Genomic DNA, 144,179 nt, shown 5'->3' with positions numbered 1-144,179 from the left:
GTATGTATATATGAACTTATATGTATATGTGTATATATACATGCACACATGTATATGCATATGTGTATATGTATGTATACACATATATGCGATTTGTGCAATTGTAGAGGCATCAAAGGACTGATTCATAAGGCATTATGAGAAAATCAGATATTGATTTGATATTATTTTATTCCATTCTGTAATTGATTCGATCCTGTAACTGCCTGAGCCATGGTTTTTCTTTTTGTCTCTGAATTAAGTTCAGAAGTTCATCTTTCCCTCTCTGTTATGTTTAAAAGTTAAATTTCTCTATAAGTCACTTTAATTGAAAGAAAACTGTTATCTCTGTACCACTAGCTGCCCTTGCACAATTGGAAGAAATTGGTTGTCCTTGAGGGATGCAGGTGGATGCCAGGGAGTCTGGTCTGTTATCTCTACAATGCAGGCTATCCTTCAAAAAAGTCTGATCTGTTGCCACTGTGACACTAACTAGCCATGCAGGTGAACACCGCCAATGAGCTTTCCATAACAACAAAATGGAAGGAGGGGTTGTTGCTAGCCTCACATTCCAGACTTCCATTCAATCATATTGTTTTCCCTCATCTATGCTAATTTAGACCTTGTAACCAATTATGTTGTTTTTCATCTGTGATGCTTCCTGTTCTTTGTTCTCTCATATTTACCAAAACTATGTGAAGTAAGCCCTACCATATGGTCTTTGAACTGACTGGGGAGCCAAAAGAACAATTTTATTGGTAATTGCTAACCTTACCAATAAATCGAATGTGCTCAGAACTTTGTGCCTCAGTTTACCTTAATTTCAACCATAATTAAAAGGAGGGGAAGATACCCAAGGGATATAAAAAAATCTCAGATCTTATTGGCTCAAAACAAAATGTTACCAAAAGAACATTGGCAACTATAAACCTATATACCAACTAGCCCATCTACATGAAATTGAACGCATCCTCAATAAGAATATTAGGAGAGGACCCTGAAAGAAATTTGGCCTGTTCATCCAAACAGGGAAGACCAAATTGATGAATAATTATTGCTCATATTTCAAAGTATAATTGAATGAACACCTTGGAGAGCTTGTCCAACGATCTACCTATCTGGCACTGCCAATACAGATGAACAATGAACTAGACCCCGAATTAAAAAGGAGAAGGAGAGTGGGTTGGTTTGCTTTCATGAAACTGCAAAGCACTTTATTAATCCCAAGCTTCCTATAATAGTAAAGGCCTATATTTTCTTTTTAAAATTTTTTTTTGGGGGGGTTACATTTTAAGTTCCAAACTGTCTCACTCCTTCCCTCCCCACCCCACATAACAGAAAGCCACCATTTCATATAGATTTATAAATATTTGTAAAACTATGACATGCCTACTTCTATTTATCAATTCTTTATCTGGAGGTGGGTAACATATTCCTTCATAGGTCCTTTGTAATTCATTTGAGTATTTATAGTACTCAGAATAGCTTAGTCATTCACAGTTATTCTTCAAGCAATCTTGCTGTTACTGTATACAACATTCTCTTGGTTCTGCTCATTTTACACTTCATTATTTCATGCAAGTCTTTCCATGATTTTTTGTCTAAAATCAATCAGCTCATAATTTCTTACAGCACAGTTTTATCCCATCACAATCACATACTACAACTTATTTAGCCATTCCCCAAATGATAGGCATCCCTTCAATTTCCAGGTCTATGCCACCACAAAGAGAGTGGCTATAAATATTTTAGAGCACATGGATTCTTTCCCTTTTTCCCTGATCATGTTGAGAAACATACCTAACAGTGGTATTGCTGGGTCGAAGTGTATACACAGTTTTATAACTTTTTAGGCATAACTCCAGATTGCTCCCCAAAATTATTGTATCAATTCACAGTGTCATCAACAGTGAATTAGTATCCTAGTTTTTCTACATCCCCTCCAACATCTGTCAATTTCCCTTTATCATTTTAGCCAATCTAATAGGTGTACAATGATATCTCAAAATTCTTTAAATTTGCATTTCTCTAATCAATAATTATTTAGAGCATTTTAAAAAAATAAACATTTTTATTTATGGTTTTAAGTTCCAAATTTTATCCCTCCTTCTATCCCTCCCTAGGGCAGTAAGCAATCAGATATAGGTTATACATCTGCAATTATGTAAAATATTACCATATTAGTAATTTTGTACATGAAAACTTGAATAAAAGAAAAAATGAAAGAAAGCAAAAAATAGCATGCTTCAGTCTGTGTTCAATCAATATCAGTTCTTTCTTTGGAGGCAGATAGTATGTTCCATCATTAGTCCTTTGGGATTGTCTTAGATCGTTGTATTGCTGAGAATAATTGTCATTCACAGTTCTCCATCAAACAATAGTGCTGTCTCTGTGCACAAAGTTCTCTTGGTTCTGCTCACTTCACTATATGTCAGTTCATATAAGTCTTTCCAGGCCTTTCTGAAATCATTCTGCTTATCATTTCTTATAGCACAATAATATTCCATCACCATCATATACCACAGCTTGTTTAGCCATTCTCCAAGTGATGGGCATTTTATATTGCTCTCTACATCTTCTAAATTCTTAAATTCTTCCTCTGTCCATAAATCTGACAGATAAAGTATTCCATGCTCTCTTAATTTGCTTATGGTATCACCTTTTATGTATAAATCATATGCTCATTTTGACCTTATTTTAGTATATGGTGTGAGATGTTGGTCTATACCTAGTTTCTGCCATACTGTTTTCTAGTTTTCCCAGCAGTTTTTGTCAAATAATGTACCTCTCCTCTTTCTAAACTATGCTGCCCCTATCCTGTCATCCTTCTCATCCCTCTCCTTCTGGAAGCTTGACTCTGCCCCTCGGACTCTGGGCTCAGATATGTGAGCTTTTCCTAATGAAAACCAAGCCTCTACATCACTCCCCCACCATCTCTAACCCAGCTTTCTGGTTCCTCTTTGTGTTGCTGACTCCCCAGTACTTAGTGCAGAACCTGGCGCTCAATAAATTATAAGCACCCACTAAATTATCATTCATTCACTCATTCATTCTGTGTTAGAATTTGTTACAGGGAAGGAGAAAAAAAAAAAGCCAAACATGACCTGATACCTCCTAGATTTGGGAAGAGCAGATTTCAAAAGATTTAGAGAAAGGGTAGATAGGATCCCATGGACTAAAATTCAATCAGTCATGTCTGGCCAGGAGAAAAAGCAAGTTCTTAAGAACAAAATTCTGAAGACACAAAGAGAAACTATTCTGTTACAGGTTCCCATGTACATGCAAAAGGAACCAATCAAAAAAAAAAAAAAGGAACCAACCAATGAATTTAGATTTGTGAAAATTAGATGAGAATGAGGACAGGTAATAGAGGAAGAATTCAAAAGCATAGCAAGGCATATAAGAATTGTGTCAGCAGTGGATAAAGCACTGGCCCTGGATTTAGGAGGACCTGAGTTCAGGTTCAGCCTCAGACACTTGACCCTTACTAGCTGTGTGACCCTGGGCAAGTTACTTAACCCTCATTGCCCCCCAAAAAAAATTAAAGAGAAGAATTGTGTCAGGATTAACAAAGTTCAAGATGAGTTGAGGTTGGTGAGAGAAAGTAACCATTAGGGGAAAAAAAGCCTCTTAAAAAACTATATGGAGGGGCAGCTAGGTGGTGCAGTGGATAGAGCACTGGCCCTGGATTCAGGAGGACCTGAGTTTAAATCCAGCCTCAGACACTTGACACTTACTAGCTGTGTGACCCTAGGCAAGTCACTTAACCCCAACTGCCTCACATGAACACCAAAATATATATGGGAAGGGGAAAAGAGGAATATTCAAGAAGGGATATGACTGCTATTCAGTCATGTGATAACAGATGATGATAACAGGTGATGGAGAAAAGGCATAGTTGTTCAACTCTTAGTATATTTCTCTTTACCAAGAAGAATGGGAGTGTCTCTAGGATGGGAACAGCAAAATAAAATGACCAATAGTGAGTTAATATCAAGGTTAGGTGGGGTGATTGTGGGAGAAGAGCTAACTGGCATTGATGAATTCAAATCACTTAGCTGGCCCAGATAAACTATATCTTAGAGCCTAGAAACAGTTTATCCCTAGTCCATTACCAATGATCTTTGAATGCTCACAGAGAAAGGGAAGGGTACTACAGGATCAGAGAAGGGCAAATGTCCCATTTTTTTTTTAAAGAAGAGAATGAAATTTGCAAACTCTAGGCTAGTGAGTTTGATTCTGATTATTAGCAAGATTCTAGAATACATTAGTAAAGGGATGAGTAGAGCATACCTGCAGAAGGAAGTGGGGTCATCTGGATCCATCAAAAACAGAACATGCTAGACTGGTCTTATTTCCTTATTTAATAGAAATGATTTATAGGGCTACTGGACTAGTAGATCAAGAAAATGCCATAGATATGGTTTCCCTAGATTTTATCAAAGTATTTGACAATGTCTCTCACGCTGTTTTTTGTGGAAGAGGTGTGGGCTAGACAACAGTTTAATCAGGTAGATTCATAGAATCTCATAATTTTAGAACTAGAAGAGACCTCAATGGCCAACAGCCCCCTGCAGCATCCCCCAGCAAATGGTCACCTAGCCTTTTCTAGAAATCTCAAGGGAGGGTTGAATGACCAGACACGAGTCATCTTTAATGGCTCAGTGTCTGCTTGGGAGAAGGCTCCAGTGGGAGAGAGGAAGAAAAGAGAGAAGAGAATAAGCATTTATTCAGCACCTACTATGTGCTAGGAAATGGGCTAAGTATTTACAAATATTATCTCATCTGATCCTCACAGCAACCCAGCAAAGTAAGTGTTATTACTATGCTCATTTTACAATGGAAGAAACTGAGGAAGAGATTAAATTACTTGCCCAGGGCACACAGCCAGTAAATGTCTGAGGCCGGATTTGAATTAAGGCATTTCTGACTCCAGAGGCATAGGTACTTGGCTTAATATTTTAGGCAGCTGTAGGACTACACTCAGGAAGAACTGAATTCAGATATAGCTTACTAGTTCTGTGACCCTTGGGAAGTCACTTAACCTCTTTCTGCCTCAGTTTCCTCATCTGTAAAATAGGGATAATATTAGCATTTACTTTCTAGAATTGTAAGGATGAAATGTGATCATATTTGTTAAGTGCTTTGCAAACCTTAAATTTTCTTCTTCTCCTTCTCCTCCTCCTCCTCCCTTTCCTCCTCCTGCTCCTTCTCTTTTTTCTTCTCCTTCTCCTCCTCCTTCTTCTCCTTCTCCTCCTTCTTCTCTTCTTTTCCTCCTCTTTCTTCTCCTTCTCCTCCTCCTCCTTTCCTCCTTCTCCTTCTCCTCCTCCTCCTCCTTTCCTCCTTCTCCTCCTTCCTCTTCTCCTTCTCCTCTTTCTTCTCCTTCTCCTTCTTCTCCTTCTCCTTTTTCTTCTCTTCCTCCTCCTCCTTTTTCTCCTTCTCCTTCTCTTTTTCTCCTCCTTCTCTTTCTTCCCCTCCTCCTCCTTCTTCTCCTCCTCCTTTTCCTTTTTCTTCTCCTCCTTCTTCATTATTATTACCACCTATTATTATTAGGTCCTATTTTCTCAGATGTATAGAATGTATTCCCTTCTCTCTTCTGCCTCTTAGAATCCCTAGTTTTCTCCACAACTCAGCTCTAGCCCTATTTAAATGCTAGTTATAATTTTTTTAATCAATCACTTGGATAAAGCCATTGGCAAATGATAAAGTTGACGTTCAGCAAAGGCTGAATAAGCATGGGTCAAAGGTGACACAGAGAAGATTCTTGTTCAGTTATAGGTTGGACTAGATAGCCACAGAAGTCAGGTTTCTAATTGTGAGATTCTGTGACTGTGATTTTCCAGATTTAGGGAACAGCCTCTATTTTTTCTTCCCCACCACAGGAGTGGTTGTAAGGCAGTTACACTGCCCCAGTGTTTAAAGCAAGTCTCATTCAGTATCAGAGTCCTCCCTACTGTGAATCAACATTTTTACATATGACTTAAACCCAAACGTGCCTCTGATCACAGTTGCCAGATGCTCATTTCAAGACCAATTGAAGCTGAAAATAACAATGCTGGAACCAAGTTCATAATGAGTAGATGAAAAAAAAAGTCATTAGACTATGTTTCACTTTGTAATTTTTCAAAATGATTTTGGTGCATGTGAAGGAATCCAGCACTGTTTCTGTTGGCTTCTCTACATAGGACTATGGAAGAGCAATTGCTTTTTTATGTGGCACATATAATTTCCATTCTTCCATAATAGTCTGATGCTTGGAGCAATTCCTTGGCCTGCTAATAGAAAAAAAAATAGTTCTTCTCTTAAAGATAGAGGGATCATTCTTAGTGATCTGGATAAAAACCAAGTGAATTTTCCTTGGTAACATTACCACTTGATAATGACTAAATAATTACAGATTGATCAGAGAGTAATAATAATAATAATAAAACAGCAACTAGTTCTTCCCAATGCAGGTTTAAAATCCTTTGGGCATAACATTGGTATGCTGCTGCTGTTACTGATGATCATGGATTTTAGCCAAAAGCTATAACTGAAAGGATGCAGCCACACAAAAGACCTGGAAATAGAGTAATTTATCAACTATTGATATTATTCTTGGTATGAAAAGCTGAGGGATTATTTTTATAGGGACTTACTATATCCTTTATACATTGGCTAGTATATGAACCAGTTAAAATTTCTATTTTTATATCACTAACTTAAGGAAGGAGATACTTTACAAATGACTCCAAAGCAAGTTCACTTTAGGGAAGAGGAAAATCAATCAATATCTCTCTCTCTGTGTCTCTCTGTCTCTTTCTCTGTCTCTCTGTCTCTGTCTCTCTCTCTCTGTCTCTGTCTCCTCTGCCCCTTCCTCTCTCCTATGTTTCCCAATCCACTATTGACTATGTTATCAGAGACTAGATCAAATGCCTTCATCTCTTGGAATCAAATGCCTTAGAGACTAGATCAATAACAGACAATTCATTCAGAGGTCAAACACAGATAGATATAGAAATATCCAAGGGAGGAAGCTTCAAGGAGTTTGACCAGAGAATACCAATATTGATGTCAATTATAGACTCAAAAAAGGCATTCTAGTAGGCAGGACTTATGAATTTACCCATTAACTACATGACTTCCCTACACATGTGATTTCATGACATTGTATTCTAAATTTGAGCCCACTTTTCTCATAAACCTATGTGTATTTGTGGGAGAGTGTGCCCCAGACTATTGGAAGGATGTTTTATATCAGTTGTTCCTAGTATTATATACCTATTTCTTACGTTAGTAAATTTGTTGTTGTTCAGTCATTTCAGTCATGTGACTCTTCATGACTCCATTTGGGGTTTTCTTGACAAAGATACTAGAGCAGTTTATCATTTCCTTCTCCAGCTCATTTTGCAGATGAGGAACTGAGGCAAATAGGGTTACCCAATTCACAGAGCTACTAAGTGTCTGAGGCTGGATTTGAATTCATGAAGATGAGTCTTCCTGACTTCAGACCCAGCACTCTATCTACTATGCTACTTAGCTGCCCTATGTTAATAAATACCCTTTCTAAATTGAAATCTAGCTGAGATATAAATGGGAGGTGCACTGGTAGGGGCTCACAAACAACAGTTCTAGAAACCCATACCCTTAAGGTTATAGCTAGAACCCTGAGACTATATCAGCCCCTCTCTAGGGACACAACTCACAAATTTGAGTGGAACTTGGAGAAGTAGTTCTTGAAAGATTTCTACAATAGTCTTCATCCAATGTGACCTCAGGGTTCAGATTTGAACTCTTCAGTCTATATTATTGCTTGGTATAAATTAAGAATTTACACTTAGGGGGCAGCTAGGTGGTACAGTGGATAAAGCACCAGCCCTGTATTCAGGAGGACCTGAGTTCAAATCCAGCCTCAGACACTTGATACTTGCTAGCTGTGTGACCCTGGGCACATTTATACTTATCCAATTCAAAGGAAATTTTAATAACATTGGAGAATGATTCCACAAGACAAAGGAGCTGTTAACTGTTGTTATTGTTGTTGTTGTTGTTGTTATTTTGAAAGTAAGGCCTTGGAATAATTATTTATGGTGACATTGGCCCTTATTTCTCTCCTTACATTTGATACTTTAAAAACAAGAATTACTTTCTAGGCACTCAGATTGCCACTAAGCTGACTCATTCCCTTTTTCTGAATCCACAGAGCTTTCTGGGAATGCCTTTTTGGGATGTTCTTTTGTTTGTTCTTTTGTTCTTCTTGGCTCATATTCCTCCTCTGCAGTAACAAGAATACAATGTCAATTACAATGATTCCTCTAAGCTTAGAAATAGTCAACTTTGGGCTTTTATTGCCACTTGAATCCCTATTGTTTAAGCTTAGAAATAGTCAACTTTGGGCTTTTATTGCCACTTGAATCCCTATTGTTTAATCTTCTTTAAGAGAATATTTTGTTCCTTCGGCAGAAACTTGATCCCACTTAATTACTGGGAATAAAACCAGAGGCAGACCTTGTCATAGGCCAGGATTGACTCTAGATAATAAACCAGTGGGGGTGAAGAGGGGGAAGGGACTGGCCAGGTGAGCCTGTTTTACTGTACATGCAATTGGGGCTTAATATCAATTTAAAAAAATAAGAACTTGACACTCTAACTAGCTTTTCTACATCTCTTCTTACTGAGCTGTAAGGCCAAAGTTGAGCTGGTTGCTCCAGTGGTGAGCTGGTCAGACAAGTTGGAGAAAAATGCTGCTGGAAGCTGCATGGGCCCTATCCAACTCTGGGAGGCTTCACATTCCCACTAGACTGATGTAAGCCTATTATTGAACACATAGGTATAGAGTGAAATGGAACCTCAGAGTTGTAAGGGACTGCAAAGACCATTTAACAGAACTGGAACAAAACTTCCAGTGGGAAGAAGCCCACTTCTTGTTTGTCCTTCATTCTCAAAGAAGACCATGAAATTGGGGTGATGTTATGACTTTCAGTGAATTGGATTTAATAGAGGGAGGGCTATGGAAGGTCACCAACCTCATTCCCTCCTCCAGAGCCCATCTGGGTCCAGTGGCAATATATACATCAGGATCACTGGACATGGTCCTAGATGTTTAGGGCAATTGGAGTTAAGTGACTTGCCCAGAGTCACACAGATAATAAGTGTCTGAGGTGAGATTTGAACTCAGGTCCTCCTGACTCCAGGACCAGCACTCTAACCACTGTACCATCTAGCTGCCCAAAGGAGTTAGCTACTTTTTTTTTTTGTGAGGCAATTGGGGTTAAGTGACTTGCCCAGGGTCACAGAGCTAGTAAGTGTCAAGTATCTGAAGCCAGATTTGAACTCAGGTACTCCTGATTGGTGCCATCTAACTGCCCCTGAGCCAGCTACTTCTTAAGGAAGTCCATGCTATTTTTAGACCACTCTAATCATTAAGATTTTCTTTACTTCAAGTTTTTTTGCATCACTTTAGAGCAGGGATTCTTCACCTAGGATCTGTGAACGTGTGTTTTTGCTTTTTGGGGTTTTTGTTTTGTTTTTGTTTTTGTTTTGCAGGGCAATGGGGGTTAAGTGACTTGCCCAGGGTCACACAGCTAGTAAGTATCAAGTGTCTGAGGCCAGATTTGAACTCAGGTCCTCCTGACTCCAGGGCCAGTGTTTTATCTACTGTGCCACCTAGCTGCCCCAAACATGTGTTTTTTAAATTAATATTTTGATGACTGTAGTTAAAGATAATTGGCTTTCTTTGTAATCATATTTTATTTTATGCATTTAAAAAACATTATTCTGAGAAGAGGTCCATGCTATTTGCTAATCTGCTACAGGGGTTCCCAGGACATACCTCAAAAGGTTAAGAGCTCCTTTTGTAGAGATTGTTGTTGCTGGTCCTTTATTCTCAAAAAGGACCATGACATCAGGGTGATGTCATGACTTGCAGTGAATTGAATTTTAAGTGATTAATTTTAAATTCACCAACCTTACTCTGTCCTCCAGAACCACCTGGATCCAGTCATCTCTGGACTCAGTAGTGGCCACAACAGCTATCATAGTGGAAAAAGTATATGATTTGGTCCTAGGTAATCCTCTGACAATACAATGTCCTCATGAAGTGGAGGCCCTCTTACTAGCCATAGAACACACCCACTTGGGCCGATGTTACTTGTCTTATGGAAACTATACTATCCCCAAGTGAGATTACAGATATTATCACAGCAGGAAATTCTTTGGTAACTTCAGGCTAGGCTACTACAGAATGGCCTCTCTAGGACTCAAATTGGAATTATAATGATGCACAATAATTCCAAGATTTAAAAGACGCTAGAGAAACACTTCTGAAGGGAAAGGAATCTTGCTCTAAAAAATCCCCAAACTGGCAGAACTTCTTAAAACTCACTCAAGAGCCTAATGAACGACCTAATAGGTTTTATGATAGACTTTGTGAAGCTGCTAGGCAATTCACCTGGCTGGACCCGTTAGATTCAAAAGGTTCCTGGGTTGTGCTTAACACATTCATTTACCAATCATTGCCAGAAATACACAAATATTTTCTGACACAATGTCCAGACTGGAAAAATATGACTATAGAAAGGCTTAAAGAAGTTGCCACCTATGTCTTTGAGGCAAATGATGAGAATAAGCCTAAACAGAGCATTCTGGCACCAGCAATTTCTGGTCAGGCATCTAAAGGCCAGCACAAAAGCCCTAAAGAAGCCTAAGCTTCTTGCTTTAAAAGAAAAGTCTGCAGAGGCCTTCCCTCTGTAGACAATGTCAAAGTGCGGGTTCATGAGGGACCACCCCTCTGGACAAAATTTCTCCTTTATCCCTTTTCTATATTGTTATTAACATAGTGTTTGTTAGCATAGGTTATTATATGCTGTTATTTTTTACTGTTTCATCAAGAAGACACTCCGTGCTCCTCAAAGAAACAAAGGCAGGGAATGTGGTAAAATAATGGAATTTGGCAGACTGATTGGGATGGGCCACACCTGTCCTGTCCTGAGTGACGTATGCTGCTGATGTCAGCAGGAGAAACCACTCTCTACAGGCAGTTTGAAGGACCTCCCCTTTTGGGGAGGGAGAGTAAATGCTTGCTGAGGGGAGCTCAGTCTTTTTCTGGTCACAGTCTCTTTTCCGGTTGGGTGAGCTGGCGGGTGCAGATGAGAGAAGGTTTTTTCCTGGCAGTTTCTCCTGTGGGCCCTGGCTGCATAGCTGTTTCCCATTGAAGCTATGGAACCCATGTGGTGAGTTAATAAACAAGCCCAGCTCTTTTTTTTTTTTGGGGGGGGGGTTTTAACTTAATTTATTTTTTGGACTGGATAAAGTGCCACAGGATTGTTGGAGCCTGGCCATCAAACTGAAGTTCCCTGACTTTCTGGCCTCTTTGTTCCTTCACGTTTCAGTGCTGCTGTTTGCTTCTTCAGCTTCTGTGCCTCCTGGAAAACTTTAATACAAAAAGCCTTCTTAGCCATCCACCGTCGGTGCTTGGCCCGGTAGTACAGAGGGGGAAATGTGTACTCGATACCCAGCTCTTTACACGTCTTCTCAAACACCTCAAAGTTGGTCTGCCAAAGCTTTTTGAGTACCTTCTTTCTCTGGTCAATGGTCATAAGGAGGAATCGCTTGTGAGCCTTGTCCTTGTGATGCTTCTGCATGTGTTCTTCATAGTTTCTGATCTTGACCGTCAATTGTATAACTCGAGCTTCTAAAGATGTGGTATCTTCTGGGTTTTCTGTGATCTTGTTTAGCAGCTGCTCAGTCTTTATCTTCATTTTCTCCTTCTGGTTGGCCATTTCCAGGGACAAGAGTCTTTTCACAACATCATCAACCCTGTCAATTCCTGGGACGTTCTGATAATCTTTCAGCAGCATGGAGGAGGGCAGGTCATCCATCTGGCTAGACTGAGTTGCTGCTTTCTGGTCTGCATAGGCTCGGGCTGCCTGCAGGAGGAGACCATTTCATGGGAGCGGCCATCTTGGCTCAGGCTCAGCCAATCGAGTCAAGCCCAGCTCTTTTGAATTAGCTGAGCTGGAAGCGAGTTTGGGGATTGTATAGGCTTTTTGTTACAGCTAGGGGGAATATCCATTTTTCTTTTTCTCTCTTCCCTTGTCTTTGACTTTATTAATTTCAACTTTGCTGTATATTTTATTCCCATTAATAAAACCTGATTCGTTTGTGGAAAAGAGGCTGTAAAGCTCCTTTCTTATTGGCCTGGAAGAAATATCTAAAAAGGCAGTTTGGAGGGGAGGGAGTTTGGGACCTAGAGGTCCCTCATTATTTTCTGAACCCCAATATTATGTCAAGCCACCCAATTAATTCTTTACATATTAAATTTGGCCCCCACAAGTGGTAAGATATACATCAGGATGACTGGAGATGAACCTTTTTTTTTTTTCTTAAGGCAATTGGGGTTAAGTGACATGCCCAGGATCACATAACTAGTAAGTATCTAAGGTGAAATTTGAACTCAGGTCCTCTCAACTTCAGGGCCAGTGCTTTATCTATTGTGCCACCCCCCCCATAGAGATACAACCCAATGAACAAGCAGTTTAAATAGACTTTTTTAGGACTTAAAAAAATCTAAATAAACCTCCCTCTGGAGATAGTCTTTTAAAATAGATGGAATTTACATGTACAGTATGAGGAATCCTTGTTCCCAGATACTCTTCCTGTCACCTCTCAGTGCCTTCAATATGATTATTAGGCAGTCATTACTTTGCATCTTTATTTTTAAGTCTTTAAAGAATTTGACAAGCATTTATTAAGTATCTAATGTATGTAGGGCCTTGTGCTAGGTTTGAAAACAACACAATGCTTGCCCTTAGGAAGTTTATAATCTAGCTTATTTGAGAAGTTCTAGAATCTTAAAATTTGTTTTCTATTTTCTTTTATTTGTTTCTGATATTAGACAAAGGGGGGATGATTGAGGGTTGCAATCTGTTGGAAAAGATGGGAAGGAATAGAATTAAGGCATATGTGGAGCAAATGGCCCTAATAAAGAGACTGGTTACCTCATAATCAGAAAGTGGAGGGAACGATGAGGATGAGATTGGAGATGAAGACAATAAGGAGTTCACAGTGAATGGTCTCAATTTTCTCATCGTGAGGGAGACTTGAGGAAATAGAGAAGATTTGAAATAGCTTTTGGAGAGGAACAAGAGAATGAATCCATTACAGAGGGAGAAAAAGATTGCTTTTCTGCAGGGAATGCTCAATTTAGGTTTGTTGTTATTTAGTCACTTCAGTCCTGTCCAACCCTTTGTGACCCCATTGGGGTTTTCTTGGCAAAGATACTAGAGTGGTCTGCCATTCCTTTCTCTAGCTCATTATACAGATGAGGAAACCAAGGCAAACAGGGGTAAGTGACTTGCAAAGGGTTACACAGATAGTATTTGAGGCCAAATTTGAACCCAGGAAGATGAATTTTCTTGACTCCAAGCCTGGCACTCTATCCACTGGGCCACCTAGCTCCCCCAGGTTGAGGATAGATAACATAAATTTGAATGAAATTAAATTAAATATTTTTTTTGCAGGGCAATGAGGGTTAAGTGACTTGCCCACAGCTAGTGTCAAGTGTCTGAGGCTGGATTTGAACTCAGGTCCTCCTAAATCTAGGGCCGGTGCTTTATCCACTGCACCACCTAGCTGCCCTCCCTTTTTAAAAATTAAATATATATATATTTTTTAGATAACATAAATTTGTACCATACTTAGGCAGAACAATTGTGTGAATTCCTCTAGTTCCTTTCAGTAGCTCTAGAGAAGGAACAAATGAGGTCAGTGGTGTAACATTAGGCAAAGGATAAATGCTGATAGAAATAGGATTCAAAAGGAGAGAACAATGTGAGGTTGAAATCCTTAACTATAGGGTCAGCACTGAGAAAAGTGAGTGAAATCAGAATTTAATGACCTGATAAAATGCAGAGGGAGCATGAAATTGAAAATTGCAATGAGTAAGACATGAAATGATAGGGGATTATGATCAGATAGAGGACTGAATGTTAGGGTTTTTGAGCAAGGAATGAATGTCTGTTTAAAAACCATTTTAAAATTTATTTATTCATTCATCCATGTGTTTATTTATTTGCTTGTTTATACATTCATTCATTCATTCATTCATTCATTCATCTGTTTGGTTATTTATTTATTTGTTTATTCAGTGCTTTATCTGTACAAGGGCAGCCGGGTGTCACAGTGGATAGAGAACTGGGCCTAGGATCAGAAAGACTCATCCTTCCTGAGTTCAAATCTGGCCTCAGAGGGGCAGCTAGGTGGCACAGTGGATAGAGCACTGACCCTGGAGTAAGGAGTACCTGAGTTCAAATCCGGGCTCAGACACTTGACACTTACTAGCTGTGTGACCCTGAGCAAGTCACTTAACCCCCATTGCCCCACAAAAAAACAAAAACAAAAACAAAAACAACAAATCTGGCCTCAGACACTTACTAGCTGTGTGATCCTAGGCAAGTCTTTATTTGCCTCAATTCCTCATCTGTAAAATGAGCTAGAGAAGGAAATGGCAAACCACTCCAGTGTCTTTGCCAAGAAAATCCCAAATGGCATCCCAAAGAGCAGGACATGACTGAAGAAAGACTGAACAACAAAAAGTACAAAGCCACCATGTTAAATGCTCAGGATACAAATAGAAAAAGCTTTCAGGGAGTTCCCATTCTAATAAGGGGAAGACACATATAAAAAGCCAGATGGAATGATCCCCTGGTTCTTAAGGAACAGCTGCAAAGCAGATGGGAATGCTTCTTCCTAAATGTCATTTCTACTAATAAAATCATCTCATTTTCTTGATGGTGAACCACTTGACAGTGTCAAGGCCTTTGGTAGAGAACATCCTCTTGGGTCTTCAGTAGGTATGGCTGATGAGGCAACAGAGGGTCCAGCAGTCCCCAGGCACAGTTGCCAGATTGCATCTCTACTGGTGTAGGTAACTTCTTAGGATGATAACTACTGGAGCTGGACTGGAAGCAGGACCAGTAGTGTGGGACATGCCACCATTCCCAGGCTCTTAGGTTTACATGGACATCAGTGATAGCTGGTCAGCAATTGGTGTTGGTTGGACATTGGTCACATAGAACCTGGAGTAAGGAAGACTTGAGTTCCAATCCAGCCTCAGATACTTACTAGCTGTGTGACTTTGGGTAAGTCACTTAACCTACTGTTTCCCTCAATTTCTTCAACTGCAAAATATGGATTTTAATAGAACTTAATCTCTCATGGTTGTTGTAAAGATCAAATGATAATATTTGTAAAGCATTTACCATAGTCCTTGGTATATAAAAGGTGCTATATAAATATTAGTTGCTGCTGCTGCTGCTACTATTACTCCTACTACTACTATTGGGGCAGGATAGAGATGAAGCAATGGAATGTGGGGATTTGGTCTAATTTACTCCTAGGTAGTAAAAAATTGTGTAATACAGGAATAGGGGTAGTAATAGGTGGTAGGGTTTTATAGTCATTAGAGTAATAATAGATGGCAGGGGCAGCTAGGTGGTGTAGTGGATAGAGCACCAGCCCTGGATTCAGGAACACCTGAGTTCAAATCCGGCCTCAGACACTTGACACTTACTAGCTGTGTGACCCTGGGCAGGTCACTTAACCCCAATTGCCTCACCAAAAAAAAAAAAAATAATAATAATAATAGATGACAGATGGATTGTGATGAACACAGTCTCCATGGGCTGATGTTGTGGACCAAAGGCCAGTCCATTGCTAGGCCTGTACTTGAAGCCTTTCTAATTTATTAGGCCCTGCCAGGCCTTGTGCTCCATTGGTATAGTCTTTAAGAGCAGGGATGATGATTCTAGGTCAAATAGACTCAATTCATACAGCTTTCCATTGGGTATGTATGACTTAGGCACTTCATACATTTAGCCACTGTGAATTTTTAATCCCACAGTTAGCTTCTATTTACCAATCTTACTTCTGGTCTACCTTATAATTATTATTTTGTTTTTTTGTTTGTTTGTTTGTTTGGTTTTGGTGAGGCAATTGGGGTTAAGTGACTTGCCTAGGATCACACAGCTAGTAAGTGTTAAGGGTCTGAGGCCGGATTTGAACTCAGGTCCTTCTGACTCCGGGGCTGGTGCTCTATCCACTGTGTCACCTAGCTGCCCCGTACCTTATAATTATAAAAGTAAACTAGTTGAAAAGATCCTAATGCAAGCATAAACTCAAATTCTGGAACCTCAGTTACATCTTGTTCAGGAGTACTCCTAGTTAGAGCAGCTAGGTGGCACAATGAATAGAGTGCTTGACCTGAAGTCCAGAAGGCTTATTTTCCTGAGTTCAAATCTGGCCTCAAGACACTTAAAGCTGTGTGACCCTGGACAAGTCATTTAACCCTGTTTGCCTCAGTTTCCTTATCTGTAACATAAGCTGGAGAAGGAAATGGCAAAGCACTCTAGTATCTCTGCTAAGAAAACCCCAAGTGGGGTCACAGAGTCAGATCCTACTAAAAACAACTGAACAAAAAAAATTCCTAGCTCACTGCCCCAAGAAATGACCCTTCTCTGTATTCTCAAAGTAATTGCATGTTTCTCTATTTATTTGTGAGTCCTCAAATGGGGATGGTTGGGTAGTAGTTACCTATGCCTATATGGGCATTTCATTCTAAAGATGACAATGGATTACATTTGAATAACATTATCTATGCCATTTCTTCCTTGATGATATAGATGATGAAGAGTGGACTGTGGGGAAAGAGATATAGGGAAATTTCAGGCAATTTTTAAATTCACAAATTTTTGTTTTAACAAAAGATATCAAATATATGTATATGGTATCATGTAATGCATGTATAACATATACACCTATGTATGCAAATACATGCACATATATATATATATATTTTTAAGCACCCTGTAGTTCAAATGTTTTAATTCCTTTCAGCTACCTCCCCTATCTTTCTACCAGTTGCTAAAAAGTGAAATACTTAACCGATTTGTCTTTGTGACATTGTCTGACCCCCAGTGAACAATGAAATGACCAGAAGATGGACTAGGCAAAGGGGGAAAAGTCAGAGGCCTAAATAATCTATCAGTTGTGTGATCAGCCCCATAACAATCAAAGGTGTGCCCTGGAATGATAAATAGAGAGCCTTTGGAAGCTATAGATTACCAGTCACCTTGATGTGACATTGATAACTCACCTGACTAAGCTTTTGGATCTGGGAATGGAGGGTGGGGGTTCTAGGACCTAAGAATACGGGAGCTCAATGTGGCTATAGTAGGTGAAAGGGGAAATTCCCTTTTGATAAATTCAAGAATAATGATAAGAAGAAGAATGAAGATTTTGCAAGACAGTCAAAACTGCAACATATCACACTGCAGATTGCAAACATTCATCACCTCACGAATATTTAGAAAGATACCATCAGGTGACCAGAATTATATGATAGACATCAACATCTTTCATAAACTGACAGACATCAGAACCCCGTACTACAATTATGGGCTCTAAAAGATCTTAAATAAATTGTACTTGAGCATTATTAGCAAGGCTGCTGGTAGCACAGTAGATAGAGTATGGGACCTGGAATCAGGAACATATTGTGTGTATGTATAGAGTAGGTATATATGTACATATATTTATATGTGTATATGTATGTGTGTCCCACATACACACACACATACATACACACATATACAGAGAGAAATGTTCAGTCATGTCTTACTCTTCATGACCCCATTTGGTGGTTTTGGGGGGTTTTGGGGCAAAAATACTACAGTGGGAGGGCAGTTAGGTGGTGCAGTGGATAAAGCACCGACCCTGGATTCGGGAGGACCTGAGTTCAAATCCGGCCTCAGACACTTGACACTTACTAGTTGTGTGACCCTGGGCAAGTCACTTAACCCTCACTGCCCTGCAAAAATAAAAAATAGATTAAAAAAAACTACAGTGGTTTGCCATTTGCTTCTCCAGTTCATTTTATAGATGAGGAAACTGAGGCTGAGAGAGGGTAAGTGACTTGCCCAGGACTACATAGCTGGGGTCTGAGGCCAGATTTTAACTTAGGTCATCCTGACTTCAGGCCTGGCACTGTATCTACTGTGCCACCTAACTGACCTGAGTTCAAATCTGGCCTCAGATATTTACTAACTTATATCAGGAGCCCTGGGTTCTAGCCCCTGCTCCAACATCACCTCTGGATCTTCCTTTTCTCCTCTATAAAATGAGAGAGTTGTACAAGATTACCAAGGTCTCTTCCAGCTCTGACTCTTCAGTCTTTGAAATTTGGACTCCATTTTACTTCACCTCAGCTCATCCTCAGGAAGAGGTCAGTCAGTCATCTACCGAGACTCTGGACAAGTTACTTCCTCGCTCTGGTTACTTCTTTGCAAAATGAAGGTGTTGGACCAAATGATTCCCAGAGTCCCTTCTAGAGCTAACTCTTTGAAAGTTTTGCTGATTTGAGGGAGGGAAGGAGATGGGTTCAAACCCCTTTCCCCAAAGCATCTATCTCTTTGCTGCCAAGGGTACCCCTCCACCACGACCAGCTCCCAGCAGTCAGGTTTGCTGGCTCTCAAATGTGAAGAAACTATTGACCTGAGCACCCAGTTTTGAAGAAAAATTAGTTGAAGTAGGAAGTTGCCAAATAGCCTGCTTCTTCTTCTCAGGGGTGTGACCTTCCCAGGAGTGACTTTCTCTCCCAACATGTCTACCCATAAGAGCTAATATGTATGTTGTCTCTGTCTTCCTGCCAACTGAGGGTGCCTTTCATATCACCTATCCCTAGCACCATATGTGCTGTTTGCCTTAGAAATAAGTCTGGAGGGGCAGCTAGTTGGTTCAGTGGATATAGCACCGGCCCTGGAGTCAGGAGTACCTGAGTTCAAATCCAGCCTCAGACACTTACCACTTACTAGCTGTGTGACCCTGGGCAAGTCACTTAACCCCAATTGCCTCACCAAAAAAAAAAGAAAAAAGTCTGGAGCCTCAGCTCAGAAGTACTCTAGCTCATCCCCAAATAATGACCATTGCTCTCTCAAAGTAGTAGCATGTTTCTCATTTTATTTTGGGGCCCTCAAATATTTCTGGGGTTGGTTGGGAAGTAGTTACCTATATCTGTGCAGGTATTACAATCTAAATATGACAATAAATTACTTTTGAATGAATTATTATCTATACTATTTCTTCCTTGATGCTATAGATAATGAAGAGTAGGCTGTAGGGAAAGGGATATAGGGAAGAATTTAGGCAATTTAAAACAAAAGATATCAATTAAATATATGTATGTATTTGTGTATGTGATATAGATGTAAATGATGCATATAATCTATACATATATATGTACATATATATGTACATATACACATTTTTTTTTTTGCGGGGTGAGACAATTGGGGTTAAGTGACTTGCCCAGGGTCACACAGCTAGTAAGTGTCAAGTGTCTGAGGTCGGATTTGCACTCAGGTCCTCCTGACTCCAGGGCCGGTGCTCTATCTACTGCATCACCTAGCTGCCCCTACATGTGTATCTTTTAAAAGAAAATGGCTAGAGGCAGCTAGGTGGCGCAGTGGATAAAGCACTGGCCCTGGAGTCAGGAGTACCTGAATTCAAATCCAGCCTCAGACACTTAACACTTACTAGCTGTGTGACCCTGGGCAAGTCACTTAACCCCAATTGCCTCACTAAAAAAAAAAAAAAAAAAAAAAAAGGCTTCTGGGGGCAGCTAGGTGGTGCAGTGGATAAAGCACTGGTCCTGGATTCAGGAAGACCTGAGTGCAAATTCGACCTCAGACACTTGACACTTACTAGCTGTGTGACCCTGGGCAAGTCACTTAACCCTCATTGCCCCACCAAAAAAAAAAAAAAAAAGAAAGAAAATGGCTTCAACTACTACCTCTAAGCAAATGACACTGAAAACTCAATCTCCAACCCTGACCTCTCTTATGAGCCCTAGACCGAAATTTCTGATTGTCTATTAGGCATCTCTTTAATGTCCCACTGGCATCATAAACTCAACATGTCTAAACTCAATTTCATCATTTCTTCTCTAAATTTACTTTTCCTTCCAGCATTACTATTTAAATCTGTAGTACCATCTAGCTACCCTATGTGATCCTAACCTTGGTGCTATGTTTGACTATTCCTTTAGCTTCCCCTCCCATATCTCAGCAGGTAACAAGTCTTGTGGATTTTGCCTTAGTAGAATTCATCCCCAACTCTTTATTCCCAATATTACCATCTTAGAACAAAGTTCTCCATTAGCATTAGGGGTTCTTAACCTGGGGTCTGTGGTTTTGTTTTAATATATGTACAAATATATGTATTTGTTTTAATGTCTTAATATAGTTTAATATTTTAATATATGTACATATAGTTATTTATATATATATATATGAAGCCAAATTGTCTATGGGGCAGAAATGAGAAAGTTGACCAGAGATCATATCACTCCTCTGCTCAGGAAAATCCAGTGGCTCCCTCTTCCTCTAAGATACAATGCAGAGGGGGGCAGCTAGATGGTGCAGTGGTTAAAGCACCGGCCCTGGATTCAGGAGTACCTGAGTTCAAATCCGGCCTCAGACACTTGATACTTACTAGCTGTGTGACCCTGGGCAAGTCACTTAACCCCCATTGCCTGCAAAAAAAAAAAAAAGATACAATGCAGACTTTTATTTGGCATTTAAAGACCTTCAGGATCTGACTCCCCTTCCAGGCTTATCACACATGACTTTCCTTCACACACTCTACATTGCAGCCAAACTGGCCTATTTGTCATTCCCTATGCATAACCTTCCATTGCACAGATTGTTCTCCATGCCTGGAATGCACAATCTTTTCACTTCTGCCTCATAAACTCCTTGGTTTCTTTCAAAACTCAGTTCAAGGAGCACCTCCTACATGAAGCCTGATTCTCTGACCTTCCACTTGCAAGTGTCCCCCCCCCCATACCCCTAGAAATTACTTTGCATATTTTTAAATTTAATTTTCTATGTTCCTTGAGGGCAGGTACAGATTCATATTTGTCTTTGTATCTCCTGCACCTACTCCGCATCTGCCATGCAGAAGGTGTTTAACAAATGCTTGCTGAATTGAGTTGACTCCTAAATCTCTAACCCTCTTCTCAACTGGCATTTGTGTTTGGATTTCACATTGTCACAGAATCATAAAGCGACTGAATCTAAAAATTGGCAGGGGCCGCAGAAGCTACCTGGTTCAATCCAAATGTAACTAAGGATTCTCTTTATAACACTACTACATGGTCATTCAACCAGTGTTGGAAGACTTCCAATGAATAAGGGACCCAATATCTCCTGAGATGGTCCATTCCCTTTTGGACAGCTCCACTTATTAGGAAGTCTTTCTTTCTGAAGCTTCTACATTTTGGTTTTCTGTGACCTCTCTCCTATGTGGTAGCCCCATAAATACTAAGGATCATAGGTGTAGATGGAGCTAAAAGGAACTTTGCCATCCAGTCCAAATGTCTCATTTCGAAGATGAAGAAACTGAGCCCTAAAGATCTTAAATGGTTTGTCTAAAGTCACCCAGGTAACACTAGCAAAGCCAGGATTCAAACTCAGGTTTTTAGACTCCAAATTCAGTATTTCTACTATACTGCACTGACCACAGAGTCATCTTATATATTCTCTTCTTCAGGCTAAATATCTCCAGGGAGCTTCTTTAATTGATGCTCATATGGCATAATTTCCATCTTTCTTGGATACACTCCAGACTGCATATCTACCTCTTTTTTTTTTTTTTTAGTGAGGCAATTGAGGTTAAGTGACTTGCCCAGGGTCACACAGCTAGTAAGTGTTAAGTGTCCGAGGCCGGATTTGAACTCAGGTACTCCTGACTCCAGGGCCGGTGCTCTATCCACTGCGCCACCTAGCCACCCCTACCTCTTTTTTTTAATTAATAAAGTATTTTATTTTTTTTCTCGTTACATGTAAAGATAGTTCTCAACTTTTGTTTAAACAAGCTTTCCAATTTTTCTCCCTCCCTCCCCTCCCTCTCCCCTCCCCTAGACAGCAGGTAATCTGATATGGGTTTTATATATATATATATACATACACATAATAACATTAAACATATTTCTGCATTAGTCATGTTATAAGAGAAAAATCAGAACAATGACAAAAAACCTCAAAATAGAAAAACATCAGCACCAAAAAACAAAAGAAATAGTATGGTTCATTCAGCATCTATACTCCACAGTTCTTTTTTTTCCCCCTGGATTTGGAGATCCTCTTCTATCATGAGTTCCCTGGAACTCTTCTGTACCATTGCATTGGTAAGAAGAATATAGTCCATCACAGTAGATCAACACTCAATGTTGATGATACTGTGTACAATGTTCTGGTTCTGCTCATCTCACTCATCATCAGCCCATGCAAGACCCTCCAGGTTTCTCTGAACTACTCCTGCTCATCATTTCTTACAGCACAATAGTATTCCATTGTGTTCATACACCACAACTTGTCCAGCCATTCCCCAATTGATGGGCATCCCCTCAACTTCCAATTCCTTCCATAAATATTTTTGTACATCTGGGTCCCTTTCCCCTTTCCATGATTTCTTTGGGAAAAAGACCCAAAAGTGGTATTGCTGGGTCAAAGGGTTGCATATCTACCTCTTAAAGTGGAAGGCCCAGAACTAAACACAAAACTCTAGATGTAGCCTGATTGGGGATGGGTACAGCAGAATTCTTGTCTCCTTTGTTCTTGACACTATACATCTTTCAATAGCTGAAGATAATTTGGGGGTGGGTTGTTTGTGTATTTTTTGGCTACCATATCACACTTTAAAAAAATTAACATTTTTATTTAAAGTTTTGAGTTCCAAATTCTATCCCTCTTTTTCTTCTCTCCCTTCCCCTCTCCCTGAGGCATCAAACAATCAGATATAGGTTATACATGTACAATTATGTAAGACATTTCTATATTTGTCATTTTGTAGAGGGATACTTGGATAAAAGAAAAAAAATTGAAAGAAAGTGAAAAACAGCATGCTTCAGTCTGTGTTCAATGAATATCAGTTTTTTGTCTGGAGACAGATAGTATGCTTCATCATTAGTTTTTTGGGATTATCTTGGATCATTGTATTGCTGAGAAGAGCTAAGTCATTCACAATTCTTCATAACAAATATTGCTTTTACCATATACAGCATTCTCCTGGTTCTGTTCACTTTACTATACATCAGTTCATATAAGTCTTTCCAAGCCTTTCTGAAATCATTCTGCTTGTCATTTCTTATAGCACAATAATATTCCATCACCATTATATACCACAGCTTGCTTAGCCATTCCCCCATTTTATTATTTTCCAGTTACATATAAGGATAGTTTTCAACATTTGTTTTCACAGGATTTTTAGTTCCACATTTTTTTCTCCCACCCTCCTTCCCTCCCTCCTCCCCAAGATGGAAAGCAGTCTGATGTAGGTTGTATATGTACAATCACATTAAACATATTTCTCCATTAGTCATCTTGTGAAAGAAGAAATCAGAGCACAAGGGAAAAACCTCAAAAAAGAAGGGGGAAAAACCCAGTCCCAAAGTAGAAAGAGTATGGTTCAATCTGCATTCATGATTCACAGTTCTTTTTTCTGGATGTTGAGAACATTTCCTATCATGAGTTCTTTGAAACTGTTTTGGATTGTTGCACTACTGAGAAGAGCCAAGTCCTTCACCATTGTTCATCACATAATGTTGCTGTTACTGGGTACAATGTTCTCCTGGTTCTGCTCCTCAGTCAGCATCAGTTCATGTAAGTCCTTCCAGATTTCTCTGAACTCCTCCCGCACATTGTTTCTTACAGCACAATAGTATTCCATTACAGTCATACACCACAACTTGCTTAGCCATTCCCCTATTGATGGGCATTCTCTCGATTTCCAATTCTTTGCTACCACAAAGAGAGCTGCTATAAATATTTTTGTACAAATAGGTCCTTTTCTCTTTTGGGGGGATATAAACATAGCAGTGGTATTGCTGGGTCAAAGGGTATGCACAGTTTTATAGCCCTTTGGGCATAGTTCCAAATTGCCCTCCAGAATGATTGTATTAGTTTACAACACCAACAGTGGATTAGTGTTCCAGTTTCCCATATCCCCTCCAACATCCAATATTTTCCTTTTTTTGTCATATTATCCACTTTGATAGGTATGAGGTTGTTTGAATTTGCATTTCTCTAATCAATAGTGATTTAGAGCATTTTTTCATATGACTATAGATAGCTTTGATTTCTTTGTCTGAAAACTGTTTTTATCTTTTGACCATTTCTTAACGGGGGAATGACTAGTCTTCTAACTTTGATTCAGTTCTCTACACATTTGAGAAATGAGGCCTTTCCCAGTTTTCTGCTTTCCTTATAATCTTGGTGATATCAGACTATTGACTCATATTGAGTGTGCAAGCCAATGAAAACTTCCAGAATCTGTTTTTATTAGAGACTGTTGTCTAGCCACAGCTTCCCCATCCTATACTTGTGAAGTTGAATTTTTTTAACACAAGTATAGAATTTTATATTTATCCCTATTATATTTCATTTTATTTGATTAAACCAATTTTTATGGTCTGGAAGTTTAGGGGGATTTTGAGCGTATCTTTTGCTCTGCTCTCCACCAGACTCAAGAGCGAGAGCCAGCCTCACCCCTTCTTCCTCCCACAAGCAAACATCACTTCCTGATGCCAAAGAAAAGCCACATGTCTTGCCCTCAGGCACCTTCTCCTTGGAGCTTTCCTACAGTAAGTCTTCAGCAGGTGGCGTCATCCCAATCATTACAGACCTTTATCAATTCATTGGTAAAAGTACTAAACAGCATAGGGCCAAGCATGCATCCCTGGAGTACTCCATTAAAGATCTCCTCCCAGGGTAGCTAGGTGGTGTAGTGGATAGAGCACTGGCCCTGGATTCAGAAGGATCTGAGTTCAAATCCAGCCTCAGACACTTGACACTTACTAACTGTGTGACCCTGGGCAAGTCACTTAAACCCCATTGCCCCGCAAAAAAACCAAAAACCAAAAACCAAAAAAACCCCTCCCAACTTGACATTGACCTTTTAATGATTACTTATTGGATCTAAGTGATTTAACAGGTTCAAATCTACCTGTAACCATACAATTATATGGTCCTTAGCTCTCAATGTTATCCATAGGGATAAATAAACCAAAAGTACAGCTTTCTGTTGATCTACCAGCCTAGCTGTTGTTCAGTTGTTTTCAGTCATATGCAACTCTTCATGATCCTGTTTGGGGTTTTCTTGGCAAAGATCCTAGAGTGGTTTACAATTTCCTTCTCCAGCTCATTTTATAAATGAAGAAACTGAGGCAAACAGGGATAAGTGACTTGCCCAGGGTCACACAGCTAGTAAAGTGTCTGAGGCCAGATTTGAACTCAGGAAGATGAGTGCTGGATACTGCAGCACCAAGCCTCCCACCAGTCTCGTAATCCTGGCAAGAAAAGAAAAGAAAATTCATTTGGCATTGGTCTGCTCTTGCTGAAGTCATGCTGGCTCTTTATGATGGGTTTCCTTTTCTACACATTCAATAACCGTCTCTCCATTAATGTGTTCTAAAATTTTGCCTTGAATCATGGTCAAGCTCACTAGCCTCTAGTTTGCAGACTCCATTCTCTTCCCTAATTTGAATGAATATCTGCTCTTCCTCATTGGGACAGCACATTTCCTGTTCTACAAAGTACTTAGATCACTGACAGTGATTCAGCAATTTCATCAGCCAACTTTCAGTAACCTCTAACACAGTTTCCTCGACCTGATGACTTGAACTTATCAAGAACAACCAAGTACTTTCTCACTAATTGAATTAGTACCCGATAATCTTTTATTGAGTGCCTACTATGTTCAATACACTGTGCTAGAAACAGGGAATACCTGACAAAAACAAAAACAGCCCATGCTCAAAGAACTTACCTTCCACTGGGGGAGAAGAGGGGATGATGTGGGTGGATAACACTTAGCATAGAGAACAAAACAGTCTCTACTTCTCTCTCTCTCTTCCTCTCTCTTCCTTCCTTCCTTCCTTCCTTCCTTCCTTCCTTCCTTCCTTCCTTCCTTCCTTCCTTCCTTCCTTCCTTCCTTCCTTCCTTCCTTCCTTCCTTCCTTCCTTCCTTCCTCCCTCCCTCCCTCCCTCCCTTCCTTCCTTCCTTCCTCCCTCTCTCCCTCCACCCTCCCCTTCCCATGCCTGGAATGATCTCCTTCCTCATCTCCACTTCCTGGATTTCCTGGTTTCCTTCAAGTTCCAGCTAAAATTCTACCTTCTGCCAGAAGTTTTCCCAATCTTCCTTCTTAAAGGTGCTAGACTTTGTTGATTGCTTCCTATTTACCCTGTATATAGCTGGTTTTGCACATATTTGCTTGCATATTGACCCCTCCATTATATTATAAACTCCTTAAGGGCAAGAGCTGCTTTTGGCTTTTCTTATAATCCCCAGTCCTTGGCATGGTGCCTGGCACATAGTAGGCACATAGTGATAATTATTGACCATCTGACTGACTACTTTCTTGGACTTCAACACCCTGCTAGCCATTTTTGCTCTGTCCTTTTGCATACAGAGGTAGTTCTTCTTTGCAGGGATAACTGAAGCAAGCTATGAATCAAGTAACTAAGACTTCTATCCCTCCAGTTATCATTTCCCCATCATTGAACCCATTCCCCCTTGAGCAGTGATTTTGTCCTTTCTTTGATCTGCCCCTTTTCTCCAGTCTAGTTTAAAAAATAACCACTTTTTATTTTCCTTAGTATTCCTTGCTAGCCTAAGGAATTCTAAGCTTTCTCTCTCTTCAAATTATTCTTATAGGACCAGGCTCTGCTTCTCTATTCATACTCCATGTCCTTCCTGTGTGCTTCCATCTTCTGTACACTTTTTTTTTTTTTTTTGGTGAGGCAATTGGGGTTAAGTGACTTGCCCAGGGTCACACAGCTAGTAAGTATCAAGTGTCTGAGGCCAGATTTGAACTGAGGTCCTTCTGAATCTAGGGTCAGTGCTCTTTCCACTGTGCCACCTAGCTGCCCCATACATGTCTTTTAAAGTTGGTCATGCTACAGCCAAAGCCATATTCTAGCCAAGAGTCCCATCTCACCAAATATCAGTTGTACCCATAAGGTCATATTTGCCTCCTTGACATCTCTAGTTCATCCTGCTTGTTCTCCACACTTAGTAATCTAACAACAATAAGAGCTAGCACTTATATAGCACTTTAAGGTTTATGAAGTACTTTATATATGTTATCACATCTATTCACAATAGCCCAGAGAAGTAAGTGCTATTATCATCCCATGAGGAAAGTGAGGCTGTGAGAGATTAAGTGACTTGATGTTGGTCACATATCTAGTAATTGTCTAAGGCTTGCTTCAAACTCAGATTTTCCCCAGACTCCAGGTCCAAACCTAGCATTTGTACAACCCGTGGGTTTTATTTTTGGATGAACTCTTATGAATTCTTGATTCTCTTTTCTGTATCTTCCTATTGTCCTTGCTATTCTCTCCCTTGGAATTTAAATTCTTTGAGGGAGGGACAATTCTGGCTTTTGTATAGCTTGGGCTACTCAACTCAGGTTGTCTCAGCTATCTCTGCAAAGAAGAACTACATTTGTACTCAAAAGGACAGGAAAAAATGGCTAGTAGGGAGTAGAAAGCCAAGATAAATAGTCAGTGAGTGGATAATAATTATTTTTTAAACACCTACTGTATACCATTCAATTTCAGTGCCTGATACAAAGTGGGTACTTTAAAAAATGCTTTTTGATTGATTATGTTATAACCTTGGAAAATTATTAATTCTTTTTTGGGGGGAGGAGAGGAAGGGCAATGGTCAAGTCAAGTGACTTGCCAGGATCACACAGCAATTAAGTATCTGAGATGGGATTTAAACTCAAGTCCTCTTGATTCCAGAGCTGGTGCTCTATCTACTACATCATCTAACTGCCCCAAAATTATCCATCCTAATCCAATTCACCAAACAATTTTAAAATGCCTAATATATGCTAGACACTGGGGATACAAAGACAAAAGAAAAATAGCATCTGCCTTCAGTAAACTTACATTCTATGGGGGAGGTTCACCATGTAAACAAAATATATGATCATCTGAGGAAGAGGGACAAAGACTAACAACTAAGGAGAAAGAAAGGTTTCCAATACATACGAGGTGGTCAAACCTTGAAGGAATCTAGGAATTCCAAGACATAGTTGTGAAGTACAGTCTACTGCCTGGGCACAGCCTTTGCAAGGCCATAGAGTATTTGAGTATGGGAAACAGCAAGTAGGGCAATTTGGTTGGAACATAGCACACGTGAAAAGGAATAATATGCAATGAGGCCGGAAAGGGAAGCCTTAAGCCAAATGGCAAAGGGCTTTAATTGACAAAGTTAAAGAGTTTGCATTTTACCTTAGAAGATATGATGAGCCATTAAAAAGTTTCTTGAGTAGGAAAGTGACATGGTGAGACTCAACATTGGAAAACTTCTTTTGTCAGCTGTGTAGAGGATGGATTAGGAAGGAGAGATTGGAAGCTGGGAGTCCACTTAGGAGGCTGTTAAAAGAGCTAATGGGAAAGGGGGCAGCTAGGTGGCACAGTGGATAAAGCACCGGCCTTTGATTCAGGAGGACAGGAGTTCAAATCCAGCCTAAGGCACTTTATACTTACTAGCTGTGTGACCTTGGGCAAGTCACTTAATCCTCATTGCCCTACCCTCCTCCCCAAAATAGTATTTTAAAAATATATATGTGGAAAAAGAGCTAATGAGAGCTGGAACTTGGGTGGTTAGTGACTGGAGAGAAAAGGAGATGGGAGAGATATTCTAAAACTAAAATTGGTAAAATTTGGCAGTTGATTAGATGCAGAGCATGTAATAAGGGAAAACAGAATTAAGACTGACTTATTTTAGTCATTTTTCAGTCCCGTCTGCCTCTTTGTGATCTTTTGGGGTTTTCTTGGCAAAAATACTGGAGTGGTTTGCCATTTCCTTCTCCAGCTAATTTTATAGATGAGGAAACTGAGGCAAGCAGGGTTAAGTGAGTTGCCCAGGGTCACTCAGTAAGTGTCTGAGGCCAAATTTGAATTCACAAAGATGAGACCTTCTGACTTCAGGTCTAGAATTCCTATCCACTGTGCCACCTAGCTGACTAGGAGTTAGCAAACTTAGAATAAAGGAAGTATGGTGGTATCCTTACCAGAAATAGGGAAGTCTGGAATAAGAGTGGGGTTGAGGTGAAGGGAGAATAAAATGAATTGCTTTTTCAACACATTGAGTTTGAAATGCTTATAGGACAAGGGGGCAGCTAGGTGGCACAGTGGAAAAGGCACTGGCCCTGGATTCAGGAGGACCTGAGTTCAAATCCGACCTTGACACTTACTAGCTGTGTGACCCTGGGCAAGTCATTTAACCCTCAATGCCCTGCCAAAAAAAAAAGAAAGAAATGCTTATAGGACATTCTGGTGGAAATGTCCAGCAAGTCATTGGTGACATAGGGTTCAAGCTCAGGAGAGAGAGTAGGAGTGACTAATTGTAGAATAAATATTTTCTCTCTGTCAGTCTTTTTGTGTCTCAGTTGTCATCTGTCTCTGGATCTGGGAGTCCTCTGCCTAGAGCTCCGCTCTCAATGTGTATGATGCTAAGATCCTGTAAACCCCAAGAGAGCTGCTGAGACCATCTAGAGAAAAAAGAAAAGGGCCCAGGACAGAATCTTGGGGATATACCTACAACTGGGGATGGAACATGAACTATGCTCTGAACAAAGAAACCCCAAAACAGCAACCAGGTGGGTGGGAAGAAAATCAGGAAGGACCAATGTCATGAAAACTGGGGTAGGAGTCAGAGTGAGAGAGTGTTCAGGGAGAATGTGAGGTCAACAGTGCTGACACTGCAGGGAGATCCAGAAGGATGAGCACTGAGAAATGCCTTGCTCAGGCTCTTCTTTAGTCTATGCCCCTCCCCTCCCACTCCTCAGATTTTTGTGCCTCCTCCAGGAAGCCTTCCCTAATTTCTCCCCTCTGCCCCCTCATCCTTTCATTCACATGGAACTAACTTATCAAACATTCTCTTGATTTGTAATTAGGTTGCACCACCTAGTTGCCCAGAGAGCTTCTTAATACCAATGAAATCTCAAGTCCAGTCCCTATGCCTTCAGTCACACTTAGTGAGAATTAATTGTAATCCATGCTTATCTGGTCATGCCCAGTTTATATAAAAGGGAGGCACCCCTAGGGGTCTTTGGAGCATACCCATACTGCCTAAGATGGAGGCCTCCTCCATGGGTGGAGCAGCCTCCTTTGATTGATCCTGGTCCCAGAATCTGGGTAAAAGAGAGGGAGCTGGGAAAAGAATGTCCTTTCCCACATACTGGTTCAGGTCATGGCACCCATGCTGTGAGTGAACTGTATCTTCACTCTCTGGACTTGATAGCTAAGGGTGGCCAAAAAGAATCCAGCAGAAAAAGATGGTGGAAAAGCGTGATTGATTGGCTCAGTCTTGATCATTTTAAAGATACTGGCAACCAATCAAAAGAAGCTAAGTACCCCCAGAGGGTATGTACAGGGAGGTCTCCACAGCAGGCAATCTGGATGCATCCCAAAGGCCCCCTTCAAGGGCATCTCCACGTTGCCAGAAGTGAGAATGCCAGGCAGCTAGGTGGCGCAGTGGATAAAGCACCAGCCCTGGATTCAGGAGGACCTGACTTCAAATTTGGCCTCAGACACTTGACACTTACTAGCTGTGTGACCTTGGGCAAGTCACTTAACCCTCATTGCCCCGCAAAAACAAACAAACACAAAAATAACCAAGAAGTGAGAATGCCCACACAAGCCTGGGTTACAAAACTAATGAATAAAAAAAGCATTAACTTAAAAAAAAAGGGGGGGGCAGCTAGGTGGCACAGTGGTTAGAGCACCAGCCCTGGAGTCAGGAGGACCTGAGTTCAAATCCAGCCTCAGACACTTAACACTTACTAGCTGTGTGACCCCAGGCAAGTCACCTAACCCCAACTGCCTCACTTAAAAAAAAAAAAAGCATTAACCAATGTTGTTTATGTCCTAAGTTCTACAATAAGTGCCAGGAATACATCTTTGAAAGAAATGGATGACTGCTTTTAAGATTCCCATCAGCTCTGGATCTGTGCTATAACTCCATAGACAAGAGAGCTTGTGCAGGCCCTTTTCTTGGTTCTGTTCTTTCTTCAGTGTCGGGGCAGCTAGGCGGCGAAGTGGATAGAGTACCAGCCCTGGAGTCAGGAGGACCCGAGTTCAAATGCAGCCTCAGACACTTAACACTTACTAGCTGTGTGACCCTGGGCAAGTCACTTAACCCCAATTGCCTCACCAAAAAACCAAAAAACAACAACAACAACAAAACCATATATGATTTCTTCAGTTTCTCTGAACCCATTGCTCTTTCCTTGGTTAACTTCTCAATTTTCATGCAGCCTTGCAAATAAAGAACCAGCCCACTCCTTTTTCTTCACTTTCTTTCCCAGCCTCCTTTGGTCTTATAGGAACTATTAAAAACCCTTTCCATATTTCCTGACATTCTAAAGCCAGATGCCTTCTTAAACTCCAGCTGAACCTCAGTGTTCATTCCAAGTTCTGAGGTTTGCAGCAATTGTGCTCTAGGGCAGAATTTTTTAGATAATGCCTTGCCTCTCAGGCCTATCCCAAATTGGAATTAACAAAAGATAAAAAGGAAAAAACACTTGCAAATCATAGAACTTATGAGCTGGAAAGAACTTTAGAGATCATTTTGTCTAAGCCCCTCATTTGACAACTGAGACCCAGGTCATGTATGATGGGTAAGGTTTCTAAGTGTGTATTCTCTCCATTTCTTGGGTGCTTTGGCAGGGACCAGAGGCTTACAAAGATGATGAATTTCCAGGGGATGACCTCCCATGGGCTGTGATAGCAAGCAGCCTGGAGGACCTGCACACAGCCCACCTTTGTCCTGTTTTCAAACCAGTTGCTACAAGCTACAAATTGCATGTTTTCTTTAGCATTTTTCCTGATACTGTGCCCATTTTAGGTCCAGGAAAAGTGTAACGTGAGAAACATGCTTCACAAGGCCACATTCATAGAGGGGATGGCTCAGGGCCCAAGGCAGAGGCCCAGATATTCAGAAGGGGAGTAAGATCATAAATTTAGAGCTGGAAAGGACCTCAAAGACCGTCTAGTCCAATGCTTGCATTTTACAAATGAGGAAACTGAGCCCCAGAGATGCAGTGACTTGCCTAAGGCTACACAGGAATAACAGGGAGAGCTGGGAACTGAACTAGGGGTCCTTGATTCTAAACCCACTGATCTTTCCCTGGTTAACTTCTGTTTTCTGTATCCTTGCAAATGCCAGTAAAATGAACCCGCCCACTCCTTGTTTCTTTGTTTCTTTCCTCAGCCTGCTTAGTGACCCTAGAGGAACTAACTACAAATCTAGTAAATGCATATTTATAATTTACTATAATGGATCCTAGGCCCTGGACAAAACTGTGAAGTAAAATTTGGTGTTCTCTCACTTCCTTCAATGTACCCTCTTTCACCCTCAAACTTCCATGTAGCCCTGAATCCTGCCCCCTCCACATACTCCAAGGTTCTCTTTTTTTTTGTTAACCTGGTTAACCCCTACTCCACCTGAAACTTTTACATTGTGCTTTCAAAGCTACAAAGAGTTTAACATAAATAAGAACCCTGCAAGGTATGTCCTATGTAAATCATCATCCCCACCTCACAAATAAGGAAACTGAGGCTCAGTGAGGTTGACTTGGCCTCTGTCACGTAGCTAGTGTCAGAGTAGAGTTTTGAACATATCTTCCTGATTACAGCACCAGACAAGCTACCTTTGCACATATCATTTAATGATAGCTGTTTGAAAATAATTTAGTTTTATTATTTTTTCAATTAACAAATATTTTCTCTCCCACCCAATCCCTGCCCCCAATTGAACATTTTTTTAAAGGAAAAAGAAAACCCTCATAAGAAATATGCACACTCAAACAAAACAAATCCCCACATTGGCCATGTCCAAAAATGTAAGTCTCATTTTGCATACTAAGTGTAATTGCCTCTTGGTTGGAATGCAGGCAGCAGCTTCATCTTTGGTCCTTTGGAATCCTGGGTTGTCATTACATTGATCAGAGTTCTAAAGTCTTTTAAAGTTGTTTTTCTTTATAATGTTGTTGTCCCCATACAAATTTCTTTTAGTTCTGCTCACTTCACTTTGAATCAGTTCACTGAGATCTTCCCGGTTTCCTTGGAAACACTATTTTGTCACAATATTTCATTACATTCATATAACAATTTATTTAGCCATTTCCCAAAATGTGTGCAGCTCTTTCTCCCTCTTAGTTTCTAATTATTATTTTTGCTACTACAAAAAAGAATAGCTCTACATTTTTATTGATATAGGTCCTTTCCCTTTTTCTTTGATTTCTTTGGAATATAATGCCTAGGGGGTGGTATTGATAGATTAGTTTTAGAGACTTTGGAGGCATAGTTTTGAATGGCTGAACCAATTCACACCTCCACCAACAATGTCACAATGTGCCTGTTTTCCTGTAGTCCCTCCAACAGTTGTAATTTTCTTTTGTTTTATTTGCCAATATGGTGGGAGCGAGATGGAACCTTAAGTTGCTTTACCGCATATTTCCCTAATTATTATAGGATAGCTATTGAAGAATACTTAATTCATTCTTAGTCAAATGCCAATGTTTTAGCTCTACTGAGTAATAGTAATTGCATTTTAACAGGTACTTTCTGTAAACAAGGCCTGAACTCAAAGGACTAATGGCACTATGATAGAACAACCTGGGGAAAAACTAGGGGAGGCAAAAGGGGAGGGAATGTTTCCTATTGAATCTCAAATCTAACAGGTCAGTGACTACGTGGATGGATAGCTAGGTACCCTGACATGATTGCTTTCTGAAGGCAGTGAATATGTACACAATTTAAAAAAAAAAAATCTCCATACCACGTCAAATTCTCAGCCTTTTCATACTATTCCCTGCCATAGTGATACTACAAAATGGGGCCCTGTTTTTAAAAAGGGATTTTAAAAAGATTTAACAGAACTTAGCAGGATTCTGTTAAATCCCACAACAGGTGGAATTTAAAATTTCTATTCAAGCACTGCCCCCCCTCATTTCTTTAAACCTTGTCCCAGTTTCTTTCCAGTTCTAGGCAATAATAATTAATATTACCCATAATAATACAACCTAGTGTTTCTATACTGCTTTGAGGTTTGCAAAATACCTTATAAATATCTCATTTTTATCCTCATAACCCTGGGAGCTAGGTGCTATTATTAACCCCATTTTACAGATGAGGAACTAGAGGCAGAGAGAAGTTCAAAGACTTGCTCGAGGTCTAAATCTGGATTTGAACCCAGGTCTCTATCCTTTGCACCACCTACCTGCCTCCAAGGTATCTCAGAGACCATGTTAGATTCTATAATTTCCCTAAATCCTTTATGGGGATAAAAAATAGGGCCTCTGTATCATTTAAGTCCACTTAAGACCCCTTTAATAAACTGGAACCTGCATAAATGAGTCATGCCATACCATGATCTTAAGGAAATTAAAGGTAAGATCAATCAAAGGGCAAATGGAAAGGCTCCAGTACCCTACATTGAATGGAAAATAGATTTTAACAAGCACTCAGTTTATATGTATCACCCATCATCGCAAAAACATTTGAGCATCACTGACACATGGTCCTGTTGTCTCCAAAAGTAGGAACGTGGGGTTTGGGGAAAGGTCTGATGATCAGGGTTTGTGCCACTGGCTCTCATCCACACCCCTTGACTCAGGGACATATGGCTTTAAGTGGGGTTGTCTCTCCCCACCAGAGGAAACATAATGGGAGATGTATATGGTAGAAGCTTCAGCCAGCTTGGATTATTGGATTACTGATCTAGAGTGGATGGGGACCATGTTCAATCTCTTTAAAAAAAAAAAAAGATGAAGAATCTGAGTCTCAGAGATGTTAAGTTCATTGCCTAAAGGTAACCCAGGTAGTAAGCAGAAAAGTTAAGATTTGAACCAAGTCCTCTCACTCCAGATTCAACACTCTCCAGTGCACCCTGCTGTTCACTCAATAGTCTTGGCAAAGGAATCCTGAACCCCAGTCCTACATTCCCTAACACATACACACACCCCTGTCTTTGGCATGCTTCCAACCCTGTCAAATGATGTCATGCAGACACAAGACCTGGGAAGAAAATGTCCTGTTTATGTCAGTTCTTTATTTCCACTGTATCTGTTAGCATTTGGTAAATGTGTAAGAATTATAAACTCTAACGATAAACCAGTGAGGAGGTTAAATCAACAAGAACTGGTCTTTCAGGGTTCCCTAAGGTCCTCGGTAGAACCGGTTCTATAAATGGCCAAGGAAAAGAGAAGTCAAACTGCTTGGGAGTTTAAAGAAAATGATAAATGTCTCTTTCCTGGAATCCAATGGAAGAGATGAGACAGGACCAGGATCTGGTGACGTTTGTGTTAAAGGAGTAAACCTGCCATGGGGTGAGTTTGGCATATTGGCAGAGGATACACATGGGGTCTAAATTGTACGTGTTGCTACCTTTTGTAGGTTTGGGCATTTTGGAGGGATTTGGGAAGAGGATAGAAAACAGATCCCTAGCTGACAGGGAAGGGAGAACCAGATCTATTAAAAGAAAAGTTTATACACAGACTGAAAACAAAACATGAAAACCTCAATTAAGGTTGATCAAATTTCATGAGCTGAGGATAATATATCTTTTAAAAAACCATCGCTGGATAGTTATTCTAAACTAGCAGAATGACCAATGTGGTTTCATGGAGACAGTGCTGGGTGAGGGTTATTGAGGTAGTGGGGACAACACTATTCAGTAGAAAGGCAGTGAGGTATATTGGATAGAGCCAGCCTTAGAGTCAGGATAACCTGGGTTCAAGTTCCACCTTTGATTCATACTCACTGTATGACCCTGGGCAAGTCACTGAACTTCTCAGCACCCTCGGTATTTATTTCTTTTTTTTTTATTTTTATTTTTTTTATTTTTTAGTGAGGCAATTGGGGTTAAGTGACTTGCCCAGGGTCACACAGCCAGTAAGTGTTAAGTGTCTGAGGCTAGATTTGAACTCAGGTACTCCTGACTCCAGGGCCAGTGCTCTATCCACTGCGCCACCTAGCTGCCCCGGTATTTATTTCTAAGACTCTAAATGAAAGAATATGTGCTAGGAGCAGCTAGGTGGCGCAGTAGATAGAGCACCGGCCCTGGATTCAAATCCGACCTCAGACACTTAACAATTACTAGCTGTGTGACCCTGGGCAAGTCACTTAACCCCAATTGCCTCACCAAAAAAAAAAAAAAAGAACATGTGCCAGTTTGTATTGGGAGAGGGACTGTCATCACTATAGCTTTAGAACTATAGAAATCAAGGCCCTGCCTCGAACATATGGTAGCTGCAAGACCGTGGGCAAGTTGCTTGACTTCTAATCTACATCAAGGAATTGCTGATATACACAATGGAAGATCTGTATGTTGGTCAAGTCACACATCTGAACCAAAAACAATAATAATAATCTTTGAAAAGTAAATAAGGGAAACTGAACACACAAAAAAGAGAGGGGAAGAATGAAAATACTCAGAATTGAGGGAATTTGGTCATTTCTTTCACTTCTGAAATCTGAGCAAAATATCAGAATTTGGACCCCTGTCTCACTCACTTGCTCATGTACAATCAGTTGCAAGCCTTGTGGTTCCCCCTTTCTCAACAGCTCTCACATATGGTCTTTTTTTTCCACTTACACGACAGCCGTACTAGCCTAAGCCCTAATTACTTCTCTTCTGAACTACTGCAATCATCTTCTAACCCCTCTCCAATCTTTCTTCCACGTAGCTGATAAAGTGACAGTGATTCCTGAAGCATGGGTCTGATCAAATTGCTATCCTGCTCAAAAAACCTCAATGGTTCTCTATTGACCTAAGGAAAAAACAAACTCTTGAACTTAGTATTTAAAAGCCCTTCAAAATTATTATCCCTCATGCACTCTCTGGTCTAGCCAAGTTAGGTCACACTTGTTCATTCACACAGGTTGTCTCCCATGCCTGGCACATTTTCCTTCCTCATCCTACCTCTCCTCAAGGGCCTTTCCTGATTCTCCCAGTCGATGGTTACCTTCCCTTTCAAACCACTGTGCACTTATTTTGTATAAACCTCTATATCTTACTTATCCGTGAACATGGGGAATTCCCATAGTAGAATATGAAGTCCTTAGAACCAGTTCACTTTTATATTTGCATTCTGAGACCTAGGTGTGGAGCAGACACATAACAGGCAGTTAATAAATCAATGATTTAAGCAATTCCCTAAGACTTAGCTACTAAGTCACAGATGTGTTGCTATCTCTTTTAGTGGGACATCCAAGGTAGTCAAATAGAGGCGTCCATGCTGGAGTTGACATAGCTCTCTCTACTGTGGCCAGTCCCAGGATAGCTAACCCACCTGTCCTGGGCCTTAGCTTATGCTATTCCCTAAATTCCTTAGCCCACTTACTTAATTGCTACCCATCCATTAATATAAAATCTAAATGCTAGGTCTTCCAGGTGGTAATGACCTTTCCCCACCTTGGATTCCAGAATCACAGAATGTTTATCAGTCATAGGGAGCATTAGTAGACCTCTAGTCCAAGCCCTAAACAAGAGGAATCCCTATTGTAACATACCAGGTGACCCTTTTACTTAAAGACTTTCAAGGAGGAGGAAGCCTCCCCTCTTGGAGACAGCAACCCATCAGCATGAATTGTTAAGAGGTCTCTCCTGACACCCTCGATTTACCTCTTTGCAATTTTAGCCCTGGCTCCTGGTTCTGCCCTCTGGAGACAAACAACACATCATAACCTTCAAATAACAGAAGACAGTTCTCCTGTGACCCCTGCATCTTGTTTTCCGCAGGATAAACAATCAGAGACGACAGAAACAAGGGCACCTTGGGTGCTTCTCCTTTGACTTTTTTGCAGCATCAGTGTCCAAAATGGCATACTCCAGCTAAGTTCCAGGGAGGATAGAACAAAGTGTGACCATCACTGCTCTCTTCTTTTGTCTCTTACTGCAGCCCAAGATTACATTAGGGTTTTGGCCACCCTACAACTGTTGAACTTCTAAAGCCTCAGATCTTTTTATAAAGTTGACTTTTATATGTAAGTGTAGGAATAAGGACTGAATCTTATTTCACTGCAAGAGAACACCCAGATGAGAAAACTACCAAAGTAGTTTGGCACCATCTCTGCAAATTAATTTTAGGAATTGCCTGGGGCAGAGCAGATAAGTGACTCACATGCCTTTCTTTGTTCAGAGGGGAACCTGAACCCCAGTCTTTCCGGTCTGCTTCAGGGCCTGCTCTCTACCTATCACATTAACTCACACCCAAAATAAGACTTCACATTTATCAATATTGCATTTAATTTTATTAGGTGCTCTAAACTATAAAGATCTTTTGGGATCCTAACTCTATGGTGGTTATCTCTTCTGGCTTGGTGTCATCTGTATTTTTGATTAGCATTCTAAGCTTTATCCAAATCATTGAAAAAAATGTCAAATCACCCACAGGACCAAGCAGAGATTTCCGGAGTATTCCACTGAATATCCCCAGCCATGTTGATATCAAACAATTGTTAAACACTCTTGATTTCACTGATCTGGATCTCACATGACACTTTTAAACTTGTATTTGCAGTCATGTATGTGTATTCCGTATCTCTGACTGGAAGATGCAGATCAGAAACTGTCCATAAAACTTGTTTCTAAGCCAGTGCTTAAAAACCTTTCTAAAAACAAAACAAAACCCCCAAAAACCTTTCTTTAGTTCAACTGAAAACATTTAAGAAAAACATTTCTCTAAAATCCTTTCCAAACTTTTCCCTCTAAAAATGTGGATAAAAGACCAAATACACAAAGAGCTAAGGACGATGGGAGAATGGACCAATGGCGGTAACCAAACTTAGAACAAAAACACAGGTACCCATGATCTAGTTAAAATCAGTCTTCCCCCTTAACCTAACTTGAAGTTATGACTCATTTGGGGACAGTACCTTCCTTGTCCATTTCCTGAAGGAATTAAAGCATTAATCACCAGGAAGAATTTCCTTTGGTTACACCTGGGAAAGGCTTTGAGTGGTGTGATTAAAGGAGGAATGGAATAATTAGCAAATTCTTTCAATTAAATGGAGTAGAATGTTAACCCCAAGCTGTATTTTGTCATAGGGTGAACTTTTCTTTTAAAATTACTATGTAACTTTTATCTTCTGTTATCAAAATGTCCAAAGTCATAAGGACTGGTCTGGACATTTCTTTCCAACTAGAACAATGGTTTAATTTACAATAGGTAAAAATGGTTTTAGCAGACTTGTGCCTAAAATGTAGAGCATGGGAGTTCATGGCAGCTCATTTTAAATTTTGAAACAAACTGTTTGGACAGATGTTAGCCAAGCTGGTCCTTGTACTCTTGAGTGCTGTTCGAATTGTAGGCTTATACTCAGCCAATTAACAACTCGTGCCAAAAGTGGGGTGGGGGTGATTATTAATTTTCTTTCATGGGAAATCCCATCAATGCTTAGGCTCTGAGGACATTTGCAAGAAGTTACTGTGTGAACGACTGTGTGAATGTTACTCCTCTCTCACACATCAAATAAAATCTCAATGATTTAAAGTCTCATCAGCCAAGGGTATGTTACAAAAACCAAACCACCAGAAGAGTATCTTTCTGAATCCAAGCCAAGTCTCTACATTTCCTTTATAGTCTTCATGCTAAAATGGAACCTAGAATGGAGGTAGGGAGATATTGCTTCACTTTCTTGTATCTCAGTGTCTCACACAGACAATATCAGAAGCTGTTGAACTAGAATCAGACTACTCGCTGAACTGTGGGCAGGTATTTCATGGGTTTGAATTCCATTCACTTATAAGTCTCCTACTTAATTTAAACCTTGATTCTATGGAAGTTGTCAGGTTATATGACTTGATAAAAAATGTTGGTTGCCCAATTATCACCCACCTCTCATGAAAAACAGCTGAACACTGCTGTGAAGATATTTTCATGATTGGACCAACCCTAGGGCCTTCTATGTGCAACTCTTTTAAAGATTGATTTTGATACATTTTGCTTCCCTCTCAGCCATTTTTTAGGCATGGAGGGATTGTAGTACTAGTCTGTTAGGCTAAATGTAACCTAAAGCCTACTCCATTGGAGAAGCTTCAATGACTGAGTGTAAGGCTAGGATGGCCTATTGAATATTGAGATATTTTTTTTGTTCAGTCTTGTAATGAACTTACCCAAGCTGGTCTCTAAGACCCTCAACTAGGAGGAAGGAGACCTTTCTATTTTACCCTGTTACTTATGGTAACTCCCTCCTGGCCTCATATGAAGGAATTGAGCAAGAGCCAAAAAGGTTCTAGAATGCAACTACATGGCAGAGTGGATGGAATGAATACTGGGTCTGAACTCAGGTAAAGCAGTTAAAATCTGGCCTCAGACACTTAGTAGTTGTGTGATCCTGGGCAAATCATTTAATCTGCCCCAGTTTTCTCATTTTAAAAAATGGGGATAAGAATCTCTTGCCTACGGCTATGAGGATTAAAGTAGATATTGTTAAGTGCAATGTTTGACATACTTAGTGAACACTTAATGTTTTTTTCTCCCTACTTAACCTGGGGTCCATGAATTTCAAAAACTATTTTTGATAATGGTGTTCCTTTGTAATCATACATTTTGTGTATTTAAAAAACTGTTCTGGGCAGCTTAGGTGGCCCAGTGGATAGAGCACTGGCCTTGGAGTCAGGAGTACATGAGTTCAAATAGGGCCTCAGACACTTACTAGCTGTGTGACCCTGGGCAAGTCACTTAACCCCAATTGCCTCACTAAAAAACAAACGAAAAAAACACTGTTCTGAGAAGGGATCTATAGGTCTTGCCAAGCAGGTTGCCAAAGGGGTCCATAATACCAAAAACAGATTTAAGAACTAAAGCTGGATGTTATCTATGGATCTTCCTAGGATCCTTGTATTCTCTCTCAGCTGTGAAATGTGGACAATACTAGCCTGTCAAAGATTATTATGGAAATTAAGATTTACAAAATATACAAGTTATTTAAAGTTCTTTACATATGAAGCTACTATAATAAGTGTAGGGTTGAAAGGGGCCTTTGAGGTTATCTAGTCTTTTACAGATGAAGCTGAACTTACCCAAGGAAACACAGGTACTAAATCCCAAATCACTGTATAACCTTTAAATTATAAGTGAAGGTTACAAGCACCAGATATTCTGGTGTGCACTTATTAAGAAACAACCAAACCGTGGCAGCTAGATGGTGCAGTGGATAGAGCACTGGCCCTGGAGTCAGGAGGACCTGAGTTCAAATCCGGCCTCAGACACTTAACACTTACTAGCTGTGTGACCCTGGGCAAGTCACCTAACCCCAACTGCCTCACCAAAAAAAACCAAACAAAAAACAAAACCCAACAACCAAACCTATAAAATCGACTCACTTATGAATTCTTTGCAGTCTAGTTTCTGACTTCACAAAAGTGTTCTCCAAGGTTACCACTGGTCTTCTGTTCTCCCAATTGTTCCTGTTTCCCTCCTCATGTGTGGAAGCATCCCAAGGCTCTGTCCTGAATTATTTTCTCTTACCAATTTCACCAACTCCCATGGAGTCTGTTAGCACCTCTAAGGCAGATGAATTTCATATCTATATATACAGCTGATTCCTCCTGAGTTCCCATACCTTAACAATTGCCCATCATACATTTCCTATAGGTATCTTTAAATGCAACATACTGAAAATCAAACTCATCTTCCCATCTCTTTCTAATTTCTGCATTTCTGTTGAACCACCACTTTTAGCCACCCACATTTAGAACTTTAATCAGTGGCTAAGTCTTATGAATTCTACCTTAAACATCCCTCCTATCCATCTCCTTACTTCACCTTAGGTTTGGTCCTTATCACCTCTTGCTAGGATTATTAAATAACCTAATTGGCCTCCAGTTTCACTAATCTATCCTCTCCAAACTGACATATTTCCAAAGGATAAGTTTGACCACATCACTTTTCTGCTAAACCTAAATCATGTCTGAGTCTATTCACCACGACCACTTGGAAGGACTGGAGTGAGCCTTGCCTGCGACTTACTGCATTGCCTTAGGGGGAAAAAAAAACCACACTTGGTCTATTCCTAGTCAGCAATGAGTGGTATTTGGATTAAGTGGCTTCTCAAGACCTTTCCAACTCTTTACTGGCCAGGGCTTATATCCCATTGTCAATCTTCAAGAATCCAATGACCTTAGGGATTTTAGTTATGTATAAAGATCACACAACATGAAGGTATAATTTAATGTTTAGGGAAACACATCACTCACTGGGAATTGTTAAGAAAAGTTATGTCGGGGCAGCTAGGTGACGCAGTGGATAGAGCCCCAGCCCTGGAGTCAGGAGGTACCTGAGTTCAAATCTGGCCTCAGACACTTAACACTTACTAGCTGTGTGACCCTGGGCAAGTCACTTAACCCCAATTGCCTCACTTTAAAAAAAAAGTTATGTCAAAGCTCATATATAAAACTTTTGCAATGAAAATTCTTCAGTCTCTGTTTAGAGACTTGACATGGCTATCTTTTTTAACCTAGTTCCCAATGAATGACTTTTGGTCTTTCAGGTCTGGTTATTTTCATTTCTAATCTCCAAAGCATCTTGATCTCAATGAAAGTCTGGCTATTTTTCAAAGACTAATCTAGACTTTTCTCAGTTAATTGGAAAAGAAAATGAACAGCAAAAATCAAAATTTTCACATGTACAAATTGTTTTTGCTTTCTTTAAAAGTATATAGGATTCAGGGACAGCTAGATGGTGCAGTGGTTAAAGCACCAGCCCTGGAGTCAGGAGGACCTGAGTTCAAATCCGACCTCAGACACTTGACACTTACTAGCTGTGTGACCCTGAGCAAGTCACTTAACCCCCATTGCCCAGCCAAAAAAAAAAAGTATATAGGATTCAGATAAATAGGGATTTAAATGCCCTATTTATGGCTTTCTCTTGAACTTTAAAATAAATTACCACCCCCCCCCACTTCAGCAATGAGGGTTAGGTTAAGTAACTTGCCCAGGGTCACTCAGCTAGTAAGTGTCAAGTATCAGGCTGCATTTGAACTCAGGCCTTCCTGAATCCAGGGCCAGTGCTTTATCCACTACGCCACCTAGCTGCCAAGATAAAGTCTTAAGTAAAATTTAGATTGTATTAATAAGACATCAAATGGTATTGTAAGGAATCTATGGAGGGGTGGGGGAGCAAATAATGAAAGCTATGTAATCAAAGACAGAATATATTGCTGCCTGAAGCTCTAAAGTCCTCCATATGCCAATAATTCAGTTCAGAGAACACCTCTCATGAAGGCTGCTGTTAACTCTTTGCTCCAATCTTATATAACAACACTTTGTTGATTCTCCTGTGGCATAGTTTAGGTCTCAAACCAAATTACTGTTCGAACCAGATTAAAATGTAATTGGGAGTGGGGCAGCTAGGTGGCGAAGTGGATAAAGCTCCAGGGACCCGTAGGTTTCAGTGCCTCTCCCTCCATTAGACTACATTTGTACTTCACTATCTGCTGGCTTAGTGGATCTTTATGGTCTATTAATCCTCTGAATGTATGTGGTCCATCACCAAATCACTAAGATTAAGCAGGAAGTCACAACCTGAGCCTGTTTCCTTATCAGTAAAATGGGGGATGGTACCTGGAGGAAATGTTTTGTTGGTGCTCTTTATCCGGATCTGCCATTTCAGTGATGTAAGAAATGCCCTCTAATGGAGACTCTTACCACCTGCTTGCTCTGCAATTTGTAATCAGCTGCACCTGGAGGCACTGAGATAGATATACACTAAGTGTACATCTTGCTCAGGGTCACAGAGGCAGTTATGGGCCTTTCTCAATTGTCCTTAGAAGTTAGCTCAAATATGCCACATGCCACACCAAATTGGCTTTGGAAAATCCTGTTCACTAATGCTCCTTTCAAGGAATAAGTCCATAAAACAAAAAAGTTGATAAAAAAATAAGAGGGCAAAAAGTTTTAAAATATCTAAGGTCAGAATAGAATTTTCTCTTACTCCATGGTATCTCAAAGATCTACAGGATAAAGTTAAGGCTTAAAGGTAAAATAGACTAAAGTGCATGCACTTTATAACATTATTTTGGCTACTTGAGTCTTTTCTGCTAAAGTGAGGTAAGCATGTTGAAAGTCAAGTCTTCATTCTCTGGATTAGATTATCTTAATGTCATTTCTAGCTCTAAAGCTCTGTGAAAACAGCTTATTTCAATCCTATCTTTAAAACAGTGGAAAGAATAACTTTCCGTAAAAAGATCACGTCAGACTGAGTTGAAATTTCTTTGATATATTTTCCCAAACTTTATCTATTTTTAAGCATTTTTTTAAAAATCTAAGGCAATTCTAATCTACTCCTGTTTTGAAGGAACTTTAAAAAGGATTAGATATTCACCTCTGTTTCCATTAACACCTAAAGGTTCACAAGCAACAGCTAAGTCGTAGGCTTTCCAACTGGAGACACTTGGTGTTGTCGGCTAAATTCCAGCTCAGTACTAAAGACGCTAGGCTAGCTACTTTAAAGCATGCCAATATAAAGAGACTGAAAAGAGTATAAAAAGTCATTGTCCACTGTTTAAGGAATTTTTATTAAAGCAATTATTTTATAATCCAAATTACGTTTCCTTGCTCAGCTATCAATTCTGTTATCTAAAACAGTGGTGATATTCTGAGCTTTTCCACAGTAAAGAATTACAAAATTAAAGAAAGGAATGCTTTAAATTTTTGTACTGTGCTGAAAATTCTTTTCCCCCCGGGTCTATAAAACATTAATTTGTTTTTATATATTTTACTATTTTTTTTTGGGTTTTTTGTTTTTTCTTGTTTTTTGTTTTTAAATCAATAAGTAATCTAGGACTAGCATTAAGTTTGCTAGACCTGGCATTTGCTCGGTACATCAGGTTCAAAGTTTCCTTTCCTTTTTTTATTTATTTTATATTTTGCAATGTTTTTTTCACAATATTTAAGTTTTTCGATGTTTAGATATTTTTCTTCGGTGAAGCAGGTTCCATTTCGTGGTCCCTGATCTTTCTGTAAGTTAAGAGAAAAAAAAGTTTATCTCTCCCCCTTTTTTTTTTTAAATTTTTTGCAACAGGCAAGACTAAATCAGGGGTCACTAACTTATGGAATGCATACCCAAAAGTAGTGTGGCTGGTACCTACACCCACAACAGTAAAGAATAATAAGTATGCCATCTTTATCCTAGGTGGTCGTTAATTTCCACCCACCCTTACCATAGGGCAAATAGTCTTGTAGAGAATGGTACCTTTTCCCTAAGGAAAAGCATTCATTTGCTGTCCTTGGCTGTGGCAATTTGGTATGATTTTTCTGTAAGTCTGTTTCTTCTGGCTGACTTATCAACATATCCAAATAAGTGAATGTGGGACAGGAGTAGTACAGTGCCTTATCTCAAGCATTTTGCTCTTCTTTCTTCACTGCCATTTGTAATTCGAACATATATTAAGTAAAGTGGCCAGAAATATTTTGCTACATAATGAATTTAAAAAATGTTTTCATCTGGTACAAAACTTTTAAAGGATAAAGTAGGAAAAGCAACTTGTAGAGTACTTACTCTTAAACAGTTGGAACGCCAGTGGCACTGTTAACTGCTTTCTGGGCAGCTTCTTTAGCTTGGTGAGCTTGTAGTACGGCTACAGCTTCATCAACCTAAGGAGAATAAATTAATGGAATTAGAGCAAAGGGGCTCTAGTTGGTAGTATAAAATTCTCCAAACCTGCCAGAAAAAAACACTATGAAGCAATAGAAGACACTAATCACTTATTTTGTGGGGCAATGATTTGCCCAGAGTCACACAGCTAGTAATTATCAAGTATCTGACACCTGAACTCATGGACTTGAGCTCAGGTCCTCCTAAATCCAGGGCTGGACCTTTATCCACTGCACCACCTAGATGCGCCCCCAATCACTTATGATTGATTATAGACCTTAATAAATAGGTGGGCAAATTTCTACTCAAAGTATGATATAGGGAGAGAATGGGGAGAGAGCCAGGAAAAAAACAAGTTTTGAATCCCATGATATTTCAATAGCTATATATAAACCACAGAATCAGAAGGGAGCCTACAGGCCTTGCTTGTGAAGTCTAACCCTTAAGCATATTACCTTGTATTACTTGTTTATTTAAGGTAAAGATCTTTTAAAAAATCATTCAAGCAGGAGTCTAGGTCAGAAATTAAAATTACCTTAGAGCGGAGAGACTCAGGAGACTCAAGCATATGAAGAAGCTCAGAGTTGTCAATTTCTAGCAACATGCCAGTGATTTTACCAGCCAGGGTGGGGTGCATGGCCTGAATGAGTGGAAACAGCCGTTCACCTGGGGGTGGGGTGAATAAAAAGATTTCAAATCCACATTTTATGTTAGTACCTTTCAAAACTATAAATCAGAACTATGACATTAATATTTGTATTCTATATATGAATATATGAATGCCTTAGTAAAAGGACTATTGTTTCTTTTGTGGAAATAGAAACATCTGAAAAGTCAGATTTTATCCATTCATCTAGTCACTCCAGGGTACATCAGTTTTTCCCATGAAAAGACTGTATAATATTAAATGAAAAACTAAAATCTTGAACAAAAACTCAGCAGTCAAGTTTTCCCATCTCAAATTTTGGTTCAAATTGCCCTTTCAGGAAACTGGATATGATAACCCTAATTCCCTGGTCTAAGAAAAGGAATAAAGATCCTCTATTTCAAAAGAGCAAGTCACTCCAAATCAGCTAAAAATACCACCTGCCTGCTTGGATGCTACCAAGATAAGCAAAAAAATCTCATTTCTGCCTGAAAAGTATATTACTTGTATTTCTAGCCTGCAATGCCTTGATTTTGTTGTTAAATACAAATGAATACCATAAAAAAATTAAAGAAACAAATAAATTCAGGCTTGGTTAAGATCAAATAAATACTTACCCAGCATCTGCTTTTGCTCTTGAGGAGGGGCGGATGCCAACATGGAAGCAGTTAAAGGTTCTTGACCTTGCACATGAACAGCAGGCTAGAAATAAAATGTTAACATGCATAAATTTATAGCACCTGAGTATCTTTATGTACAGATGAAGGCATAATGAAGACTGTAAATCTGGATATATGAATATGAAATTGACTGGTAATGCAAAATTTCCAAGGACCCCAGCCTATTCCAAAGTAATCCCTGAACTTCCTTTCCTGTAAATGTTTCCACCAATAATTTTGCTAAACTGTACACAATAGAACAAAGCAACTGGTTGTTAAGCAGCAACTGTTTTTACCTCTAAGATCTGTAGCTAAGAAATGATTATCAACATTAAAACATTTAACATTTTAAAAAATTCTATCACAAGGTAATCCATGTTATTATCTATTATGAAAAATCCTTACACTTTACATGCTACTGAAAAATGGAGACAGATGCTAATAAACTTTTAAAATCACCCAAACTATTTTATTATGCTGCTGCCTTCAGTTCCTGTTGGGATGGCCACTTTTTATAATCATAATTAAATCCATACCTGCTGCATGGTAACCTGTGGTTGTGCATTAAGATGCTGTTGAGGATTGCGAACACCTGCAGCATACTTATACTGTGGAACTGTGCGGACAGCAGGAGTAGCTGCTGCAGCAGCTGCTGCAGGACGTGGACCCATTGTCTGAGTTGATGTGTTTGCTGAGTGGGGAGGGAATAAGGAGGGAATATTAAGTCTTAACATTTTTTTTTGCTATTCATCATACCCCAAAGATTAAAGAACACTTACCAACACGCTGTGTTGACATGACTCGTGGAACCTGTGAAGAAGCTGGTCTCATTGTACTAAATGGTGGCCTAGGAGCTGCTGGGCGGATAGCACCGGGCATGTTCTGGAATGCTTAATTTAAAAATGCAGCCATGTATTACTCATTATCAGAAGAATGCATATTTACATACTTTAAAACTCAGTCTCATTTATCATACATTTGAACAGCCTTAAGAGGACTACAAAAACAAATGATGTATTAGCAAGCAACACCTTCCTAACACTTCATCTGAAAGACCAGGTTTAAAGAGCAAGTAAATGCAAGTTATAACTCTGATGCAATTTTCATGAAAATAAAACCCCCTTAGGAGAACTACCTCATAGATTCTTAAAACATGGCAATTGTGAAAAAGAGCTTCAAGGGTACCTTGATCATAATTTACTTTGAAGAGCTGTCAATGCTAAACATACATTTTATAAAAACCAAAAAGGGGCTTACGATGAGGTCTGGCACCCTGAGCAGTCCAGCGAGGACTTGGTCTGAGTTGAGCAATTTGGCTAGCAGGATAGTATGCAGCACGGTTCTGAGTCTGCAGAACAAAATTAAACAAACCAATCATTTATATCATCTCCAATTATCTCCCAGATACTATGCCCCTACTAACCAGGCAGGTCAACTAAATCCTCACTGAAATATACTGGTAAAATACACACCACCATCAATATTTATGGCTTTAACTCATGTCCATGCCAAATGTTACATACCAAACTAATTTTAAAAACAAAGTGGTTGTTCTTTTCTTAGTACATACCTGAGGAATAGCTGCCATGAAGTAACCTGAAGGAGGCTGATAGGGGTTGATCACAGGGTTGGGCACGGCTCTGACGCTCGCCATTCTCTGCATATACTGGTTTGTGAGGTGAGCCTGCCGCTCCTCTTTGCGCTGGGCTAAAGCTACATACAATGGCTTAGTGGCAACAATCCTGCCATTCATTTCCGTGACTGCTTTGGTAGCTTCCTCTGGCGAAGAGAAACATACAAACCCAAACCCTTTGCTGCGGCCACCTTCCATCATCACCTTGTTGAAAGAGGGGGAAAACAAAAATGCTGAAATTACACTAAAGTCCAGAGAGGCAATAACAAGCATGCACAAAGAGCTATACAAATGCCTTATTTCTTCATTATTCCAAGTATTTAGCCTTGTTTTCATAATCACAAATTTGGGGCTCAGGACCAAGTTGCTCAAGTTGGTCACTGAGCTAACAAGTTGTGGGAACCTCAAGTCACATGCTCATTACATCATACAAAGAACCACTAATGACATGTTATTTATTATTCCTGGATGATCTGCATAGTGGGGTTTACTGCAGGTGTGTTCCAAACTCCTGGGAGTTTCTAAAATCTGGGGTTGAGTTTTATTCTTCACTAAATGCATTAAGATAGGGAAAGCCAAAGATGAACTGCTTCCTCCATCAATTAGTAATAAATAGTTGAATAAGGAGGAATGCTTGCACCCATGATCACAAAGATGAATACCTGTAGGAGACCTTGTCTAATGCTCATTCCACCATACACAGGAACCACTAATGATATGTCATATTGTTCCTGGATACTGCACACTGGCGTTTATTGAAAACATGTTCAAAGTCACTTGTATTCTGTAACATCCAATTTTTATAGGTTATAGTTTTCCCCACTTAACCGGGAAAAGCCCAATTTGATCTGTACCTTGTCAATTAGTAATTATGAATTAGTAATAAACAATATGTTAAAACAAGAGGGGAATAGGATAATGATCTGACCAAATATTTTTAAAATAGAACTGGATTTTGTTCATTGAACTTCCACACTCAGTTCCAATGAAATTTGTCCAAATTTAGACACCTCCAATTAATTTCAACTCTCCAAAGTTCAGGTGGAACTGTCAATGTTAGTTTATGAAGAACAAATTGCTTTTTTGTAGTAGTTACAAAGATTTGAACATTCTATTAAAAATACCCTCCATACCACTGGCTAAGTAAGGCCCTGAGGTGAAGAGTAGAAGACTAGTTATGACATTTAGATTCCTATCTAAGTTAGGAAGTTGTCATTGCAGGCTTCCTTTTATGCTAATTTGGTTCACAAATTTATTCAACCTTCAATGGACACACCCTTACATACACCAAGACACCCAGTACTGGACCAAGAAAAAATGCTTGAGATGCAGTTATACTTACATACAAGCCTCAAATGAAAACAGAAACTTGTGTATTTTTTCATTGTAGAATGAAGACTAGAAAGTGTCGAGCTCTAGTATGCACATTACTCTACTTCATGAAAAAAGAATCAAAAACTATACCTTAAATGGAATCACAAATTAGAGTAGGCTATCATCCTTTCTCCTTTCTGATATCCCAGCCTTCATTATAGAACTCATGACTCCTTCCTGTACTACCTATTTAATACATTCTGTGCTTAACAAAATTTTTATTGTTAGCTCATTTATGTTTGACAGCTAAAAACTCAAAACTATGTGGTACATTGCCCCAAGGGCAAACCTCGAAGAAACTTATCAGGACCAGACTTCTCTTAAATCATTTCTTAAGAACTGACATTTATCAGAGGTTCTTAACCTAGGGTCTAAGAATGTTAAAGAAATTACTAAATATTTCAATAAATGAAAATCCTTTGTAATACTATAAACATATATATCTATATCCTTTAAAGTTTGCAAAGTGCTCTGCAAATACCTCATTTTATTTTCATAACAACCCTGAGAGACTGATGCAATTACTATCCCTATTTTTTAAAGAAGGAAATATTGGGTAGACTTGACCAGAATCACATAGCTAGTAAGAATCTGAGAATGGATTAATTCAGGTATCCTTGAATGCAGGTCCAGCATTCTATTCACAATACCACCATGGCTCCCTCTAATGTAGTTTAAAATATTCTGGAAAGGATCCACAGGCTTCACACCAGATTGCCAATGAGGTGTGGGTGCATTTTTAGTCTATGTTCCCTTCCTCTCTTCTGATACCACCATGATATCCCATGCCTGGATAGCCTGCTGGTTGAGTGTCCCTGCTTCAAGTCTTATCAATTCTCTCCCCTCAATCAAATCAACTCCAGTGGCTTCAAATCACCTCTAGGATCAAACATATTATCCTGTTTATCAAAGCCCTTTGTATATAACCTGGCCCCCTTTCCTTTTAGCCTTTCCATCTTACTCAACCCATGTACTGAGCAGTCCAATGACACCGGCTTCCTGACTGGGCATTTTTGCCTGTCCCTTGTGCCTGAAATGCTCTCCCCTCTTTTTCTCCCGGCTTACTTCAAGTCCTAGCTAAAATCCTACTTTCTCAACACCCCCTTTTAAAAGCTAGAGCTGTTTTCTTGCTTATCCTCAATTTATTTCATGTGTAAGTTATTTGTACATAGACTGAGCTCCTTGTGAGCAAGGAATATTTTGGCGGGATTTTTTTGGTACCCCCATGTGGTTAATGCCACTTGTTTTTGAAAAGTATTTCTTGGAGAGTATTTAGTTTGACTACATATTTCCTATTGTGATGGGTGCTTAGATAATTCAATTGTATCCACCCATCTACACACATACACATGGACATGTAAGAGATGCCACTTTTCATAAGGAAAAAACTCTTAATAATCAAAGCTTTACCTTTGCACTAGTAATTGTACCAAATGGTGAGAACTCTTTTCGCAGACGCTCATCATCAATACCATCATCAAGATTTTTCACATACAGGTTAACACCCTAAAAAGCGGTTAAGTATAAATAGTATTTAAGGAAAAGTATAAAGTGAATATCCATGCTTAATTTAATGAAGCCAGTAGTCTAAGATACCTTTATTGGGGAAATTTTGAGATCTCTCCAAAGTCTATTCATTTTGTTCTTTTAGTTATTTCACTGGTTATTTCTCGCTTTATTCCCCCCTCCCTCCACCCACCCAAAACTAATTTTAGCTTCCTTTCTTAGTTTTAAAATAATCAAATAGTAATATATTAAAATTATTAAAATATACTAAATCAAACCTGAACAGTTTTATTTTTACCACAGTGGCTTTCAATTTCATTTCCCCCCCCTCAGCTCAAAAGAAAGAAAAAAAACCCAACAAAAACCACGTTTCCTATTCCCCACCCTGGCCTTAGTTGCTGTCAACTAGAAAACAAAAAACCCTCAAACCTGGTATCTGGTGATCCTATCCTGCTTCATTTGTTCAAATTTGCGCTTGAGTTCTGTCTGTCGCTCCACTTTTTTCTGAGCTCGGCCAACATAAATTTGCTTCCCATTCAGTTCTTTTCCATTCATCTCATCTACAGCCTTAAAGATCATAAAGATAATGCTATTTAGATCCCTATGATAGTCCAGTAAACTATAACTGAGAATGACCAACCAACTGGTCTACTTTGAATAACAGTGGACAAAACTTGTTGTCACTAAAAATATTTTTCAGATGTATACGGACATCACAAACTCCTCAAAATATACTAGTATATAAGCTATATGCACACAAAATTGTAACAAGGAGTCTTCACAGGTATGATGATTAAAATAGCAATACCCTTTTTTTCTTCCAGATACTATTTGTGTTTTATTTCCATACAAGATAGTCATAATTTCGGAAAATTACTTAAAGCCTTACTTTTTGTGCATCTTCATGTCTTTCAAAGCTCACAAAGCCAAAACCTTTGGATTTTCCACTTTCATCAGTCATTACTTTTACACTTAAAGCAGGTCCTTTAAGAGAAAAATTTAACACAGTATTTATTGCAAAACTACTCAGAAGATGGTAATTGATTTTCAACTCACATCAGGAGAAAAATTTCTTAATGGTATTAGAACACTACTTGAGCAAATGTGAACACATGAAATTGAAATACCACCCCTACTAGTTAAGTCTTGGCCCAACTCAATACATATGATGTATCCTTAAGCTATTTGAGTGTGTAGAAGTTTCATGCGACTGGTATACGTAGGTATTTTAAAAAACCAATTATCACCATTCCCTTAACAGTTATCTGTCTTCATCCCAACCAAATGATTTTTTGATATTATACCCTTTTTTGTCTGAACCTGAAATTTCTTAAGTATAGGGAACCCCTACCCCCCAGCCACTTAAAAGCCTTAGAGAGTTGTCCCAAGTTCTCAGAGGTTACATGCCTCATAATACAAAAAGCCAGCATGTGGCAGGGACTTGAAACCAGCTATTTCTGACTCCAAGGTCAGTTTTTATTCACTCAACCCTACTGTAGAATACTATGTATACCCAGGTTAAAAAAAAACAAAAAACCTAACCCATCACAACCTGTATGGCTTCTTAGAGTAAGAGAAGACAAAGGGTAGATAAGGAACTACATTTTCACAAGTTTAAAAAGTCAAGATGGTCTGTGTTTTTAAGGACTAGTAGAAAGTTATGTGCACGGCAGAAGAGATCATCTATCTGCATGAGACAATTTGCCATCAACACTCAAAATGTGACCAAATTTACTATGCCAAGTGCAAAATTCACAGTATGCACCCTCTAAAATCAGTAACACTGCTTTTGTAAATTAAGGACAATAAATATGTAAACACAATGACTTTCAACTTTAAAACGAATGCTTTCACACAGTACTTAAACACTTAATGCAACCACAAAATCATCATCAATAACTCCCAAGTGAGCAGGCTGGTTCCAATCACCTTGAAAATTAATCACTCACACATAGGTTTTTCAGTAGACTGAAATTAGTTTAAACTAAGAACTTATTATAGTATAAATTATAATTTAAGAGCGATATTATAACACACCATGCAGTTTTTTACAAAAATAAAAATCAAAGTTATAGCTTATAACTACAATTGTAAAGAAATGTAACAGACATTACCAAACTTGCCAAAGAGCTCCTTAAGTCTTTCATCATCCATGTCCTCACCAAAATTTTTGATGTAAACATTGGTGAACTCTTTTGCTCTAGCTCCAAGTTCTGCTTCTCTTTCTTTACGGGATTTAAATCGACCGACAAAGCTAGTTATAGAAATGCAAAAGATCAATTAGGTTTTTTTTAAATTCCAGAAGAAAGCTTGCTTGATTTAATAATGGTTATTTATTGACAATTTTTTTAAAAAAACTGTAAGTACATATAGAGGCAGCTAGGTACTAGAGTGGATTGAGCCCCAGGCCTGGAGTCAGTTAGATCCATCTTTCCTGAATTCAAATCTAGCCTCAGACACTTACTAGCCATGTGACTCTGGGCAAGTCACTTAACCCTGGTTTGCCTCATCGGTAAAATGAGCTGGAGAAGTAAATGGCAAACCACTCCTCTATCCCTGCTAAGAAAACTCCAAATGGGGTGTAAACTAGTGCAAAGGCAGGCCAGTGCTTTATCCACTATGCCATCTAGCTGCCCCAAAACCACTTTTCTTAAGGCTTTTAGTAGCTGTCCACTAGACCAAGTTCCTTTAAAACATAGACTATGTTTTGCCTCCTTGTATCCCTAAGGGACAGTGCCTGGCATGCTTAAGAAATGCTTGAAACATTTATAAAGTGCCTACTATATTTCCAGCACTGTGGAAACACTTTTATAAACATATCAGTTGATATAACCACCCTGGGTAGTAGGTGTTGTTATCCCAATTTCCTCAGTTAAGCTTGAGACTCGCCCAGAGTCACAATAGGTAGTGATTGTTTAAGGTTAGTTTTGAACTTGGGTCTTCTTGACTCCAAGATCAATGTTCTATCCACTATGCCATCTAGCTGTCTTATCTTATTGCAGAGCTCCCATGTCTAGCTCTCTTATCACCTAGGGCCCAAAGGGTTCTGTCTGTCGCTTCTTCAAATAAAAATCAGTGAATGAAGCTACTAATTTTAGCTATTCAACTCATAGCCCAAATAAAAATACTGGGAAACTTCATGGGGGGGGAGGGAGGGGAGAATTGTAGCAGTAATCAAGTTGGCAATTTCTGGCCACTTGTAGCAGGATTTTACTTCATTTATCCAGAGCCATAAAAAATGCTTGATCCAATGAGACTTTTTACCAAAGTTATGGTATTCAAGGTATTTAGTTTTTACTCTCATTTTCATCTGAGTAATTTTCTTAATCCTAGAACTGGGCTTCCAATGTAAAACCCTTTGAAACATGTAGACCTGTTACTTTGAAGCAGATTTTTGAGTGCCTCTAAATAAATCTATGTTGGTTTTTCTTTTGTATCTAAGTCAAGATATTGACTTTGGTCTTTAGATCAAGGTTGTCTTCAGGTCATGTTAGATGAATGATACAATTACCTATCAGAATAAAACCGGAGTCTTTTGGCATTTAAGATTTACAACTTCAAAGATTTCATTAACAAATTATGAAAAACTGTGATGGAATTTTTTTCATTTAAACCATTTTTACTAGTTTTTCTTGCTTCAAAATGTTTATCTACTTGGTCATTTTTAAAAATCATTTAGGAAAATTAATTATAATGATATAATCAGCAATTACTACCTTATAACCAACTTTCAAATTTCAAATATTCTGGTTTTATATACATACCTCCTCCTGGATTTCATTTTTGATCACCAGTTCCAAATTCTGCATTTGATTTTAAAAGTCTTCCATGATTTTCCCTGGCTGTTCATATTATTTTCTCTATTGCTATTTACCAGTTGGTTACTTGTGATATTCAAGTTAAAGTATATCCTAGCAGTAGAATGTAAACTCCTTGTTGTCAGGAACCTTTCTTGGGTTGTCTTTGTATCCCCAGTCATATCACAGTTCCTTGTGCACAGCAGGCCAACTTGAGTTATTCCCATTTCGAATTCCAGAGATTAGGCGATATCCAGAAGTCACCCAGAGCTCTCCCCTCAGGCCTAGCTTGTTCCTGTACCACCAACCAGCTCATACCAACAAGGTTAGAGAAATTTACTAAAATGACCATATACTTACACTTTTCGATCATTAAGAAGCATTCCATTCATTTTTTCAATAGCTCTTTCAGCAGCTTCTTGTGTCTCAAAGTGTACAAATCCATAGCCCTTTGACCCATTTTCATCACATACCACCTAAAAAAATTTTATCATTTGTTACTAAAGCTGTAATTTACTCAGTTTCTAAGTATTATATTCTGATCTCTTGCAATTCACCTCATCCAAGCATGACTAAACATAGCCAAATAATATATCAACTGGAACTTTAACTTACCTTACAAGAAAGGATGTTTCCAAAAGCAGAAAATGTATCATATAATGCTTTATTATCAATGGATTTATCCAAATTTTTGATGAATATATTGCCCACACCACTTTTACGTAGTGATGGATCACGTTGAGACCACATGATACGCACTGGCTTGCCCTTAATGACATCAAAATTCATTGTATCTAATGCCCGTTCAGCTGTGGGGAGAAAGAAAATCAGACTATCTACATGCTCTAAAGTGCTTTCAAGATTGTGTATTCTGAGGGAAAAAATGCCCTTAATGATCTCAGATTAATGTTCCTTCCATGTAACCTTTGTGACTAGCAAGCAAGGGAGAAGTTGCCAATATCTTTAATTTGTTAAAGTGGGGTAAGATAAGCAACAGAAACCAACTATTTCCCATGAACTAAGGTAATATACAAGAGAATTATTTTTAAATTACTGACATCTTCCTAAATCAAAAATATTTTCTTTTACCAAAGAGCCACTATTTCCCTAATTTTTTCCAAGTATTCAGATAATCAAGCTAATTTTATGGTAATTCTTATATTCCACAACTTCCTTCCTTCAATATAAATACTACTCTTTTAAGTTATGCTTTACACATTATGATTTGGCCCAAATCCTTACTACAGAGACAAGTAGCAACAAAAATCAACCATCAATTCTGTATCTTGAATAGGTTAAAAAAAAAAAGCAAACATTTGCTCTTTTGTCTATAGGGCCCTTCAGATGTTAGAAAAATATACCCTTTGGGCCAAAGGACCATCATTTCCTCAAGTAGTAGCACCTTTTCCCATAATTTAGATATGAAAAACCACTTTTATGATGCCTGAGGCACTTTTCTGCAAATGAAAGTTCCAGTTCCTACATTTTAGAAATCAGCTAGCCAGCCCATTATCAATTGACCACACATATTCAGTTTCTCCTGGTTTTAGCTGACTTTGCTTGAACTTCTTTTGAATGAGTCACCTCTTCCTATTTATTTGAAGCTAGCTGGTCACTTTCAAAGATTAGTGAGTGGATAAGCCCATCCTATCAGGTAGTATATGTAAGCAAAAAAGTGAGTTCTGAATAATACATGCTTAAAATTGACCCTAATGCCTACAAATTATAGAATTATAATCCCAAAGGAGAAACGATTTCTGTTGATTGGTTGCTGTACTGCTCTTTAACTACCAGAAAGGACCAGTAATGTAAACAGAACCCTGTATCCATGGCAACCAAAGATCAACTTTTCCAAGTAAAGTAATTTTTATTTTTCTTTGAAACTCTTAAAGTTTGTCCCAGCTCTGGATCTAGGTATGATCCAGTGAATCACCTCCATTTAGCCATTTTCTGGTTATTAGTGATGGTCAAATTACTGTAATATGTTTAACCAATTAGCTGTCAAAAGTAAACAAGTCAATTTAATAACACATCAGGTAAATAAAATATTTTGGGCAAAATCATTTAGTACTGTTTACAGTTAGTTTTAATAGCACAAAAGTGAAGCAAGAGCAGGTTCAAACTAAAATTTTAGAAAAATTATGGTGATCAATTTGACAAGACTAAAAATGTTGGTCAACTACTAAAATTCTCTTTTCAAAGGAATTTGTAGATCTGGAAAACTTAGATTTAAAGCTTTCACGTTTTAGAATTATAGTCTCCTTTACAACATATAAAAGCTGTAAACATTATTAAATAAAATTAAGCTAATTTTGAAAATTATTCAAATGCCAAGCCATAAATCTGGTTTAACTTGGCTAAATTTTAAAAGTTGAATTCATAATACTTCTAATGTTATAATTCTAGAAATCATGAATTCACAATCTCGATTCCAGATGGATACCATCACTTTAAGTATCGATTTCACATCAAAATAAAATTCCACTATACTCTGAAGCTTCAAACTAAGCAAGGATGAAACTTTGTAACATAGAAGAAACCTCAAAATCATATCAGGTGAAACAGAAAGCAAAGAAAATATTGAGTAAATTTCTCAACAGCTTAAAGCCAACCATACAAGTTCTGTTTCAAGTAAACCGTTTTGAACTTTGGCATTTAAATAAAATGATGGCCAGCCCCTCTTTAAGAGGCCAAAAGGGGGGAAGGGGGAGGGAGAATAGGTGCCACCGAGAGGCAGTCCCATTTCTCAACTACCCCTCGTCTCCATTTTATATTTAGCCAAACGAGTCTAATTTTATTTCAAGGCCCAGAGCTCTTGGCTTGGTGGATTTCAGCAGACACAGGCTTCGGGCCTAAGGGTTAGAGTTCAACACGTGGTATGTGGGGGCACCTGATTTCTTTGGCATGAACATCTCTCCCGGCTTCCGAGAGTTGAGGCCCCCCCCCCCCCATACCTGAGGAATCACATCACTGGCAGCTGTGGAACGGGCCGGCGCCCAACGCCCCAAACCAGCAAATCCCACGCCTTAAGAGAGGGAGGGCTTGGGAAATACAGGATCCCAACCCCCAAACCTACGCGTCATCAAAGTTTGGAAGTGGCTTTGCGGCCGAGAAAATGGTCGCAAAGGAGGAAGTGCTCGGGGCGAGGGGCGTGTGGGTGCCGCGTGTGTGTGAACATGGCTCCAGGGACAGCCCAGCCCGGACGCATCTTTTCCCCCAACTTGGACCCCAAACCATGGCCCGCCCGCGGTTCTTCTCCCACCCCTAAAAGACCTTCACTCCCAAACTGTCTCCTCGGACCCACCCCCATCCGGACCTCAGCCAGCTCCCTCGTGGCCTCTCCGCCCCTGACCCCTTCCCTCCCAGCACCGGGCTCTCACCGTCCGCCGGCTGCTGGAAGTTGACATAGGCGTAGCCCAGGGAGCGGCGGGTGATCATGTCCCTGCAGACCCGGATGGAGAGGATGGGCCCGGCCGGGCTGAACTTCTCGTAGAGCATCGCCTCGGTCACATCGGGGTGCAGATCCCCCACGTAGAGCGAGGCCATAGGGTAGCTGGGGGCGCTGGGGTTCATCTCGGCGCCGCCGCCCGAAGGGTCACAAGCCGCGAACTTTCCGTGGGAAGAGGTAAGGGAGTGTGGGGGGCCGGAGTCTGGAGCCGGGGGGCTGGGGGGGAGGGGAGAGAGGGCAAGCGCAAAGGGACAAAAATCAACCGGAATCGAAAACTACTCAACGGCCACGGAACGGGTACGATCCGCCGCCGGCTACCGGTGCTGCTTGCTCAGGGGCTGGCTCGGGAGGTGGCTGTGGTCCTGGCGGCGGGGAAGGCCTGTCTCTTCGTTCCCTCTCGGAGCTGCTGCGGGGCCGCGGGCGGCGGGTCGGTCTCGGCTGCTTCACCGGGTTATTTTATAAAAGAGGAAAAAAAATAAAAGTCTCCGGCGGGGGAGACGCGGATTTTTTATGATTTTTTTTGTGGGTTTTTTAAAAGATTTTTTTGTATTTTTTTGTATTTTTTTAATAATAAATGTGTGTTCCGGGCCCGGAGCACACACTCCGCACTCACAGCACTAACCGCCGGGGAGAAGGGGACGCACCGCCTCCCGCACCCTCTATTTATACCCGGCGTCGTACTCGCCCCGCCCCTGCGCGTCTGACGCCGGCGCCCGGCGCGAGCGTCAGTCCAAAAGGAGGGGGAGGACGAGAAGGAAGATGAAGGGGAGGAGGGGAGAGAAAAAGAGGAGGAGGAAAGAGCAGAAAGGAGAGGGAGAGGCGGTGGCGGCCGCTGCGGGTGTGGGGAGGGGTGGGGTGGAGAGGACAAGGGGGTGGGGTCGCCGCGCATGCGTCAGAGGATGGGGCGGAGCGAGCGTCGACGCGAGGCTGGGGGAGGGGCGACTCCCTCACGGAGGTGGTCCCCAACCCGCCCTCCACTAGGGGAAGCGTTAACCCGTCACAGCGGCAGTGGGCGGCGCGTGGGGGCTTCCTGGTTCCCTCGCTCTAACCACCCCCCCACGTGCTGCGGCCTCCAGTACCCTACTCAGAGCCCCCCCCTTCCCCCCTTCTCCGGGTGCACCCCACCCGGGGACGTCCCCGCCTCCTTCCCGCAAACTCCGGCCAGCACTTCCCCGGGGGTGGAGAGCACCCTGACGCCAACCCCCAGCCCTGAAATGTGCATGAGACGGAGCAGCGAGCGGCTCCCGGTTACCCCAGGCCAGCCAGACTACGAGTCCCAGCCTGCAGCGCTTCCCCCGCTTTGGCGACCCCAGGAGGCGGCGCGGCGCGGCGCCGGCCGGGATCCGTAGTCCAACGGCCACATCTCCCGCCCTCCCCAAAGCGGGCGAGCGGCGAACGTCCGGGGTGTGAGGGAGCCGTCCGCTGCCTCGGGCCGTGCGGACCTCGGGCTCCCGACTCACCGCCCCCCCACCCCCACCGCCACCTCCCGCGTCCGGACTTCCGTCTTCGGTTAAACGGTCGCTCTCGCCCGCCGCCCCGATGGGGACCCCCTTCCCACGGGGGCTCGGGATGGGGGCGGAGGGCGCGTGACAGCCTGCATGTGCCCATCCCGGGCTCGTTAAAGGTCATGTTTCCGAGCGATAAACTGAGTCTTTCAGAACCCCCTTTTTCCTTCGTCTCCCAGACTGATATGATAACCTCAGTTCCCACACAGCCATAAGAAACTTGCCATTAGTCACATGGTTCTAATCGGGGAAAGATCTTGCACATCTTTTCTTTACTCGTATGGATTTAGCATTTTATACCGGGGGTTGCTTTAGGAGTCCCTAACCTTTTTTTGGGGGGGGAGGGGCTCATGAACCCCTTTACCAGTCTGAAACCTTTGGACCCCTTCACAGAATAATGTTTTTAAATGCAGAAAAATAAAACACATAGGAAGCCGATTGTATTGGCATTGAACTTAAACCTTTCTTTTTAAAGTTTACGGACCCGAGGTTAATACGCTCTGCCCGAAGTCCTGAGGATTACTGCTACCTTCCTGTACCGCCTTGCAGGCGTATTTCAATTCCGTTCAGCCCACGTTGAAGCGCCTTCTGTGTGCGCGCAAGGCTCCGCGCTGGCTTGATTTTCTATTCCTAATAAGGTATCTGACACGTTTTTCACAGTCTTTTATAGACCAAGAACATGCGAAAAGTGAATGGCGTTTTCCCCGTCCAACCCCAAGAACTCAGGCTATTGAGAACTGTCACCTAGGAAAAACGGAAATGCCATATGGTAAAGCTTTAAAAATACTTTCTGTAAGTGCCATTAAGGCTTCCCTTTTAGCAATGCCAGAAGACCAAATACTGGCGGACTCATTATAACGATGGCTTCGTTATTACAAAGATAGGTGTCCTTATAATGCAAAAAAAAAAAATACAAAACCAGTAACAAAAAACCAAACTAATAAGCCCCTGAACTGCCAACTCCGTCGGGAAAAGGGGTTCCTTTAGCTTTCCTGAAGCAAACTAACTCCATGCCCAGAAGCTTAGTCCAGGGTTTGTCATGTGAATTTCACAGCTGGTTCACTCTCATTTTGAGATAGGAGTAAAATGGCTTTTGGGGAACAAGATGTTATAATAACTTGAATATTGATGGTTGGTAGCCAAAAGGCAAGGGAACTTTAAACAGATGAAAGAGCACTCGATTTTAAATCAGAAAACCAGGTCTTGATTCAGTCACTTGAGTAACCTTCAACTTTCTCTGGGCATCAGTTTCCTCATTTTTATAATTTTATTTTTAGGATGGTCAACTAAATAATCTCTGACATCCATTTCAGATTTAAGCTTCTGATCTTATGCTTGTTTGTTGGCTTATTTGGTATTTCCTATAAATGTTGAGTTTATAGTATATTATAAAATTGATGGTTGATTTGTGTACTTCATTAAGCAAACAATGAGGCACAACTTAGGTTTCTGCTTTGAAAGAAACAAATTGAATTTGTAAAGATCTACGCTTACAAAGCACTTTCTTTACAACAATCTTTTGAGATAGTCATTCAAAATTACTATCCAGTTTTTATAAAGAAAAGGAGACTCAGAAGTTCCCTATCATCACCTCTTAAATGACAAATCTACTGGGAACCCAGCTCTTTGGAATCTCCAGGCCTGTGTTCTTTTCCCTGTATGATGGGCCATCATTAGACTTTTGTATGAAAATCAGTATCATCAATATATTCTGATGAGTAGAAAATATATGAGGTGACATATGGAACTACAAAAACAAAGAAACAAAAACCAGACCCATTTCCTGCCCTCAGGTAGTTTATTATAGGTTCCTTTAAAAAGATGTTTTATAATTATGAGATTAATACTGTATTGCCATTATAATCATAAAAAATAAAAGGGGGCAGCTAGGTGGCACAGTGGATAGAGCATTGGCCCTCTCTTCTGGCCTCAGATACTTAACACTAACTGCATGACCCTGGGCAAATCACTTAACCCCAATTGATTCAAAGGTCCAGGGAAATCTCCAGTGGTACTGATACTTATCTTGCTACTGGACCCAGATGACTCTGGAGAGAGTGAGGTTGATGACTTTGCACAGCCCTCCCTCATTTAAATCCAATTCAAGTCATGACATCTCCCAACGTCATGGTTCTCTTCCAGAAAGGACAGAAAACAAAAATATAAGACAAAAGTTTGCTCAAATTCTTTCTTTTTCCAAAAGGAAAAAGCATTAGAAACCAAAGAATTTAAAATATTCCCCATTGAGATAATTTATATTAGGTTATAGCATTTCTTATTAAAATAAAAATAGTTCAAATCCCATAATTCATAGCTTAAAAAAGAAAATACTTTGTTTTATGACTCTACTTCAGTATTGTAATTTCATCAGTAAGGATCACCCTCCAGCTTTGTAGCTGTTAGATTGAACTATAGACTGTCTTGTAGAACTGAGGCCAAAAAATTTCACTACCCTGTGGCCAAGCTGGTTCAAACCTCTTTGAATTTAGCTTAGGATGCTTCTTGGATGACAGTCATAACAGTCTGTCATCTCCATTCTTGAAGTCTTTCCCAGAGTGGTAGAACCAAGTTTGGACTCCATTAGCATAATGTTTGAGATACTGGGATCTCCCCCATTCTTCAGGGAAGCATTAGTGGAAGACTCTAGTGTTACTACTCTTATTAATTTATTTTCTTTTTCTTTTTTTTCTTTTTTTTTTGCTGGGCAGTGGGGGTAAGTGACTTGCCCAGGGTCACACAGCTAGTAAGTGTCAAGTGTCTGAGTATGGATTTGAACTCAGGTACTCCTGAATCCAGGGCCAGTGCTTTATCCACTGCACCACCTAGCTGCCCCCTATTAATTTATTTTCAATGAATGTTTTATAAGCTTCACAGAACTAATCTAATGACAGATACAATTGGTGTGGTTAGTCCCTAATAGCACTTATATTTTACAATCTGATAAAGATGATTGGCATAAAGGAGAGTAAATCAATTATTTGTCTGTACCTCTTTTCATTCTCTGTATTCTATTTCTTTTCCCATCAACTCCTTTTTTGGTCTCCTTTTCATTTTCAGTTCCCTCTTGAAAAATCAAAGTGCTGTCTCTGTTTATCTGGTTTGGCAGTGTTTATCTAATTTTAGATTGCAAGCTGTGGGACAGAATAATTTCTCTATGTGTGTACAGCATTACCCTGGGGGTGTTTAAGAATGTATAATGACATCATCACCATTCAGTTTTCAGCTCAATGAATAGACTGCAGGGTTTTCTAGAGAACTTTCATCATTTAAACTTTCTTAGATTTTTATAGATAATTTTCATGCCACTGGTATTTAGAAGACACTAAAAATACTCTATAAGATTCTATATAATATAAGAGACGTGGTGGTTGACTGCTTTAACGATGTCTGTAACTAACAGTGAAAGGCCCACTCTATATGACTTAAATGAGATTTCAGGAGAGCCAATCCATTGGAGGGAGATATTATTAACATATTCCTTCTGGTAATGAAATGATATACTCTACCTGTAAATGATGATGGTGGTGGTGATGATGACAATGATGTGATATGGGATGCTTTGGGATTTGCATTCACCTCTTTTGATCCTCACAATTACCTTGAAATTTTTAAGAACCAAACTCCTAGGCATTCAAAAAGTATTCTGTATTTTTTGCATCTAATAGCCCAAAACACATTCATTCTGATGAGTAGGATCATCAGGTCATAAATATAAAACTAAAAAGGACCTTAGAAGGATTTCTATCAGTCAGCCCTCTTATTTTACAGATGAGGAAACTTGGAAATCCAGATTCTCAAACTCTAAATCCATCAGTCTTTCCATTGCATGGTTCCCTCCCGATGACTGATGAATGAATGAGTAAGTATTTATTAAGTACTCACTAGATGTCAAGGAGAAAGAAGAATAAACACTAATTTGACTGCTAAGTGCTAAGAATACAAAGACCAAGAGAGTTCCTGCCCTGAAGGAACCTACATTCCAATAGTGGGAAACCACACTGGTGGCCAGGGAGGGTATTCTGGTTTGGAAAATTACGGAGCAGTGAAGGTATGGAGGAGTACAATGACAAGCCTGCCCAGAAACAGTTGTTTACCTGATCTATCAGCAGTCAAAGAGCACTTATTAAGCTCCTAATATGTGTCAGGCATTGTGCTAAAGATGGTAAAACACAGTCCCTGCTCTTAAGGAGCTCACAGAAGACAGCAGGCAACCACGTACAAACAAACTATATACAGGCTAAATTGTCAAGAAGTTAACAGGGAAGACATTAGAATGAAAGAGATTGGGTAAAGGTTTCTTGCAGAAAGTGAAACTTAATCTGAGACTGAAAGAATGGAGAGAAGCCAGAAGGCTGAAATATGGAAGGAGAGCATTCTGGGCATGGGGCACATCCAGTTAAAAGGCATGGGAAGGGGGCAGCTAGGTGGCGCAGTGGATAGAGCACCGGCCCTGGATTCAGGAGGACCTGAGTTCAAATCCGGCCTCGGACACTTAACACTTACTAGCTGTGTGACCCTGGGCAAATCACTTAACCCCAATTGCCTCACTAAAAAAACAAAACAAAACAAAAAACCATTAAGTAAAAAATGTTATTAATTTTTAAATGTCTAATGTGAGGAAAAGCAGGGTGGCCAGTGTCCCTGGTACACAGAATTGGAATGTGTGGTGGGGTGTAGATAGGGCAAGGTGTAAGAAGTCTATGTAGATAGGAAGGACTGATTATGGAGGGCTTTAAACACCAAATAGATGCTTTATATTTGTTTCTGGAGGCAATAGGAAACCACTGGAAGTGACTGAATGTGCTTGTTTGGGTGTATATGTGGAGAAATGGAAGGTGTGTGACACGGTCATACTTGAGCTTTAGGAAAATGAATTTGACAGCTACTGGAAGAAAAACTGGAACAGGAGAGACAGAAAGCAAAGAGGCAGCTAAGTGGTGCAGTAAGTAGAGCATTGGGCCTGTAGTCAGGAGGATCTGAGTTCAAATCCAGCCTCGGACACAAGCTGTGTTATCCTGGACAAGTCACTTTTAAAAATCTGCTTACCTCAGTTTCCTCAAATGTAAAAAGAGGATAATAATAGCACTTACCTCCCAAGGTTGTGGTGAGGATCAAATGAGGTAAGTATTTAGCACAGTGTCTGGCTCAAAGAAGGTGCTTAATTAATGCTTATTCCCTTTACTTTCCCAGGGAGATCAACTATCAAGCTTTTTCTGTACTCCAGTTGTGAGATGATGAGGGCCTGCAACTGGTGGCAGTGTTGGAGGAGAGAAGAGAACATAAACAATAGATGTTATATGAAGGTAGAAATGTTCCCTTGTCAAAGTCTTAAATCTGGACTAGGATTTATCCCCTGCTACTGGTTAAGCCAACAAAATAAGTCTGTCACTTAAGATCCATGTGGCCTTAGACAAGTCACTTATAAAATGACTTCTAAAGCTCTGTCAAGTTCTGTAATGTTTGGAAGACTGTTCTCTGTTATTTGAGGATCAACTTTTCTAAGTATGGAGAAGCACAGATGATTGGACCTCTGGTAATTAATTTTTATCATGCACAACAGGTTGACCGAATTTCTTTAAAATCCTGTCTCTGTCACTTGTGTGACCTTGGGTAAATTACTTCACCTCATTTTCTGTATCTGTAAATTGAGGGATAGTATTGGTCTCTAAGATCCCTTTTAGCTCTAAAACTATGACCTTATGAGCTCATGAAACCATTTCCTAAGGCATAGAGGAGCTAATTGGTAGAAAGTTTATTCCAATTGATACAATCAAACTGTTTCATTAGGTTCTATGCTTGCCCACTATTTTGTGGAGGAAAGGGCTCTTGTCATCTTTTGATGCAGTTAAGATGGTGTTCATCTATTCATAGTTTCAAGACCCAGGTCAAATGTTACCTCATTCAGGAAGACTTCTGTCATTTCCCAGCTGGAAGTTTTTTCTTATTTATCAGATTTCATAGAATTTTATATTCCTCTGTGCAGTCATCATATTCTAATTTGTATTATATTTATCTTGTAACACTCCACTAAAGTCCTATTTCTGGTTATTCATTGTGGAAAAATATTTACACTGATGAAATCAAAAATCTTCAGAAATTATTAGTAATTGTAATCTGTATCTTGTATCTTCTCTACTAGAGTGAAGCTTCTTGTAGACAGGAACAATTTGTTATTTGTCTTTGCATCTAGCCCAACCTTCCACACATTGTGGTATATAAAGTAGGCATGTAATAATGAAGGTTTAATTAATGAATAAATGAATGCCTCATAGAATGTTTGTACCCTGTAGTGATGTTCACAGATACAGGTTGTTTTATTAGTTTACTGAATGGTAACCAGGATCTGAGAAAACAAGTCACATTAGCCAAGTTCATAAAAAGCTGTTTTATTTATTTTTTTAAAGGCTAATCCTGTTTGTTTTAAATGAGCAACTTATTGGGCAAGATTACTATTAGCTGGAAATCATTTGCATAACCCTGCCTTCTAGACAAAATTGCATCAAAAGGTAATTTAATGAGAACTGAATTAGAACAAAGGGGATTAGAGATTTTTAAGGGATATCAATCAACAATAAATAAATCAAGCAGCATTTATTTGGCTCTATGCATCTAACAACATGCTAAATTGAGGAGATACAAAGAAAGGCACAATTCCTGCATCCAAGGAGCTTACATTCTATAAGGGGGAGACAACATATAAATAACGAAATATACACAACATTTATACTGAGTAGATGAAAGGTAATTTAGTCCCTAATACTATCTCTAGTCTTTTTGTATTTCTATAAAGCTGTGGCTTTGGGGTGAATGGCCCTTCTCCACTCTAGGGATATTTCTTGTCTAGACAATTAATATTATTAGAGTCTGAGTAGCCACTATTTTGGTCTGTGCTGGACATATTGACAAAAATCTTATGCTCTGGTTCTCCTTTTTCTAGACTCAAAGGGTATAAGACTTTGTGTGTGTGTGTGTGTGTGTGTGTGTGTGTATGTTTTGTTCCTGGATCTAGTGTAGGTTGTAAATTTATTATAGGACTCCTTTCTTCAGTGTGAGGAACTCCTGGGTGTCAAGACGTTTCTCCATTCAGATCAGTACTCCTATAACTTAGTATATAGATGAATGAAAAATTAAGTGACTTGCCCCATAGTAAGCATCTTAAAAAGTACTTGCTGCCTGCCTTCCTTCCTTCCTTCCTGGTAACACTTGTCAGAAATACAACTCAGGTGTTCCTGTCTCCAAGGTTAGCCCTCTCCATTAGACTCTTGTTGTATTAGTCAGACTATACTCTAATTGAATTGCCATTTTTTTTTTCTTGGTGAGGCAATTGGGGTTAAGTGACTTGCCCAGGGTCACACAGCTAGTAAGTTGGCAAGTGTCTGAGGCCGGACTTGAACTCAGGTCCTCCTGACTCCAGGGCTGGTGCTCTATCCACTTTGCCACCTAGCTACCCCTGCATTGCCATTTTTAAAAATGTAGTAATAGATTGCTTTTGCTTTTCCATGGCCTAGGTTTCCTCATTTTCTTCTCTTCGTCTCCCAGAGAGCAAACCCCCTATATCAGAAAATTAAAAGGAAAAAAGAAGAGGAAAACAATTAGCAAAAACTGATTAACAGATCCAAAAAAAACCCAAAATTATATGTAATGTTCCACACCCATTTATCCCCCACCTCTGTAAGGGAGGGGAAGGGAGGGAGAAGGGATGTATCTTGTCATATTCCTTTACTGGAGCCAAGCTTGTCTTTTATACTTTTACAACTTTCAGTTTCAGTTGTTTTGTGCTTGTTTTTTCCATTTACATTGTTGCAGTTATTGTGTATCTTGTTTTACTGGCTCTGCTTATTTGTTATTAGTTTACAAAAATCTTTTCTTGATTCTCTGTATTTACCATGTTTGTCAGTTCTTAAATAGCTAATGTTTATATAGCCCTTACCATGTGCCAGATACTATGTTAAACACTTTACAATTATTATCTCATCACTCATTACCTTCATGTACCACAAGTTGTTAAATCATTTCACTCCCCAAGTTATAGATACCTGCTTTTTTTTTTCTGGGACAATGAGGATTAAGTGACTTGCCCAGGGTCACAAAGCTAGTAAGTGTCAAGTATCTGAGGTTGGATTTGAACTCGGGTCCTCCTGAATCCAGGACTGGTGCTTTATCCACTGAGCTACCTAGCTGCCCCCAGACATTTGCAGTTCTTTCTTGCTATCAAAAGTACTGATATAAGTATTTAGTATATATAGATCCTTTCTTCTTGTCAGTGGCTAAGTGTCACTTTATCTGAATAATTCCAAATTATTTTCTAGAATGGTTGTATCAGTTCTTAACTCTATCAACAATGCATTAATGTCTCTTTTTCAGATTATTTATTTACTTTTTTTGTACATTTATACATTTCAGAGCATTATACAATTATATTTTCTCATTTCCTGACCTATAAAGGTACATGGAAATAAAATTTTAAAAGTATGTACAAAATGCAACAATTAAACATATGACAAATAATATACAAAAAAATGTCATGAACATATCCTAAAAGTTTAGGAGGAGGAGAGGGGCAGCTAGGTGGTGCAGTGGATAGAGCACCAGCCCTAGAGTCAGGAGGACCTGAGTTCAAATCCGGCCTCAGACACTTGACACTTACTAGCTGTGTGACCCTGGGCAAGTCACTTAACCCCAATTGCCTCACTAAAAAAAAAAAAAGTTTAGGAGATAATCTGACTCATTTAGCAATCAATTATTTTTGTTTCTAAACAAATTCTCTTTACCTAAACTCCCAAGTTGGAAGCTGGGAAGATTTTGGTTTTTAAAGGAAGAAAAACAAGAAGTTACGATTCACACCTATGCAGCATGACCATCCCTTGAGCCCAAACTCTTAAGTAATTTTGCAGTCTGTCTTTGATAGGTGAGGATCCTCATTTCAACCTATCAAAAACTGAAGTGTCAAACTTTCTATGCCTAGACAGTGTTATGTGTTCTTTAATTTATTTTTTAGAAAAAAGTTAAAAACAAGAGGTTACTAAAATCGTATAACTTCCCACGTGAACCACCATACCCACAGATATTATTATGATCCTTATGGCTGTAACCTCTGTCACACAGTTTTAGGCTACACATTGGGAAGAAACTACTCAACATTCTCGCAACTAAATGCCTTTCAGCTGAGACTATAGCTCCTATATCTCAGTGATAAAGTTGAGGAATTTGAAAATTGTGCCAGTCTTTCAACAATCTCTCCAACATTGACTATTTCTGTCTTTTGTCATCTTTGCCAATTTGCTGGGCATGAAGTGAAGCCTCAAGGTTGTTTTGATTTGTAATTCTTTTATTATTAGTGTTTTGGAGTACTTTTTCACATTAATAGCAGTTTTTCTTTTAAGAGCTTTTCTTTCATAGCCGTTGACCAATTCTTTTTGGAGGAATGAACAATGCTGTCTTCTTAATGAAATTTAGGAACCACAATTTGGTGAGTGACTTCGGCATCTAATGGATGGTATAAGATCATAGAATTTAGAGATGGAAGGAACCATGTAGGTTCCATTTATCTAATCCCTTTATTGTACAAATAAGGTAATTAAGACCTGGATCAATTAAATGTTTTGTCCTAGATCCCAGAGGTAGTAAGTAGTAGTTCCAAATGACAGTTTAATATCCAGTTAAGCACTGGATTTGGAAGCTGGAGGAGTCAGGTTCAAATCCTAGCTCTGCCACTTATTAGTACCTATATGATCTTAAGTAAGCCATTTAACCTTAGTTTCCTCATGCTATAATTTCCAGTCCTCTGACTCAAAATCCAGCGCTCTTTCCACAATTCTTGAATTGTCTCTCATGTTCCTAAAAGACTAACTAAAGGCTTCTGAGCCTCCATAAACTTAGTTAAGCTTCAGTCACTGAAGGATTTTTCTTTTTTAAGTCCGATCTATGATTTTTTCATTGGTTTGGGGGACTTCACAGAGCTACTCAAAAAAATTTTATTTAATGACCAAATGAATAAGCAAATGAGAAATGCCTTGCCAATCAAATAATATACTTTGTAAAGTAAAAGGAGTAGAAAAATATGACAACAGAGGCCATGAAGAACAAGTGTCATGTGCAAAAGAATGAGGACAGGAAGAATTTCCATTATGATGTTACAGTTATCTCTTCCACACTGCAACTTTCTCCATCATAGTTTAAATATATAGTGAATCAGAAGGAATTAAATGGGAATTTGGGGGGAGTTTTGTGGAAGCCACAGATGACACAGGAAGGCTAGCAGACAACACAGGAAAACGTTTAGAAACTCAGAAATGCATAATAGATGTATAGTATTGTATAATACCAACCCCCAGATTTTACATTAAGAGACTGTAAATACCCTATAAAAGAAAAAAAAATTCAGACTACTTCTTTGCTTTGAAGAGAGGTCCAAAAAACTTTATGATTTTCCAGATTGAGGGGGTGCTGTTCCCCTAACCCCCAGGATGTAGAAGGGATAAATGTAGTTCTAGTGGACTAACCAGGATAAATGAATATTGTGGCAAAATATAAAGTCTATCTATGGCAGTAATGAGAAATGAGGTTTGTTAGATATAGAGAAAGGTTAGGTGATGGAGAACCTTGAATGTCAATCTGAGGAGTTTGGATTTCATTTTACAAGAGTGAGCATAAATTTTTGAGCAGAGTGCAAAATGATGAAAATAATGTTTGATAAAATTTTTAGCAACTGTATATAGGAGAGACTATTACTCAGGGAGATTTGAGGTAAAGAGACCAACTAGGGAACTATTGTATTGGTTTAGGTGTGAAGTGATAGTAACTAATTAATCAATCAATAAGCCTTTTATTAAGCAGCTACAATGTGCCAGACAATGTCTGATACAAGAAATATGTAGACAAAATGAAACAGTTCTTCCTTGCTCTCAAGGAACTTATATTCTAATACATATAGAGATCGTTTACTAGTATGTCTATCGTGGAAATGACAATCAGTAAACATTAAGTGCTTACTATGTGCCAGGCACTATTCTAAACACTGGAGATACAAAAAGAAGCAAAAGATAGACCCTGTCCTCAAGAAGCTTACAATCTAATGAGAGAGACAACATGTGAACAAAGAGACACAAAGCAAGTCATATACAGGATATGCAGGAAATAATTAACAGAGGGAAAGCACCAGAATTAAGAAGGATTAGGAAGGTGAGATTTTAGTTGAGATTTAAAGGAAGCCAGGAAGGGAAGTAGTTGGAGCAGAGGAGGGAGAGCATGGTAGGGGACAGCCAGATAAAATGCCTAGAGCCAAGAGATGGTGTATTTTGTTTGCGGAACAGCAAGGAGGTCAGCATCACTGGATCAAAAAGTATTGCAGTAAAGTCTAGGAGGAATGGAAAGGTAGGAGGAGGCTGAGTTATGAAGGGATTTGAGTACCAAATAGAGAATTTTGTATTTGATTCCGGAGATAATAGGAAGCTGCTGGAGCTTGTTAGGTGGGATATGACATGAAAAGACCTTCGGTTTTAGGGAAATCACTTTAGTGGCTGAATGCAGGATGGATTAGAATGGGGAGAAACTTGAGACAGGCAGTTAGCTAGTTAGCAAAGATTTGCAGAAAAAAGAATCATCAAGACCTAATTTTAATCTGTGAGGGCAAACAAAGAGATGAGTAAGAAGTACTTATAATGTTTCTATCCTGTGGATTAGACTGGGCTGGGAGGATTGTGATTCTATTGGCAGCTGGGGATAAATTGGATATGTCACATGTTTGGGGGAGGAGTGAATAGATTATCAGCCAAATATTCAGGATAAAATTTTGGATATCATCCTGGTGGGACATCAAAGTGGAGACCAGGTACACACCCAGAGAAAAGGGTCTGGTAAAAGAGTGTAAAGTCAAGAGTTGTAGTATTTTATTTAGATTCATCCCTTTCCCAACCCTCTAATTTAGTGTTCTGCAACTTTTACAGCCTACTCACAAAGCCTCAAATGATCTTTTTTCAGTTTTTTTCTCATTGTTTTGACATTTCATTACTCATAAAAGCTTATCATCAGTTGATAAATTTGGAGTTGTCACTCTTCACTTCCTTTTGTAAACCAGTTTTTTAATGCCTTAACACTTGCTTCAGAATTGATCCCTGGAATTGACCACACTGTTTACACTTTTCCATAGTCTAGCTTAGGACAAATGAAATATGACATAATTGGACAGAAACTAGAGGGAACACCCTCTGCCAATGTTGGTTAATGCTTTCTCTGTAACTCAGAGCCTCAGAGAGTTGGCAATAGCACTGAGAGGTGAAGCGCTTGCCCAGGATCATACAGCTGGTGTGTTTTACAGGCAGGACTTGGATCCAAGTTTCCTTGGTTTATGAGACTAGCTTTCTATTGATTATACTGTGTCCTCTTATACTACATAACTTGAGTATGAGAAAAAGTTTGGTGCCGTTTTGGAGACTTTTAGGTGTTTAGGATCTTGAATGCTATCTTCTGTTCACTCCTCTCATGAAACAAGTGCAGGCTTTCTTTATTTAAGTAGGATAATACCTAGGCAATTTTTATGATTTGGGTGGATTTTATCTGTTGAAATTTCCCACCTCACTTTTTAGTGCAATTCAACATCTATTAAGCCCCTATTATGTGCCAGGCACAAAACAAACAAACAAACAAAAAACAAACAAGGAACCTACACTCAGTTACTAGGGAGTTACAACCAATAAGTATAGTATGAGGACAATTGAGAAGAGATCACTCTCAGCTAGGGGGAAGGGAAGGAGAAGGAGGAATCAGGAAAGAATTCTTGGACAAGATTGCACCTGTACTGAGCTGGAAGACAAGGATTCTGAGAGACAGGGGTGGGAAGGGGGTGCACCCCAGCAATGGGGAATATGTTGTGAAAATACATGGAGATGAGAGATGAATCACCGAGTCTGAGGAACAGTTAGTAGCCTAGCTTGGCTGGAATGTAATAGGTTCATGAAGGGGAATAATAAGAAATAAAGCCCCACAGATAAGTGGGAGCCAGATTGTAAAGGACGTTAAATTCTGTCCTTTCTCCATTCCTAGAAGTCGTGATCTCTCACTGTTTTGGCTGTGCTGATTCCCTCATTGTGGTGGGGGGTGGGGGGGGCGCAGCTAGAGTCAGCTCTATATAGCCAATTTAAAATTTTTTAGCGTGAGCATTTACGTCTTGGAAATTAGCAAATGCTGCAAATCAGGACATGATTTATTGTTTTGTTGATTGTCTAGACTAAGGAAGTGATGGAAAAATGTTAATACTATGTTAAACTGAAATGTTAAGCTTAAAATGTGTCATGTGTACAGTTTTCCCTACAGAGAGCCAGTTGGTGAACATTTGCCTGCATGCCTCTTCCCCTCTCCCTGCCCCCCACTGCAGTTTCTAAACCAGGCCTGGATTAAGTAGGTGAGTCTTCTATTCTGAACCCTTAACCTTCATCTTCCTCTCAACATTTACCTTTATGGCATCCCATTCCTGCTTGGATGTGCTCTTTACTAATGCAAAAATAATAATAGTTGACATTTATAAATGTTCTAAGGTTTGCAAGATGTTTTCATATATAACAATCCTGAGTGTTCTTGTCTCATGACAACCCTTTATAATAGGTATGTATTCTCCTCATTTTATAGAAGAAGAAGCTGAAGCTTAGAGAGGGCGAGTGACTTGCTCATAGTCACACAACTAGTGTGAGTCAGGGTTTGAAACCAGGTGTCAGCTGACAGATTGACTGACTGAATTTAAAAGATTTATTAAGTACCTACTATGTGCAATCACTTTACTAAGTGTTGGGGATACAAATACAAGTAAGCAAGATAGTCCTGGCCTTTAGGAAACAACTCATAGAGGAGAACTTGAATTGGAAAGGAGGGAGAGGGGCAAGGACATGCATGGCAGCTTATGTAGTTTGGCCATGGCCAGGAAGTAGTGTGGTAGCTCAGTTCCAGGCAATTTAAGGTGAAGGCTCATCTTTTAGAACTGAGGGTGCAGGTGCAGGGTCCAAATTTTGGTGGGAGAAAGAGAAGGGCCAAAGTGCTAGTGGCATGATTTGGAAATGGCTCAGAGGGCTAAGTCTTAACAGGTTTTCCACTATACCATGTGGCTTATTATATTAATTGGGGAATGATCATTTAATGGGTTACATTCTTGGCAGCAGGGTAGCTAGGCGGATGCCAGGCCTGAAGTCATTTTCCTGAGTTCAAATCTGGCCTCAGACACTTACTAGCTATGTGACCCTGGGCAAGTCACTTAACCCTCATTGCCCTGAAAAAAAAGGACTCAATGGAACATACAAAAATATATCAAGCAGATTTCCTTCAATACAGCTTCAGCTAGGTCCTTGCTACTCTTTAACAATTCTGCTCTACTACTATCTTTTTCTTAGCTCATCTCCCAAGAATCTTTCCTAAATATTTCCTTCTCTTTTCTCACCAATGCCCATGCCCAAACACCCTCAACCCCAAAGTGAATAGTACATAATCTAGCATCCATTAATTTAACAAACAGAATGGAGGCACCTAGAGGACAAGAACTGCTTTTCTTTGTATTTGTATCCCAAGTCCTAGCACAGTTCCTGGCACATAATAGGGATTTAGGGGCAGCTAGGTGGCTCAGTGGTTAAAGCACTGACCCTGGATTCAGGAGGACCTGAGTTCAAATGTGGCCTCAGACATTTGACACTTACTAGCTGTGTGACCCTGGGCAAGTCACTTAACCCTCATTGCCCCACCAAAAACAAAACAAAACATAATTGGGATTTGATAATGGCTGTTAATTGACTTAACAACTTTGTGAAGCAATCAGTCACAGGATACAAAGATAAAAAAAGGATTTCCATATGTGCTAAAATCTGGGGATATAATTAATAAAAAGAAAGACAGTCCCTGCCCTCAAGGAATTTACAATCTAATGGGAGGAGGAGACAATACAGGAAAGGAGGCAGGAAGGGGGGGGTAGGGGAGGAGCCAGGGATATCTTGTTCCATGGTGTTGAAGAAACCAAGGTCCTTCAGGATTGTCTTGGATCTTTGTATTGCTGAAAATAGCTAAGTTATTCACAGCTGATCATTGTACAGTGTTGTTGTTACTGTAATGTTCTCCTGGTTCTGCTCACTTCACTTTGTATCAGTTCATAGAAGTCTTTCCCAAAATCCATCTTTTTAATCAATTATTCATTAAGCTCCTAAGTGCCAGGTTCTGTGCTAGGTGATGGGGATCCAAGTATTGAAGAAAGAAGCTATCTTTATTCACAAGAAGTTTCCATTCCAATTGAGATAAATACTGTTATTCTTCTAGTTAAGCTAAATGGATTGGGAATTGAATACCAAAATTTCCAAATCATCAAAATTGCAAGTAACACCAAGGATGATGGGGAGGTCTAACTTAACATAGCTATCTCAAACATAGCACTGGGTAATTCTTCTGTAAAAGATTTATGGAAGGACAGGAGCAAGAATCTCACAGGGACAAAAGGTATAGATAAGCTAGGATCTGCACACCTGGAGAGCCTGCTCACACAAATAAGATCAAGAATCCATCAAAGTATTCAAGCATTATGTTGGCCTCTTATCTCTCTACCAAATTATAGGTTTATTGTGGGCAGGGCCTGGGCTTTATCTCAATTTGGGATTTGTTTTCTTTAGTACCTAGAATGGAGCTCTGTGCATATAGTAGATGCTAAATAAATATTTATTCTGTATTGTTATATTGTCTAACTTAAATGAGTTAATTATCTAGTAAGTATGACAAGACTTATGTTAATAATCACAGAGTGAAATACTGATACAAGCCATATAAATTATACAGTGTGACATTTAAAATTAAATGTGTGGTCACCTTATTTCTGTCCCAAGTTTAGGGAAAATTAGCTGGGGTTTCTAATACATTTGCTACTTATAAATTAGAAGCTTTAGCACCAGTTTTGGGACATTAAGCATTTATTAAAGTATACCAAGTATTAGTAAAAAGAACACCTGGGTCAGAAAGTTAAGAAAAGGCCTATCTAGCCTAAAGATCAGCCTGGTCTGGTTCTTCCTCAAGTCCTCCACCATGAGCCTCTTCAAGAGAGAAAACTCTGAATGAAAGGTTCCTCTGCATCTGGAGGAGAGGCAGTCTGCTTCAAGCTAATTGGCTAGCATCCCCCAAATCCATTGGTTCCCTGAACTTGATGGTGATCCTGTGTTGAGGTCAGCATCTACAACCCCTGAGAGCCAGCATCTCAGGTAGGTGTGGTTTCAATCAAGTCAACTTCAAGTGAGTCAATCAGCAGTCATTCAGTCCAATCAATCCCCTCCAAAACCCATTATTTTCTCACAACAGAGAACAATTGCAATAGGTATTCAGTGAGGGATAAATTGAGTCTAGCTAATATAATTAAGGAAATTATTACAGATCAGACCTTATTTGAATTTGACCTTGAAGAACGTCACTTAGGATTTTTGCACAGGAAGATAGGGCCTAGAGAAAATAATACTGCTAGAGGGAGAAGCATGTGCAAAAACATGGATATAAGCATAAGATGTGAAAGAAATGATTAGTAAATTAGGCTAATTTGTTTAAGATAGATTTAGGTCCTATCATGGAAGGCCTTCAATACCATGTTTATGTGTTTGGAGCTTATTTGGCAGGCAATGGGAAGTTATAAAAGTATACTGAAGAGGGAAATGGCATAATAAAAACCCCATTTGAAGAAGAATAAGCTAGAGCAAGGTTTATTAATGTTGGAAGAGACCAGATTTATGGAGACCTGTTATGAGGCTATTATAATAGTTCAGGAAAGAGAGTAATAAGGGCCTAATATGTTGGCAGTGAAAAGTAAGCAAAATCTGAAAAAAATTGTGAAAGAAGAATCATGGAATTTAGTAACCGATTGAATGTATGTGGGAGTACTTCAAAGATGATGCCAAAGTTTTTAGACTATATAACTTTGTTGTTGTTGTTGTTGCTATTGGAGTTTCCATTCCAATGAGGGAGATACGATTGTTCTAGGAGAATGGTAATATAGTTGATAGGAATAGGGAATTAGAAGTCAGGGCTGGAGACAGAGACCTTAAAAGCCACTCACAAAGTGATGGTAACTTGAACCTTAGGAAAGTTTATAGAGAATGCAGCCACAGGAGAGGAGGATGCCTTTAAAAGAGACTGCATAGGGAAAGAAGAGTAGAGAGCTATAAACAGCCTTGAAGAATGCCCTTATTTTGTTGCTATTGTCATGTCCAACTGTTTGTGACTCCATTTGGGATTTTCTTTTCTTTCTTTCTTTCTTTTTTTTTTTTTGTGGGACAATGAGGGTTAAGTGACGTGCCCAGGGTCACACAGCTAGTAAGTGTCAAGTGTCTAAAGCTGGATTTGAACTCAGGTTCTCCTGAATCCAGGGCCAGTGCTTTATCCACTGCACCACCTAGCTGCCCCATTTGGGATTTTCTTGGCAAAGATAGAGTGGCTTGCCATTAACTTTTCCAATTCATTTTACAGATAAGGAAATTGAGGCAAACAGGGTTAAGAGACTTGCTCAGGGTCACATAGCTTGTAAGTGTCTGAGGCCAGATTTAAACTCAGCAAGATGAGTCTTCCTGACTCCAGGGCCAGCACTTTACCCACTGTGTTACCTAGCTGCTCCATGCCTTTATTTAGGGTTTAGAAAAAGAAAGAGCCTGGGTAAGAAGTTTATATTTAAAAAAAAAATAACTATTTACAACTGGTTGTGAGGAATAGCATTTTTAATTTAAATTTTTTTTTTGGTGAGGCAATTGGGGTTAAGTGACTTGCCCAGGGTCACACAGCTAGTAAGTGTCAAGTGTCTGAGGTCAGATTTGAACTCAGATCCTCCTGAATCCAAGGCCAATGCTTTATCCACTGTGCCACCTAGCTGCCCCTCGGAATAGCATTTTTGAGAAATATCCTATAATTTATGGTAAACTGAACCACAGAACATTGTTTTCTGTTGTTCTGATTGTTCTCTACTCAGACTGGTTGGGCTACCTTTTAGTGAAGACAATACCTTTTTGTGAGTAGTAGCCAAGTAACAGATTTCTGTGATCAGATCAGTTTTCTGAATGATTTACCCAATGACTAGGTCTGCACATTCTGAGGTGAGAGTCTATGATAACACAGATATGTTTCTGGTTCACTAATGCACATCTTTCTCAGTACCATGGTCAGATATCTTCAGTTAATCATGTACATTGTGAATTAGATGTGGCAATTCTGGAGTGTCAGACTTTTAAATTCCTAGTTTACTCAGACTTTATTCTTATAAAAGAGAAAATAGATGGGTTCTAGGTTGCTCCCTGGAGGAAAATTAAGACTAATGGATGGGTGAGAATTGTAAGGAAGTAGATTTTGACTCACAATAAGAAAAAACATTTCCTAACAATTAGAGCTGTCCAACAACAGAATGGCCTACCTTTAAGGTAGCAAGCTCTCTGTCATTTGGAAGTATTCAAACAGAAACTAGATATATCAGGAGTCATAAAGAAGAGGTTCTTTCATTGAGTGGGTGGTTGGACTAGATGTCTTCCTTCTAAATATAAATATATAGAAAATAGATAGGTAGATAGGTAGATAGATATTTGGAATTAGTCCATATGGGGGTCCCCCAGGGAATTTGTTTCCATCAAAGTAGTCTTGAGAAAACTGGACTAATCCCAAACCACTATAAGACATAAGGAAATAAGGGAAATTTAAATGATTTGGGGGTATTCTTGAAGATTTGGGAAGTCTACTTGGAGCCCTTGGGATTATAATCTACCTTGAGGAAGTGTAGTAAGGAAAACCCTTTGTAAAGTAGTATATAAATTGGCTATTATTACTATTATTTATTACCACATATGGATAGTTTGAGTAATTAGAGTCACAAATAGGAGACAACCTCCAAAGGGGATCTCTGGGTTGAACCAATTCTTATCTGAACCTAAAGACTCTAGCTAGAATTAAGTTGGTCTTCAGGGTGCAATGAATTGAAAGTTTTTAATAATCTACCATGCAATATTTTCCTTTTGTCTCTGTCTCTGAGCCATCTCTTTGGAGGATCCAAATTTTAATCAGCCAAAAGGAGCTAAGAAATAATATTTTACAATATGGTCATTTGGCCTAGTAATTAAGTAAATGCAATTTGTGAGCACAGTGTCATGTCCTCAAGGTTTTAGATTGCTTTTAGATTGATTGATTGAACAATATGTCCTTTTAACTTAATTTCTCCAATAGTTTATTTCCATGATAGTTGAAAGTACAGGGAAATAGGGGCAGCTAGGTGGTGCAGTGCATAGAGCACTGGTCCTGGAGTCAGGAGGACCTGAGTTCAAATCCGGCCTCAGACACTTGACACTTAATAATTGTGCGACCCTGGGAAAGTCACTTAACCCCAATTGCCTCACCAAACAAAACAAAACAAAAAAAGTACAGGGAAATAATTTAATTTATTTTAAAATTATAGTTGTATTTGAGTTTTGTGTATTGGTTGTATTTTATACAACTGACAGAAATAAATGTTTCTCTGTTGGGCATCTCAGTTGCACATTGGATATGTCCAGTTGTATGCCCTATAGGCATCTCAAATTCAACAAGTCCAAAACAGAACTCATTATATTTCCCCTCGATACACTACTCTTTTAAACTCTTTCTCTGTCCAGGGGCCACTATCCTTCCAGTCACCTCAGTTTACAACCTAGATGGATTTATTTTTGTCCTCACTTTCACTTACCCTAATCACTTACCAAATTTTGTCATTTCTATTTCCTCAACATCTCTTCTACAGATCTTCTTCTCTCTACTCCTACAGTTACTACCCTAGTTAAAGTCCTTATCACCTCTTGCCTAAATTACTACAGTAGCCTTCTAGTTGACCTCTCTGCCTCAAGTCTCTACCCACATTAATCCATCTTCTACACAACTACCAAAATGATTTTTTTAATGTTCAAGTCTAATTATCTTACTCCACTACTTTGTAAACTCCAGTGGTTTCCCATTACATCTAGATTCAGGAATAAACTTTTTTATTTGGTGTTTAAAGTTATTCACTATCTGGCCCTTTTCTGCCTTTTCATTCTTACACATTACCATTTAGGGGTCCAGTCATACTGACCTTATTTGCTTTTTCTACACATGATGCCCAATCTCTATGTCTTTGCTTTGGTGTCTGTCCCTCCTGCCTAGAATATTCTCCTTTCACATTTCTGCCTCTCAGAAACCTTGGCTTCCTTTAAGATTTAGCTCAAATGTTATGTTCTATGGAAAACTCTTCCACATACCCCTAGCTGCCAGTGTACTCTCCTGTATGTTACTTTTCATCAATGCTGTAAATATATACCTATTTATGTAGTCATCTCTCCCATAAGAATGTACCAAATCTGAAGCTTTACTATAAAGCAGCAGTCATCAAAACTATTTGGTACTATCTAAGAAATATTGTTGTGGATCAATGGAATAGGAGAGACAGTAGTAAATGACTTTAGTAATATACTGTTTGATAAACCCAAAGACTCCAGCTTCTGGGATAGGAACTCAGTATTTGACAAAAACTGCTGGGAGAACTGGAAGATGGTATGGCAGAAACTAGGTATAGGCCAGTATCTTACACCTTATACTAAAATAAGGTCAAAATGAGTACATGATTTAGACATAAAAGGTGATACCATAGGTAAATTAGGAGAGGAAGGAATAGTTTACTTCTCAGATTTGTGGAAAAGAGAACAGTTTAATGACCAAACAGGAGATAGAGAATATTATGAAATGCAAAATGGATTATTTTGATTACATTAAAAAGATTTTTTACAAACAGAAGCAATGTATCCAAAATTAGAAGGGAGGCAGAAAACTGGGGAAAAAATTTTATAGCCAGTATTTATGATAAAGGCCTCATTTCTTTCTTTTTCTTTTTTTTTTTTTTTTTGGTGAGGCAATTGGGGTTAAGTGACTTGCCCAGGGTCACACAGCTAGTAAGTGTCAAATGTCTGAGGCCAGATTTGAACTCAGGTCCTCCTGAATCCAGGGCTGGTGCTCTATCCACTGCACCACCTAGCTGCCTCTAAAGGCCTCATTTCTAAAATATATTGGGAACTAAATCAAATTTCTAAGAATGCAAGTCATTCCCCAATTGAGAAATGGTCAAAGGATATGAACAGGCAGTTTTCTGATGAAGAAATCAAAGCTATCTATTGCCATGTGAAAAAATGCTCTAAATCACCAATGATTAGAGAAATGCAAATTAAAACAACTCTAAGGTACCACCTGACACCTATCAGATTGGCTAATATGACAAAAAAGGAAAATAATAAATGTTGGAGAAGCTGTGGAAAAATTGGAACACTAATGCATTGTTGATGGAGCTGTGAACTGATCCACCCATTCTGGAGAGCAATTTGGAACTATGCCCAAAGGTCTATAAAGCTGTGCATACCCTTTGACCCAGCAATACCACTATTAGGTCTTTTCCCCAAAGAGATCATAAAAAAGGGAAAAGGACCCACATATACAAAAATACTTATAGCTGCTCTTTTTGTGGTGGCAAGGAATTGGAAATTGAAGGGATGCCCATCAATTGGGGAATGACTGAACAAGTTGTGCATCTGCATTGCTTCTGGTACTTTAGTTGACTCAGCCACTATATAGGATTTTTTTTTTTTTTACTGTATTATTCTGCTCTGCTCATAGTATCACAAGATCAGAGATTTAGAGCTTGAAAGAAACCTTAAAGGTCATGTAATCCCCTTATTTTGCAGATGAGAAAACTGAGGCCCAGAGAGGTCAGTGATCTGCCTGGCCAGAGGAACACAGCAAGTCTTTGGGGAATTCAAACCGAAGTCTTCTTTACTCTGGTAGAGTATCCACTGTATTGTGTGTGCTTTCTCAGAAAATTTTAAATTTTAGTTTACTTTTATTTTTTTCTGTGTGCCCTTATTAGCTGTTTTTCTTTTCTTTCTCTTTGGTGTTTCTCATTGTTGCTTTTTATGTAGTATGTGAAGAGTCTGGCTTGTTTCAACTTCATCTGTCCATCTCAGATCAGTCTCTTTTACTCATATGACATTCAGCAAATCATTTAACCTCTCTGGGCCTCAACTGTCCCCTTGGTAAAATGGAAGAAATAAACCCAGCTCTTCCTAACTGTTGAAATTAAAGATTCCTTGGTAACCAGAAATATATCATAATGCCAGTTTGATGGCTTTTTTTTCTTACTTTATAATGGTTGCATAAAATCAATTGAATAAAATTAGACTGATTATGAAATATAGCTTTCTGCATAGGAATGGCACACTTATCACCTGTACCAAAGGGACAGCATGCATTGTCATAACATTTTTTACTAGAGTCATTAATGACTGTCAAATAGGAAGCTCACTGGCTAAATAACCACCAAGAACTCAAGCCTATGGATCTTACCAAGTGCTTTTAGGGTCAGTCGATGCTGTTTTTGATGTTGCTGACAGAGCTTTTTAAAAAATTATCATTGTATCTGTTCTTATGTAAAGATCATGTTCATTGTACCATGTATTATTATACCATTGTAATTTCAGTGATTGACAGTGTTGCCCAATAACCAACCCAGAATAATTCTAGCCAAAATTTTGTCCACAATGAGATGCCAAGGCACTGGTCAATTTGAGGTTCCTCATGATGTTTTATGGTGATGTTGGCATTTTTGAAATACTGTAAAAGTGAGAAGGAAGGAACCTACCTTCAGATCTCAAAATATATTACAGAACAGTGATCCTCAAAACCATTTAGTATTGGTTAAAAAACAGAAAAGCCAATCAATGAAACAAATTACATTTATAATATAAACATAGAGAAGCATACAAATATAATAGCACATTATTTAGTAAGCCCAAACACCCCAACTACTAGAGTGTTTGATTAAAACACTTGGGAAAATTGGAAAGCAGGTTGGTGGAAATTACTTTCAGGCAAACAACTCATACCGTATATCAACTGCTCCAGGCATTTTCGTATGGCGTTGTTTTTCTCATACCATATATCAAGATATTTCAAACTTGCCCTAGACTTGCAGGTTAAGATCCCAGATTCATTATGACCATTTCTTCCCTTAGGGTCCAGGGATAAATAAGTCAGCAGTTTTCATAAAAAGTAATACAAAATATAATCAGTCATATGAAAAAAAATTCTCCAATTGGCTAATACTTAGGAAAATGTAAATGAGAACAACTCTGAGGTTCTACTTCATGCCCTTCAGATTGTCAAAGTCACTAATGAAATGTAATATTATCGTGTGTAAGAAATGATGAAAGGGGAAGGTTTTAGAGAAACCTAGGAAGATTTATATGAAATGAAGCAGAGTGAAATGAGTAAAACCAGAAAAAAAAATATGAGCAATAGCAACAACATTGTGAAGAAAAACAACTTTGAGAGACTTAAGAATTCAGAACAGTAAAATGACCAACCATATTTCCAGAGGATGGAAGATGATACATGCTACCTACCTCCTGACAGAGAGATGATGGATTTAGAGCGCAGAATGGGATGTATATTTTTCAGATATGAACAATTCAGAAACCTGTTTTGCTTGACTATGCATATTTCTTACAAGGGATTTGGGGAATTTTTTGTTTTGTTTCTTTTTTTCAACAGGGAAGGGGGAGTTGGGTAGGATTGGAAAAAAGATAAGAAAGAAAAGAGGGTCATTGAAGCATTTCTTAAATGTGCAGAAGCAAACAGACAAGCTGAGCAGCTTTGAAAATTATATGTTGAATTTATTATATACTTAAAAGAAAAAAAACCCACCAAGCTGTATGTAAGTGATATCTGTGGTTTCATGTACAATCCTTGTTTTCTACACTAGATTGTATATAGAAATATTCATTTCCTTTGGTGTTTAAAAAAATACGTTTAAAAAAGAGAAGAAAATATTGTGGCATTTACTTAGTACTCTGCATATGGAGGAAAAAACTGGTCAGATAGCTAAGCAAACTCTTGCCTTCCTATTTAAGTAAGATTGAAAAGAATTTTCTTGCATTATTACATATAAAATTTTTGTTTCAGAAATTTCAGGAGTATTGATAAATACAAACTACTTCTTTGAATTGAATACAAAATTTGAAAGACAAACATCCATGTTATTTTTAGGAAAAATATTAATTTGAATAGACTTTCTTAATGAGCAGGTAGTAGGTCAGACTCTCATTTCTCTGCCTACAAATATCCCCTTGAAGGCAGTATAGTGTGGTGGAAAGAGCACTGGATCAGAGTCAGGATAAACCTGGGTTCAAATTCTACTTCCTATACTTACTATTTCTGTAAGTAGGGGCAAGTCACCTTTCCTTTCTGAGCCTGGATTTTCTCATCTGTAAAATGGGGACAGTGGTATAAAGAGTATCTACTGAAGCATGTTTCAAGTCTCAAATTTAATAATGCATGTGAAGTGCACTGTATTACTGCTATAAATATTAGTTACTATTAAATAAACAGAGATTCCCACATGCTAAGAAAATCCTTAGCATGCAAAGACAAAGGATTCAATTCAGCATTTGTAACTTTGAAAAGCTTGTGGTGGGAGGTGGGTTCAATTTTATTAAATATGTAAAATTAACTATAAAATGTTAAATAGGGCTTAAATATGTACTAATTAAAATGATCAATATCTTAAAGTTGGATAGCAGTTGTTCCATAGCTCTTTCTGTGGATCATATGCTCCCCTCTGATTTAGTAGCTTCAACGTTTAGCCTACCAAAACAACATGGATGCCATTTTGTCCTTGAAAAAGTTAAATAGGGTCTTCTTGTCTGTAGCACTGCCTTCCACCCTTGAAATACAGTTGACTCAAAAAACTTTTTTTTATATGTACAAAATATTAACAAATGTTATATAGAGCCTCTGGAAGTATTTGATTGAGGAGACAAAATGTACAAGGCAGTTTCCTTAAAGGTAAGTTCTTGCCTGGTTATAGATTTTTCTCCCCAGCTCTTAGGAATCCAATACTCTTTGCTTAAATAACACAAGAACCCAAAAGACCAAGGATCTGTGACAAAGAGATAAGGAAAGAACATGTGATTTTCAAAGGGAATGCTACTTTAAACCATTCCCTTGCAAGATAATAGTGCCTGCTTGCTTCAGATACTGTTTTCTGTAGTAGATTATTCCTGGGTTAGTGCCAACCACAAAATAGTTGTAAGAACATAAAGTAAACACATTGAAAGCACTTGTGACCAAAGGGAAAATAAATTCCTTCCCTATTTTGATGCCACTTTCATAAAGAAACCTTAAAAAAAAAAAAGAACAGGACTTGAGATAATATGAGATTGTCACTTGGCAGTGGAAAGAAAAATGGCAAAGACTGACTAGGATGTTAGGAGCATTTTTAAACAGAGCCAGACCTGAACAAAATTATTCAGGAGAAAAAGTTTGTCTTCCAATCCCCAGTCTTCTGTTTATTCAATACAGTTTAGCTTCCTTGAAGACAAAGATTGTTTGATTTTTTTTTTAATCTTTGTAGCCCTAGAACTTTGAACAATGACTTGCGCATAGTAGGTGCCAATGTCTTGTTTAATTAAATTAACAGCAGTCCCTCAGTAGCACAGCCTCTCAGATACCAGATGTCTCTGTGACCATTTCTCTGAGTTTGTCTACTCTGACCTTTTGTTTGTCTAGCTCCCTTTTAAAGGCCACATCCGAGGTGTGAGTTCAACTAACTACTTATTAGTCAATCAGTAAACATTTATTAAACATCTATTATCACCAGGGACTGCACTAGGTGCTGGGATTAAAAAGACAAAAAAATAAAACAGTCTCTGCTCTCAAGGAGCTATTATTTCTATGAGGAGACAACAAATACATTAGAATTTGAAAAGCCCTTAGAAGTCATCCAATTCAATCCTTTCATTTTTCACATAAGAAAACTTAGTCCCAGAGATTTTAAGTGACTTGCCCAAGGTAACACAGGTGGCCTGCTGTAGCCAGGATTTGAAAATCTATATTCTTTGATTCCAAATCCAGCTGTAACTTTGTTAGAGGGGGAGAAGCCAGCTGATTCAGGACCTTCCCTCTGCAATCCTGTGAATTTTGAGTAGCCTTGGTGTAGGAGGGGTGGTATCAGCTATGATAGCTGCTTTATTCCTTACACAGGAGAATTGGAAGTATAGATTCTGGGTGGAGGGAACAGGGAATTCCATCTGGATCAGTAGTCAGTAACGAGTGTTAAAAATGAGTAACCATTGTTTGTGTTCTCCTGGCTGAATTGAACTCATAAGGCTTAAAATATCATGCCAAGTGATACTTTGCTAAGAATCCTTGGTCAGATATTTTTGATGTTTGTTCAGTTGTGTCTGACTCTTCATGACCTCGTTTGGGGTTTTCTCAGCAGAGATGGTTTACCAGCTGGAGTGGTTTGCTATTTCCTTCTCCAGCTCATTTGACAGATGAGGAAACTGAGGCAAACAGTGTTAAGTGACTTGCCAGGGTCATACAGCTAGAAAGTGTTGGAGGCCAGATTTGAATTCATGAAAATGAGTCTTTCTGACTCCAGGCTAGGTGTTTTATTTACTGTGTCACCTAGCTGCCCAGTCAGACATATGAATCTCTCTAGCAAATATCTACCTTAGACTGTGAGTTCTTTGAAGGAAAGTACATCTTGTTTTCTTTTATAGTCCCAAAGAGCCTAGCACTGTGTTGTACAAACAGTAGTCCCTCAAGAAATAGCAGCCAAATTGCATTATGGAATTTAAGGCATCAGGAAGCCAGTAGGTTAGGTGCTTTGAGGATCAGGGAAGCCATTCTGGCTACATCATGCCATAGGCATCTGCTTACTCTTCCTATAATAGAAGGCTGACTCTTTCTCAAAACATGTTTTTGATTAGATTTCCAATTTGACTCACCTGTCAAATTGATCTTCCTAAAGCATAGGTCTCACCATGTCATTTCCCATTCAATAAACTCCAGTGACTCCCTATTATCTTCAGTATCAAAAATAAATCTTCCAGGGCAGATAGGTGGTGCAATGGATAGAGCAGCAGCCCTGGATTCAGGAGGACCTGAGTTCAAATCCAGCCCCAGACACTTAACACTTACTAGCTGTGTGACCCTTGGCAAGTCACTTAACCCCAATTGCCTCACAAAAAAAAAGTAGGAAAGAAAGATTTAAAAATAAATCAATCAATCTTCTGTTTAATATTAAAAGCCCTTCATAACCTGGACTTTTCCTACTTTTCTGGTCTTATTCCTTGCTTCCTTCTCTGTATTCTACAATCCAGCCAGACAGGCCTCCTTGCGATTCCTGGCACAAAACACTGCATCTTTCTGCTCCAGGCATTTTCCCTGGCTGTCCCCTATGTCTGGAATTCTCTCCCTCCTCATTTTTGCCTCCTGGCTTTCTTCCAAGTCCCAGCTAAAATTCCATCTTTGTACAGGAAGCTTTTCTTAAGCCACCTTAACTCTAATATCTTTCCTCTGTTGATCACCACCAGTTTATTCTATATCTATCTTGTTTATGCACAGTCATTTGCATGTTGCCTCCCCCATTAGACTATGAGCTTCTTGAGAGCAGGAATTGTTTTTTACATTTCTTTATATCCCCAAGGCTTAGCACAGTACCTAAGCACATAGTAGGTACTTAATAAATGCTTGTTGACTCACTAATTTCCATCCTTTCCCCCTTCTATAAAAATTTTCCCGATGTGCCTCACCATAGTCCCCCCAAAGTTCCTTGGTCATTAAAATCTCCAGGCCAACTCAGGGCAGATGGGTAAGCTGGTCATGAGAGGACAAGATGCAACAAATGACTCAAGATACATTTCTTGCCTACTCTTGCAGTTCTGGTTGTCTTGAATGGACAGGTCCTTAACCAAATGGAATGACAATGAATGACAGTTGACTGTCCCTTCCATATTTTATTGAACCACATCAGTCAGAATTTCCCAGAGACTGGGCCTGAAGACAGTGCAGTCTGGAATAATTACTTCCTGATAGCCTATATGTGTGCAAGACCAGTAATTGAATTCTGGAACATTAAAAGTTTTGTTTGAACCTGCTCTCTCTACTCAAGTGAAATCTTGTTACTGGAGTAACAAGGAGGCTTAACTTGATTCCAGATGACTTGTGGTTCCCTTGGTATTCATTCTCTACTAATAGGTCATCATTAGTAATCACTGACTGAAGTCAGATAAGGAGTCACTTACTTGCATCACTGCAGTGACTAAAGTACCTTCCTGTCTCCCAAATGTCTCCTCTATTAGTCTGAGGTAATGCTTGGATTTCCCAACAATAGCTTCATTCTCTTGGGTTAAAGAATTGCTTATCTATAAAGTACTATCCAGAGAGAATGAGGCACAAAAGAGAGATGGTTTGATGGGGAAATTTGAAGGGGATTCAGGCAGGATCTAAGCATAGGGAACTGAGAAATGAAGGTGTTTCTCTTACCTAACTTGCCAGCTATCAGCTGTCTTTAGAGAGCTCATGAAACTCATTTCTTGCCCAAGGCTTTCATGTTGTTAACACTCTTCCTTTTTGGAAGTGGCATAGTTCCAGAGGACTCCATTTGTCTTTCTTTGTATCTCCATTACTTAGTACAGTCCCTAGCACATAATAATTACAATTAATAAATGCTTATTGACTGACTGACTCTAGGTAGCCAGGGAGCCCAATGAGGTTACTGGGTGTTTGAGAATGAGCATTAAAGGAGTTTGACTGGCTCCCATTTTTAATATCTAATCATAAACTTAACTCATGTGACTCTCCTTTTGTTTAGCATTTTTTTGTCCTCCAACAATTAAAACAAATAGTATGCAGTATCATTGTGATCAAACTGATCATGAGGCATCCCAAAGAATTACAAAACTCAGTGACTCAGTTTCCCAAATTTTATTGCAATATTGTGAGTGACCACAGGGAGACCACCATGGAGAGAGGTGTCTCAAATAGGGGAAATAAGAATAGTTATATTTATACAACAAATATTTATTTTATTTTTCCAGTTACAAATAAAGGTAGTTTTCAACATTCATTTTCATAAGATTTAGGGGCAGCTAGGTGGCACAGTGGATAGAGCACTGGCCCTGGAGTCAGGAGTACCTGGGTTCAAATCCAGCCTCAGACACTTAACACTTACTAGCTGTGTGACCCTGGGCAAGTCACTTAACCCCAATTGCCTCACTAAAAAAACAAACAAACAAAAACCAAAACATTTTCATAAGATTTAGAGTTCTAAAATTTTCTCCCTCCCTCCCTCCCTCCCTTTCCTCCCCCCCTCCACAAGACAGCAACCAGGTTATATATGTACAATCCACAAGTGCTCTTTTTATCAGTTCTTTCTCTGGGGGTGGATAGTAAGCTTCCTCATTAGTCCCTTGGGATTGTCTTGGATCATTGCATTGCTGAGAGTAGTTAAGTCATTCACAATTGCTCATTGAATAATACTGCTATCATTATGCACAATGTCCTCCCAGCTCTGCTCACTTCACTATACATCAGTTCATGAGTCTTTCCAGGTTTTTCTGGTATCATCCTGTTTGTCATTTCCTATAGCACAAGACCATTCCACCACAATCATATACCACAGCTTCTTCCATCATTCCTCAATTGATGGACATTCCCTTGATTCTCAATTCTTAGCCACCACAAAGAATTGCTATAAATATTTTTTGTGCAATTTTCCCCTTTTCTCTTTTTTATGATTACTATTGTTAACTGTTTCCCTTCCATCCTATTCCCTTGTCCATGGTATTTATTCTATTATCCATCTTCTTTCATCCTATCCCTCTTCGAAAGGGATTTGCTTCTGTTTGTCCCCTCCCCCAATTTGCCCTTCCTTCTTTTGCCCCTCTTTCTTTTATTAATTAATTTGTTTGTTTATTTATTTATTTATTTGGTAAGGCAATTGGAGTCAAGTGACTTGCCCAGGGTCACACAGCTAGTGTTAAGTGTCTAAGGCCGGATTTGAACTCAGGTCCTCCTGACTCCAGGGCCGGTGCTCTATCCACTTGCCCCTCTCTCTTTATCCCCTTCCCCTCCTATTTTCCTGAAGAGCTAGAGAGATTACTCCACCCAATTGAGTGAATGTTATTCCCTTCTTGAACCAATACTGATGAGATTGAGGTCTTCGAGCCAATTCTGATGAATGTTAGGCTCATTTACTGCCCAGATTAAAGGTCTTTGAGCTTTTTCTGATGAGTGTAAAATTCATTTACTGCCCTGCTCCTCCCCTACCTATTCCCCCACTCCATAAGCCTTTTCCTGTTTCTTTTATGTAGGATTTCACTTCTGCCCTTCCCCCTCCCCCAGTGCATTCCCCTCATTCCTCAATTTAACCCTAAAGATGTCATCATGGGGCAGCTAGGTGACACAGTGGACAAAGCATCCACCCTGGACCCAGGGAGATCCCAGCCCAAACCCAGCCTTTAGACACAAGATAGTCACCCACTGCACAACCCCAGGTATGTCCCCCAACTCCAATTTTTTATGGTTCTCTAGGGTCTTGTATTTGAAAGTCAAATTTGCCATTCATTTCAGGTCTTTTTATCATGAATACCTGAAAGTCCTCTTTTTCATTAAAGTCCCATTTTTTCTGCTGAAAGATTATGATGAGTTTTGCTGGGTAGGTGATTCTTGGTTGTAATCCCAATTCCTTTGCCCTCTGGAATATCATATTCCATGCCCTCTGGTCCTTTAATGTAGAAGGTGCTAGATCTTGTGCTATCCTGACTGGGGGGCTCCACAGTACTTGAATTCTTTCTTTTTCCCAGTTTGCAATATTTTCTCCTTGACCTCAGAGCTCTGGAATTTGGCTAGAATATTCCTAGGAGTTTTCCTTTGGGGATTTCTTTCTGGATGGATAGTTATATTTATAGTGAGAAAAAGTAAGTTACCTCCTCATTATCTTAGTGTCCTCCTTGTGGGAGGTTCATTCGAGGTCTTATCCTCAATTATGTTTTACAGGGCAATGAGGGGTAAGTGACTTGCCCACATAGCTAGTAAGTGTTAAGTGTCTGAGGTCGGATTTGAACTCAGGTCCACCTGAATCCAGGGCTGGTGCTTTAGCCACTACTTCATCTAACTGCCCCTAGGAGGTCTTATCCTAATTTGGACTTCCTGGAGTCCTAAGACATACTCCAAGGCAGGTACCTTTTTCCTTGGAGTTGTGTTTTTGGGGTTTAAACCTAAGGACACACTTGATCCTTTCTGCGAGTGTTCCTAAAGACCTGCTTAAACTTGTCAGACCCAGAGGGTCTCTGTGTTTATGATATTTCTTTACTTAAAATCTAGTTTCTAGGTATCCTGTCATCTAGGAATATTAATAGCTATTAATGGTTAATGGTCCCTAGTTACTGTCTCTGTTGATGGTTAGGGTTGATAGGGACAAACCCTTTTGGTTACTGTAACACCACAAACATAAATTTATCTGTTAAACCCTTTTTGCCTCCTCCATCAATTGTGTTCATTAAGACCATGTCTTCCTAACTCACCCAGGCTCAAAGTGCAGCAGGCACTCTTGGGCCTTACCCCTGCTCATCAGTGTGAAAGCTCTGACCTTTTCTATTACTTTTCTTTTTTCATGTCCAAAAGCGGTTTTTATTTTCTAATAACAAATACATATAAGTAAGAATTATATTTAATTATAAGTATACATAATCTACTGTTTGCCTATGGAAAAGAAGATTATTATTATTGAGATTATTGTTTATGGTCATAAATATATCTAATTCTTTTTTAGTAGAGTTCTTTTGGAAAGAAGATATAGTATGTTCACAGTATACCCAGAAGATTAAAAAATTATGCCCATTTTAACATAGCAGTACTATAACAAGATTGTAGTTTTGACAGCAAGTTAAATATTAGTTTAATTGACTCTATTGAATTTTGTAGCACAGAGAGTGTATGTTTGTTGCTAAGTGATGGCTTAATTTATTTATCTACTTACATATTTGGTTTTTGTTCATTCATTCATTTGTTTATCATAAAAGTATTTTATTATTTTCCAGTTACATGTAAAGATAGTTTCCAACATTTGTTTTCGTAGGATTTCTACTTCCAAGTTTTTCTCCACCCTCCCTTCCGTCTCCCCTCCCCAAGATGGAAAGCAATCTGATATAGGTTATATATGTACAATCACATTAAACATATTTCTGCATTAGTCATATTGTGAAAGAATCAGAACACAAGGGAAAAACCTCAAAAAAGAAAAAAACAGCCAAAAAGTAGAAACAGTATGATTCAATCTGCATTCAGAATCCACAGTTATTTTTTCTGGATGTGGAGAACATTTTCTATCATGAGTTCTTTGAAATTGTTTTGGACCTGATAACTATAAATTTACTGAGAACTGACTGATCCCACCTACTCTCCATTCCCAGGCCAATGAATTGCCTGGGGCTAACCAGTCTTTGTCAGTTCCAGATGCTTGTTTGACTTATGGATCTCCCCCAAGAAAACTATCCCCTCCCAATGATTCCCCACCTTATTCCTTGGACTTTATGTTATTATGTAAAAGGATCCACCTACATTAAGTAGTTTCTATTTAGAAGTGTCAATACTTAACTCCAGAGCACTTCTATAGTTTCTTTTGTCAAAAGTTCATTTACATTAAGTAGTTTTATTTTGACTCTGGTGAGAGTCTTTGGTTCCCTTTTGTTTCCATTACCCCATAAAAACCCTGTCCTTGGTTCCCAGCTTTGAGTATTCCCTCTTGCTTTGTAATACTGGCAAAAGTATTACAAAGTAATACAAAGTATTACAAAGCTATAGTTCCTCTGCCCTGGTTAAAGACCTTATTTCTATATTGATTGTGTCCTTAAATTACAGGTTAACAGACCATTGCACTACTGAGAAGAGCAAAGTCTATCACAGTTGATCATCACACAATGTTGTTGATACTGTGTACAATGTTCTCCTGGTTCTGCTCCTCTCACTCAGCATCAGTTCATTTAAGTCCTTCCAGCTTTCTCTGAAATTCGCTTGCTCATTGTTTCTTACAGAACAATAGTATTCCATTCCATTCACAAACCAAAACTTGTTTAACCATTCTCCAATTGATGGGCATTCCCTTGATTTTCAATTCTTTGCCACCATAAAAAGAGCTGCTTTAAATATTTTTGTATATGTGGTTCTTTTTTCCCTTTTCTATGATCTCTTTGGGATACAGACCTAGCAGTGGTATTACTGTGACCTGTTCTATTTTTGACCTGGTTTGAATCACTTCTCTTTAGGTAGTGTTGTGGGGAAATTGGGTGGGTTTGAGATAGGGGTTCTTAGGAATTCCTTTTTAAAGAATTACACCCTTTTGCACACAAAGCCAATTAGAGTAAAGTTAATAGTTTAATTAGGTGCTAGGGAAAGGAAACCAAGAGAGAAGTCTGAGGACTTCTCATGGGGAGAAGGCATGGCACAGAGGTGTGTCTCTGAGATACCTCTCTCCCTGAGCAGGAGACAGGCAGATACTTTTATAGAGGACCGATGGTGGTGGTCCAATGGGGTGATCATCTGACTGTGGAAAGTTCTCTTATTGGGGGAGGACCATCCCCCAGTGGTGGTGGCTGAGTGAGGGCAGCTCCAGATCTCTCAAGACTCAAGACTCCTCATGCCTCAAAGACAGCAGCCACACCTAATCTTATCTCCCCAAGGGTGGGGGAGACTAGAATGAAGGATTGTGGTCCTGGAGTTAACTCAGTCCCTATCCAGTGCTGCTTATCTCTTTAGGAGTGTAGGTCCTTTGGTTTAGTTTCTCAAGGAGAAGGTTCTTTTGATTTACCCCAGAAAACTTCTGGGATACCCAGGGCCATTCAAATGAGGTACCCAGGCCCATAACAGTAGCCTGATAATTCCCTACTCCCAACCACTCATTATGTAATGGTGTTGAACTTAGTACAGATATCTATCTGATTGACTTTAGCCCTACAAACTCAAGAGATCCATCAGCCTCAGCCTCTCCAGTAGTAGGGTTTACAGATGGTCACCACTAGATCTACCCTAGATTTTGTAAGAAAATAATTATTAATAATGGATTTCTTGGGGCAGCTAGGTGGTGCAGTGGGTAGAGTACCAGCCCTGGAGTCAGGAGGACCTGAGTTCAAGTCCGGCCTCAGACACTTAACATGTACTAGCTGTGTGAACCTAGGCAAGTCACTTAACCCCAATTGCCTCACCAAAAAAAAAATAATACTAATGGATTTCTTGGGGAACCCAGAGATCATTCCCCACCCCCGACTTGAGTGAGGGTCTTTTACATTCTTCTCCCAGATGTCATCTGTAGAGTTCATTTTAATGTAGACCATGTCAACCAATGGAATTGAGTGATGCTAATCAATTAGGCTCTATCAAAAGAGGATAAAAACTCTTAGAAGAGGCCAGGAGCTCTTGCTTGTGTGAGCTCTTGGCTTTCTGGCTTGTAGGTCTTCTGAACTCTCTTAGGTTTCCCTGAGACCACATGCTGGAGAGAACATAGATCCTTGGAGGCTTTTCTCATGCCTGTGATAATTGCTATGCTGAAGCTTTCTCCTTGCTTCCTCTACCACTTGACCTGAGACCATGAGAAGTTAGGGAGACATGCAATCAATCCTTTATTGGTATATATATATGTGTGTGTGTGTGTGAATATATATAAAAATGAATAATAAATGCTTACTGCCAAAACTGGTACAATAGCAATTAAACAAAGTTTTAGCTTAATTAAAAAAAACACAGTTTTTTTATATATAACAAATTATTTGGTCTGACATATGTAAGTACAATACAAAATAGAATGCATTCTATGTCAGAGAAGTACAATTTATGTTTAAAAATTCCTAGTGGATCAATAATACAGAGAAGTTAGGCCTAGGCCTCCCCACTATGTTGGGGGAAGGAAGAGTTTTGGTAGCTAGTTGTGGATGGTGAATTCTAGTATCAAAGAGACAGTACCAACCTTAATATTCATTCATTGCTTCACTCGCCCCCTCCCAACTCTACCACCCCCAACTTGAATGTAATTAGTATGTTCTTGAGTGTGGGAGTTTCTTTACCCTAGGCTGGGTTTTCAGCACTGAATCTACTTCCCTTTGTCTACCTCAATATAAAACTCCACATTTTTTTTTGTTTTTTTTTTTTAGTGAGGCAATTGGGGTTAAGTGACTTGCCCAGGGTCACACAGCTAGTAAGTGTTAAGTGTCTGAGGTCGGATTTAAACTCAGGTACTCCTGACTCCAGGGCCGGTGCTCTATCCACTGCACCACCTAGCTGCCCCCAAACTCCACATTTACAACCCATCTCCAGAAAGTGCCTACAAGTATGACTTCACCTAGAGCCAGAACAAGCACGGAGACCAAAGGGTTGTGATGAGAAAAAAAACATTTCTTGGTATTTTTTATATTAGTTATATTAGTGTTCCAAGGGTAGTTTGAATTAATGAAAGAAAAAACATTCCTTAAGCATTTGCTACTTGCTAAGTGCAGAGTTAAATGCTAGGAAAACAAATACAAATACCAATGCAGAGACAGACCCTGCCCTCACAGAGCTTACATTACAATTGGGGAGACAATGCACATGGAGGAATTGTGGCCAAGCACCTTCCCCTATATTAAGGAGATGGTGAGTAGGTCATAAGGGCTTAGATTGATATACTCTCCTCCAGGAACAATGGCAGAGATGGTTTGATTATGGTTCATGGACAAGCACTTGTTTAGTACTTACCATATGCCAACACTGTTCTACTTTTTTTTTTTAAGTGAGGCAATTGGGTTTAAGTGACTTGCCCAGGGTCACACAGCTAGTAAGTGTCAAGTGTCTGAGGCCAAATTTGAACTCAGTTCCTCCTGAATCCAGGGCTGGTGCTTTATCCATCCCTAATTGGGTTCTTATTTCATTCCCTCCCATTAGAACATAAAGAATTCATCCTTATAAAACTTCTTTTTATTATTCACTTTTAAATGTTTCTCTATAATCTTATGTTTACATTTTTCTTTCTTTCTTTCTTTCTTTTTTTTTTTTGGTGAGGCAATTGGGGTTAAGTGACTTGCCCAGGGTCACACAGCTAGTAAGTGTCTAGTGTCTGAGGCTGGATTTGAACTCAGGTCCTCCCCACTCCAGGGCTGGTGCTCTATTCACTGCGCCACCTAGCTGTACCCCCTCATGTTTATATTTCAAAGTCTCTGGTCTTTTCATGAGAAATGCTTGAAAGTCCTGTTTCAATGAAGGCCTATTTCCCCCCTTGTGAGAATAATTGTGATCCCCTTATACTCAATTTAATCAGTATTTACTCAGTTTGAAGTGGGGGATGGGTTTAATTGATCAAATTGATCGTGAGGCATCCCAAAGAATTATAAAACTCAGTGACTCAGTTTCCCAGGTTTTATTATCAGACTGTAAGTCCACAGGGAGAATCACTCAAAGGAAATAGGTGTCTTGAATAGGGAGAAGAGAAATGGTTATAATTATAGTGAGAAAAGTAGGTTATTTCCTCATTATCCTAATCCCCTCCTTAGGGAGGTTCATATCCTATTTTGGACTTCCTGGGATCCTAAGACATCCTCCAAGGTGGTGTAATGATTGGAATGATGCCACCTACTGGAGACTTGCTGTGGGAAAGCTCCACCATGAGGAAAATGCCTCAGAGGCATTGTGGCTTTTCCTTGGAGTCAGGAAATGACATTTGCTTATGGGTGCGGTCTATCAAGGCTACCAGCCAATCAACTTGAGGAGCCTCCTATTTTCTGGGAGGAGTCAGGAAGGAGGAGAGGAAGCCTGCTCGGAGAGCGCTGGCGCTTTTGGGTTCCTGACTTGGTGGTGGTGGCGGCAGAAGACTTCACAGAAAATTTGAGGAAAGATAGGAATGCCAGGCTGTTGGGATTCTGTTCTCAATCTTTTTCTTTCTATTTTCCAATAAACCCTTAAAAACCTAAACTTGTTTTATCAGTGATTTTAGTCAGTTTCCCCACAAACTGGGGGAACAGATTAGAATCCACATTTAGAATCTTAAATTACACAGTGGGTATCTTTTCCCCTAGGGGTATGTTTTGGGGGTTTAAATGTCATAAGGAAAAGCTAAGGACACATTTTGATCCTTCTGCACATGTTCCTAAAGACACATTCAAACTTGTCAAAGCTAGAGGGTGTCTCTGTTTATGATATCTCTTTACTTTAAGATCTGGTTTCTAGGTATCCTGTCATTTGAGAATACTAATGGCTATTAATGGTTTATGGTCCCTGGTTACTGTCTCCTTAGGCTTCTGTTGATATTATTGGTTGATAGGGACTGGAACCCCGTAGTTACTGTAAGAACACAATTTTTAGTTTATCAGTTAACCCTTTTAGGTACTATTGATCAAATCTTAGGTTATCTATTAATCCCTTTTAGCTACAGTTGATAGGAGCTCAAGTCTTAATTAGAGCTCAGGTCTTGCTATCTGTTAACCCTTTTAGCCTCCTCCATCAAGTTCATTGTGATTTAATGGGTATCAGTGATTATATTAGTGAGTTAGGTAGGATAGAATCAAGTTTGATTTAGTTATATTAGTTACCTTTGAAAACCCCTTTGAAAATGAGCAAGGGGCATCCTTGGCTGTTGGGAAGGTCTTGGATACAATTTCTGAGGGATCACTGGTCTCCTTAAACTGACCATGCTCAAAGCTCTGCCTCAGTTGCCTTTTGTTGCAAAATGGATTTTTGCAGCCTACACACTACAGGATTATGCTCAGTTTTTCTGGGTAAATATTCTTTTTTTGTTTTTGTGGGGTTTTTTTAGTGTGGGGCAGGAATTCTGGTGGGATTTGTTTTCAAGTTATGTTTTCTTTGATACTTTGCTTGTAGATATTTTGGAGTTACTCTCTTCTGGGGTTGTGCCTTAAGCATCCTTGTTACCATAATAGTTTTTATGGTGAGATTCTTTTTTTGTTTGCTCATTCTTCAACCCTACTTCCTCACATCAAACTTGATATGATAGTTGGGCCCTACACACTTGTGGAAGGAAGGTCTGGGGTGATTCTGTTGCTGCTTTCTTGGGTTGTTGAGTTTTCTGTTAATCCAGGACCCCAGGGACAGCTCAAGTGGGGGATCTGCAAACATTCAGTGCTCTCAAAGTATTCCAATCCAGGGCAAAGTCTAATTGCAATCCTTCTGTCTGAGCAAATTCCTGAACTAGGTTTAGGTCTGTGGACGGCTGCTGGATTTCCCCACAGTTAGCCAGTAGGAAAGCTCTCCTGATCAAGAGTGCCAGAGGGCAGGCTCTCCTTTGGTCTAAGATTTCTGCCCTGATTATTCCTCTACAGGCTTCACACTATACTGGAAGCTGAAACTGAGAATCGGTTCCATTTCTGGGTTCTGAGCCACCCTTATGATGTTTGTGTCTGAACTTACCTAGGGCCTTGGACAGCTCCCAATCCCAGTATGCCACCTCTGTTTACAAGGTCAGTCTGACTTAGATCTGTGACCTGGAACTGCTGGAGAGTGGGTAACAAAGTTTCCTTAGCACCTGCTAGCACCTGTTTGTTCCCTTTGCAGGGCCCTGTACCCAGGACCTCCTTTAGTACTGATGCACAGTTTTCTTGGCCAAACACTTTCCCTAGGGTCCACTGACTTTCCCTATGTTGACCTAAGATGGAAAAATGATTCACTATGACTTTTTTGGGAGCAGTTAGCTGGTATAGTAGCTAGAGCACTCAGGTCTAGAGTCAGGAAGATCTGAGTTCATATTTGCCCTTAGACACTAGCTATGTGACCCTGGGCAAACCACTTAACCCCTATTTGCCTCAGTTTCTCATCTATAAAATGGGAACATACTAAAGAAGGAAATGGCAAACCTCTGTAGTATCTTTGCTAAGAAAACACCATGGACAAAGTCCATGGGGTCATTTAGAGTTGGACTTGACTGAATGACTGAACAACAACAATGAATTTTCCTGTATTTACCCATCAGTGCATTGTTTTTTGGTGGGGCAAGGGAGTGGTGATGGAACTTGCTGTACTTCTTCCTGTTACTCCTCCATCTTGACTCCACCCTGAAAAATGAAATTCTTCAGGCTCTTTTTTGTTGTTGTTGTTTTTGGTTGTAGCTTTCAAGTAGCTCAATGATATTTAATTTATCTCTCCATCTGTGCTATCAAGGTCAGTTGTCTATGATATGAAGTACCTTAGATTTTCTTCTATTTTTTTCAGTTTAAAAAATTTTTGCTGAGGGCAGCTAGGTGGTGCAGTAGATAAAGCACTGGCTCTAGATTCAGGAGGACCTGAATTCAAATTTGACCTCAGACACTTGACACTTACTAGCTATATAACCCTGGGCAAGTCACTTAACCCTCATTGACCAGCAAATAAAATAAAGTAAAAGATAAAAAATTTTGTTTTAGTATTTTTATTGTTTTATGGAATCAATAACTTTTATTTGCTCCATTTTGATTTTCAGAGTCTTTACTTTGGGTAAGGTTTTGTGCTGCTTATGCTAAGCAGTTAATTTTCTTTCCCAGTCTCTCCTCCATAACTCTCATTTACTTTCCAACTCTTTTTTTCTATTACTCTCATTTCTATTGTCATATTTGTTGAAGGTATAGTATACCTAATTTTGGATTGCTTAAGGTTGGTAGTTCTGAACTGTAGTAGGGCTAAAGCCAATTGACTTTCTAAACTAAGTCTAGCAAAAATGTGTTAAGCCTCAGGAATTTGACCCACCAAGCTGCCTAAGGAGAGGGGAACCATACCAGATCAGACATGAGATAGGTCAAAACTTCTGTGCTGCAGAGTTGGGCTGTTAATGGCTATTGCATTTCCAGCCTAGCAAATATAGGGTGATCCATCTCAAAAAAACAACAAAGCAAAACAGAAAGAGAAACAAAAATAATAATGTCATTTTAAACTCTTTTTAAAGTTTTTTTGTGGGGCAATGAGGGTTAAGTGACTTGCCTAGGGTCACACAGCTAGCTAGTAGGTGTCAAGTGTCTGAGGCCAGATTTGAACTCAGGTCCTTCTGAATCCAGGGCCAGTGCTTTATCCACTACACCACCTAGCTACCCCATTTTAAACTCTTTTTAGAGCTTTGTATTATTTCCTTTTTTTTTTTTGTGGGGCAATGGGGGTTAAGTGACTTGCCCAGGGTCACACAGCTAGTAAGTGTCAAGTGTCTGAGGCCAGATTTGAACTCAGGTACTCCTGAATCCAGGGCCGGTGCTTTATCCACTGCGCCAGCTAGCTGCCCCTGTATTATTTCTTCTAGGAATTCTAATTGATCTTGTAGCAAAGCTGTGTTTTTCTTTGAAGCTCTGCTCTTAGGAGTTTGGGGATTATTCTCCTAGTTTTATGTCTTTGAGATCTTTGGCATCATACTAACTTATCATCTTTTTTGTTTATTCATTTTTGGTAATCCAACCAATCCATGTTTAGAGGATGAGTCTAAGATCTCCTGTCCTCCAGGGATTGGGATCAGAGTAAGTCCCAGATCTCCTCTCTTCCCAGGACTAAGATCAGAATGGACACATTGAGGCCCTGCCCCCTACCTGATAGAAGTCATATATCCTCTACTCTGGGGATTGTGATTGGAGCCAAGGTTGCTCCTTGCTTGGGGATTTAGTCCCACATCTTATTGAATGGAATCTTAATCTTCCCTCCTTTGTGGACCTTGCTTGGAGTTACCTCACTGTAGAGGTCCTGCTTCTCCCTTGGGCATGAGTTCTATCTCCTCCTTTAGGGATAGTTATCAGAGTGCTGTAGGCCTGGCCTTTTTTCTTTCCTGGGGATGAATTGTTGCTCTTCCCTCCTCCAAGCCCTTAGATCAGAATTGGCATTAAATTGTCCCAAGGAGGATAGAATCAGTCCCATCATGCCACAAGGCCCCATCTCTTGCTTGGGGGTTAGTCTTAGGAAATTAGGAGATTGGAGCTACTGTGAGTGACAGACCTGGACCCTGTGCAGATGATAGGAGGCTTTCATGTTTTGACAGGGAGCTAGGCAACACTGCCTCCTTCTACACCACCCTTTTTGTCTGGTCTATTTAAAGTCTTATTTATTTATTAAAGGACTTATTTATGTACATACTATTTTCCCTGATAGAATGTAAAGTCCTCAAAGGTAAAGGCTATTTCATTTTTGTGTCCTAGTAATCTCCAGCATCTTCATTGCTTGCATTTAAAGTAGGCACTTAAGAAATGCTTGTTTGATTGATAGACCATGAAGGTCTGAGATAGGGTAGGCCTTCTGTCAACTGTGATAAAATAATGGGACTTGGCAGACGCCCAGGAGCCCCACCTGAAGACTGATTTGGAATTGATTGAATTGGGTGAGACCGAGAGACTGAGAACCCACTTAATGATGATTAAATCAGGACCACATCTGGCTGGCCCTGAGTAGGGTGTTGTTCTCAGAAGTTGAACCTAGTTAAGGTTGATTAAATTGAGACCACTCTCGACCACTCAACTTGAAGAACCTCCCATTTTGGGGAGGAGAACAGGAAGTAGGAACCTGAGCTTCCTTTTTTGGTTCGAGACATCGCCTTGGTGGCAGAACTTCATGTGGGCAGCTAGGAAGGCTAGTGCTATAAGGAATCTGTTCTCAATCTTTCTCACTCTTCGGTATCTTATATCTTTTAATAAATCCTTAAAAGCCTAAACTCTTGCTGAATTTTCAGTGATTTTAGGCAGTTTCCCCCCAAAACTGAGGGGGGCAGATTAGAACCCACATTTAGATTTTTTTTAACCTTTTTTTTTTTTTGAAAGTGAGGCAATTGGGGTTAAGTGACTTGCCCAGGGTCACACAGCTAGTAAGTGTTAAGCGTCTGAGGCCGGATCTGAACTCAGGTACTCCTGACTCCAGGGCCGGTGCTCTATCCACTGCGCCACCTAGCTGCCCCCCACATTTAGATTTTAAACAACACACAACCCAAGTGGTTTTCCCTTGTGAAGGGCTGAAGTGTAGTACCATATATCTGGTGGGCTATATAGGGCCCCTTGGTGATGGGAATAATTAGAGAGGAGGGTTGTTGGATTCTTTAGCTTCTTTAACCACAAAGGTGTGCAACACCCAGAATAGTACTCCAAGTCTGAAGAGTTGTGTGTATGTGTACATATACATGTACATATACACAGACACATAGACATATACACACATGTACACACACACATATAGCCTTTGGGGCTCACTGGAGAGGGAAGGAGAATTTTCTTGATTCTCTATGGGCTTAGTTACAAATACTTTGCATTTTGGGGATCAGGTTAAAAAAGTGTGTGCTGTTTTCAGTGCCTGGTTAGCCTGAGTGATTGAATGGGAGCTGAGGGACCTTTTCCTTTTTTTTTTTTTTTAAATGTAGACCTAGACATGAGCTAAATTTTAATGTTCTCTGGAGAAACTCTGGGAATGGGGTTGGAGTGACAGGGAGACAGGACATTAAAGAATTATCTAGAAACTCTCAGTATCAAGTCCTTTTTACATGAACCCGAGGTTAGACTGACAGGATGATGAGAAGAGGGTGCCACACAGAAATGGCTGGTCTCCTTAGGAGATGAGCATGAGTGCTGTGCTCAAGCCAGAAGAAATGTTATTTCATGTGTTTTCTTTCCTTACTAGTGTTGTCTTTTTGAGTTCTGGTTTCTCTAAAGAACCGGGAGTAGTTTGAAGGTATTGTCACAGATAAACTCCTTCTGTCCAAATGTCATGTTAGCCTGAAGTGAATGACATAAGCAAGTAAGAGTGTCTGCCAGTGCTTTTGTTCAGATCTTAGTTAAGTCTAGAATTTTGGATTCAACAAGTTTATTCAGGGACAAGCCAAAGGCAGGAAATTGCCAGTCCTGTGTTGATCCTTCTAAATAAAACAGGCTCATCTCTGTCCTTGGACACTGGTTAAGGAAATTTTTTAAAAAACACATGCAAAAAAACCTCAAACAAATAAACTGTAACCCACAAAAGGTTGTGATGGAGCCAGCTTCTACCAGCTCAAGAGCTGATCGTTAAATTATCTTTTTTAAATTTTTTTGCAGGGCAATGAGGGTTAGGTGACTTGCCCAGAATCACACAGCTAGTAAGTGTCAAGTGTCTGAGGCCAAATTTGAACTCAGGTCCTCCTGAATCCAGGGCCAGTGCTTTATCCACTGTGCCGCGTAGCTGCCCCTTGTTAAATTTCAATGTGAGCATTTCTTTTGTTTTTTTTTTTTCCTTTTCTTTTTTGGGGCGATGGGGGTTAAGTGACTTGCCCAGGGTCACACAGCTGGTAAGTGTCAAGTGTCTGAGGCCAGATTTGAATTCAGGTCCTCCTGAATCCAGGGCCAGTGCTTTATCCACTGTGCCACCTAGCTGCTTCCAATATGAGCATTTATACCTTGCAAATCAGCAAATACTACAGATCAGGGTGTGATTTGTTGTTTTGTTGATTTTTTGGATTTTAGAAAGTGATAGGAAAATGTTAATAATGAAGAGTAAACACAAAAGTGTGTCTTGTGTTTTCAGAGCCAAATGTTAAACATTTATAAGCATACCCCTAGGGGCAGCTAGGTGTTGCAGTGGGGCAGCTAGGTGGCTCGGTGGATAGAGCAAAGGTTGTGATGGAGCCAGCTTCTACCAGCTCAAGAGCTGATTGTTAAATTATCTTTTTTTTTTTTCTTTTTTTGCAGGGCAATGAGGCCATCATCCATGCACTGGCTAATACTCTCCTCCTTTCCCCATCTTAACCTCTTGTTGAATCAGCTTAGCTTTAAATTGTCTTCCTCTTTCCAGTCCCTTGCCCCTTTATCACATCACCATTGTGCCCTGCTGTGTTTCAACCTTGGATCATTCCCACCATTCTCTGCCTTTGCTTCTATATGTATGCTGCTGAATGAAAGCGTAGAAAATAATGTAACCATTCTGACTGAGTCCACTGCAAATTTATGTTGTTCAGTCATTTCAGTTGTATCCAACTCTTCATGACCCCAATTGGAGTTTTCAGAGATACTGAAGTGGTTTGCTATTTCCTTCTCCAGCTCATATTACAGATGAGAAAACTGAAGCAAATAGGTTTAAGTGACTTGTCCAGGATCACATAGTTAGTAAGGGTCTGAGGCCAGATTTGAACTTTCAAAGATGAGTCTTCCTGACTTCAGGACTATCACTCTAGCTACTGCATCACCTAACTGCCCACAAATTTATGTTACATTACCTCAACTAGGCCCTTGCTATTACTAGGCAATACTTCTACACCTCCCTTATTAACTCACTATCCTATTCAGGCTTTTACAGAGAGCTCCTTCTTCTATCTTCCTCATCTCACATCACCCAAATGCCTTCTGCCACCATATACTTCTTTATCCCATCTCACATGAAGAGGTTCTTCTACCTGCATAAGTGACCCCATGCCACCTCGTCTCCTCATTCTGTCATCCTCACTTTCTCAATTATACTAATCTCTCCCTAGCTGCTTCCTTACTGCTTACAAACATGCCTATGTCTTCCTCATCTTCAAAAAAAAAAATCACTTGATTTATTTGTTCTCACTAGCTAATATCCTATAGCTCTTTTCCCTTCTATGACTTGTGGAGAATGCTTTATTATATTGTTCAGAAAACTCAATATTTATCATACTGTTTAAATCTAACTTTACATGACTAGAGATTGCTTGAACCCAGAACTAGAGATTGCTTGAACTCCAGGAATATCAGAGATGGCTACTAGGAACTCTGGGTTCCCCCAGGTCTTGGATCCATCCAAAACATTTGTGTTTTAGGTCTTCTCACCTAAGTCTTAATTTGAGTCCATCCAAGCCTGTGTTTTGGGTTCCCATTGTGTTTTGGCTTTACCCAAATTTTATTGAATGTTTATATTTATTGATATTCACCTCAATTTACCTTGCTTTCAAGTTGCCCTTTCAGCAACTTTGCTTAACTGTGTACAAGTGGTTCATGTGCAGGTACCCTTTTCTAAATGTTGTGAGAATATGACTCTTCAGGGTTCCCTGCCTAGAAAGCATTCAACCTTTCTGAGGTTGAATTGGTATCCTGGAAGTTGCCTCACAATTTGTGGACCGCCTTTAAGTCATGTCAATCAATGCACTTGAGTGCTACCAGCCAATTAGCTTGGTCCCACAGGGAGCTTCTAGTCAAACTGAGTCAGGCTCTTGCTCTTTGGAACTGTGATCAGGTAGGTGAAGGCAGCTTTCTCTCTCTCTCTCTCTCTCTCTCTCTCTCTCTCTCTCTGTCTTAGATCTGAGCTAGGTTTTTCCATTCTTTCAGAGACATGTGTTCTCTCTTTACTATCTTCTAATATATTTTAATAAATGCTTAATGCCTAAACTGTTGCTGAAGCTTCTAATTATAAGTAAATCCTAGCTAGTTTCCCCTCCACACTGGGGGGCAGGTAAGGTGATTTAGTTTTACTTGGCACAATGTAAACCTCTCGAAGATTAGATAAGAGGAATCCACACCTTCTTTCCAGCTTGCACTTCTCTACCAAACAATGCAATACATTTCTTTCTAAAACTATTTCAGATTTGGGGGTGGGGGTGATTCTTGTTACTTTACTTCTTGTGACTAAGAGGTTAAACTCCTTTAATTGACTACTTTAGATTAGATTCATACAGTAGAAACCTCCACTTCCTTTCCTCTCATTCTCTTCTTAATTCTGCAGTCTGGCTTCCAACCTCATCTTTCAACCAGAACTGCTTTTTTTTTCAAAGTTACCAGCAGACTCTTAATTGCCAAATCCGACAGCCTTTTCTCTATTTTCATCCTTTTTGACCTCTCTATAGCTTTTGACTCTATCAATCGTTCTCTTTTCCTTTATAGTCTCTTCTGTTTAGGTCCAAAACTGAATTCATTGTCTTACCCTGAGCCCCCCTCCTTTCCACACCCCCCCCCAATCTTCCCTATTACTATATAGGACAGCATCATCTTCCTGGTCCCTCAAGTTCACAATCTAGATGTCATTCTCTACTTCTTACTATGTCTTCAACCCTCCCACCTCCACCCCAACCCATATCCAGTCTGTTGCCAAGGCCTATAGATTTCACCTTTGCAACATTTCTTGAATACAACGTTCTCTCCTCTGATACTATCGTTACCCCTCTTCATCTCAGCCTGCTGGCTTCACTGGTTTCCTTCAAGGTGCAGCTTATATCTCGATTTCTACAGGAAGTGTTTCCCCATTCTTCTTATTTCTGTTGCCTGACTTTGGTTAATTATTTCCTTTTTATCCTGCATATAGCCTGCTAGTACATATTTGTTTGTTGTCTCTTCTGTTAGACTTCGAGCTCCTCAAGGACAGGGACTATCTTTTATTTTTTAGTTAAGATTTTTATTTAATGTTTCAAAAAAAAAAAAAGAGTCAAACAGACCAAAGCCCATGTCATCATCAGACTCCTTGGATTCTTCTTTTTTTGCTTCCTCTTTCTTCTTCTCCTCAGCTGGGGCAACTGTGCTAGCAGGAGCAGCACCTCCAGCAGGGGCAGCACACCAACTCCTACATTGCAGATGAGACTTGCAATGTTTACATTGTACAGGGCCTTTGCAAATAATCCAGGCCAGAATGGTTCAACATTTACACCTGCTGCTTTAATGAGGGCATTCATTTTATCCTCCGTGGCCGTGACTGTAACCTCATCGTCGTGAAGGATGAGGGCAGAGTAGATACAAGTGAGCTCAGAAATGGCCATTCCAGGAGATGGATGAGGAGATACTTGTCTGTAGTGCTGCTCGTTGCTTGGCTGAAATGAGGATTCACTCCAACTTGGCCTCAGCTTCAGAAGAAGAACCGAACACCTTACAGACAACTGAAGAGAAAAGTGACAGGACTATCTTTTGCTTTTTTTCCCCCCTATCCCCAGGGCTTAGAAAAGTGCCTGGCATATAGTAGGCACTTAATATATGCTTATTGACTGACAAAAGAAATGAGTAGAAGCAAGAGAACAATTTATATAAGAACAGCAACACTGTATAGACCAATAACTTTAAAAATTGTAAGAAGAACTATGATCCACACAGTGATCATCCATGATTCCAAAAGGCAGATGTGAAAGCATGCTATCCACTTCTTCACAGAAAACGGATGGAGTTAGGGTGTAGAATGAAGCATGTGTTTTGAACACAGCCAATGAGGGAATTTATTTTGCTTGACTCTTCACATTTGTTATAAGGAATTTGTTTTTCTTTCTATTTTTTCCCCAATTGAATGAGAAAGAAAAAATCAATTTTTGTTGGGTTTTTGTTTTTGTTTTTGGTTTTTTGCAGGGCAGTGAGGGTTAAGTGACTTGCCCAGGGTCACACAGCTAGTGTCAAGTATCTGAGGCCAGATTTGAACTCAGGTCCTCCTGAATCCAAGGCCAGTTCTCTATCCACTGTGCCAACTAGCTGCCCCAAAAATAGATTTTTGATTAAAAACACTTTAAAAATAAAAGAAAATAAAAAAATTCCCTGGTCTTTTCTCCTTCTGGAGCAACCAATATTAGAATTGAGAAGGTGGGAAGTTAGGTGGTGCAGTAAATAGAGCACTGGCCCTGGATTCAGAAGGACCTGAGTTCAAATTTGACCTCAGTCAGACACTTGACACTAACTGTGTGACCCTGGGCAAGTCACTTAACCCTCATTGCCCCACCAAAAAAAAAAAAAAAGAATTGAGAAGTTGCTGAAGCTATGAACTGGTAAAGGCAGGTTCCTCATCTGGGATTTCCTTATTTCAGCGAAATCACAGGCCTGGCCCATATGTCTATGTAGCCTATAAAGGTTTACAAAGTACTTTTCTGGACAGCAGTGAGTTAGGTAGTGCAAATATTTCCCCCCTATTTTATAGAAGAAAAAATTAAAACTCAAAGAGATTATGTTCCACAGATCAATAAGGGGCAGAGACAGGCCCAGAACCCAGTTCTTCTGACCCCAAGTATTGCATTTTTGCCATTAGACTTCACAGTCTCCCAAGTAGAGAGAGAGAAGCCAGATTATGCTGCCAGGCTTGTTGCACTTTCTTTCCCTATAATATACTCTCATATTTTAGACTAACTGGTCTAATTGTCGTTTCAAGTACATGACATTCCTTCTCCCAGGTTGGATGTCCTCCCTGGGCATGAAAGATACTCCCTTGTCACCTCTGTCTCTTACAATCCCCAGCTTTTGAACTGATATTGATTCACTCTCTTTTTTTTTCTTTCATTTGAGTCTTCTTGTACATAATGACTATCATGGAAACGTTTTACATAATTGAACATATATAACCTATATCTAATTGCTTACTGTCTTAGGGAGGGGACAGAGGAGGGAGAGAGTGATAGAATTTGGAACTCAAAACTTTAAATAAAAATGTCTTAAAATCGGGAAAAGGTGAATGTTACAAATATTTTACATGTAAATTGGGAAATATCTAATAAAATAAATAAAAATATACTTAAAAAAAAGACTCCCCAGCTTCCTTTAAGTCTTGGCTCAAATGCTATATTCCAGAGACCAATCCTGCATGATTCCAACCTTCCCCTTCTCTCTCCCCTCCCTAATTGCTAGCATATTTCCTCTTCTGAAAAAATATTTACTTTTAAAGTATTTTGTATTTACTTAACTGTGTCCTTGTTTCTTTCTAGAAGAATGTAAGTTCCTTGGGGGCAGGGACTATTTAATTTCTGACTTTGTATCTGCAGCACCCAAGGCAGTTTCTAGCTTGTAGTATAAGTACTTAATGTTGTTGTTGTTCCTCCATTTTCAAAGAGGACCAATGACATCACAGGGTGATGTTTTGACTTGTATGTGAATTGGATTTAAATAAGGCAGTTTCACAAAGTTATCAGCCTCATTCTCTCTTCCAGAGTCATCAAAGTCTAGTGTCAGGACAAAAGAAAAGATAACTGGTATTAGTCCAGGATTTAGGAGATGACCTTAGCTTCTTAAATGTCTGACCAAGGTCTGAGCATGGCTGTTGTAACACATCCACCATTCCTCCAGGGAAAATCTTCACATACTTGGAGTAGCTATATCCCTATCTCACCAATGGGCTTGAGGCTTGTTGGTTACCCTCAACCTGGTTAAGCCGGTCTGCCAGTTTTTTGTTTTTTTGTTTTTTAAACCAGAGTACTGCCACTGTGCATGCTACAGCTTCTTGGAGACACGGGTGAGAGTTGTTTGAAAGTGGACACCAAAGGTGAATGAGCAGCCCTGAAAAGGGCTCAGCAAGTTCTCAGACCAGAAATGATAGTCCTCCCTGAACACCCCACATGCCCCATAGTACTTAATGAATGCTTATTGAATAAATGAATGAAGCCAAAATAAATATGCTGAAATTTGAGCAGATGGAATGTAAATAACATTATTTGGTATTTTAAAAATGGAATCTTTGGAGTTTTGAGGGAGTCACAAGTAAGAAAATTTGCAGTGGGAAAATCAGTAGCCTATTGTTAGAAATTTCCAGAACGAGATACTGATAGTTTTATGAGAGATGAGAGTAGAATCTACTATTCTTGTTCTTTAGTCGTTTCAGTGTCTGATCCATCGTGACGCTAATTTTTTTCCCCCAAACATACGGGAGTGGTTTGCTATTTCCTTCTCTAGCTCATTTTACAGATGAGAAAACCGAGGCAAATAGGGTTAAGTGACTTGCTTAGGGTCACACAGCTAGTAGGTGACTCAGGTCAAATTTGAACTCAAGTCTTCCTGACTCCAGGGTCAGTGCTCTATTTCCTGTGCCACCTAGCTGCCCAGAATCTACTATATGCCTCCTGGAAAAAAAAAGATCTAGAACTCCTGGAAATAGAATCATGAATTTTAGAGCTAGAATGAATGGTAGAGATCATCTAGTGCACATTTCTCCATCCCTCATTTCAAGATAAGAAAACTTCACCTCAGAGGCATTAAAAGCATTAACACCTGAATTTAAGGACTGCCTGTCAATATGACGGTGTTCCTGACTGTGCCAAGCCATCTTCTAAATGAATAAAAGTCACTGCAAAGCTACAGAAATCTGGGCTTATGAGTTGCAACCAGGGTGAACAGGAGCCGGCTCCCCCTGCCTCAAAGCTGACTCTTAAATTTTCAGTGTGAGCATTTACACCGCAGAAATCAGTAAAGACTACCTATCAGGGCTTGATTTGTTGTTTATTGATTGTCTAGACTTAAGAAGTGATGGAGAGAGAAGCTAGGTGGCGCAGTGGATAAAGCATTGGCCCTGGATTCAGGAGGACCTGAGTTCAAATCCAGCAGCAGACACTTAACACTTACTAGCTGTGTGACCCTGGGCAAGTCACTTAACCCTCATTGCCCTACCCCCCCCCCAAAAAAAAAGAAGTAATGGAGAGAGTGTTAATAATTGCATATTGCTGAAAAGAGTGGTATGGGTATTTTTTCTTTCTTTCTGAGAAATGATTGTTAAACATTTACCAGTCCACCTCTGATTACACTGAATAAGAGCTGGTAGTTTTAATGAGAGCGTTGAATGTAACCTATGCATGGGTTTTTGTCTGTATTTGTAATACTTAAGGACTAGACAAGAACAAAAAATCAAATAGGACTTTAAAAAAACAACAAAAACTTCCTGGGTTTCTATTCCAGGCCACCACCAGACCTGTGCTAATCCCTGGGAGAATACATTCGCATAGTCCAATAAGAACAAAGCAAGGAGTATCTCACAGAGTTAAGAGTTTTCTTTACTCTCAGGATAAAGGATGTAAATTTCTGAACAATTGCAGACAGAAGAAACACCATCCAGGTTAGAGTGGGGTTGATTTTAGTTTTTTTTTAAAATCGTGTGTGTGTGTGTGTGGGGGGGGGAAATGGAGGTTAAGTGACTTGCCCAGGGTCACACAGCTAGTAAGTGTTAAGTGTCTGAGGCCAGATTTGAACTCAGGCACTTCTGAATCCAGGGCCAGTGCTTTATCCACTGTGCCACCCAAAAAAAAAAAAAAGGCAGCTGGGTGGGTTTTTTTTTATCTTAATAGTATTTTATTTTTTTCCAGTTACATGTAAAGATAGTTTTCAACATTTGTTTTTATAAGATTTTGAGTTCCAAATTTTTCTCCCTCCCTCCCTTCCTTCTCCCCTCCCCAAGACAGAAAGCAATCTGATATAGGTTCTATATGTACAATCACATTAAACATATTTCTATATTAGTCATGTTATAGGGAAAATAGGGTAGAGGGGTTTGGGATAGGGGTAGGGGTTGGGATTCTTAGGAATTGCTCTTTAAAGAATTACACCTTTAGGGGGCAGCTAGGTGACGCAGTGGATAGAGCACTGGCCCTGGATTCAGGAAGACCTGAATTCAAATCCAGCTTCAGACACTTGACACTAGCTGTGTGACCCTGGGCAAGTCACTTAACCCCTGTTGCCCCACACACACAAAAAAAGAATTACACCCTCTTGCACACAAAACCAATAGAATAAGATAATAGTTTATTTACGGACTGGGGAAGGGAAACCAAGAGAGAAATCCTTGGACTTCTCATGGGGAGAAGGCATGGCACAGAGCATGGCTCTGAAATACCAATCTCCCTGAGCAGGAGACAGGCAGATACTTTTATAAAGGACTGATGGAGGCGATCATTTGACTGTGGAAAGTTCCCTTATTGAGGGAGGACCATCCCCCACTGTTGGTGGCTAGAGGAGTTGGGTGAGGGGTGGCTTCAGATATATCAAGCCATCTCTCTGCTCCTCAGGCCACAAAGGCAGCAGCCATATCTAATCTTATCTCCCCAGGGGTGAGGAAGACTGGAATGAAAGGTGGTGGTCCTAGAGCTAACTCAGTCTCAATCTGGTTCCACTTATCTCTTTAAGTGTGTCTGTCTTTGGTTTAGTTTCTCAAGGAGAAGGTTCTTTGATGTACCCCAGAGAACTTCTGGGGTGCTAGGCCCTATAACAGTCGTGTTGTAAAAGAATAAGAATAAAGAGAAAAACCTCAAAAGAGAAAAAAAACCCAAAATAGAAATAGTATGGTTCAACCTGCATTCAGATTCCAGTTTTTTTTCTAAACGTGAAAAGCATTTTCCATCATGAGTCCTTTGTAATTATCTTGGAACATTGTATTGCTGAGAAAAGCTAAGTCTATCACAGCTGATCATGTCACCATGTTGCTGTTACTGTGTAGAATGTTCTCCTTGTTCTGTTCACTTCACTCAGCATTAGTCTACTTAATTCTTTCTGGGTTTTTCTGAAATCTGCCTGCTCATCATTTATTTTTTTTTTTAAATTAATTTTGGGACAGCTAGGTGGCGCAATGGATAGAGCACTGGCCCTGGATTCAGGAGTACCTGAATTCAAATCCAGCCTCAGACATTTAACACTAGCTGTGTGACCCTAGGCAAGTCACATAACCCCAATTGCCTCACCAAAAAAAAAAAAATAATATTTCTCAATCACATGTAAAGATATTTTTTGAGTTCCAAATTTTTCTCCCATCTTCCCTTCCCTCCCCTCTCCTGAGGTCAGAAAGCAATTTGATATAGGTTATACATTACAATCATGTTTAATATTTCCACATTAATCAGAACAAAAGGAAAAAACTGCAAGAAAGAATCAGCAAGAACAAGAACAAAAAAGTTACAACAAAAGTGAAAATGGTATGCTTCAGTCTGCATTCTGAATGTGAAGGGCATCTTCCACCATAAGTCTTTTGGCATTGTCTTGGATCATTATATTGCTGAGAAGAGTTAAGTCTATCACAGTTGATCCTCACAAAATGTTGTTGATACTGTGTACAATGTTCTCTTGGTTCTGCTCATTTCACTCAGCATCAGCTCATATAAGTCTTTCCAGGTTTTTCTGAAATCCATCTGCTTATCATTTCTTACAGCACAATAATATCACATTACATTCATATACCACAACTTGTTCAGCCATTCCCAAATTGATAGGAATTCCCTCAATTTCCAATTTTTGCTACCACAAAAAGAGCAGCTATAAATATTGTTATGGGCCTGGGTACCTCATTTGAATGGCCCTGGTTTCCCCAGAAGTTTTGTGGGTTAAATCAAAAGAACCTTCTCCTAGAGAAACTAAACCAAAGGATCTACACTCCTAAAGAGATAAGCAGCACTGAATTGGGACTGAGTTAGCTCCAGGACCCCCACCCTTCTTCATTCCAGTCTCCCCCACCCCTCAGGGAGATAAGATTAGATGTGGCTGCTGCCTTTGTGGAGTGAGGATGACCGAGATGGCTTGAGAGATCTGGAGTTGCCCCTCACCCAACTTCCCCCAGCTACCACCAGTGGGGGATGGTTTTCCCCCAATAAAGGAACTTTCCAGTCAGATGATCACCCCATCAGTCCTCTATAAAAGTATCTGCCTGTCTTCTCTGCTCAGGGAGATAGGTATCTCAGAGCCATCCCTCTGTGCCATGCTTTCTCCCCATGAGAAATCCAAGGATTTCTTTCTTGGTTTCTTTTGCCTAGCCCCTGAATAAACTATTATTTTATTCTAATTTGATTTGTGTGCAAGAGGGTGTAATTCTTTTTTTTTTTTGTGGGGCAACAGGGGTTAAGTGACTTGCCCAGGGTCACACAGCTATTAAGTGTCAAGTGTCTGAAGCTGGATTTGAACTCAGGTCTTCCTGAATCCAGGGATGGTGCTTTATCCACTGCCCCACCTAGCTGCCCCCCAAGGGTGTAATTCTTTAAAGAGGAATTCCTAAGAACCCCTATCCCAAACCCCCACCAATTTCCCCATAACAAATATTGTTGTACACATAGGTCCTTTCCCCTTTTTTATGATCACTTTGGGATACAGAGTTAGTAGTGCTATCTATGCCTCTCTTTTCTCCTCAAGTGACTCCCTCTCCATTAAGGCCTCCCTTCTGTCCTATTGTAAAGGACTCACCCAAATTCTTCATCACCTTAATCATTTTGTCTCTCAGTCATTTTCTAGAGGCTCAACCTTAATTCAGACTAACCTATAGTTGGAACCTGGAGACTGGGTCTATTGGAAAAGGATTCCCTACCTAGTGCTGCTGACCAACCCCTTGGCTGAAAGGAATTGACAGCTGGATCTACTTATCACATCTGAAGAAGACTCCGACCCCTGAATGAATGGCCAGACACACTACCAACGACACGGACACCAAGTTTAGCCTGACCAGGAAAAAGAAGCAGAGGACATCAGTGTAGACTCCTGTTCCATGCCCCAACACGATTTTTGGTCATCAACGAATTCCAGAATTTGTCTTGACCAAGAGGAGGGAATGATAACTACAAATTTACTGTGAACTGACTGATTCCCCATCCAGTCCCCCTACCCAGGCAGATGAATTGCTTGGGACTGACTCTCATGGTCATTTCCAGACTCTCAATGGACTTATGGACCTCCCCCACCTTCCCCCAGGCAACTTATCCCCTCCCAATGTTTCCCCACCTTACTCCCTGGACTTTATGATTATTATGTGAAAGAGTCCATCTACATTAAGTAGTTTCTATTCAGAGTTAGCAGTGTCTATTTAGGAGCAGTTCTATTGTTTCTTTTGTTAAAGGTTCATTTACATTAAATAGTTGTATGTGACTCTGGAGCAATCTTTTGGTTCCCTTTTTGTTCTGTCACCCCATAAAAACCCCCGTCCTCTGTTCCCATCTTTGGGTAGCTTTGCAATACCATGAGCTATAGTTCCTCTGCCCCATTAAAGACCTTATTTCTCCTATATTGATTATTTCCTTAATGTCCAGGTTAACAGTATGCACAGTTTTAAAGCCTTTTGGGCATGGTTCCAAGTTGCTCTCCAGAATGGTTGGATCAATTCACCTGCTTTATCATTGCTTACAGCACAATAGTATCACATTACATTCATATACCACAACTTGTTCAGCCATTCCCCAATTGATGGGCATCAAGGGGGTTGATTTTAAGAAGAATCTTCATTTTTTCACTGCTATTTGGATCTGGCATTTATTGTACAAGAGACCATGCATGGTATGGCATCATGCTGATTTCTCACTTAGCTGGCAAGGACCTTGTAGGACAAGCATGGCAGTCCAAAGCTGGAGCTTCAGACTAAGCCTGACTCTTCCACTCACTTGCATAGGTATGGAATTAGGATTCTTTAAGGACGGTAAGTCATTTCAAAACTGAAGTATTAAAGTCTTATGTTGCTATATGGGGTTAGGGTGGAGGCCAGAGACTAGGACCATACAAAAGGAACTATTTTTCATGGAAGCTTTTTAGGGAGCAAGGTCTCTAGAGGGCCTTCTTAGAACCTATTATTATAGGTATTGTGGTGTAGGCATGGGCAGCTAATAGGCTGAGAATTAGGAAGTCTCATCTTGAATTCAAATCCACCCTCAGACACTTACTAGCTATGTGACCCTGGGCAAGTCACTTCCACCCTGTTTGCCTCAATTTTCTCATCTGTAAAAGGAGCTGGAGAAGGAAGTGGCAAACCTCTCTAGTATCTTTGCTAAGAAGACTCCAAATGGGGTCACCAAGAGTCAGAAAGACTGAACCTACTTAAGAACAGCAGTGTAGGAATAATCTGCCAACCCGGGAGTCAGCAAGACACGGGTTAAAATCCTGTGTCCAACCCAGTAGTTGAATCACTTAATTTCTTGATGCCAGGCAGTTCTCAACATTACAGAAGAGTTAGCTGTCAGATCAGGCTCAGGGAAGGAACCTACCACCCATTGATGGAATCTTAGTTTGATGCTTTCAAACAAACCAACCTAACAGCCACATTCCAGATGGTAGTCCTTAGGGGTAAGGAAAGGGTGGGGACTGATTCACAGAATTATCTGTACTGTGGTCCTTCAAGTAGCTTGGTCTCTACACTCCAAGGCATTTAATCAGTCAATAAGTATTTATTAAGTACCTACTAAACACCAGGGATACAAAGAAAGGCTAAAGTGTCTCTCTTTTTCCAATGAGCTCACAGTCTAATGGGGGAGACATTATGCAAAAGATTAGGTACAAACAAACTATGCATATTTGTTTCAAGAAATTTGGGTTTTTTTCCTATATTTTTTTCCACTGGAGTATGAGTGGGGAGGAGAAAGAGAAAATAGATTTATTTTAATTAAAAAAAAACACTTTAAAATGAAATTTAAAAATTCCTTGTCTTTCCTCCTTTCTATAATCTATATAATACTAATTCCATCTCTATAATACTAGAAGTCTTTCAAGATACATTTAAAAAAAATTTTTTTTTTTTTGTGGGGCAATGGGGGTTAAGTGACTTGCCCAGGGTCACACAGCTAGTAAGTGTCAAGTGTCTGAGGCCGGATTTGAACTCAGGTACTCCTGAATCCAGGGCTGGTGCTCTAACTACTGCTCCACCTAGCTGCCCCACTCAAGATACATTTTAAGTAAACACGAGATAAATTGGAGATAATCAACAGGGAAGGTATCAGCATTAAGAGGGCTCAGGAAAGGTTTCCTGTTGAAGGTAGGATTTTAGATGGGTCTCAAAGGAAGCCAGGGAAACCAGGAGGTGGAAATGAGGAAGGAAGAGAATTCCAGGCATGGGAAATAAACAGTGAAAATGCCCAGAAACAGGAGACAAAGTGTCTTGTGCTAGGAACAGTAAGGAGTCCTATGCCTCTGAAAAACAAAGAATGTAGGAGGGAGTAAGGAATACGAAATACATTTCACACTGCAAAATGCATCTCAATCAAGTTGCTAAGTTTTGACCAATTGTCCAGGAAATATGGAACACAACAGAGAGTCTAGCAAGTTTGTTTTATTTAGGAAGTATGCTTAAAATTTAAAAATAAGGGGGGGAGTTTCAGAAAGGATGATGGAAATAGGTCAGATCCAATTGTTATGGGCCCATAGCACCCCAGAAGTTCTCTGGGGCACATCAAAGAACCTTCTTTTTGAGAAACTAAACCAGAGGACAGACACGCCTAGAGAGATAAGTGGAACAAGACTGAGCTAGCTCTGGGACCTCCACCCTTCATTCTAGTCTCCCACAACTCTGGGGAGATAAGTTTGGGTGTGGCTGCTTCCTTTGTATCCTGAGGAGATGGCTTGAGAGATCTGCAGTCATCTCTCACCCAATTCCTCCAGCCAACACCAGTGGGGGATGGTCCTCCCTCACTAAGGGAACTTTCCATAGTCAGATGGTCACCCTCATCAGTCCTCTATAAAAGTACCTGCCTGTCTCCTGCTTGAGGAGACTGGTATCTCAGAGCCATGCTCTGTGCCTTTCTCCCCATGAGAAATCCAAAGATTTCTTTCATGGTTTGCCTTGCCTTGCCTTCCTCAGCCCCAAAATAAACTACCATCTTATTCTAACTGCTTTTGTGTGCAAGAGGGTGTAATTCTTTAAAGAGTTATTCCTAAGGACCCCCAAACCCCCTACCCATTTTCCCCATGACACAATGGTGCCCCAGATGGGATTCAGCACCTTACCGGAGTCCTGGGTGGAACTGGGCATCAAAACCAGTAACAACTGGAAGGTTTTTATGGGGTTCTTATGTGTGTTAAGCAGGACCAGGGATTTGTGGGATATAGGGGAACAGGAGGAGGAGGGAGCAAAAGAGACTGGACTTGGGACTGATGCTAATTCTTGGTGTGTGTGTGTGTGTGTGTGTGTGTGTGTGTGTGTGTGCTCACTCCAGTGCTCTGTGTGTAAGGGGTTGGAAGGAGGTTGGGAGATTCTAGAGGGAGAAGGGGGGGGACCAGTTGATATTCAAATTTCCAGTTTTTTGTAAAGAATGCTACAGAGATCATTACAATATGCCCCTATAATATCTCATCCCTTACAGACTTCAGTCAACTAAAATTCATCACGGGCCTACCTTGTACCTGGGACTGCTAAACTGAGTGCTGGGGATGCAAAGAAAAAGGAAAAGGTCCTGTAGGAGCTCATATTCTATTGGAGGAAGCAGCATGTAAATGGAGTCATGCAAGATTCTTACAGAGTAGATGGAAGCCTTCTGAAAATCCTCGCTCTTACACTACTCCTTCAGCATCTTCATTTTCTCTTTCCTTCCCCTTTGCCTTTATATTCCTGTCATGCTCACCCCACAGGGATGTGGGGTGTTGCATCAAGCATTTTCCAAGCTTTCCGGTGGTGGTGAGTTAAGTGGTGCAGGTTCTTTTCATTTTACAGGTGAGGAAATGTGGGCTCAGTGTGGGGCTCCTCCATCTTCTTTGTTGGATCACCATCCCTGCACTGCTCCCCAAGAGTGGGTTTATTCTTTTTTTTTTTTTGGTGAGGCAATTGGGGTTAAGTGACTTGCCCAGGGTCACACAGCTAGTAAGTGTCAAGTGTCTGAGGTCAGATCTGAACTCAGGTCCTCCTGAATCCTGGGCCAGTGCTCTATCCACTGTGCCACCTAGCTGCCCCAGTTTTATTCTTTCTTGCTCTCTCTCTATTGTCTCCCTTGTTGGTCTCATCAGCTCCTTTGGGTTTAGTGATCATTGCTCTCTATCTCTCTCTCTTTTTTTTTTTGGTGAGGCAATTGGGGTTAAGTGACTTGCCTAGGGTCACACAGCTAGTAAGTGTTAAGAGTCTGAGGTTGGATTTGAACTCAGGTCCTCCTGACTTCAGGGCCAGTGCTCTATCCACTGGACCACCTAGCTGCCCCATTTCTATGCATATGACTCCCATCTCTCCTGAACGTCAGTTCCATGTCACCAGCTGCCTATTTGACATTTCCAATTGGATGTCCCATAGACATTTCAAATTCAGGATGTCCAAAACAAAAGTCATTATGATATATCACAATGAGATAATATCTGTAAAGCACTTAGAACAGTACCTGATGTGTCGTAGGAGTTAGCTATTATCATTGTTACTCTTGTCATATGTCCTCTCAAAGCCATGTGTAAGGCAATGAAAATCAATTTGATCCATAGGGCCTCAGCCCCCAGCATGCACCTATGCTAAAGTTTAACTGACACAGAAACTGATGTTCAAACTCAATATCTCTTCAAGGAGGAAGGATTCAGATGCTGAAACAAAGACAATAACAGGAGAGTTCATAGTAACAGAGAAGGTTTGCTTTCTGTGACATTGTGAGGGTTTAGTTCCGTGGGTCTTTACCTTTCATTCCTCATCTGGAAATTCACAAAATACCTTGATTTCAGTGGTTTGGATTACCCAACTGCCTTGTTTCACATAGGTGATGGGGCAGTCTCCTATTAGGGCCATGACAGCTCTTTGTTCAAAATTCTATATAAATTTAATCCCTTAATGGCTTTTGGGTCTCAACCTGCTACATTCCTGAACCACTGACCTGCCCATGGGGCTGGTAACAGTGAATGATACCAACCTATGCTCTTCCCATGGCTGCCATCGTTGTGTGGCAATGTTGCTCTTAGGGAACAGTTTGTCCCTCTTTTGCCCTGCTCCATCCCTCTCCCTAACATCCCTGTTTTTGTGCTGGGCACCATCATCCTCTAGTCACCTGGGTTCACAACCTTAGAGTCATCTCCAACTCTTCCCTTTCCCTCACACCCCATATCCAAATAGTTGTAACATGTATTCTAACAACTGATGGGACTGAAAAGGTTTCTTACATCCCCCAAAAGAGAAAAAGATCTATTTGTACAAAACTATATTTCTGGCAGCTCTTTTTGTGGTGGCTAAGAATTGGAAATCAAAGGAGTGCCCATTAATTGGGGAATGGCTAAACAAGCTGTGGTATATGATGGTGATGGAATATTATTGTGCTTTAAGAAATGACAAGCAGGATGATTTCAGAAAGGCCTGGAAAGACTTATATGAACTGACGTATAGGGAAGAGAGCAGAACCAAGAGAACTTTGTGCACAGAGATAGCACTATAGATGAAGAACTGTGAATGATTTAGCTATTCTCAACAATACAATGATCCAACACAATCCCAAAGGACTAATGATGAAGCATACTATCTATCTATCTTCAGAGAAAGAACTGATATTGGTTGAACACAGACTGAAGCATGCTATTTTTTACTTCATTTTTTCTTTTATTAAAATTTTCTTGTACAAAATGACTAATATGGTGTTATGGGAGGATTATGGGCCCCGGTTACCCCAAAAGTTGTCTGGGGAGGTTAAGGAACTTTTTCCTTGAAACCTCAGGAGTTTTCTCTTGAAATCAAGTAGGCCTCTCCTTGAGCTCAATCAAGGACATACACACCCAAAAGAGATAAGCAGCACCAGATAGAACTGAACAAGCTCCAGGACCACCACCCCACATTCCAGACCTCCTGAGCACCTGGATGAGGTAATCTTGTTGAGAGTAACTACAACAGGACAAGACCACTCGGAACGGCCCACCACCAGACTGCTTGGACCCACCAAGATGGAGTTAATGCTGTTAACCTGGAAATTAAGGAAACAATCAATATAGGAGAAATAAGGTCTTTAATCGGGGCAGAGGAACTATAGCTCATGGTATCACAAAGCTAGGAAGCTAGGAATACCCAAAGATGGGAAACAAGGACAGGGTTTTTATGAGGTAACAGAACAGAGGGAGCTATGAAACTACCCTTGGGAAAGGTAATTTTCTCACAGACAGAAACTATTTAATGTAAATGAATCTTTTTACATAATAAACTAAAATCCAGGAAGTAAGCTTGGGAATCTTTGGGAGGGGGTAGTTTGCTTGGGGGAGATCCATAAGCTGTCAAGAGTCTGGAACTGAAAGACTGGTCAGCCCAAGGCAATTCATTTGTCTGGGGAAAAGAGGACTGGGTGGGGAATCAGTTCTCAGTAAATTTTGCAGTTCTCAAAGCCCATCACCAGATTGCTCACAACAGATCATCACCTACCCCAGCCCATCACCACAGGACCCCCCCCCCCCAGCCCATCATCCAATAAGGGACATTCTTACCTACGCCATCTGAACTCTATAGAAAGGTGCTCCCCAAGCTAGTCAGGGAGGAAAGCGTTTTGTTTCTCCAAAACCTTCCTCCTGGCCAGTTTCTCCTGTACCCCAATAAACCTGTTATTTTATTCCTAACTAGGACTTGTACAAGAGTGTAATTCTTTACAGAGGAATCCTAAGGACCCACGTACTTTGATATGGCCTCCTCTTTTTTATTAAAATTAAAATTTATTAAAATTTTTATTATTTACAATCATAATCATAGAGGTGAAGCAGAGCCTGGTGGTGCTGAAGTCCAGACTGTGTCCCAGGTGAGAAGTTGAGAGGAGGTGCAACAGGGGAAGTTGCATCATTATTGATGGGTCGGATAGAGCACCAGCCCTGGAGTCAGGAGTACCTGAGTTCAAATCTGGCCTCAGACACTTAACACTTACTGGCTGTGTGACCCTGGGAAAGTCACTTAACCCCAATCGCCTCACCAAAAAAAAAAAATATTGATTCGTCCGTCAACCACCATTTAGGAGGCCCCGATGGTGTGCTGTGTGCTGTGCGGGGCAGGGCCAGGGCCAGGGAGGGAGGCCTGGCAGTGCCCGACTCGGCCTCCCCGCAGGGCCCAGGAGAGAGGGCCAGAGCTGGGGGAGATGGGCCCTCGGGACCTTGTGGGGAAGTGGTCAGCGGCTCAGACCTGGCCTTCGAGGTCCCCAACATCCCTCCTCATGGTCTGAGGGAGGGGTGGGGGCGGGGTTGTGGTAAAATTATTAGAATTTGGCTGAGTCATTTGGGAGGGGTCTCACCTGGCCCGCCCTGAAGTAACGCATGCTACTGAGGTCAGAAGGAGAAACCTCTCTCCATAGGGAGTTTTTGAAGGACCTCCCCTTTTGGGGGAGGAAGATTCGATGCTTGCTGAGGGAAGCTCGCTGCTCTTCTTCCAGAGCTCTCTCTCTTCTGCCCTTCCAGTGGCTTGAGCAGGAGCAGGAGCAGGAGCAGGAGCAGGAGCAGGAGCAGGAGCAGGAGCAGCAGCAGCAGCAGCAGCAGCAGGAACAGGAGCAGGAGCAGCAGCAGCAGCAGCAGCAGCAACAGCAGCAGCAGCCTAGTCATTCAACCCTGGTTGTAAGCTGTGCTTTCCATTGAGGCTACAAGCAGTTAGTTAAGTGACTTACCTAGGGTCAAACAGGTGGTAAATTACTCTGCTCTTTGGAATAGATTTAGGTTAGAGCTAGGAGGATTATCCGTATTTCTTCCCTATTTCCTTGTCTTTGATTTTATTAATTTCACTGAGGCTGTAAGGCTCCTTTCTTATTGGCCTGGGAGAAATATCCAAAAGGGCAGTTTCAGGGTGGGGGGAGTGAGCCAAGCCAGGAGCTAAGGAATCCACCTACTCACCCCTATCTTAGCCACGAGCCAGCTAATCTGGTGGACTTTCTTTTAACCCTCCCCCACTGCCTCCCTCATTTAACTAATCTCCCTTGCTTTGCACTAAGCCTCGCTTCAAGAGAAAAGCCAGTCCATTTCAAAGGGCGACATGTTTGAATATTTTTTCTTCCTCATGGCTTTCCTCATTGGAGCATTTTGGGGCTACTTAACTCCCATATTCAATCAGACGGCCTACTCAGTATTTTCTCATGGTTTTACAGGCTTTTTCCTCATCTATGTAGGAGGAAACCTTTGGCATAATGGAGTGGGAGAATCTGTCCCCCCCACTGGGCATATGTTTAATATTACTGAGAGTATTATAGCTAAATTTGAATTTTACCATGAAAATATAACCATAGCTCTAGTGTTTATATATTTTATTCTCCATCTTGGTATTATTATAATATGGTGTTCAAAGAGGAATGGAGATGTTAGGGTTGTGCTACGTGGTGAGAGAGATGCTAGGACAGCTCCCTCTGCTGGAGATGACCGGAGTTCAAAAATAGATCTTGACCAATCCTTAGAATCAGATCAGCAGAAACTGCTCCCCCTGCAGGAGGCTATAGAATGTACCAAAAAAGGAGCGCCAATTCAAGTTAGAAAATATAGTCCCTTTAGACCAAGTGACTTGAGAGCATGGAAACTAATCATCCCTAGTTTTGAACAAAATCCAAAGACTGTAATTTCACAGTTAAGGATTATATTTAATACATATCAACCCACTTGGGCAGATGTTACTTGTCTTATGGAAACTTTACTATCCCCGAGTGAGATTACAGATATTATCTTAGCAGGAAATGCCCTGGTAACAAAAGGCCAGGCTATTATGGCATGGCCTCTCCGGGACCCAAAGTGGAATTATAATGATGATTCACAATTCCAAGAATTAAAAGATGCTAGAGAAACTCTTCTGAAGGGAATGGAATCTTGCTCTAGAAAATCCGAAAACTGGCAGAAATTCTTAAACCTACATCAGGAGACTAATGAACGACCCAATAGGTTTTACGATAGACTTTGTGAAGCTGGTAGGCAATACACCAGGCTGGACCCATTAGATTTAAAAGACTCCTATTTTGTTGTTCACACATTCGTTTGCAATTCGTTGCCAGAAATCCGTGAATTTTTTCTGACACAATGTCCAGACTGGAGAAATATGAATATAGATAGGCTTAAGGAAGTTGCCACCTATGTCTTTGAGTCAAATGAGGAGAATAAGCCTAAACAGAGCATTCTGGCACCAGCTCTTTCTGGTCAGGCAGCTAAAGGTCAGCACAAAATCCCTAAGTATGAAGACTATAGGGCAGAGGCTGTCCTTCACCAGCAAAAGAGATTGGAATGCTATAGCAAGGCAAAAGAAGCTTATTGCATGGGGAAAGAAAATGTTGCCACATTTTATGCACAGCAGGGTAGTCTCCACGAGGAGAAGATGAGAGAAGCCAACCATCTTGCTGCTGTGCAGATATTTGAGAAAGTCAATGCTTCCCTACTACCAAAGAATGTTTTGGACCTCCATGGACTCCACGTAGATGAAGCCATAAATCATTTAATAACTGTATTGCAACAAAAAACTGAAGAGCATAAGCAGAATGGTGGTAAACCGTATCTCTCTGTGATTACAGGAAGAGGAAAGCATAGTCCGGGAGGAGTTGCTAGAATCAAACCAGCAGTCATTAAATACCTCACAAGCCACAACTTCAGGTTCTCTGAAATTAAACCAGGGTGCTTGAAAGTTATACTGAAAAAAAGCTCGTACTTTTGTTGGGAACAATGCAATTGTAGCCTTTACAAAATATAACCAACTGAATGTAATCATTCATCATTTGAATAAACCCCTATGGCAAATTCGTGGTACAAAGCCAATGTTAAAGAATTCCACATTTTCTACCATAAAGAACATCATGACAGCATTAGAAGAATCAATGATAATTCAGAAAACCCTGCCACTTTGGCATGCAGAGAATTGGGGAGCCGGTTAAAACAATGGTGTACCCTAAACTCTAGCAATATAATAACTTACCTTTAACAGGCTTTTCCTTCTACAGGTAAACCACTGAGAGTACACAGCCTTGTTTTCTGGCATACTTCAACCTCCCCCACCCCTTTCCCTTTTCCCTACTTAACCCTTGTTCCTTTAAGCCATCTTTCTTTTTTTTTTTTAAGATTATTTTATTCTAATTGGATTTGTGTGTGAAAGGGTATAATTCTTTTTTTTTTTTTTTTTGGCAAGGCGATGAGGGTTAAGCAACTTTCCCAGGGTCACACAGCTAGTAAGTGTCAAGTGTCTGAGGCTGGATTTGAACTCAGGTCCTCCTGAATCCAGGGCTGGTGCTTTATCCACTGTGCCACCTGGTTGCCCTGTCTTTTGCTTTCTTTTAAACTCAATTTTGTACACTGAATGAATTTTCAAAGACATTTTAAGTATCTGCTGTGGGGCCATTGGGCCTCAAAAGCTATCACAATTTTTGTTTAAAAAAAACATGGGTTTAACCATGAGTTTGTTTATGGGATTGTTTTTTTTTTTAAAGGGTTATTGAAACCTATTGCTTGATCGATCAATGAACATATTGAATATTGAGTCTTGCTGATTGCTGATTGAAGTTTTATTTATTTTTGATAAATTGATTATCATTTTAAGTATCTGTTATTACATTACTCTCACTGTTTAATTTGATCATTGACAATGCTATGCTAAGGATTAGTGAAAATCCAGCAGTTCAACAGCTAAAGAAGTGAATCCAGAGACAACCAGAGTCCAGACCAGAGTCCAGTTTTCCTGATGACATCTCACCACTCCAAGAGGACAAGGTCTCAAAGACTTTAAATGAACAGTTTTGTTTTGTTGTTTTTCTTTTTTCTTTCTATTATTATATACACCATTTGTAACATGTATTCTCTGCAGAGGCCCTCCCTTAGCAGGCAGTGTCAAAGTGTCGGTTCATGAGGGACCACCCCTCTGGACAAAATTTCTTTTTTCTATATTGTTATTAACATATTGTTTGTTAGCTTAGGTTATTATATTCTGTTATTTTTGACTGTTTCGTCAAGGAAACACCTCGTGTTCCTCAAAGAAACAAAGGGGGAATGTGGTAAAATTATTGGAATTTGGCTGAGTCATTTGGGAGGGGTCTCACCTGGCCCTCCCTGAAGTTACACATGCTATGAGGTCAGAAGGAGAAACCTCTCTCCATAGGCAGTTTTTGAAGGACCTCCCCTTTTTGGGGAGGAGGATTCAATGCTTGCTGAGGGAAGCTCACTGCTCTTCCAGAGCTCTCTCTCTTCTACCCTTCCAGTGGCTTGAGCAGGAGCAGCAGCAGCCTAGTCATTCAAGCCTGGTTGTAAGCTGTGCTTTCCATTGAAGCTACAAGCAGTTAAGTGACTTACCTAGGGTCAAACAGGTGGTAAGTTACTCTGCTCTTTTGAATAGACTTAGGTTAGAGCTAGGAGGATTATCCGTATTCTCCCCTATTTCCTTGTCTTTGATTTTATTAATTTCATCTTTGCTATTTACTTTATTCTCCTTAATAAAATCTGATTCATCTGTGGAACTGAGGCTGTAAGGCTCCTTTCTGATTTTTTTTTTTTGGTGGGGCAATGAGGGTTAGGTGACTTGTCCAGGGTCACACAGCTAGTAAGCATCAAGTGTCTTGAGGCCAGATTTGAACTCGGGTCCTCCTGAATCCAGGGCCGGTGCTTTGTCCACTGTGCCACCTAGCTGCCACCTTTTAAATTTTTTTTGGGGGGGGGGTGAAGGCTCCTTTCTTATTGACCTGGGAGAAATATCCAAAAAGGCAGTTTCAGAGGGGAGGGAGCTTTAAACCTAGAGGTCCCTCATTACCTCCAGGACCCCAATATGTAGGTAAGCCACCAAATTAACTCTTGTTGGTTTGTTGTTTTTTTGTTTTGTTTTTTTCAGGGCAATGAGGGTTAAGTGACTTGCCCAAGGTCACACAGCTAGTAAGGGTCAAGTGTCTGAGGCCGGATTTGAACTCAGGTACTCTTGAATCCAGGGCCGGTGCTTTACCACTGTGCCATCTAGCTGCCCCCCAATTAACTCTTTATATATTAAATTTGGCCCCCACAAAGTGATGCACACAGAAACGGGTAACAGCATCTTCATTTCAACTAATTCCACCCTGACCCTGTTTCCCCCCCCTGCCTTTTTTTTTTTTCTTCCATTTTTGCCTCTAACTTTGCTTCCAAATGTTTGTGCCACGCTGGGGGAAGTTCATCAGTGAGTCAGAGTCCCACTTGATCTTTAATCAGCACCTTCTCTAAGACAAGAGAAGGGATGAAGAGAAGAGCCCATATTATGGATGGGATAAGCACTTGCAAATGTTTTCCTCAAGGACCTCAGTCATCAGATGGTCATGCCGCATGATGGAATTGTTCTTCATTTCCGAAGAGGGCAGTCATGTGGAACCTGTGGCAGCTGAACTCACACCTGCCATCACTGTCTTAGAATGGTTGTCTCTGATGCGTATTTCCTAGCATGCCTGTCTTCCCTTTGAACGACTGTGCAGGATCCCTCTAAGTATTCCCTGACGTACAGGAGAGCTTCTCTCATTCTCTAGCAGGCATGACAACACTTCAGAGCTTACCACGTGATCTTGGAGGTGGCCCAAGCAGTTGATGACAAACTCCTTAATTACCTGGTGAAAGGAAGGAAGAAGGGAGGGAGGGAAGGAAGGAAGGAAACCCAAACTTATATCCCCAAGTTAGACTTTGGCAGCATAGGGAACAACACAGTGTGACCATAAAGGGAGAACAGAGGCAGAGAAGAAGGAAGAAGCGTCTCCTTTTGTGTTCATGAAGGTCTTGCGGCATTTTTGACTTGTTGTGGTCCCATCTCAGCACGGGGCAAAATTCCCCAAAGGAAAAAGCTTCCTAATGAAAATGAAAGTGTAATGAGTGATTACCTCAATGATTTAAATCAATAGGACCTGTTTAATAAAATTCAATTCAACAAACATATACTGAGTGCTTCCCAACAGGCAAGGCAAATGTCTGTGGTATCGCGACCCTATTGTTGAGCCCTTCATCTTCTATAAATGCAGCAAGTCACCCTATTCCCTTGGCCAGCAGGCAAATGAGTCATCATTTGGGCCAGTATGACCCCAAGGTTGACCTACAGAGATCCAGGGTTCCAGTGGTCCCTAGGCACTAACACAACTAGGCAGTATTTGGAAGTGCTGAAGGGAATGGCCGTTGGATGGACCAGATGCTGTGGCTATTACTAAACAGATGTTTGGCATTGGGGCCTATTTCCTGCACACATACTTCCCTTTATAGGATCATATAAAGAACAGCTGAAGGGTGTAATTATAATAGCATAACTTAATGGAAAACCTTTCATCAAAGCATCTCATGGCACTTTTATCAAATAAGCACCCTCATTTTCCTCCAATTACAGATGGAGAAGCTGAGGCAGAGAAGCCACATTAGCTGGCTGTCCATGCGTAGTCACTCGGTGAGTCAGTAGTGGAGCTGGGCAAGGATCCAGGGTCCCACCTCCCTCTTGCTCTGTGATTCAGCCACCAGGATCCAGGTTTCCTATGAAGGCATGGCTTATTTTCCTTTTGTTTATTGGGTGGCCCATGGACTCACTGATGTCTGATGCTGGCTTTTCACATGTCATCCTACCAGGAAAAGAATATAGTGCCTTAAGATCAGAATTTAAGGTTTGTAATTAAAACAGCACCTTAAGGACAACATTTCCTGGTGGGGCAATTTGATTTGTTTAGTTTTCAACTTTTTTTTCTGTGCATGATGGGTATTATACAGGGTGTCCCAAAAGTCTTGGTGCAGTTGGAAGCTAAAACTTCGTGCTCTCCTGATGGTTTTTTTTTTTTGAGGCAATGAGGGTTAAGTGACTTGCTCAGGGTCACACAACTAGTAAGTGTCAAGTGTCTGAGGTTGGATTTGAACCCAGGTCCTCCTGAATCCAGGGCTGGTGCATCTGATGCTTTTTTAAAGCCAAAGCTTAAAACCACACTAAAACTTTGGGAATAGCCTAGATAGACATGTCTATGTCTAGATATGTATATATACATGTCTATGAGCATATGTACACATATGCATGTATGCATGCATTTAGGTGTATATGTATGTGTTTGCATATGTCTGTATATGTGCATATGTTTTGTACATGTGTAAATGTATATGCAGGTATGTGTGAACGCAAATGCAAATACATGTGCGTATATTGAATGTATGGTGTATACACACATTTAGGTATATATGAATGTACATGTGCATTGTGTTTGTGTGCACATGTATGTATCTTGTATATTATGTACACACATCTTCATTGTATTGCGAAACTGCACATACCTATGCATGTGCATATATGTAACATGCAAACACATATACACACAATATGCATGTTTGCACAGCATACATGCATGTATATGTACACATTTACCCATGTGTGTATGCATTGTAAGAGCATGTGTTTACACCATGCCTATTTGTACATGGCACATTATATGCATATATCTATAAGCCATTCACATTTGTATACCCCATGTATGTGTATGCATGTACACACTTGTAGATATACTTATACACATACATCCCACTAAATTTCTTAATGAGCATAGCTGCTAGTCCAAGCAGCAATTGCTGGATCTCTACTCCCCCCTCCCCCACCCAAGCCTCAGGAGGGCAAAGGTAAGATCCTTCCACTGTGGTGCAGAAAGAAGCTTTTGGAGAGAGAGATTTCCCTTAGAGCTGGGGGAGAAGCTGAGGAAATCTAGGATTTCAATTTCAGAAACTTCTTTCATTTAAAAGAAATGCATTGATATCCTTTGGTTTTATATTCCCTTTATTTCCCAGTTGATCCCTCTCCCTCCCCCCTCCCAAAGAGCCAATCCTAATAACAAAGAATAGAAAAAAGAAAGAAAAAGTTCCTCAATACTCACTAAAAAAGCTACTCAGTCCTTCATTAAATGCAGTGCTCTGTCTCTGCAGAGGAAGGAGGGAGGTGCCTGAGCATGGGCAGGCTGTCCACCACCCAGAAGATGAATTGAGTTAAGCCAGGACCAGGGGCCTCTTGATAACATTAGTTAACAACACCTGCTGCTCTCTACAAATCTCTCTACAAATCTCCATCTTTAAACACTTTCTCCGGCAGCCCAGGGGGTTAGGTATGTGAGAGAGAACATGGCTTGGTACAAACCAGAGAAGTCATATTTCCAAACAAATGCAGTGACAGCTCATGTCTCTAGAGATGAGCGCACTGTGAACCACATCACAAAAATACATTTTGAGCAGATGAAATATTTGTCACAAAACCCAGACTGGACTTTACTATTAAGAAGAGGCTTGGAGGGGGCAGCTAGGTGGCTCAGTGGATAGAGCACCGGCCCTAGAGTCAGGAGTACCTGAGTTCAAATCCAGCCTCAGACACTTAACACTTACTAGCTGTGTGACCCTGGGCAAGTCACTTAACCCCAATTGCCTCATCAAAAAACCAAAACAAAACACAAAGAAGAGGCTTGGATTGCCTCCTATTATGCAGAGCTTATTGAATCTTACTCTGTCAACCATTCTAATAACCTAGGATTGGGTCCTTTACCTTCCTAGTAAATTAGAGGAGGAAGGGCTGACAGAGGTATGGTAAAGTAACTACAGAAATGTGGGCCAACAATATGAAAGTCAGTCAACAAACATTAAGTATTTACTTTGTACCTAAGTTCAAGAAACACAAAGAAAGGTTAAAAATAGTCCCTGCCTTCAACTCACATTCTAATGGGTGAGATGATATTCCAGAATGCAAGGGACAGGCAAGGAAATGGAGGGTAGGAGGGATAGCAAGTAAAGAGATAAAAAAATCTGTTAGTATTTTTTTTGGGGGGAGGGGGTTGGACTAGAACTTAATTTTAATCAGCATAGATGAGGAACTTCTACCCATGTAGACTAGCAGCATCTCAATCAATCAACATTTATTAAGCATCTACTATCTATCAGGCACTAGATTTAGTGCTGGGGATACAAAAAGGGACAAGAGACAGACAGTCCCTGCCCTCAAGGAGCTTACAATCTAATAGTGGAGACAGCAAACAAGTATGTACAAAGTAGGCTACATACAGAATATCTCTGCAACTTAATTGTTTTAGAGAGTTGCTTGGGACTCTGAAAAGTTAGGAGGGTTGCCAAGGGTCACATAGCCAGGATGCTTAAGAGGAGAAACTTGAATCCATATCTTCTTGACTCCAAGAACCACTCCCCCTTTGTGTCTTTCTGTCTCTCTGTCTCTGACTCTGGGTCTCTGTCTCTCTCATGCCACACTGCCTCTCACTGTCTTAAAATACCACATAATAAATCATAATTATGGCATTGTTTCATTAAAGTTCAGTATTCTTTGTTTAAGCAGGCAAGGAAATTTATAATACACTCTGGTAAAATTTCCATCAACAATTATAATAATTGTAATAACTGGCACTTAATAGCTATTAAAACTTAAAACTGCTAAGATCCTCAGCATATCCTGTATATCAATATGTCAAGGACTTATTATTTCATAGATGTGGAAACTCTCATTGTGAGGATTCCATGAATGAGAGTGCCTTCCATGAGACAATTTAGTCAGTCAATTAGTTCCTCAGTCAATAAACATTTATTAGGTGCCTACTGAGTGCTAGGCACATACTAAGAACTGGATGGGTTTGTAACAGATCCATAACAGGCAAGTCTTAGAGATTTACCTGAGACTCCTGGTCACACAGACATTTGTATAACAATATTTGCAAAGTGCTTTACACCCAGTAGCATGTTAGTAAATGATTAACAGCCAGCTCCCCAGAAATTTGTACTTAAGACACACTTTAAAAATTAATCCTTATTATTGTTTTTTGTTTTTTAGTGAGGCAATTGGGGTTAAGTGACTTGCCCAGGGTCACACAGCTAGTAAGTGTTAAGTGTCTGAGGTCAGATGTGAACTCAGGTACTACTGACTCCAGGGCCGGTGCTCTATCCACTGTGCCACCTAGCTGCCCCCCAAAATTAATCCTTATTATTAACACTTTTCTCCATTACTTTCTTAAGTCTAGAAATCAACAAAACAATAAATGAAACCTTGATTTGTAGTTAGCTTCTTTCTGCAGCATGAGTATGAATTTTCATACTGAAAATTTAACAATCAGCTCTTACTGGCTCAGGCTGGCACCAGCATACCCCATACACATATTATCTCATTTGATCTTCACAACAGCCCTGTGAGTAGAGATTGTTGGTATTTTCCCCAGTATATGGATGAAGAAAATGAAACATAGGGATTTGCTTGTCCAAGGCTGCCTAGTTAGTAGGTACTAGAGGCAGAATTCAAACCCAGAGCTTTCTGGAGTCCAAGTCCAGTGATTGTTCTACTACAACATCCTGCCTCTAAATAAACATCAAGAATGGTTTAAAAAGAAGGCTCTTAAAGTGGTAAGAATAAATTTTTTGGGGGGGAAATTCATGGATGTAGGACATTCTAGTTCTTAAAATTGCATTAAAAATAAGACATTATTGTGGAACAATTAAAAAGAAAAACCACAGGGGCAGTGGCAGGAAGGGACTGCTGTGATGAAGCAGGAGTGGAGCTCAACCCCACAGTCATGCTGACACAGATCCAGTCTGGCAGGCTGAGCCAGGCAAAGAGACCCCCAGTGCCTCTGGATCAGCTGTAGTGCCAATGTCATCTGGAACTAAGCTCACAGACTGGTGAGAGGGCTGAGCGGTTGGCAGGGGGGAGATTACAGGGGTCTCTGCTGGTGCTGAGGTGGAACTTGGGTGTTTCACCCCTGCTGGGAACCAGGAAATAGGCTTGAGTAGCAGTGGCCCAGGTTGGGGAGGGCACAGATTCCGTTGGCACTAACAAGCACAGCAAACAAAGTTTTGCTGTCTGGTTAATTAGCAAGTTGGCCTGGGGCTATCTGTGGACCAGGAAACAGGCCAGGCAAGTGAAGAACCTGCCCCTCCTTAAATCATACCACTTGGGACCCCCGGAAGCTTGGGAAAGTGCAGCCTGGAAGAAGTGCCCCACTTTAAGGAGCTAAAAGTCAAGTAAAAGACAGGCAAGATGAATAGACAGAGAAAGGTGAGGACCATAGAAAGTTTCTTTAGTGACAAGGAAGATTAAGGTGCACCCTCAGAAGAGGATAGCAATGTCAGGGCTCCTACATCCAAAGCTTCCAAGAAAAATATGCATTGGTTTCAGGCCATAGAGGTGCTCAAAAAGGACTTTGAAGATAAAGTAAGAAAGGTAGAGGGAAAAAAATGGAAAGATAAATGAGAATGATGCAGGAGGGTCATGAAAAAGTCAACAGCTTGAAAAGCCAAATTGGCCAAATGGAAAAGGAGGTACAAAAGCTCTCTGAAGAAAAGCCTTGCTTAAAAATTAGGATTGAGCAAATAGAAGCAAATGACTTTATGAGAAATCAAGACACAATAAAACAAATCCAAATGACAACGTGAAATATTTCCTTGGAAAAACAGCTGACCTGGAAAATAGATCCAGGAGAGATAATTTGAAAATTATTGGAATACCTGAAAACCATGATCAAGGAAAGAGCTTAGACATCATTTTCCAGGAAATTGTCAGGGAAAATTGCCTTGGTATTTTAGAAGCAGAAGGTAAAATAAAAATGGAAAGAATCCACTGATCACCTCCTGAAAGAGATCCAAAAAGGAAAACTCCCAGGAATATCATAGCCAAATTCCAGAGCTCCCAGTTCAAGGAGAAAATATTGCAAGCTGCCAAAAAGAAAGAATGTGAAGCCCTAGTGGAGCTAGGAAGACTGTGGAGCCCCAGTCAGGATAGCACAAGATCTAGCAGCTTCTACATTAAAGGACTGGAGGACATGGAATATGATATTCCAGAGGGCAAAGGAATTGGGATTACAACCAAGAATTACATATCCAGCAAAACCAAGTATAATCTTTCAGAGGAAAAAATGGGATTTTAAAGAAAAAGAGGACATTCAGGTATTCATGATGAAAAGACCTGAACTGAATGGCAAATTTGACTTTCAAATATAAGACCCTAGAGAAGCATAAAAAGGTAAACAGGAAAAAAAATTAAGAGGGATAGTAAAAGGTCAAACTGCTTACATTCCTACATGGGAAGATGATACATCTAACTCATAAGAACTTTCTCAGTATTAGGGCAGATGATAGAAATAAATTTAGACAGAGGGCACAGGTGGGAATTGATTATGAAAGGATGATATCTGTAAAGTATGTTTTGTCTATTTTTTTTTGTGGGGTGGTTGGAGTTGGGTGACATGCCTGGAGTCATGCAGTAGGTGAGTGCCTTGTGTCTAAGGATGGATTTGGGCTCAGGTCCTCCTGGGTCTACTGTGGGTGCTTTGTTCACTGTGTCACCTAGCTGCCCCATGATGACATCTTTAGGGTAAAACTGAGGGGTGAGAGGAATGCACTGGGGGAGGGGGAAGGGGAAAGGTAGAATGGGGTGAAACCCACATGAAAGAAACAGGAAAGGGCTTATGGAGTGGGGGGGAGAGATGGGAGAGGAGCAGGGCAGTAAATGAGCCTTACACTCATCAGAATTGGCTCAATGAGGGAATAGCATACACACTCAATTGGGTGGAGTAATCTATTTAACTTTTCAGGAAAATAGGAGGGGATAAGGAGGGAGGGGTAAAAAAAGGGAGGACAGATTGGGGGAGGGGCAGTCAGAAGCAAATCCCCTTTGAGGAGGGATAGGGTGAAAGAAGGTAGATAATAGACTAAATATCATGGGGAAGAGAATATGATGGAGGGAAACAATTAACAATAGTAACTGTGAAAAAGAGAAAAGGGAAAAAGAATTGTATAAAAAATATTTATAGGGTCAGCTAGGTGGCACAGTGGATAAAGCACTGGCCCTGGATTCAGAAGGACCTGAGGTCAAATCCAGCCTCAGACACTTGACACTTACTAGCTGTGTGACCCTGGGCAAGTCACTTAACCCTCATCGCCCAGCAAAAAAACAAATTTTGACATCAACTTTTAAAAATTTTGTGTTCCAACTTCTCTTCCTCCCCCCTCCCCCCACCAAGAACTCAAGCAATTCAATATAAGTTATACATGAGTAGTCATGCAAAACATCTCCACATCATTAGCCAGGTTGTGAAAGAAAACAGACTAAAACAAAACTTCAGATTAAGGAACTATCAAAAAAAATATGCCTCAATCTGTTTTCAGATACTATCAGTTCTTTCCTTGTAAATGTATTGCAGTTTCCATAAGTCTGAAGTATGCTTTCAAAAACTTTATTTTTCTTCATTTTAAGGAGGAGAAGTGTCTGTGTTTTCTTTTACAACATGACTCATATGGAAATATGTTTTGCATGATCACACATGTATAATCTATATTAAATTACTTGCTTTCTGAGGGAAGGGGAAGGGGAACGAGAGCAGGAAAAGGTTTGGAACTCAAAATTTTATTTCAGCAACGGAACTCAAAATTTTAAAAGAGAATGTTAAAAAGTTGTTTTTACATATAATTGAAAATGATACTTTTTTTAAAAAATCATATTTTCCATTGTCCAAGCTGTGCCATTGGGTTGTTCTTCAGAAAATGGTCCTAAGCTGCCTTGGGCTAGGGATGCTACAGATACAAAGTCATATACTTGAGTTCAAACCTTCACAATTGCACAGTAAGGCAGCTGTGACTAACAAGTCAACTGAAAAGAAAAAGATATGGGGGGGGTGGTTTAATGGACTATAAGCCCAGTGTGAGTCAGCAGGGTGATATGCCAATTGAAAATGTTAATACAATTTTAAGTTGCATTGAAGAGACTTAAAGATGTCTATGACTAGGGACATCCCTGCGCTACTGCACTTTTATCTGGTCTGATGATGTAGAGTACCATGTTGTACACTATGTGTTACATTTTAGAAAGGACACTGATATATTAGAAAATGTCAAGAGGGGAGTTCAGGATGGTGAAGGTCCTTGAGATCATGCTGAAAGAAGCTAAAGAACCTGGAGACTTTTAGCTTGGTGAAGAAAAGATTTAGGAGGGGATACAATGGTCATCTTCCAGTATTTACAGGCATGAAAACATATTAAAGTCTTCATTTACAGCATATCCTCGAACAGCATGGTATAGCATAGTACACAGTGTAACTGGAAAAATCTCCATAACACAGCATGGCATATTGTTGTAGTTGAGTCCTATCCAACTCTTTGTGACCCAGTGGACCATACAGTCCATGGGGTTTTCTTGGCAAAGATACTAGAGTGGTTTGCCATTTCCTTTTCTAGTGGATTAAGGTAAACTGGTTAAGTGACTTTGCCCAAGGTCACACAGCTAGTAAGTGTCTGAGGCCCAATTTGAACTCAGGTCTTCCTGACTCCAGGCTCAGTGTTCTAACCACTGGGCCATCCAGCTACCTCACAATCTAGTATAGTATAGAATAATTCTTGTCTTATTTAGATCATTGCCTTCCCCACATAGGAAATGATCAGGGTATTGATGCATCTTGGAGTATTTTCCTCTTTGACCATTACCAGAATCAATTGGCCCTTTGGTACCTTTCCCTCATGAGAAATGATTAAGATATTGATCATAGGGAGAAGGTCCCTTTGTTTACTTCAGGAGCACAATTGATGATGAACTGAGAAAACTTCTGTAGCAGCCTCATGTTCCAGTGTCTAACTATTTTATTTTTTTTTTTAGAAGTAAACATTTTATTTTTCCAACTAAATTCCAATACTAAAAGGGCAGTAAAGCAATGATACACTGAAAAAAATACAGCAACAAACATTTGTTAAAGACTGATAGAATAAATAAAAAAGCTATAAAAACAATGAATCATATAAACCCATTCTTAAACTCCACCCCCAACCCCCCAAGTCTTGGAATACAGAAATTGTCTCCTTATTCATTATTTCAAATATAGTACTGTGGGCTACTTGCCTAATTTTCCTGGGATTATATTCTAAGTTATTAATGACTGGTCACAACTTGGTTGTAGTGTACAGTTATGAAAACCACACTAACTTCAATCCAAAGTGTCATTCTATAGTTTTATTTATACAACCAATGGAGTGATGATCATTTTGTAATATTAACCTCAAGCTATATTTTAACTTTTGATGTTTTTCTTCTTTAAGATTCCTATAAATGTCACCTAAGTTATCTTGGGACAGAGAGACAAGTCAGCAGATATACAGAAATCATGGTAGTTTAGCTGTCTTTTTCTCTAGGTTAGAAATGTCTTGAATATAGAATAATGATATAGTCTTACTGTTTTTCTTTTATTTTATTTGGTGAGGCAATTGGGGTTAAGTGACTTGCCCAGGGTCACACAGCTGATAAGTGTCAAGTGTCTGAGGCCAGATTTGAACTCAGGTCATCCTTAATCCAGGGCTGGTGCTCTATCCACTGTACCACCTAGCTGCCCTAGAATAATGATAAACTGAATAAAATTGTTCCAGGCAGGCTTCTGCCTAGAAATCAGAGTACAATGTGTGTATATGTATATGTATATGTGTATGTGTATGTGTATGTGTATGTGTATGTGTATGTGTATGTGTATGTGTATGTGTATGTGTATGTGTATGTGTATGTGTATGTGTATGTATATGTGTATGTATATATATGTATATATATGTATATATGTATATATGTATATATATACATACACACACACATATATTTCTTTCTTTTTTTTTTTTTTGCGGGGCAATTGGGGTTAAGTGACTTGCCCAGGGTCACACAGCTAGTAAGTGTTAAGTGTCTGAGGCCGGATTTGAACTCAGGTACTCCTGAATCCAGGGCCGGTGCTCTATCCACTGCGCCATCTAGCTGCCCCACACATATATATTTCAATACACCTGTCCCTTGGAAGAAAGATTTGAATTATCCTGTTTAGTTACAGAGAACCAAACAAGGGGCAATGAGTGAAAACTGCTAATTTAGGCTTGCAAATTTAGGCATGGGGTGAGGAGAGACTTTCTAAGCATTCTAGTTAACCCAAAGTGGAATAGGACCCCTCAGGAAGCAATAGGCTTCCCCTCATTGGAGGTCTTTTAGTAAAAACTAGATGACCATTTGTCAGGGATAAGATTATAGGCTAGATAGCAGCTAAAATCTGCTCTAGAAAATAGCTTCTAAAATTCACTTTAACACTCATTTTTGCATTTGCCATATCTTTGATCTAGTCCTGTTTTAAAAATACTATTAATACTAATATTAGCATGAGATTTCTCTGTTACCTGCTCTCATGGAACTTTAGGCTCCATTAAAAAATAATAAAACTGTTATCCACTTAAAAAATACCACCAGCACAATGTCTTTTTTTTTTTTTTTTTGGTGAGGCAATTAGGGTTAAGTGACTTGCCCAGGGTCACACAGCTAGTAAGTGTCAAGCATCTGAGGCCAGACTTGAACTCAGGTCCTTCTGAATCCAGGGCTGGTGCTCTATCCACTGCACCACCTAGCTGCCCCCACCAGCACAATGTCAAAAATAATTGACTTTAAAAATGTGATATTTTTCAGAGGGAGAGCTTAAGTTCATTAGAGTTCTGTCTAGCTTAAATCCATTATTGTTTCACCTAAAAATAACTAACCAAGGCTTCCAAACTTAAGAGGGAGGCTTACTAAATCATCTTATTAATTGCTTATAACTCCACTGGAAAAACATTAAAAAGCCACATTACCTCATGTTATCTTATTCCAATAAAATGAAAATATCATTTAGATCTAATAAGTGTAAATTTTTTAACATATTCCAAAAATAGAGACTGAAGGTTTTGATCCTTAACCTTGAAGCATCACTAAACTAGTGGATGAAGGGAGTACTTACAAGTACATTGGTCTCCTCCAGGTAGGACACATTGAGTATAAAGGTATCAGGGAGAAGAAGGCTATAGCTGAATTTGTTAAGAGACTGATTGGCATCCTGAAATCAAAACTGAATGAGAACAACACATCTAAAACAACCAACACTTGTGTAATACTAGTTTTGATATACACTCTTGAAATTGTAAAATTGACCACATTAGATTTGGAAAGAATTATAAAAAAACCATATAATATTCATGAAACCCAATGGTCTATGACCATAAGGCAGTTATAGAAAATTAGCATTTCCTCTCTGAAAAGGAGGAAGAAAATTGTTAAACATTTTTAGAGCGCATGATAGAGCATTTTAGCATTTTAGAGCACATGTAGGTCAAAAACCTACAGAATTACTTTTGGAATGAGAAGAGATTGATGGCTTCACCAGACAATAGTAATGGATGATAGCAGCTTCATGCTGCTATCAAATGTCAAATGTAAGTGAAATTGGCTCATTTCTAGCTGGTGCCTATGAAACAGCTAAGGTCCAAGTGGGGAATCAAAGGGCCCTTTATGTGCCCATGAACATCTGCATGATCTCCCCCAGCAGTATGTCAACAAAGAAGCATTGAATAAATAGCTGAGTCATGAGGATATCTTTGTGGAAAGAGAAAGGTTTATGATGGCTAATCAGGATCAGGACATTTTCACCATAAATTATTGAAAAGAGTCCAGATTTGATGATCAATGTAGATTATGCAAGGAAATAATGTAAACAGTGTAGCACATCACTGCAGACTGTCCACCTAACAATATTAGGCAATCTGATAGTTAGAATTATATATGTTTGTTGTTGTTTGTTCTTCATTTATGAAGAGAATTAATGACATCATGGGTGATATCTTGACTTGTACATGAATTGGGTTTAAGTGAGGCAGAGTTACCAAAAATCACTCTCTCTTCCAGAATCATTGAAGCCCAGTGGTAGGATTATATGTAGCATTATATATAAGAAGACAATAAATACCTACCAAACAGATATAAAACTTAGACTATCCTGGAGAACTCAACCAGTACTCTCTATCAGAACAAGACCAGCATTATCCACAATACAACAGATAAAATATTGATTGATATAAACTCAAAGTAGTGGTGGTGGTGGTGGTGGTGAGGAAGGAGGTGATCAAGGATATCCCTGAGGGGGCAGCTAGGTGGCACAGTGGATAAAGCACCAGCCCTGGATTCAGGAGGACCTGAGTTCAAATCTGACCTCAGACACTTGACACCTACTAGCTGTGTGACCCTGGGCAAGTCACTTAACCCTCATTGCCCTGCAAAAAAACAAAAACAAAAAGGATAACCCTGATAACTGATTCTATCCTCCTATATCTTCCAAGTCCAGTAGATGATATTATACAAGATAATGAGTTGGTAACAGACATTGAGGTGTCATGGTCTTAAATGCAATTTAAACAAGGATTTACATGGTGGTCATTTATAGTTTCAGGGTTCAATTTCTTGTAATTTATTAAATAAATAATCTGTAAATTCTTTCTCTGATGCATTTCCCATAGGGTTGAGATTTTCAAGGAACCTCTGAAATGAAATATAGATATGCAAAAAAAAAAAGGATTTATACTTTCTTACCCCTTTACAAAATTTGAAGACATTCTAAGATTAGAATTGATGGAATGAAAGGGCAGCTAGCCATTGGCTGACCAAGGATTGGCTATGACCCTGGTTACTTTTTTTTTTTTTTGGTGAGGCAATTGGGGTTAAGTGACTTGCCCAGGGTCACACAGCTAGTAAATGTTAAGTGTCTGAGGCCGGATTTGAACTCAGGTACACCTGACTCCAGGGCCAGTGATCTATCCACTGAGCCACCTATCTACCCCTCTGGTTACATTTAAAAAAAAAAATTTATTTATTTATTTTTAGTGAGGCAATTGGGGTTAAGTGACTTGCCCAGGATCACACAGCTAGTGTTAAGTGTCTGAGGCTGTATTTGAACTCAGGTACTCCTGACTCCAGGGCTGGTGCTCTATCCACTGCCCCACCTAGCTGCCCCCTTCTGGTTACATTTTAAAAGGTGTGACATACTCTCCAAGAAGGTAGAAGGAAGGAAAATGTTCCCAGGAGTGTAACCCCTGATAACAGAGAGCCAGCTATAGAAGAAGAACCAAGCTCTTGAAATTTCTTCCTTATTTCTTAGCAGGGAGAAAGAATGTCTCTCCACCTCACTGTCCACCTCTGTTTCTCATTATATCTTGTTATGGAGCTATGTACCCAGTAGGAGACATAACACCCAGAAGACAGTGGGTGTAAAGAAATGAGGCAGGAGATATTTCTGAGAAATGTTTTGTCTATGAATTGAGAAGGAAGGCAATACTGGCCCTCAAGAATTGAGCTGTGAAGAGGAATGGGCCTAGGAAACCCATATGAATGAAGTGACTAGCAGAGACACTGACTTCAGGGGAAGCAGCACAAAGACATCAAGAGAAGAGAAAGGGTATCAGGTCCTAGAGTGTCAGAGCGTTGTCTTGGCAACCTGTGCTCCTGACACACGCACCTGTCAGCCAGCATACTCCAAATACATCGGTCAGCTAGGTGGCACAATGGATAGAGCACCGGCCCTAGAGTCAGGAGGACCTGAGTTCAAATCCAGCCTCAGACACTTGACGCTTACTAGCTGTGTGACCCTGGGTAAGTCACTTAACCCCGATTGCCTAAACAAACAAACAAACAAAAAACCCCCCCCAAACATATTCCAAGTATGTTCTCACTCTTCTCTCAGTGTGTTGATATGAGGATAGTATGCACCAGGTTTCTGGGGAGAATGCTTCTGTTGTTACTCTTGTGATGCCTTTGCTTTGAGCTAATTGTGTCTACTGACTATTAAAGGAAAATACATTGGTGGGAACTCATTAGCTATATACCTTTAGGAGTGTGAACCCATAGAGTACCTTGAATCTTAGGGCTCCAATCTGACACCTGAGTTCTAAATTGAGCAAATGAGGACTGGGTGCTGCATTTACAATGACTTCAACAAGAAAAATGAATAGATTACTAAAAGGAAGCTATTCTCAGAATAATTGAAAACCCCCTGGAGGTCTTAGAGAACAGTTAAGTGAAGCATATTTCCTCCTTCATGGTAGGGAGGTGGAAGGCAAATAGGTCCGAACAGTCGGATTCAGTCACTGTATCAGGTGTCTTTGTCACGAGGGACAGTTCATTCTGGAGTGTGGTATTGTTCAAATAACTGTGACAAAGAAAAAAGCCATCAACAAAATATTTAAGACAAATAAACACCTACCAGCCCTGGTCTCCCAAAGCATATCCGTGCTGTTCTTGTTTGTTGCTGTTTGTCCAAGAGGACCAATGACATCGTGGATGGTATCTTGACTCATGGGAGAATCGGATTTAAGTGAGGCGGTGTCAGCCTCACATTCTCTCCCAATCATCCAAGTCCATGGCAGGGCAAAGGTCTGACCAAGCTCTAAGTGACCCAGAGAGTCTGCTTCAGCTGTCTTTATGGCTGTTGGAACAAATCGTCATCTGCCCATCCCATCGGAGAAATCTTTACATGCCTAACCCACTGAGGGTTTTTGAGGCCTGTTGGTTACCCTCAACCTAGTTTAGCCCATCTAGAGAAACAGTTTCACTGGGTGCTGCTGCTGTGCATTCTAGCTTCATGGAGCCACAGGTGAGAGTTGGGTGACAGGTAGACACCCAAGGTAGATGAGCAGCCCTCATACCAGAGGTGGTAGTTTTTCCTGAACATCCCATACATCCATGCACTTTGTATCAGGAGAGAACAGCTAACCAAAGGGTTAGCAAGTTCTGTGTTCATACATAAGATGATAGATTCAGAATTAGAAGGGACCTTGGGGCTAATCTAGTCCAAACCTTCCCTTCTCCCACTCCCAACCCTGAAACATACATTTTGCCAAAGAGGAAACAGAGGTTCAGGTAAGTTACTTGCCTAAAGTCACATGGGTACTAAGTGAAAGATCCAGGATTAAATTCAGATTATCTGCCCCCAAATTCAGTATGTTACCCACTATACAATACTCAACTCATTTGTGATTTCACTGGGATGGGTACTCCCTTCAGTGATTTCAATCACAGCCATCTTCTAGCTCTCTCCTTGCCAGAGGAGTCACTCTTTTTTAAAAAAAATGTATTTTAACTTATTTTTGCGGGGCAATGAGGGTTAAGTGACTTGCCCAGGGTCACACAGCTAATAAATGTCAAGTGTCAGAGGCTGGATTTGAACTCAGGTCCTCCTGAATCCAGGGCTAGTGCTTTATCCGCTGCACCACCTAGCTGCCCCCAGAGGAGTCACTCTTTGGGAAGTATTACTTCCTTTCACCCTTCGGTCACTTTCTTAACTTGGTGGAAAGATCATTGGCTCTAACATCATAGCACTGAGGCTCACATCTGACCTGATACTTCCTACTTCCAATCCCATGGTCTTGGGTCCCCATTTCCCTGATCTGTTAAATGAGGTCACTGGGCCAAATGGCCTCTGAGGTCCCTTCTAGTTCTTGCTCTCATAAGAGAAAGTGACAAAGAGATAGAGACAGACACAGAGGAAGACAGAAAAGGAGGAGGAGAAAAAGAAGAGGAAAAAGAACAAGAAAAACAAGAACAGAATAAGAAAAACAAATACAAGAGTAAGAGGAGGAAGAAGAACAACAATAACAACAACAGGAAGAAGAGGAAGAAGAAGAAGAACAACAACAACAGTGACAGGAAGAGGACGAAGAATGAGAAGGAGGAAGAGGAGAAGGAAGAGGCGGGGGAGGAGGAAGAGGAGGAGGAGAAAGAACAAGAAGGAAAAGAACTAGAAGAAGAAAAGGAAGAACAAGAACAAGAAGAAAAGAAACAGAAGATGGTGTTCATGATGGGGAATTTCTATTGCAGTCATAACAGGAGATTTTGGTTCCCATAAAAGGATAGGAGTGGGGACTGAACCTGTGGTTTCATTAGTATGGAGAACACTCAGACAATGACACTTCATCTACCAGTACAGGTTAGTACCGTCTCTACAACTTGTAGTCGTACAGTTACCTAAAGCAATAGAAATTAAGTGACTTGCTCAGGGTCAGAACCAGGACTTAAGCCCATATCTTCCTTCCGAGGGCAGCTTTTGGTCCATTATATCATGTATAAAAAAACCACACACCTGGAACAACATTTTAAGACAAATTCATTTGAAGGAGGGGAGAAGCCTTGGATCTCAGTTCACAAAACCCAATGGAGAGAGATACCCTATGGAAACTATGAGATATAGCATCTGGTAGCTTCCTATTTTATTTAATTCTTCTTGTTGAATAGGTCATAGCTTCTATCTGCTGAAGGTATACATGATGTCAGTGCCATCTAAATTGGGGCCCTATGGGCCGAATCATCTCATCCTGGCTAGAGTTTAAGTATACTATCTTTCTTTTTTTTTGTTTATTTTTTGTTTTTGTTTTTGTTTTTTTTTGTGGGGCAATGGGGGTTAAGTGATTTGCCCAGGGTCACACGGCTAGTAAGTGTCAAGTGTCAGAGGCCGGATTTGAACTCAGGTACTCCTGAATCCAGGGCCAGTGCTTTATCCATTGTGCCACCTAGCTGCCCCCGTACACTATCTTTCTATACTTTCTCCATACCACAACTTGTTTTATTTCCTAATCACTGAAGTTTAATTGTAAATGGCTCCCAAGCTCCAACTGGATTCAAGGCTGAGAACAGAGATCATTGATTCTCCCCTTGAGTCCTCTCTCCCCACTCTTCATCAGAATTACACTCCACATTTCTGGTCTGCTCTGCTACTAAGGGTCAGCTCAGCAACTTCAATCTCTATTTCCAAGCACACTCACATATAGAAAGTCGCAGAAGCCCATAAATCAGAAAGCCCTGCTCAGAATTATTCTCATTTTCTTCCCTGTACTGTTACATCTGTCTCTGTGGTCAGATGATCATTTTTCATTATTTACCCAAGGTCTCTGATAGTTTATTTGCCCCATTCCCCTGATGCATGCTGGGGGCACCAGGAACTGAAGGAAGTCAAGGGTTTCTGTAATATTCCAAGATTTCTAGTGGTTGGTAGTGAATTCAGGTCCTAAATTTGGAAGATTTTTTATGGAGGTCAGAGATATTGCAATTGTGAGATTCAAAATTGGATATACGAGCATAATTTTTTACCA

The 144,179-nt window shown here is 40.0% G+C and overlaps 2 protein-coding genes and 1 long non-coding RNA gene across 3 annotated transcripts; 1 reads left to right on the top strand and 2 right to left on the bottom strand.

Moving 5' to 3' along the window:
• Nucleotides 1-11,238: 11,238 nt before the first annotated feature.
• On the bottom strand, nucleotides 11,239-11,903 carry LOC122746565 (28S ribosomal protein S15, mitochondrial-like; the record flags this gene model as incomplete). Its single annotated transcript, XM_043992284.1, has 1 exon — nucleotides 11,239-11,903. A coding segment is annotated over one exon (606 nt), but the record flags the coding sequence as incomplete, so codon positions are not given.
• Nucleotides 11,904-44,595: 32,692 nt separating this feature from the next.
• PABPC1 (poly(A) binding protein cytoplasmic 1) lies at nucleotides 44,596-59,405 on the bottom strand. The gene is made up of 15 exons (XM_044004121.1): nucleotides 58,689-59,405; nucleotides 55,924-56,117; nucleotides 55,669-55,784; nucleotides 53,626-53,765; nucleotides 52,401-52,495; nucleotides 51,941-52,078; nucleotides 51,416-51,511; nucleotides 48,569-48,835; nucleotides 48,256-48,346; nucleotides 47,778-47,888; nucleotides 47,535-47,689; nucleotides 46,957-47,041; nucleotides 46,229-46,359; nucleotides 45,598-45,692; nucleotides 44,596-45,056 (listed from the first exon to the last, which is right to left on the bottom strand). Exons 1-14 carry the CDS (start codon nucleotides 58,879-58,881, stop codon nucleotides 45,600-45,602), a joined length of 1,905 nt encoding a protein of 634 aa, XP_043860056.1. The 5' UTR covers nucleotides 58,882-59,405; the 3' UTR covers nucleotides 44,596-45,056; nucleotides 45,598-45,599.
• A 767-nt stretch (nucleotides 59,406-60,172) lies between these two features.
• Nucleotides 60,173-114,444, top strand: LOC122734991. Its single transcript, XR_006354090.1, has 7 exons — nucleotides 60,173-60,899; nucleotides 65,452-65,564; nucleotides 66,666-66,767; nucleotides 73,561-73,660; nucleotides 81,969-82,064; nucleotides 110,622-110,778; nucleotides 113,917-114,444. It is a non-coding gene; the product is annotated as an uncharacterized LOC122734991 (long non-coding RNA).
• Nucleotides 114,445-144,179: the final 29,735 nt, after the last annotated feature.

Source organism: Dromiciops gliroides, chromosome 1, assembly GCF_019393635.1.
Source record: "Dromiciops gliroides isolate mDroGli1 chromosome 1, mDroGli1.pri, whole genome shotgun sequence".
In the NCBI taxonomy this organism is placed as follows: Eukaryota; Metazoa; Chordata; class Mammalia; order Microbiotheria; family Microbiotheriidae; genus Dromiciops; species Dromiciops gliroides.
The sequence above is the reverse complement of the archived record's forward strand: the minus strand, read 5'-3'. Positions and strand labels throughout refer to the sequence as shown.

Coding starts and splice junctions, on each gene's coding strand:
- PABPC1 (XM_044004121.1), bottom strand. CDS start 58,881: ATGAACCCCAGCGCCCCCAGCTACCCTATGGCCTCGCTCTACGTGGGG. Junction 52,496..53,625: donor GGAGCTCTTTGGCAAGTTTG/GTAATGTCTGTT, acceptor TTTCTCTTAAAG/GACCTGCTTTAAGTGTAAAA. Junction 47,690..47,777: donor CATGTCAACACAGCGTGTTG/GTAAGTGTTCTT, acceptor CTCCCCACTCAG/CAAACACATCAACTCAGACA.